This window comes from Vanellus vanellus, assembly GCF_965231255.1.
Source record: "Vanellus vanellus genome assembly, chromosome: 1".
Taxonomy (NCBI): domain Eukaryota; kingdom Metazoa; phylum Chordata; class Aves; order Charadriiformes; family Charadriidae; genus Vanellus; species Vanellus vanellus.
Genome location: NC_138905.1, coordinates 152,444,994 through 152,588,721, shown reverse-complemented (window position 1 = coordinate 152,588,721; position 143,728 = coordinate 152,444,994). Strand labels below are relative to the sequence as shown.

General features: G+C 43.5%; 2 protein-coding genes across 4 annotated transcripts; one reads left to right on the top strand and one right to left on the bottom strand.

Moving 5' to 3' along the window:
• The first annotated feature begins 26,660 nt into the window (after nt 1–26,660).
• UXS1 (UDP-glucuronate decarboxylase 1) lies at nt 26,661–91,256 on the top strand. 2 transcript variants are annotated; one of them, XM_082496760.1, is made up of 15 exons: nt 26,661–26,844; nt 40,801–40,828; nt 43,634–43,682; nt 44,785–44,828; nt 52,924–52,984; nt 57,393–57,573; nt 63,895–63,999; nt 65,372–65,431; nt 67,771–67,892; nt 79,837–79,956; nt 82,997–83,040; nt 84,267–84,327; nt 85,790–85,847; nt 88,305–88,408; nt 90,430–91,256. In XM_082496760.1, the coding sequence occupies exons 1-15, from the start codon at nt 26,748–26,750 to the stop codon at nt 90,559–90,561; spliced, it is 1,266 nt and encodes a 421-aa protein (XP_082352886.1). In that variant the 5' UTR covers nt 26,661–26,747; the 3' UTR covers nt 90,562–91,256. The 2 variants fall into 2 exon arrangements, with proteins under 2 accessions (XP_082352886.1, XP_082352887.1); XM_082496761.1 differs by having other exon boundaries at nt 26,716–26,844; nt 40,801–40,833.
• A 7,231-nt stretch (nt 91,257–98,487) lies between these two features.
• ECRG4 (ECRG4 augurin precursor) lies at nt 98,488–117,733 on the bottom strand. Of its 2 annotated transcripts, XM_082498556.1 has the most exons (5): nt 117,671–117,733; nt 104,156–104,268; nt 103,362–103,409; nt 100,884–101,041; nt 98,488–98,868 (listed from the first exon to the last, which is right to left on the bottom strand). In XM_082498556.1, exons 2-5 carry the CDS (start codon nt 104,241–104,243, stop codon nt 98,707–98,709), a joined length of 456 nt encoding a protein of 151 aa, XP_082354682.1. In that variant the 5' UTR covers nt 104,244–104,268; nt 117,671–117,733; the 3' UTR covers nt 98,488–98,706. The 2 variants fall into 2 exon arrangements, with proteins under 2 accessions (XP_082354682.1, XP_082354681.1); XM_082498555.1 differs by lacking the exon at nt 117,671–117,733 and having other exon boundaries at nt 104,156–105,018.
• Between the last annotated feature and the right edge of the window lie 25,995 nt (nt 117,734–143,728).

The window sequence follows — 143,728 nt, the reverse complement described above, 5'->3', positions numbered from 1 at the left end:
GAAATCCTGAAATTATGCCTGGTGCTGCTGAGATGACAGAAATTGCCGTTTCCAAATATTCACATTAGCGGCTGATTGTCTTCTCAGTGAGGCAGGGCCTGGCAGTGCCGGGCGGCAGAGATCTGATGGGTGTCAGGCTCTTGAACTGGCACCATACTAGCTGCTGTGTCTAAACTGAGCACCCAAAATGAGGGGATGTGAATGCGGGTACACAGCTGCTACCCCAATAATATCAGGATTGTCCCAGACACCTCTATAATATGGTTGATTTAAAGTATTTGCCCCCCAACTTAATAAGGATGAGCATTTCTCCCATCGTTGGGATTGGTGGGTGTTTCTTAAGTATGGAAGTCAGTCCTTCAGGTTGCCTTAGTGCAAGCAGAGGGAAAGAGACACTTGCAGGTGGAATGCAACCCCAGATGGAGGTGACTATTGCATTCCCTGGCCTACAAGGGGGGAACTTCGAAAAAAGATTAGACGTTTCACTTATGGATTGCTCAAGTTAACTGAGAAGATTACCGCTTTGTGGGTCTAACTGGGTCTGATGTGACTCTTCTAACCCATATTATGAGCAGACCGGTGTCAGATCAGCAATCTCAGTAGAGGCAGGCAATGCTCTTCGGAGTTCCTGTTGCTCCTTGCTGGTGCTCTGCAGGACAGCAGCTGCTTAGTAAAGCAAGTGGATGACTACCACTGCCATCCCAACATCTGCAGTCAGGGCTGCGGGTTCCCATTTCCCCACAAGAAAAGCCCCAAGGAGCAAACAGTGGAAAGGACACAAGCTCTCCTTCAAAAATTCCTGCACATACTCTGCATGGTTTTGTAGCCAGCACTTCTAGTCTGGTGCTGCACTAAAAATAGTGAGGGCTTTGGGGTTTTTTAGGTTTGTTTTCTGTTTGTTTGTTTTTTCTGCATTTCAACACAGCAGGAGGGAAGAGTTTTCTTCTAACTTCAGCACATTTCTAAATTCCCAGAGCAGGGAAGCCCCAGCATGTCTGAAAATACACTCCTCTCTTTCCAGCTATCGCTGCAAGATCATTCCAAAACTTGCAAAGAAACTTTAACAATATCAGGTGCAACCTGTCTGTCATGGGGCTGTACCTGAACGTGCTATAGCTGGTACCACCATATTACCACTGTATACAAAACTGCAGCTTCTGCATATTTACAAAATACAAAAGCTCCAGAGCATCTGAGGGAGATATGGTTACAGGAATTTAAAAAGTAGCCACACAGCACAAAATTAAAAAATCTGGCATCCACTGCTAAATGTAGGTCACCTCCTCCTGTCCAAGGAACATCTCTTCCCTAGAGGGATTTTGTTTATCTGCTTCTAAAGATGCGGAGGAAAGGGTAGAAGGCTTTCCCTAGAGATACTCTGAAGGACAGAAAGGGAGTAAAAAAGTCACTGGCTCACTTTGAGAAGAAGCACAAGCTTAGAGGGCTGAAGCTGCAGCTGATACCCACCGGCAGAACCCACTGCTGTCAATGCAACTAGGGCACCCACAGGACATGAAAGCATCTGAAGTGGTCCTGGGCAATGAGGAGCAGATTCCTGAGACTGGATAAGAGCAGGCTAAGCAGGCACAACACCTCTCCCAACAGTTGCTCCACATCCTGCATTTTGTGTTTGTCTTGCGGCAATTTGCCCAGCCCTCTCCTGAACCCATGTAAAGTTTTAACACCTAATTACACTATCCAATAACCTAAAAAGATAGAGTGGGAAGGAGACTGAAGCAGAACCAGTACTGAAGGTCTAAGAACAAACTTCTTACACAAACTATAGCCATATGAGTGACATGTAAACAAAACCGAGAGAAGGGCAGAGATGAGGGCTTGCTGCAGTTTTACTTCAAGCATATTAACATTTAATAACAATTCCTGAATGAAGCCTTTGTTATGTTTTTGCTATACTGTAATATGTAATGTGTTGAGCTCTATGAGTAACTCACTGAGAGTCCCTTGTAATAAATGTTCCCAAAGAATTTTTGAACATCAGCTATTGTAAAACTTGCTAGAAATGTAAGTCAAGGGAAGAAGGTAATTTATAAGCAAGCATCTTCCTCATTTTGTGCTGCTCCACTTAACAGGGAAACAGGCATTTCAAAGACACAAAAGTAATAACCAAAACCTTCCAGGAAGGATAAAAAGAAAAAAAAAAAAAAAAAAAGAAAGTGATAAATTATGTTTAGACAGCACATGTAAACTGAAAACTGGAGAACTTGTTCAGGCCACTGGTTTGTTGCCAAGAACAAATCAGAAAAAATGCATCCTATTATGGCAGAGGGCAAGTGTACGTATTAATAAAAAAAGGGAAACAAAGAGGCATGTAAGAGATGAAAATAAGGAGATTAAAATTCTTCATAGGAAGTGAAGAATTAGAAGCAATGTCTACTTTAGCAAGTATTTGAGTGTACGAGAAGTAGCTCAGCATGGAAGCAATCAATGCTTGTTTTATATAGTTATACAAGATGGTACAGGGCTTTTACTTCAGATTTTATCAGTCCCCCTGGCTGTGGACTGAAGTTGTCCAAAGGACCATCACTGATTCAGACCCTTAGGTCTGTTAGGGGTTGGGGTGCACTTGATGCACAGCAGGAGCGCAGCTTCTGGTTTAATATTCATCAAAAGAATATTGGGTTTGCATACATCCAACTGCTCTACAAGCCAAATCAATCAACGCACAGCTGGGGACAGCTGGAGGAATTCACTACGTAGCTATAGATCCCCATAACATGCTCCAGCAAATGTCAAGTAATGTCTTGTATGACTTGCTTGTCTTTAAATCAGGAGAATTAGTTTGGAACCATTGGAAAATTGGAGATTGAAACATAACTTTTTGGTGTGAACATTAGTCTTTTCATATTTGGTAGGAATGCAAAATATTCATGAAGACAAGGAGCTTTTGGGGGAAGGAGAGGATTGTGGAGATGAATGCCACTACTACTTTCAATTAAAATCACAATAAAACCAGTGCAACTTTATGATTTCACACTGATTTTTGGATGGACATCAAATCATATATAAGTCATATTTGATAAAATATCAACTTGCCAGAAAATTTCTATAAAAGCAAAATAAAGAGAATCTGTGAGGAGCAATCCTTCAGCCATTGTTCTCCTGGCTGAAAAGATTCAGAGGTTATTCACTGTGCATGTCATCAGTTTTGTCTGTCACTTTAAAAAATAAATAAAGCACTTTTCAGCCACAGGAGAACTTCTAGGCTGAACTTTCTGTCTCCACAACATGTTATCTGCTTGGAAATGAAATCCAAAATGTGATCCTACCTCTACCTGTTACTGGTCCCACAGAGCAGGTTCTTGTTTAACTTTTCCTGGGACACCCCTGGAGAGCTGTTGTGCATAATAAGACAATGAACAAATAAAATAGAAAAATCTCAAATTCTAAGTAGGACTTGCAGAATTTCAGTTTCCTTGTTGGAGACAGCATTCCAAAGTCCAAACTTGTGTGCTGCTTGTTCTTTCTGTATGAGTTTGGGGTGAGAGTGTATTATTAGACTTGTGGAATCACATTGCCCTTCATGCTCAATATATGGCTTTTGGGGTTTGTTAGGTTATATAAAAAAAATCCATTTGTTTTGGTGTTAACCAGACTACAATACTGGATTTAAACACATCACAGAATCACAGAATCATCAGAGTTGGAAGGGACCTCTAGAGATCATCTAGTCCAACTCCCCTGCTAAAGCAGGATTGCCTAGAGCACATTACTCAGGACTGCATCCAGGAGGATCTTGAAAATCTCCAGGGAAGGGGACTCCACAACCTCCCTGGGCAGCCTGTTCCAGTGCTCTGTCACCCTCACCGTAAAGAACTGTTTCCGGGTATTTGAACGGAACTTCCTGTGTTCTAACTTGTGCCCATTGCCCCTCGTCCTGTTACTTGGAACCATTGAAAAGAGCCTGGCTCCATCCTCCTTCAACCCACCCTTTAGATACTTGTATGCCATAATAAGGTCTCCCCTCGGCCTTCTCTTCTCCAGGCTAAAGAGTCCCAGCTCTCTCAGCCTTTCCTCATAAGGGAGATGCTCCAAGCCCTTAATCATCTTAGTTGCTCTTCGCTGGACTCGCTCCAGCAGTTCCCTGTCCCTCTTGAACTGGGGAGCCCAAAACCGGACACAGTATTCCAGTTGTGGCCTCACCAGTGCAGAGTAGAGGGGGAGAATGACCTCCCTCGACCTACTGGCCACACTCTTCCCTATGCAGCCCAGGATTCCATTGGCCTTTTTGGCGACAAGGGCACATTGCTGGGCCATGGATAATTTACTGTCTACCACAACCCCCAGATCCTTCTCCCCCAAGCTACTTCCCAGCAGGTCCGCCCCTAACCTGTACTGGTGCCTATCATTCTTCCTCCCCAGGTGCAGGACCTTGCACTTGGTTTTGTTGAACCTCATTAGGTTCTTCTCTGCCCAGCTCTCCAGTCTGTCCAGGTCATGCTGGATGGCAGCACGGCCCTCTGGGGTGTCAGCCACCCCACCCAGTTTGGTATCATCAGCAAACTTGCTGAGGATACACTCTGTCCCCTCATCCTGATTTCATACATACATACATACATCCTGATTTCAACATACATACCTGATTTCATAATTTCTGCTTCAATTTGAATATCCAGCCCCACATAATTACAGTTTAAAATATGTACTCAAACTTTCTTCATCACCATCTGCAAAGGCCCAGAATAAAATTGCTTTGTAAGCAGTGAATTGAACACCGCCTGGAAAACTGGGCAGAATAAGAAAGATGCATCAGCAAGTGGAATGCATTGCTTTCTGTTTTGTCTCTGATTCAGCATGGCCAAATGTGATGTGCAACTGATGCCAAATCAAACAAGGCTGAGATGGAAATTGGAAAATAATGACTAAGCAGTGAGTCTTTGCTTCAGTATTAATTTTTTCTTATCACTTACCACTTGAAAAATTAGGTGTTATTCTTGGTCAACTTGTTCTCCAACTATCTATTTATGAATGTAAGATAACCTTTCAGCTTAACTAACAGGGTACACAAAGAGTCAGTATCACTTGCCATCACACACTTGTATTAAGAGCATAAAAGCAGAGAAGACAATATTCTAGGAAACATTAAAAAGACAGTGCTCTAATCATCATAGATACTTCCTCCTGGCTAAAAGAATTGTGTGAAAATTTTGAATAAAACCAATTTTAAAAGTTTTCAATTCAAAGTTTTCAGTAACAATCATGAACACCAACAAATCTCACCTTTTTTTTCTCTAAAAAAATATCCTGAAAAGCAAAAAATAATTTATTTTTGGAGAAATTAAATATTTCAGTAATAAAAAGGATCTTATTTAACAAGCCCTAATGTAAAACCTCATGAGAATTCATTGCCTCAAGTGTCCTTGTTTTCCTTGGGTCAGAATCACAAACATGATTCTGTTTCCCAGTATGGATTTAATGTGAATACTCCCAATGTAATCTTAAATGATTCATCAGGATGGGAGATCATAAAACTCAGCTGTGGTTTTATTTGAATCAAGGAACCTCAATTATACAGGAAAGTATGCCATGAGGAACTGCCATGAGGAACCCACTCTGGGTACCTCTGAGGTAATCTTAGATCTTTTTTTTTTTTTAGTGTTTTTTTAATTTTGGAATTTTCTTCTAATTCCTCAATAGGTTAAAAAAAAAAAATCCTAATAAAAACACTGGCATAGAATAATAGACAACAAAGTTGAAGGTTCTCAAGAAGTCATTCAGTTCACAGTATCAAGTAGGCACACACCAGTTCCACAGAAGTTAATCTACTGTGGTTTTTAGTCTTCAGTGGTGTAGTTTCATAATGGAGTTTAAAAGAGATACAACAAAACCCAAAATATACAGCAAATGAACAATGTGGATGTTCTACAGCATGAGAACCATTTTCCTTGACAAATATTCCCCTCCCTCCTGTTGTGGGGGAAGTATCTTAGATTCTGGTAAATTCCAGAGCCTTGAAACTAAATGCTAAAAGACCTGTATTTGTTGACACATATACTACATTTCCTGTCAGTTATGGCCAAAAAGGAGAAGACATCTGCTGTGGGAAGTGCCTCATCGTGGAGAAGAGGCAGCAGACAATTCGTAAAAGGATGTGGCTATTCAACATTTGAATGTTATCCTTTCCAACATTTTTGACTGACCTCATCCATTCACTCATGCTAAAATTTGAGAAGTTTTGAGAAATACAGAGCTGCAACCTGTCAAATAGTTGTATGCTTCCCTGTGCTGGTAAAAATTTTAAAAAATAACCTTTGTTCACTTTTTAAAGAACTAGTAAATGCCTCTGGTAGAGAAACTGAAATATAAAACTGATAAAAAAATGACTCTACATCACCTCATACTGAAAAAGACAAAGCTTACCCAAGTGCCACCCAGCTGCAAGTCTTTCTCCAGACTGTAATGCCTGGACAAAGTCACTAGATAAGAAATAATTGACAAGCTGCAATTGTATGCAACAGCTGCTTATGTTCTGGATGTCTTAGAGAGAGGGCTCAGGTGAGGGCAGAGATAAGTCATGGTCTGCTAAGTCATTTTTTTCCTTGGTCCTGTGGATCTCTGTCCACCTTGCTGGGCTTCTCAGCAATTGAGTTTTCAGCAGTTGGGTGTTTCTAACTTGCCCATATGAGTATGAAGATATAGTCCAGCAGCAGCTTTCAGTCCTTTCTCTGCAGCAGAACTCAAATAGGTTTGAAAGAGAACAAACAGTTCCTCCTCTCTGACATTCTTGCCACTAGAGGCTTGTAGGGTTTGTTATTGCTGCTTCTTCTTTCCAAAAGCATAAGACCGCAAGATGCTGTGAGCTTAGCTATGGTGTCGTACTGTAGCTTATTCTCTGTTGATGGAATCCCTGCCATTCCTGAAGCTTCTGAATAAATCCTTCCTCCCCAAAAAAGCAATCTTGGATAGAAAGCAGCTGAGTCAAGGGAAACAATGGTTATCCTGACATAATATCATCTAGAAATAAGAAGTGTTTTGAAGAACCAAATGTACCGGAGATATAGTTTTCCTCTTTCATTGGAGGAATGGGACCAGTGCAGCACTTCAGTAGACTGCCTAAGAGCTCAAAGAGTCCCCATTAGCTGACCAGCAAATAATTCCCATGAACGCAGGGTAGGGGAAGTGGGTAGGTGAATCCTGAAGGCTCCTTCCAACCCATTTTGCCATGCTACTCTGACAGCAATTCAGCATTCTCCATAGCAGAGTAGACTTGTAGATTTTGGTAACCTTTAGCAGACTCTTCTTCACTGTTTGATTGTCACCAGAACTGTCTGTGCCGCCAGTAACATTACTTCAGAAATTGCTGCTATTCCAAAATTTTTATCTCCTCCTATGCCAGAACTCTGGAATACTTCAGAAACTCTCAGCAGAGGTGTCATTATCAAACCAGCAACATCACAATCGCAATAGGAATCAGCATGCTCAATTAGTCTTAATGTACTGTACTTGCATCCTAATTTAATAGCCTTGCAACCTTTCCTGCAGTAGCTGCTAGCTGCAGCAAGGTCATCAACTCTTTCATTAGTGCTGAAAGGCAGAGAGAACTGGCAACATGCAGAGTCTACTCAGAAGACCCAGTTTTCCTGAGTGTCACTAATGCTTATTAGTATAGATAGCACTGCTTTCCTACAGAGTCCCTCTGCCCTTTGGTGGGATTGGAACTGGGTTAGTAAATGACAATTCTTCAAACTACACTAATTCCAAAGATGGGCAGTTCAGTGTAGGAAGCACTATAGACAAACAAAAAAAATAGAGTTTAATAATATGTATCTTACCTTCTCAGAAATAGGAAAAAAAAAAGTCAGAGAAGATGTGTAAATCTGCAAAGTGACAGAGGTACTGGTAAGGATCACTTCTGAAGCTTCTAATTAGCTTCGCCCACAATTCAGTCACCCATAAGGTTGCAAAATAAACTGGTTAGCTCAATTAAAACACCTAAAGCAGCAGCATAGGCAGGATAATCCAGAAGAAACCATGTATCTTTTCTGGACCAATTGGACATCAGTCATCTAAACTAAAGTTTGCCGTAGTCAGCTGATAATTTATTAATTCCAATTGTTCAATATGTAGACATAGAAACATATCTAGAACTAAAATCACGGAACTGTGGAAGTTCACAGTTCTGATGCACCCATAGGTTTTAAACAAGATATTTTTATAAATATAGTCTGTTTGCTGAAATGCTATACAGAAGACTAAGAATAGAAAGCAGATGAATCAGTTGTGGTGGTCCCTGGAAGATGTCACAGTATTCTGAAACTGAGGCCATAGTTTAACTGGTGAAGCCTGCATAAGGCAGACCCTCCAGCAAAATAATCACCCCAGCCGCCTGCCAATCCCCAGACTTTATAAAAAAAAGTGCATTTTCACCAGATCAGTTCCCAGTCTGCATCACTGAGGCTGCAGGAAAGGCAGGACTGCTTCTTTCAGCACATGTATGGTGCCTTAGAGTGTACAACCAAACTTAAACAGCTCAGCTCTCCGAAGCTAGGTAGGCCACTCACAGCCGTGCTCTGCTCCCTTACTTGAGCTGAGTACCTGGTGATTAGTCAGGGAGAGCCATCACCGAAGGAAGTACTCGGTAACCTGCACAGAGAAGTGGGCTATGGCCGCCTTTGTCATTTTTGCTTCAGTCCCCTACGTGTAAAATTGGAGTAAGAGCAGTTGCCTATTCTGTGGGGCTTACTGTAGGTTGCCAGTGTCTGTGGGGCATTCAGCTTGCAAAATTATTGGCACCAGTGCAAAATGGGCGCAGTCAAGCCTGATGGGTTGATAAAGGGAAGCGTGCAAGGACAAACCGGAACAGACATTTGGATATTGTTTTAAGAGGAACTCTGCTACACCACAATCAACTTGAAAGAGATGCCTGCTAATACTGATTCCTGTGCATTCTTGATCTAGGTAGGGAACTTCACAGATAGTGATTGCCTGAAAAAAATGCAGGTTTGGTGCTTATTTAAAAACATCTTTAGCCAGAGCAGGTAACACTCTAAAACATATTTCCTGCATAAGGATGGTGATGAACAGAGTTGAATTCTCCATCTAGTAAAATGCAGAAGCACACACATCACCACCACCAAACTGGGTCAAAGTATTACTCATTTTTCTTTATGAAACTGTGAAAAAACCTTCAGTCTCAGGATAATATAAAAGGAGCAATTGCCTCTTCGGCGTTCAAGAATACTCCTAGAGACACTCGATCTCTGGACACAGCAACTCCCTAATTGTTCCATGTGCCATATCTACTCATCCCAGCTCCTTTACGTTGATTCAATATGTATTGACCAGAAAGGGTGATTGTGAAAAAAGCTATTAATTTCTGCTCTTGTGAATTATCTTTCTGTACTTCAAATAGAGGTAGCTGATGATGATCCTATGAACACAAGTTGGCATAACTTCTGGAGGGGAAAGTTAAATTATAGCAAGGTTGATGGTCTGAAAGACTTTCTCTGAAAAAATAATTTAAAAAAAAAAAAAAAAAGGACTTTAGTTTTAAATATTTGAGTTGTAAAAAAGAAACACTTTCAGGGCTTGTTTTCCCCTGGAGTCTCAATGGAGAGCCAGAGAAATGGCAGGGCTATGATACGATACATACCAAGGAACTCAGACTGATCAAGTAAAGCAAATGAGAACATTATTCAGACTGTTTGAAACACCTCAGTTATGCAACGTGTTGTTGTTTGATTAGAGTTAGTTTACATTCATTTAATTAAACTGTCTGCAAGAAATACTATCTGTGTGAATCACTCAACACTTCTGCTCTTTTAACTAAATGCTGAATAAATCTTTCAACAAAGGTATAACAGACAAGATTTCTGTTCCTGATATTTCTAACATTAGAAAGTGAAGCAGGAATAAAGTCTGGGAAATGCTGCTCATTCTCCAAACATGAGGCCTTTTATGGTTCTGCATTTTGTTCTCTTGTTGGTTTTGTTGTTTGTTTTTTTTTTTTAAAGAGAACTGATAAACATTATTCTCCTTTGCAGATCACCTGTAGTGAAATAATAGGTACATGCTGACTTGCTGACCCAATGCCAGCTGAATCTGGACCAAGACCAGAGCACTACATTATCTTCTCTCTGTACAGCAACACAGGATGGCATTTGGCATGCCAAGACCAAGTGCCACATGCCAATTTTGTTGATTAACCTTCCCCAAGAAATTGATACATCAATTCTTTCCAGCCATTTGACAAAAAAAATGGTTTACTGTGTTCAGGCCAAGTTAAAGCCATGGGGTTTTAAAAATTAGTTTCCTTAATATTAAACACATTTAATTTATGTAAAATGGAATGGAATGGAATGGAGTGTGAGCAAAGGAAATACCAAGAGTTTTCATCAGGGTTCATGCTTATCAGCTATTCTTTGCTACCTATTAATACTCTGCAAAGCAACTACACAAGTAATGGCCTCAATGTTTGCAAATATGTTCAATGAACATGCAGGGAAACTAAATGTTGATACTGCTAGTCTTCCAGTTCTAACCGTGTATTACCAGGCTTGTACTTTGCTGAATTTCTCCTGTGTTGCACATTTTTCATGTATTTCTGTTGCACCTCTATGACACTGACAGAGAATACAGATTGTCAGGAACTGACATCAGTCTTCTGGTAAACTGTGGTGTGGTACCAGTAAAGCACATCGAGAGGGAAAATATACTTACAATGACATTTTTATGTTTAGCAGCCAACAAAAAGAGGCAAAGGAGCAGGGAAGTCAGTTCACTGCACTACAAAGCACTTGCCGGTTGGCAGACTGAATTCCGTAATGACATTCTTATTAAGTTCTTGCTGCCAAATGCTGTTTGCTTTTGCTGTCAGCACTATCTGCATTAATAATGAGTAACTGCCTGGAAGCTACTTACTTATAGTGTTGTTTCATGTCACTGCCATAGACAGCATCTCTGGGCAGACGCAAGAGCACCTTGTGAATGAGTTCATTGAACAGCCCTTTTTAAAGCACTTAGGTTGAGACAGTGTTTCTATGGACACGGTCACATTGGTTTGGACCACAGGATCTCAAGGATGAAGACCTCTAGCCCTAACGTACTCTTCATCTGAGTGGTCCGGTATTGTACTTTCACTATGTTTGCAATTGAGTTAACTCTGTTGTGAAGACAGGTTATTAGCAGTAGTTCCAAGGGCAGTGAGCTGAGGTAGCTGTGGGAAACCCTCCAGACAAATGTAAACACACTGAGTAAGCCAATGCCCTCGTGTAATATGGTCCCACAAGTACAAGCCTCTTGGAAGATGGGGAAGGGTTGCAACGCATAAGTGAGCTTTCTGGGTAGTCTTGTAAAATCTTGCAAAAATTACACTGTTTCCAGAACAAATAAACCAAAGGAAGATGTCTCTTTCCTTCCACACACTGCAGTTTCTATCTTTCTGCTTTTGTCTCAAATCTGTTCATGCTTTTATTTGCCCCTGGTTGACACCAGCTCTGTGTGCAGAACATACAAAGAATCCATAACTTAGAGTGAAAGTCTGACAGCAAAATTTCCACTGTGGAGCTGGTTTGCTTGAAGTAATTTGTTACTGTGATGATGTGGTCTGTGTTAGTTCTGGATGTTGCTGGGAAGTTACTATCAGTAAAACTCTCTCTGTGAAAAATCTTGAGCGTACGTATAATCCAGTAACTGTTGATGGATCACTAATATGTCTTTTTCAGATAAGGTCTGATGCAGATTTAGCTCTAGGCAGCTAAATTGTTTTTGAGAACGGCAATCTAGGCTTTTAAGAGTGAGCAGTATGTAGCATGTGTTAGACTCCTCAGCTTTAACAAGGTATTACCAAGAACAAGTTTTTAAAAGTGGAAAAAACATGTCGTGGTAATGAGAATTTAAAGGTGAGAAAAGCTATAGGAGAAGCTTACAAACCTCTAAAAGGAAAAAACGTCAATCCCAACATGCAGTAGTCAAGGTCATACAGAAGTTGTGCAAAAAGGTAGAAAAGAGTCTTGCCAGCTGAAGTAAAGCCACAACTATTTACTTATCCTCAGGTATGTAACCCACACTTGTCCCCCCAGCACATTGGCTCCAGCGCGATCGTATCACCTGCATGTTAGGTAGTTGTATTCACATAGTGTAAAGACAAGCATGACTAAAAACTGCTTAGAGAGAGAGACAGACAAAAAGAAGAGATCCTGTATGTACCTCCAAACATCTTTGTATAATTTATACAGGACAAACTTTCACACCAGCCAGGATTTGACATCAAAATTACAAATTGAAACCTAATGTACATTTGAAGTTTTACCATTTTTAAGTATGGTGGTGAGAGGGTGTATGATCCTTTTGCTAACTTAGTTTGTTATAGGTGCCATGTATTTCATACAGTCCATAATATATCCCTCAGCTTTTCATAATAAGCCAAATAATAACAGCACTGTATACCGCTGTGAGTATATATCAGTGGATGGGTGATGGGGGAAGATAGAAGCAGTATTTCTTGCAGAATTACAAAAGGAAAAATTGTCAGGTATAGACAAGGTCTTAGCATGACTATTCTTTATCCTGCGAGAGAGCCCTCTTCACCTCTCAAACAGCTTTTCTTTCTTCAGGCAGTCGTTGCACAGTGTGATACTTGGGCAACTGCTAACAAACCATGCCTGCTGCCATGAATCTCCCTGTCAGGGAGCAGCAAGGTCCAGCTGCGCCATAAGGAAAAGGCAGTGGGGAACCAAGCATGATGAAGTAGCCGGCAGATAGAGGGGCCATGCCAACAAGGGCCAAGTCCCAAAGTACCTGAATGAGGTGACCAGAGAAGGTCCAGTGACAACACTCAGCTTAGGCTGAGAGTCCAGATCACCAGACAAGACCACAGAGATAAAGCAGGACTGATCAAGTAATGGAGTCAAGTCAACAAGTCAGGATCAGGGTCTGGATCAACAGCGTCCATGGCCAGGGATGGGCATGAGTGTGGTACAACTGCAAGGTGGCTCAGGTGGGGAAAAGGATTCAGCTTAAAAGCAACTGGGAAGGAGTGGGGACCCTTAGCATCTTCCAGCTCTTTCTTCACAACAGCTCTTCTCAATGAGTTGGCCTTGATCACAGCCAGATAAGCTCTTGGCCCTAAGCCCAGGCAGGCAAACTCCCAGGAGCAGAGGGGGGATGTGCTGATGTCCTCTGGACTTCCAACATCAGCACTCAACACGGTCTCCTTCTAAATGGTGATAAGCTCTTGGAAGAAGTGAGAATAGAGCTGTACTTACAAGTGGAATTATGTATTTTCAAGAAGGCTGTAATATACTTTAAAAGCAGTGATGAATCTGAGTGTTTCCTTTGCTCTATGGTCAAAAAAGGTATGCGGCTGTAAGGAGTCTTGTAAACCACATAGGATACTCCATCTAAGAAAAACAGGAAAATAAACTGCCATCTGGTTGTGTTTAAAAATGGGTTGTTGCAGTTTAGGTGACATCCATCCTATTTCTCAGTGACAGATGGAAAAAGAATATCCATTCACACAATCAAACCCACACCCTTGGTGTTGAAACCAAACAGACTCCTTGTCAATGAAAAACGTTGAATCAGAATGTGAGATATAGTTACCTAGCTAGCTAGCTGAATACGCTTTGCAGAAATAGAGAATAACAGCTGAACTACCTAAATAATTTACAGGGAAAAATTAGTGAAAGACTGAGATAAGAGCCTTCTTATGAAGTGCTTTATAAAATATCCATGAACCTATAAAGTAGTCATTCCACCAAGCTTAGAGAGACAACCTTTGTTATTTTAATCATGTAATACTGATTTTGCTAGCTGTTGTGCAACCATTCCAACCTGCAACCCCTGGGTATTTTAGGTTGCTCCATTGCTTTCCTTTTTTTCGTGTAACAAGGGGGAAGATAGTTTCGATCTAGTCCCATGATGATAACAGGTGCAAGAGAGGTCTATCCCGAATGAAGGATGTTCAAAAGAGAACTAGTTCTTGTGGGAACCTGGTAGGCATTTTGAGCTAGAGCTGATAAAGGACTTAATCACCTAAAAAGTGAACCCTACCGAGTCTAATACTTAGATGTCTGACCCCAAAGTTGAAGCTATACCCCTGTGCCTTGAGTTCTTTGCATAATATATGAGGGAAATCGGCTAGCTCAGGGTAAAATCCATCTGAACAATAAACTATAAAGTGTTTCCTGTGGTTCTGGCATCGGATAAGTCACGTTCCCAGTAGATTCAGGACTTTCAAGGAGTTCCCCTATATCATACTAACTGTTTTGCTATAATGATGTAGGGTGGGTGAAGATTCCACTCAACGTATTAGATGCCATTCGATCCTGCAACACAAACAATTACAGTTAGAGTGGGGTTACAAAGAATATAACACAGTTTCAAGACATGCTTACATATGAATTGCAGATATAGCCTTTAGGAAATAGGATACAACTAGGATTCAGCAAACACATTTTTTAAGTGGAAAGTACAGAAGACTAGGGGTTTCTGGAACTCGTGTTTGGTAGTGGGATTAATGTCTGGAATTACTGTTTTAATGTGTATTTTAAACAACAGGAAAAGGTCTGCACAGAAATGATGCAGTCTCCATTAGAACAGCCAGACAAGATTTTGCTTCAGCATTCATGGATCCTTCGTTATCAACCCCCAATCCAGAGTTTAGTTTGGGACTTACACTGCATCCAAAGAAGAGCAACAAAGCTGGTGAAGGGTCTAGAGAACAAGCCCTATGAGTAGCAGCTGAAGGAACTGGGGTTGTTTAGCCCAGAGAAAAGGAGGCTGAGGGGAGACCTTATTGCTCTTTACAACTACCTGAAAGGAGGTTGTAGCGAGGTGGCGGTTGGTTTCTTCTCCCAAGTAGCAAGTGATAGGGCTAGAGGAAATGGCCTCAAGTTGCACCAGGGGAGGTTTAGACTGGATATTAGGAAAAATTTCTTCACAGAAAGGGTTGTCAAGCATTGGAACAGGCTTCCCAGGGAAGTGGTTGAGTCACCATCCCTGGAGATATTTAAAAGATGGGTAGAAGTTGCACTTAGGGACATGATTTAGTGGTGGATTTGGCAGTGTTAGGTTAACGGTTGGACTCCATCATTTTAAGGGTCTTTTCCAACCTAAATGATTCTATGACCTGGTCATTAAACATCTGGCTTAACACTGTGTTTACAACAAATCATTGTTAGTGATTCACTGTTTTGAAATTTACTTTCATTACTTTTTTTGCTTTTAACTTGTACCTCAAGGAATTCACCTGATTTCTTGTATGAGGCTCTCTACTGGCTTGGCAGTGACCCACATTCATAAAAGGCATGTTTTGTAGGTACAGCTCCTGTTAAATTCACAGGGAGTAGAAAGACTGTTAAAAAGAGTACTCTGGAAGAGGGGCAACAGATTAAATATTGAAGTGTCTGACTGAATAGCAGCCCCTTAGCTCCTGTCTCCCCTGTCTCTGAGTTAGCTCGCTCCTGCAGGATTTGAGGGAGACTCTGCTAACATAAATAAAAAATGATTCCTCTATCCAAACTAAGCAGTGAGTAGGTAGATTATAAATAGACTTTTCTAAATTTTAGCAGATGTAAGTAGAATTATATAAACTATATGATCACTTCTGCTGATGGAAGAGATTTTAAATAACATTTCTCCAGGTCTTATATGGAAAACTGGATGGCCAAATTATAATTACCCTATTTCCATTTCTAAGTTATTGCCAGAGGAGGCTCAGCTATTGCGATCTAGCAGAGATCAACACCTCATCAGACTCAAGAGGCAATTAAACTACTGAAGTCTAAAAAAAAATGCAGGCATGAACACTTTTTCAGTGACTTGCATTAATTGTTCTAAAGGCTTTACTTACCTTCTTGAAATTGTCTGATCTAGAAACCGGGAAGATCTTCTTTAGCATGATGCTAATGGAAGTACTATATACATCAAAAGGATGAAAAAACTCCACTAACTGTCTCACTTCTAGTGGCTGATTTCAAATAATAAACCTGAATAGGTTCAGGGCAAAGTATTTCAATGGGTAAATTGAAGATCTGAGCTGTAGAGTGAGTGCTTGCTCTGGCTTTACTGCAGGGGTGCATAAATTCTGCACTGGTTACTTCACTATATTCAGAGCTCTACCTTTTCACACTGTCCAGGGTTATAAAAAGGAAAGACGTTTGAGGAAGGAAGTGTCAGTGTGTTTTGGGGAAAATTAACCCTTGAAAATCTGAAGAGTGAAAAAATAAAAATCTCAAGCAGAAGTAATACCCAGAGACAGACTGAGTGCTGAAAGTAGGATTTTGCAGGCAAAGTCACTGAAAATACAAATTGGAAAGTATAAAAAGCCATTACAACAAAAAACCTCCTAGTATCTTCTCCCTCTCTGTTAAGCCTGCATTTTTCCTATTTGACTAATGAATATCAATGGCCTTCTGAGTTTCCAAGCCAAGTGGACCAACAGATGGGAAGGAAGCATTTACAAGAGCAGTGAGCCATTTCACGTAAGCCTACAGAAAGCCGTACCGGACTCCTACCTCTAGCCAGACATTGTAGCTATGTCTGCAGTGCATGTCTGCGTACAAGCTCCAGCTGGAAAGCCTAATTCAAGACCACAGAACATGCTTTTGCTGCTCCTTTCTCTCGGTGGTCTAGTCACATCTACACGCAGCGTGGAACGTGCTGGGCCATGTTGGCTATGCCACGATGCCTACGCCACAAGCCCACACCTTTCCAGGGCCTTTCTCCCCTCACTTGTTTGCATACGTGTACTGGTTTTGGCTGGGACAGAATTAATTTTCTTCATAGAGTGCTGTGTTTCAGATTTGTGACCAAAATAGTGTTGATAACAGACCCATGTTTTCGTTATTGCTTATGCAGAGTCAAGGCCTTTTCTGCTTCCCACCCCACCCCACCAGCGAGCGGGCTGGGGGTGTAGAAGAAGCTGGGAGGGGACACAGCTGGGACAGTTGAGCCCAACTGACCAAAGGGATATCCCACACCATATGATGTCGTACTCAGCAATAAAAGCTGGGGGAAGAAGAAGGAAGGAGGGGACGTTTGGAGTGATGGCATTTGTCTTCCCAAGTAAACATTACGTGTGATGGAGCCCTGCTTTCCTGTAGATGGCTGAACACCTGCCTGCCCATGGGAAGCAGAGAATGAATTCCTTGGTTTACTCTGCTTGCGTGCAGCTTTTGCTTTACCTTTTAAACTGTCTTTACCTCAATCTACAAGTTTTCCCACTTTTACCTTTTTTCCCCAGGATCTGCACTTGGCAGCCTCCAGCTGGAGCTGTGAGCATTTGAACCCATAAAAGTATCAAGATCGGCAGTGGGACATACTAGATGGCAAGTGAAAGCTGGGAAATACAGAGGGTTTTGTGCTTTTTTACCATCTGTTGCACTCTAATGGTGATTTTATGTGTGATCTGAGGCCAAAACACTGAGGAACACCAGAAATTTGGTATTAAGGTGTCTTTCAGCTCGAAGTGAAGGACAATGGTCCTATAGATAGCATCTTAACTAATTGCAGGATGCAATATAGATAGCAACTACTGCTGCAAAGAGACGTTTCTTTGTCCCTGGTAATAAACTGCAACTAGTTCCCAAAGTTCATGACCATGTTGAAGGGCACCAGAGATCCTTAATAGCCGGGGTTTTCATACAGTTTTTGTTTAGGCATAGCTATTTCTATTCAGTGACCACACAGAGTACCTTAGCCCATCAACATATGAGCATAGACTTTACTAAAGCTAGACGAATATGAAGGGTGCTACCTGTAAGAGCACTACAGATTTTATAGTCTGACTAATTTAGATGCTATAAACCATAAGTTTACATGGCTGTAAACATTGAAATAAATAACAAGGTAGTCAGGAATGTCTTGTTGGAACTTCTGTAGAAGAGCACACTAAGCTCTAGACAAAGCTTGCTGATGTAGTATTTCAGTATGGTTACTTTCTTTAAAGAAAAAGAAAATGGAAAACAATGCCTTTCAAATGCATTTTCTTTTGACATGTCCATTGACATGTGATAAAACCATAAAGAAGAAAAATGAATGCCCTAAGAGATGGAGTACAAAACTGGGTTTGCTTGCACTTGCTCTCCAGTTGGCTGGATTTAGCAAATGAAGACTGCACGAGGTGCATGAATAAACTGAGTCCCTACAGCCAAGTTCATTTTGGGTGAGAGTGGGTGGGCCAAGCCAAGGCACACTACTCAAGTGCCATTCACAGGGATGACGCCCTTCCTTCTTCTTTCTTCATATAAACAACCTCTTCTTTTTGTAAACGTCATGGGGTACCAGGTGTGGGGAGAAAGAGGGATCAGAAATCTACTTTAGATTGTTATCACCTGGCATTGTTCTCAAACTTCTTGAGAAACATGGATAATTAAAGCTTCTGCTTCACGATATTTAGGCACAGCTTCTTGGTTTCAACAGACTATTCTCTTTTCCTTTCCCCTTTCCGTACTGCTTCCCATCTTCTCCTGCAGATTTCTCTGCTCCTGAGGCCCCATTCATTTCTCCTAGGAAGCTGGCACTGTGGGCTTTGCTCTTAAGTTTTGCTACAACAATTAGTAACTCCTGGAACAGAAGAGATAATTAAGCCTGGTTTCCAAAGAATTTGTGTCTTGTGGTTGGATTGTTTCATATCTAATAAATTGTGAGCTCTGATTGAAATTCTCGTAGTCACAGTTTTCATATATCTTTCTCCTGCATGGTCTCTTTGCTGCTTAATAAGTCTTAAGCAAAGCCTATATATTTTCCATTTGCCTACCACCAATAAATGTACAGGGAAATTAATATCTCTGAGACCTATGCTATTTCAGATGAAACAAGCTGGTGATTAAAAAATTACTGAGGGACCAGAGAGACAGGAGAGCAGGGAGAGAGACAGAGACACAGGAATGTGTACATACATTTATACAGGTATGTACCCAGGCTAAAAAATCACAGCCATCACCAGCACAGACATTAGGACAAAATGCCTAGTAACAACTCACCTTACTGATATTGCTTGAGTCTTTTCAGGGTACTAGTTGAAGCTATCCTGGCAAGAGACTAATTTTTCCAGTAAAATCTATGTGGGCACATTTGCGTTATCTGGAAGTAAATGCAGTACAACTGGGTTGAGAAATGCTTCTGTATGTACAGTAGACAAGCTCCTGAGCCATGTTTTTGTTGAAATTACCAATAACTTGGATCAACATGATGATTTTCCTTTAGACAGGCACTAGAGTTTGAGATCCCATTCCTATCTACTTGGCCTGTCACATGTGCCTAGAAGAAAGGTTTCCAAACCTTTTTGATCTACAGCCTCCCCCAGACTTCAGATGTAAGTCTCCTGATAATATGCTTACTTTTTTTTTTCAGAACCTGTTGCAGAATGCTTCAAACCACTCCACGTGTTGAAACTTTGTGATCTAGGAATACTTCCCAGATGTAGTTCAGGTGTATCTTCCAGCTTTGTCTTCATAGCATTCCTTCCTCAATTCACTATTCACGTTGCAGTATTGTCTCCACAGCTAAAAAGAGGAGGTGCATGAACCACTAAGGTCATATGGTATTGTCCAGGCCTAGCCTAATCAACTCAGCTTAACTGCTTAGTGTGAAGCCCATGATAAATGTAAACTTGCTCTTTTATAAAACGTTCCCACTGAAGCATTGGCATAACACGAAAAGACAAATTTCTGATAATTATTTTTTATCTAATAATGCAAACCCTGTATGCATGAGACCGCTGTCTTTTGTTGGTTGCTTTTAATAAGCACTGCAGCAATAAATCTTCAGGGCCAATGAGAGGCGCAAGGTAAAAGTATGCACATAAGAATTGTCATAATTTTTTCTATGAATAAGTTTCATACTCAAAAGGTCACATTGCTTTTACATGATTTGGAAATCTATGGGGTATTGCTTTCACTGGCAGTGAATTTATACTCTGTATAAAAAGAAAATTCACGGATTCTTTTGTTAAGTTTGGTTGGTTGGTTTTGGGGCTACAACACAATTTCCAAATTCATTTAACAGGTATTCACCAGGGGAATTTACTATTTATATAAGACCATAATTGAACTTTGGAAGGCAGCAATGAAAGTTTATTTGGTTAAATCTCATTAGCTACTGGAAAACTTATCTGGAAATTCCTAATCCTCCTTACTTCAAAACAGAAATTTGATACTGTGAATTACCTTGACCACAGACTATAATTCTAAAGCCTGTAATTGCAAAAGAGAGTAAGGTTACAGAGAAGGCTGTTCATTAGTGTCTTTGCTCACATGAATTTCTATTGGGATAACTAAAGCCAATTTATACAAAGGTACGTGCACTCACCTGGTTTTGTATCTATTCAGCTGCATCCAAGAAAAGAACAAAGCTCAGTAAAATATGTGGATCTGTGCTTTTGGTTGCTTTGTAAACACAGAATCACAAAATGGTTGAGGTTGGCAGCCATCTCTGGAGGTCATCTGGTCCTATCCTCCTGCTCAAGAGGGGCCACCTGCAGCCGGTTGCCCAAGACCTTGTCCAGATGGCTTTTGAGTATCTTCAGGGATGTGGACTCCACAAGCACTCTGGGCAACCTGTGCCAGTCCTGGGTCACCCTCACAGGGAAAAATTGTTTCCTGACATTCAGAGGGAACCTCCTGTGTTTCATTTGGTGCCCACTGCCTCTGGTCCTGTCAACTGACATCACTGAAAGAAGCCTGGCTCCATCTTCGTCATGACCTCCCTTCAAGTATTTGTACACACGGATGAGATCACCCTGAGCCTTCCCTTCTCCAGGGAGAACAGTCCCACCTCTCTCAGCCTGTCTCATTGGAGAGATGGTCCAGTCCCTTAATCATCTTAGTAGCCATTAACTGTACTCTCTCTGGTATGTCCATGTCTCTCTTGTACTGGCGAGTCCAGAATTGAACCCAGCAGTCCAGGTGTGGCCTCACAAGTGCTGAGTAGAGGGGAAGAATCACGTCCCTCACCTGCTAGCAGCACTCCTAATGCAGCCCAAGACACCATTAGCCTTCTTTGCCATAAGGGCACATGGCTGGCTTTTGTTCAGCTTGCTGTCCAGGACCTTGAAATCTTTTCCAGCTGGTTGGCTCCCAGCCTGTACTGGTACCTGGGGTTGTTCCTCCCCAGGTGCAGGACTTTGCACTTCTTGAGGTTCCTGTCAGCCCATTTCTCCAGCCTGTTGATGTCCCTCTGGATGGCAGCACAACCCTCTGGCATATCAGCCGCTCCTCACAGTTTGGTGTCATCTGCAAACTTTCTGAGGGTACACTCTGCACCATCATTCAGATGAGCCTGCTACATGAGGTTCTTCTGTTTGCAGCTGTCCTAGATCTCTCTTCATAAGGCCACAGACCATCATAGCTATGGACCACATAAACTTAACAATGTTTCTGTGTTACATTTCCAGAAATGTGTGAGTGTACATGTTCTCTCTGTCATCCATCTAACTTCTCTGACGCTCCAGCTAGGGAAATTTGTGGAAGAGGAACAATATCAAATATCAGTAGGAAGTTGTGCACTCCAAATACATTTCAACTGGGCTGTGATACAGGCACTTCTCAGTAGTCTCATTCTATAAATGCAGCTGTACAAGTTCTATAACACCTTTAATGACCTTGTTTACTTTCTGCTTTATTGACAGCATTAGAGTAGTTGAACAGCACTAAGTCTTTTCTGGCTCAGAGGACAAAACACCAATAGATATATTTGTACTGCAGAGCAGATGTGGTCTCCAGCACCTTGCAGTCCTGCTCCTCCAGTTACTCAGAGCATCAGCCCCTTATTCATAATTAAGCTGATAATCTTCACATTAGTGTAACACAGAAACACTGTCACTGAGGTGGCTTGTAAACCATCTGCCTGAGGCTTGCATGAAGAAGAAGTAGACCCTTTATACCACATACTGCTAAAATGGCTAAAGTCACATCCAGCGAGCATTACTGCAAGTAAAGATGCAGAACAAAAATGGCTTCCCTGTTCCTAGTGCTGCAGTGGCCAGCACAGACTTCCAGCATCAGTCCCCAGTGGGTTTTCTTAACAAAGAGCTCTCCTCGGCCACTACATCACATGCATATTACATGCATATACCCCCCTGGCCCACCCCAAGATAGCAGTATTCTTGTTCACTTTCTAGGGCAGAGATATACCGGGGAAGAGAGGCATATAGCTACGACTGCTCTGTGCCATCATACAAAGAAGCCATGGGCTCCTTTGGTACTAATTCCAGCATGATCTGGACCAAATCCAACCCAAAATAGATCCATTCAAAGTCACTGCTTCCCAAGTGCTGTAGGGTAGAACGATGCCAATTAAAAAGCTCCAAAGGGCTTGGGGAAATTATGAAATGTAAAACAGCAGCGAACGAATAACTTACCTGCTGACCTAGCCTAATAAACTAGCTCCTTTGATGGATGATGAAATAACTTTGAGGAACAGTGGTTTTACTGCTCACAAGTCTTTATAATCAGTAATTTAGCCATTATCTCTGCTATTTCTTTCTGACCCAATTACCATGGAATTTTGCATGTGGCCTTCTGCACTTTCAGAATAGATATAGCACCTTAAAATCTTTTTCCAACTTTGAAAATGTACAGGGCTGTCTTCAGTTACCTCAGGGGAAAAATGCGTCATGAATAACAAGTACTTTATGTAGGTAATGCTACCAGTCAATTTAGGAATGTTGTTTGACTTTTTTTAATCTAGTCAGTATATCAGTTTCAAGACTGGACCCTGAAGCAACTTTTTTGAGTAGCATTGCGTGTTAGGTTCCTACGTGCTTGATGTAAAAAGGAGCCTTAACTTGTACAGAATGAAATCTTGGGACTATTCTCACATGATACCTACCGAAACTAGTTAACAAAATAGACGGCTGCACTGTAGTTTGAAATACAATTATTTCCTCATATGTTATAGTTTATTCTTTGCAAATAGCTGCCTAAATCATTAAATGATTCACCTAATTTCTGCAAATCTGTATTTAAGTCGTCATTTTCATATTATGCTTTGACTTCTGCTTGTTTGTTTTTTCGCATTCACTGAATGCTCTGTCTCTTAATTTGTATGTTTTCAAGGTCTGGGATTGTCTCAATTCTGCATTCTTGTAATACTTAGGACAGTTGTGATCCAGTTGTATTTCAAACTGTTTATTGCCATCACTATCCAAATAATAAATAATAACTGTCTGAAGCACTTAGCAGCTTTCTTTTTCTTTCGAGATGTTAATATTAAAAGGATTGACTCTGTTCCCAGCACTGCATGTTCTCTTTTCATTAATCTTATAAAAAAACACACAAACCCCCAAACTCCTAACTTTCCCTGAAAAGAAACACTGCTCTTTTTAACCCATTTTTGTCTGAGCTTCCCTCCCCGCTATGTCATTGTAAGTAGAATTAACCAAAAAAAAGATTCAGATTCCAATCTTTAAAAAATAAAAAAATAAAAATCACATTTTTACTATCTATGCATACATGAACGCCATTAGTTTTTCAAGATTATCTATGGCTTTGTACGACTGGATCATTGTGCCTATGCAGTACAGCAGTGTAACTCCACAGAATCATCTGTAGTTTTACTAGAGGAGGAGAAGTGCACCAGAACAATTCCTACCAGGTACGTATCATGAGCTGTAGGGTGCAGCTGAGTGGTGAAGAGGGGCATGCATTGCTGTGCAACTCTGTGTTACTTCCTTGGCTACATTCAGCTTTAACTAACTTAGAGACCAAAGTTATGAGAGATTATAGTTGTGTGGTACTAAAGGCTTGGGATCGGGGTCCTTTTTTTTAGCATTTTTTCAGTGCTTTGCAACTCATTTCCTTACCTCATACACAGCAGTTCTCTCTGCCTGCGTCTCAGTGTCCAGGGTCCACTTCTGCCTCCCAGATCACACGGTGAATGTCCTCTCTTGCAGAAACATGACTGGGACAGAAAGACAAGATCTTCCCTGTATTTCCAAGTGGCAGAAGAGTCTCTGTCATGTGGTATCATGTGGAAATCATGTAAATTGTGGCAGTTGTTTGGTTGGGTTTTTTTTCCTGATTCTGGAATGAGAACTGGGTAATTGCACAGTTCTGATCCGGTATCAAGGAAAAGTACGTTGCAGGGGTACTCTGAATTCGAAGTTCTTACTGGTTGTTCAGGTAGATACACCTGCACGTTCACATTTTTAATCACTAAAAAAGCCATTAAAAAGAATTCCATCATTTAAAAACCCCCACCATTTTACAGACTGTGGTTTAGTAAAAAAAAATCAAAATGCCTTCATAAAGCACTTTGAGAACTAAAGTTGAGAACTGCAGGACGGGAGACGGTATATTCTGCAAACCAGCCCAGAGAGGATTGCCATTAGCTGAGGTCATGCTATCAGGGTGATTAAGATAATGACTTGAAGGCAGATGGCCGCCTGCTTCCTGATCTATAGTGCACTCCAAAAGGAAGAGAGAAGGAAAGGGGAGGGGAGGGGAGGGGAGGGGAGGGGAAGGAAGGAGTGAGGAGAGGAGAGGGGAGGAGAGGAGAGGAGAGGAGAGGAGAGGAGAGGAGAGGAGAGGAGAGGAGAGGAGAGGAGAGGAGAGGAGAGGAGAGGAGAGGAGAGGAGAGGAGAGGAGAGGAGAGGAGAGGAGTCAGCATTCAAAACTGTGTCATCCCTCAGTCTTTCTCTTGGCACACTTAGCAGCCACTACATACCAGAACCTCTGCTATTGGTGCCAGGTTGTGAATGTGAGACAAGCTATATCCTGAAATAAGTGTCCCTGCTGTTGGCCATCGCGTGCCTGGAGAACTTAATAGTACGTAGAAGGTACATGCCTATAGTTATAGTTGAGATATGGTGGACCTACACTTACCCCCTGCAGTTAAGGTAGACATGCTCTGGTTCACTTGAAGAGTGTCATGGACACAGCTGGTCCTGGTGTCACGCATGACAAACAGCTGGCCTGGTAGAGAGCAGGGTCAGGCTGCCTCCCACGGGGTTCGAGTCTCTTCCACCATGAAGCTCCACAAAGCACCCTGCTCACTTTGCTCTCCTTTTCCCACATTCACAGATTGCAGCCTGCCTCAACATGTTTCTGCAGCAAAATTGGCCAGAACACCGAGCATGGTGCCAAGCAAGGTGCCTTACGCAGGCAAGTTGATGGAGTCATGGATTGTGCAGCCTAGCTTAGGGCAGGGCAGCTGTTAAAAGCATCTTGCCTACCCCTAAAGGTGTATGGAATCGGTATTGTGCGTGCGGATACCATTATGGAAAATCCTGACTGAAAACAATGGGAGTTTGAGGCGCAGGGAGGGAGTACACTCATGTAATATTCCCTAGCTTTCATGCAGTGCTGTTCAGCTACAGCATTTTGCTGGCCAAATTTACACCTGGTATAAAACTCTGTTACTATTTGAGTGATTACTACGCAGACAAATTTGGTGCTAGATTGTGTTTTAAGTGGTGATATTTTTATTCCCTGTTTTCCGCATAGCTACAAGCAGTGGAATTAACGGGCAAGTAAAGTATATCAAATACAAATCAAAGGAAACAAAAGTCAAGAGGAAAGGAGTGGCCTTATAATCAAAGCACAGGGTTAGGAGCTAGGAAATTTCAATTCTCATGGCTTCCTGAATAAAGTCACTTCGCCTCTCTGGGCTGCAGGGGGACATTCTTAGTCACAATGAATGGCACCTTACCGCACTTACCCTTCCGAGACTCACATATTTGACTGACTTTACTCCTCCTAAGAAGAAGGGGGTTGACTTTTGTTATCTGTGTAGGTCTTTGAGTGAGGGCATAGCTTCTTCAGTGTAAACAGCTGTATTTCTACATTGAAATTAAAGGATTGAAACTAGTCATTGAATTCAAGAACACTTGTTCTTGCAGTCTTCTCCTGTGGGATATGAATGTGGGGAAGCCTATCCCCTAGAAACTGTGTGAAGGCTGTACAACTGAGGGGGAAGGTTGGGCTGTGGAGGGAGATTTCTCTTCAGATTGAGTGTATTTGACCCGCAGGAGAACACGTTTTGACACGTGCGGGAGGTGCCTCCCGTTCCAGGCAGATACAGATCTGCAGTCTGCAACAGGCCACAAGGACTTCGGGTGGAAGCCGCAGAAGAAATGCAAACCATTTTAAAGGAGCTGCAATCTCGTTATCCTAAACAGAAGCAAATTCATAAGCTCTTACTTGGGGGGTGGGGGTGGGGAAATCCCAAAATTTTTCATTTACCGTAGCACAGACATGCGTGCAATTATGGAAAGCACATCTGGGATGAGGCAAACGTTGCTTTCAAAATGCTGGGCGCTGAAGGAGACAGTGTGACGCACATTTTGTGTACGTGTGTGCCTATGTCCGTCCATCCATCCATCCAGCCAACCATCCACCCATCCATCCCGGCAGGTCACCACCCAAGGGCCACCACAGTGGGCAGCCGGAGGTGACCATGACCGCCCTGAGAGACCAGGCCAGGGGCACGGAGAGGTTGCAGGAACCCCTTCCTTCCCCTCAGGCACGCTCTGTGCCAGCCGGGCGTCCTCCAGGCGGCCTCTAGCCGCTCGTTAGCAAGGAAGGACGGCCGGGGCCCGCAGCGACACCTCCGCGCCTCGCCTCACCGCCTCATCGCCTCACCGGCAGAGGCTGAGGCGGGCGGCGGCCCGCGCATGCGCCGTCACCGTTGGAGGAAGGGGAGGGAGGAGGAAGGGAGAGCGGGCGGGCGGGCGTTGCTGCGCCTGCGCGGGCGGTTCCCGGGCAGCCCGGGTCGGGGGAGCCGAGCGGAGCGGTGGCGTGGCCGGCCGTGCAGGCGCCCGGCGCTGCGTGCCCCTGCCGCTGGGCATGGTGAGCAAGGGGCCGCTGCTGCGCCTGTTGACCGCCATCAACCGGAGGAGGATGAAGCTGCTCATGGGGCTCGCCTTCGTCGCCTATGTCGCCTGTGAGTGAAGAGGGGCTGGAGGCGGATCTGGCCCGGCCATTCATTGCCCGCTGCCCGGGCGCCCCCGGCCCCCCGTGCCCTCCGCCGCTGGAGGAGAGGAGGAAGGGCGGCTGTGAGGGGGGCGGCTCCTCCCGCGCCCCGTCGCGCTGCCCGGTTGCGACGCGCGGCTGCTCGGGCCCCGGCGGGGAAAGAGGCTCCGCGCCTCGGGGTCCGTCCGTCCCCCGCCTCTCCGCCCCGTCGAAACTTTCCCAAGCGCGACGGGCAGCCGTCTAGGCCGTGGCGGAGGGCGACCGCCGGGCCGGGCCGGGCCGGGGGTGCCTGTCGGGCTTTTTCCCCCTAGCCCTGGCCGCGCCGGGAGGGCGGCGCGGTGAGGACACCCCCACCTCCGTGCCCCCTCTGGGGGGGTGTTCGCGCTGCGGGCGGCTCCCTCCGGGGGTGCAGGCGGCCGCGCTTCCCCCTCGGTGCCCCGCGGGAAAGGGGCTGGCAGGCGGCGGGCGGGCAGCCAGCCGGCCGGGCGGCCTTCGGGCCCAGCCCCGGGCGTGAGGTGAGGCCGAGGCGGTGGGGTGGGCTGGGCTGGGCTGGCTGGGCGGAGGGGCCGAGGGGCAGCGGCCTGAGCCAGACGTAGCCGCAGGAGTCAGTATTTCCGCAGCCGCTCCTCAAGACCGCTCTTTGTCCGCCTTGAGGTTAACCTGGTGCGGGTGCGTGAGGTGAGGCCGCAGGGGAGCTCCCCGTGGCGAGCCTCGCGGCTGGATATTTTTTGTGAAATCCTCTGATGTCCCTTTGGGGGCTGAGTAAATGTTTGCTTGTTTGTTTATTAGCTCAGCACGTAGCTGGAGCCTTAAGAGAGGCACAAACCACTGACAGGGATGTTTATGACTTCAATTATTAGGCGTGATTCAAAGGGAGACTCGGATTGATTAACGTTGTCCTGTCAGCTCTCTTCCCTTTCTTGTCCAGATTTTTCTGTTGCATTTTTCATATTCAGTTTATTTAGCATTAGCCTGTTCTGGTTTTAGGCTTAGGTAGACTTTATGTAGATGGCACATCATGAGGAAGGATCTTTGAAGCCTTGTCAGCTTAGCTAGGGACAAGCGATTCTCTCGATGCTTCAAAACATATAGGTGAGCTAGCTTTGGGGATGGGCGTGTGCATCAGATTTGGGATCCTCCCTTTGCCTTTGGGAGGGTGGAGAGGTACAACTCAAGTAATTTGGCAGAAGGGGTGGTGTTTCCTACCCCAGAAACACAACATAGGAATTTCCGTGACTACCATATGTTACTGTGTTTGCAGGACCTCGTTATTTAGATACTGCTGTTATCATTGAGGTTATGTGCCAGCTCTGATTCTTAGGACAGTTTGTTTGTCCAAGTGACTTCAGGTTCCATGTGTACTGAAGCGGGGACAGCTTAATGTCTGTTCTCATTTTGAAAGGGTTTGATGTTTTGCCAAAAATGCTACTTAATTTTGAAAACAAACTTAATAGGCTGCTGTGAAAATACTGGAATTGAGTGGCAATTGACATGGTCATTAGGCCCTGGCTATTGATTAGATTCTATGGAGAGTAGTTGGTGTTTGCTGTCTAGCTTTGTGGGTAAAAGTTAGCCTGAAGGAAGGGAGAAACTACCATATGATTTTTGCTGTCTGGGCTGTAAGTCATAGAAGTCTTCTCACCACTTGTTTCTGGTTGTTCTTTGGGATTCAGAAAAATGAGAGGAGGAGAGGGACTGCAGATCAGTATGGCAAAAAGTAACTTACAAAGGTGGTTGTCTGATGGGAGTATTATTTTTTTGGAAATCTAATGTGTCAGGTTGCTGTGCTTGTCAATTTTTTGACTAGTGGTCAAAAGTAGTGGAATCGTTAGTTATGGCTCCGGTGTATTTTTGATATAGTGTGCTATGCTAGCAGATGCCACTCATCTAATAGATTCTAGAGAGACTATTTTTTGTTTCCTTTTCTAGGGAAGTGATTATCATCCCATCCCCCCCATCCTAAAAGTGCACTCCTTGCAATATTACTGAATCATCACTGTGCTCTGGTTGCAGTCAGATAATGCCAGACTAAAATAGCATAGAATCTGAGAAAACTGAGCTGCTGGTGTAGGTGTATTTGCTGGCACTTCTTACATTCCTTCTTTCTCAAGCGCTCTCCAAATGACTAAGTGTTTTCAGGCTGTGCACCTCCTTTCCATGAATATCCATTCAGTGTTAGTACATGGGGAATCAGATTTGGAGCACATTATGTTACAAGGAATGAAATTCTTGGCAAGTACATTATTTTTTTTGTGAACTAGAAGATAGGACTTTTTTGATAGTGCCTTTTTGTCAGTTTGTGTGTGAAACCCCAAGAGAACATTTAAGGAGTATCTTTTCTAAATGTGTCTTATTTCATAAAAAGCTTCTGCCTTTGAATGCAAATTTGTTACAAGCGTGCCTGAAGAACTTCTCCATGAGAGTTTGCAAACTGGAGAGAGAGCTTATTACAGGCGGCTGAAAAAGGCTCTCGGCTATCTTGCTCTCAAGAGTCATTGAGTGGCTCTCTTGGTAGTTTCACAGCAAGGTGGCTTGCTGGCTTAGGTATCCTTGTGCCTCGTCTCCCATTTCCCACCAGCGTCCACCACATAACAAGGACTTAAGTTTCTGTGCTGTGCACCAGGTAAAGGAACTGGTGTAGGCTAAGATCACCTTTTCATGTTATAACCATTTGGCAGTGGATATTCAGACAGCTGTTTTGGCCCAACTGAGGAGGCCATGCCATGGTGAAATGGGCAGCTGGCAGTGCTGTTGGCAGCACTGTCATCACGCCCTTTGCAGGTCTACAATTAGTGTCTCACCTAAGGAGTCTTGTTGATGTCGGTTAAAGTGCTGCTGTGACATGAGGTGCACAGTCAGGCTCACATTAGAGATACCTAGAACTCTTTTTATGGACTTCACTTGTTTCCTTAGTGGCACTTAGGGTGAGAAGGATCCTTACTTTACATCTGAGTTTGAATTAAAGTAATATTTGATGTCTCATTTCTGTAGATATAATTTCCATTAATTGAAAAAAATAGTTATTCACTTGAAACAGTGTGCTAGGCATAGTTTGCGTATATAAAAATAGAACCCCAAAAGAGCATTTCTATGCAGCAGGCAGTTAAAAGCTGTTGTAACTTAAGCGACTGTTACCTGGCAAAATAGAAGAGAGCAGTTACGTTTACCTCATCTGTAGGCCCTAGGTGAAAGGGATGATTTTGTTCCCCATTGCTCAAGTGATGACACTGGAGACAGTGCAGCTAGCGAGCTGTCAAAATCACTCTGTAATCTGGCAGAATGCTACTAAATTTTATTTTTTTTGAAATATTTTTCAGAATTAGCTTGGTTGACTCACTTGCAGTGCTGTCTCCTCCTGTGCTATTTTGCACCGCTGTACTGGAAGCCTTGCCCAAGTTATATACTACGTATAACTGGAAGCCTTGCCCAAGGGTTGAATTTTCGTTGCCCTTTTAAAGGGACAAAGTCTTCTGCTAGAGCTTCTCTCTGATTTAACCACCAGCAAGATACTGCAGGAATGTTAGTGCTAACCTAAGGAGTGGGAGGCATGGTGAAGTGGACTGAAACAGATCTTTTAAGTCATGGACTGCGCTTGCATCATCTTGAAACCCTTGTGAAACAACAGCTTAAGAACATGAGGTGATTATAAACAAGTGAAATGGATTTAATTCACTCTTGTTGTCTGGAATGAGAAATGTAGACAGATCATAAACCAGCAACAAGTTAAATAGATATTGTTAAAAAAAATCCAATGTCAATGAAGTTTTAAATGTTTATTCAGCTCTATATGGACATACTGAGATGCTTCAGTGAGGCTGTCATTGTAGAACCAGGACCTTATTTAAGTGGTTGGAAATACACTGTAAAATTTTGTAGCCAGGATTTAAAGATCAGAGCTCGTCAATCTGCATGGTTTGCTTTGATCTTGATGCTACTGTAAATAAGCTACTGATGTCTTGGTATAACAAGGGAGTTGCATTTTCTTAATGAAAATAAAGTTAAGAGTTTTATTTCTGGTAAAGTAGAACAGTTCTCTTTGCTCATGTGTAGATCAAATAGTTCTCAGAAAGTATGTCAGTAGCCTTGTTCCTTTTCCAAGGGTAAAAAGAAGGAATAGTAGGGTGCTGTCATGAGATCAAAGCTTAAGACCTCATTACCTTTGTAAGATAAATTACAGTACAGCTACTGAAACAACTTAAAAACAAAATGTCAAAATAATGTGAGGAAAGTACATCCTGCAGTGTCGTGGCTTGACTTCTCGCAGTGTTGTTAGTTGCCATGATTGTTATCCTTTGTTTTACAAGGTTAGCCATTTGTTTTTGTCAGATTTCCATCAGCTAGAAAGAATGTAGTGTGATCTTCTCAGAATATCAAGGTGTGAGTAAGCTTTTTGGTTTGGGTCTTGCCAGTCCTTTCCATGTTGCTTGTCTTGCACATGTTCAAAACAAAGGTTAAATGCTATTTAATGTTGTAGTTTTTACATTCACTTTTCCTAATAGAAAAGTAGCTGCGAATTTGGTCCTGTCGTATTGCTTCAGGCTAGTTATTGCTATAGCTAGCACTGTTGTGGACAACACCAGAAATATTCCTTTCCCAGCTGTTTTATAACTAGACAGCAGGATTGACTGGGCATGGAAGAGTTAGAAGTTACATCAGGCTCGCCTCCTTTTTGTGTCAGCATGCCATGGATTCTCCACAAAAAACCAAAACTGAACCAAAACCATCTGCTCGATGGCTTCATGTCCTGCAGAGGTGCCTTTCATCTGTGGGTTTATGCAAATAAGTTTACTGTCTTCAACAGCTTCCAGTTTCCCGTTCATCAGACTTTCAACTAGCCGTAGCCATATACCCTATGAAAATTTGTTTACACTTCAGTTGAGTTTGTCAGGAAAAGATGGACTCCAACTCTGCTTTGCTAGCCATGAAGTTTTAAACCAATTTTTTGGCATCCTGGAGAAATTCACTCCTACAGTTCCCAGCTTATCTGCATTTAATATGTCTTTAGTATTTGTCTTTAATATTTTATCTCCACTTAGTATTTGTCTTTTCTGCGGTATGTGCAGGAGGTTGTGCTGCCATCATTCTACTCAAGGACAAACACTCTTAAGAGCTTCCACCTTATTTCCCCTTTGTGTTTTTGCAAAGGGGGAATGTTCCGCTATCATTTTATTGCTTGTTTCTTTTCTGTAAGGTTGGTTGACCAAAGCAGAGTTTAGCTGAAACCAGTAGTTTTCAACTTCTTGTTCACAGACCCTAGGGAGGGAGAGATGGGAGTTACTGCACCGAGTTACCTGAAGGGGGTTATAAAAGTTAACTGGGAAAAGTGAGTTTGTTTCAGTTACAGTGCTAACCATTGGAGCATACCGTCAGTCTGCTGAAAACAATCTTAGCAGTCAACAAACTTAAAATAAAATGCTGAAAATGGTGAGTCCTGACCCCTCACTTGATTGTCACCCTAATGTGAGTCATGTTACCTTGGGTGCCTGCTCAGTTTCTGGGGTTTGACATGCATGCTGGGGTATCACCATTATCTTGGGAGAGTGGAATATCGTCTTTCTCCTTGAATTTCTTGAGAAATGTCCCACAGTTCTGCTAGCCATGTCTGGGAAACAAAAGGAAGGTCAAGGGCTAAATTAGGTGACAAAGCCCTCACCCCCCACCCCCCTTTTTTTTTTTTTTTTTGTTTTAAAAGGCATTTGAAAAATCAGGGCTGCCATCTAGATTGGGGAAAGCATGATTTGTGTAAAACTGCATATGATACATTCCAGTTGTTGAGATAATAGTTCCACTGCTTTCTCTTTCCTTCACTTGAAGTAGGGACATGTGTAGCCCAAACAGTAGCATGTAGGGGCCTATTGGCCTAGAATGTTTCTGTTGGTTTCTTTAACCTGCTGTGTTGCTTTAATGCAAAGGGACAAACTGGTTTTCTCAATAAATTTTGCACAATTGAATTGTGAAGATCAGATTTATCTGGAGATAGATGTAATTTCATATTTTTTTTCATCATCTGCTGCTGTTTAAGGAAAGACATTTAAGGTTTTCAGTTCTTTCTCTATTATTAAGTGAAAAGGGGACACAGGGATGTTAGCAATTTAGATTGCTTAGCTTTCACATTGCCCAATTGCCACATTTTGACCCAGTCCAGAATATAATTATTACATAGTACTCCAGTTACGTATAGGTCAAAGTCCTTCTGTTGGCTCCCTTGGGACTTCAAATATTTTGTAGGCAGTCAACATATTTGCAAACCGCTTTGTTGTTTCAAGCCAGTAAATTCAAAGATACAAAGTTTTATGGTGTCCAGGCACACTCAAATATATGTGATGATGAAAATCAAACATCCTGTTTGGAACTTCATAACTGTGATGAGTTACATGCATTCTGTTTTTGTTGTGGTTGTTGTTGTAAATGTTGGATGTTTTTTTCTGTTTGTAGTAACTAACAATTGGAGTGCATTACCTTACTTGTAGCAAAATATAAAGGATAGACAAAAATGGATGAGTAGTGGTAAAGAAGGACATGCTAAAGATATAAGATAGGAAGGAGTAGAAACACTGAACAGAGAACTGGAAAAAAGACCTAACAAAAGATTTGGAAAGGGTTTGCTGTCTGGGAAACAAAGAACAGAATTCAGTCATAAAGTGATGATGCCAACTGAAATGTTAGCATAAGTATTCATGGTTAGGTCCCCATCCAGTATGAAGCTCCGTTAACTCTTGTAAAGAAAGAAAATTTGCATAATGTTCTATCTCACAGCTGTAGGAGTGTATCAGTTTGCTAAAGCTTAAGTATTCATTCTTAAGAGAAGGTACAAAAACATTGTCCTGGTAACTGTTGCTTTTGTTTTGCTAGGTGATGACTAGCTGAGGGATTGACATAGAGTGGTGGCGTTACCCAAGTTGAAGAGGGAGCATCTTCCCCTTCAGAAAACCCTGTGTCCTGATGTCTAGGGTACTTTCCATGTGGGAAAAGCTACAGTCTGCTGTCTTTGATTTGGGGCAGGAACTTTACTGTTGATAAAGATGTCAGTTCAGGAAATAATAACGGGAAGAACTGCTTGCCATACAGAAATTTACATAGACATACCAGAGGAGTAGATTTTTCATTTTTTTTTTAATATTTTTGTACATTCCCCAAAGGCATAATCATAAACTTCACCTAGGAAGGTGACATTCCCTTATGCAAAGTTGTGATTAGTAATTATATGTTGTTACCTCCGCAAATATTGCAACATACTCTCATCAGTATAATAATTTTCTAAAGCAAATTAACCAACTACTGGAATTACAGATAGGATACAATTGAGGGTTTTTTATTGTTATAGAATCCAGACTATAAAATGCAGTTTGAAATGTTAAATCATAGAATGGTTTGTGTTGGAAGGAAACTTTGAAGATCATCTAGACCAGCCCCCCTGCCATGGGCAGGGACGTCTTTCACTAGACCAGGTTGCTTAGAGCCCTGTCCAACCTGACCTTGAACACTTGCAGGGATGAGGCATCCACGACTTCTCTGGGCTACCTGTTCCAGTGTGTCACCACTCTCAGAGTAAAGAATTGCTTCCTTGCATCTAATTTAAACCTACACTCTTTCAGGTGAACATCATTGCCGTTTGTCTCATCACTACAGGCCCTGGTAAAGTTTCTCTAAATCTACCCTCTTTCAGTTTAAAATGGTTACCCCTCATCCTGTCGCTACACTCCTTGATAAAGAGTCCTTCCCCATCTTTCCTGTAGGTCCCCCTTTAAGTACTGGAAGGCTGCTATAAGGTCTCCCTGGAGCCTTCTCTTCTCCAGGCTGAACAACCCCAACTCTCTCAGCCGGTCTTCATAGGAGAGGTGCTCCAGCCCTCTGATCACCTTCATGGCCCTCCTCTGGACTAGCTCCAACAGGTCCATGTCTGTCTTATGTTGGGGAGACCAGAGCTGGAGGCAGTACCCCAGGTGGGGTCTCATGAGAGCAGAGTAGAGGGGCAGCCTGCCTCAACCTTGTGGCTGTGTTTCTTTTGATGCAGCCCAGGATGCAGTTGGCTTTCTGGGCTGCAAGCGTGCATTGTTGGCTCATGTCCATTTTTTCCTCCACCAGTACCCCCAAGTCCTTCTCTGCAGGGCTGCTCTCAGTCCATTTGTAACCCAACCTGTATTGATACTGGTGATTTCCCCAACCCAGGTGCGAGACCTTGCCCTTGGCCTTGTTGAACTTCACGAGGTTCAAGTTTTCCCACTCCTTAAGCCTCTCAAGGTCCTTCTGGATGGTATCACTTCCCTCGGTAGCGCTACTCAGCTCAGTATCATCTGTAAACTCACTGAGGGTGCGCTCAATCCCACTGTCTGTGTTATTAATAAAGGTACTGAATGCTATGGAACACAATACAGACCCGTGAGGGACACCACTTTTTACTGATATCCCTTTGGACATTGAGCACAACTCTTTGGATGCGGCCACCCAGCCAATTCCTTATCGATTGAGTATTCCATCCATCAAACCTGTGTCTTTCCAATTTAGTGAAAAGAGTGTTGTGTGGGAAGTAAATTTCCCAAAGAAAATAATAGTTTTCTTTACATTATTACATATCTAATTGAGATCTGCAAAAGAATTAAATGAAAACTGTAATGCATCTGAAATAATAAGCATTTTATAAGTTCCCTTTGCCTACTTTTCCTTTTTGTCAAGTTTTCTTCTGGAGATGAAAAGCTTCTTTCTAACAGGAGACTGAAGCTGCTGAGCGACTATGGAGAGTCAGATTTAAGAAAAAAACCCCTCTTTTGAATGATATTGCATCTCTCTGAAATAGAAGGTTTTGCTGAAGCAATTCACTCTGGACATTCAGACTTTGCCCTAGAAATTCATGTTATGACCATATATTAATTCATATTGTTTCTGCATGCGATTTCTGTGGATAGTGAGATCTGTTTGAAATGAACGTCATCTTGTGCTCTTTTTATTCTGAGGAGCAGAGGTTGTACAGAGGGCAATACAGGGAAAAATTCCTGGGTTTTCAGCTACATCTACTTAGAAGTTTGTGTAAAAGTTTCTTTAACTGAGTGTCTTGAAAATACAAACAAAGCCATTGGGAAAGAAAATGGTTTTAAAAGAGATTGCATCCAATTTTGGCGCAGTTGGGTCTCTATGGGCATTACGGTCTTGCTTTTTAAAACACCCGTTTTAAAATATGTGTGATGCTGAAACTAATATTATCACTAATAATTTCAAATTGAGTGTTTATTATATTTGGTGCCTTGTGGTATTCTATGACTTGATTTTAATGGCATTTAGGGATCATCATGGGGTAAAGGCACAGGCTTCCTTAGAGATTCTGTTTTTTCCCACCTTCAAATTATGATAGTGTTATTTTTCTGGTTCCCCAGCCTATTGTGAATGAGTTAATAAAGGCATGCAAGGTTCTCAGAGTAGTTACCTGTGTTTACAGAAAACTATACAGTAAGTATTATTGCAGATGACAGACTCAAAGGACATTCAGGTGAAAAAAATATATCCTGTTCCTATATTCTGAGGATCTAGAAGAATAACTGAATAACTGCTATGAAGTGCAGTTGGTCAGAGCAAAAAGTCTGATGATGATAGATAGGAAAGTGTCCATTTAATAGTGGATGCCCAACAGCACATTGCTTGGGATTTCCGTTGTACTTTTTCAAGTGTGACTTAACAGATCTTGTGTGTGTTTATTCTGGTGTGTTGGGGGGGGGTTGGGTGTGGGGTTTTTTTGTTTGTTTTTTTTTTTTTTTTGTTTGGTTTTTTGTTTGGTTTTTTGTTGTTGTTGTTTTGTTGTTGTTGTTGGCTGGTTGTTTTTTTACTTCATGCAGGCAGGGTTGGCTTCTATCCAAAGGATAGCTCTTCAAATATTCCTTTGCTGAAAGTAGCCCAGTCATTGTACTGTTCTGCATCCAGCACAATTTCAGAAAGGGTCTTCTCTAGAAAAACTAAACAAACCTTTAAATTTCCAGGAATATAAATGTATTCAGTAGAAAAGGAACCATTCTTTACTCATCTGTGATTGATTGGCTTTTGTTTAATGTAGTTTTGAGAAGTCTTGCAAACCTATGACTGTTTTACCATAAGGCTGTGCTTGCCAAATAGTTAGAGCTCTATCTCTCAGAGGCTGGAGTGGGAAAAAAACCCAAACAACAAACCAAACAAAAGAGGATTGAGGTTTTCTGAAAATCATGAGTGACTAATGTTTAGTTGGCAAAATGTAAATACCTCTTTAATAACAACACTGTGATTAAGGCTTTAAGAAACAAATACTGTCATTTCTAAAAGTACAGCTCTTCATCGCTTTGTCTAGGGTATGTCATTCTTCTTCTCTGGAAGCTGTTGCTTTAAAGTGTAATGTCTGTGGGAGTGATTAATGCCTCTGATGTATTTTAATCTTCACGGTACTTGCAATTAATCCTTGCAAAAACACTAAAATAAAAATGATTGTTCTCATCATTTTATGGAAGGGATGCAGAGGAGAAAAAAACATCCCAGAACAGATAGAGTTGGAATAGGACTTCATCTTTCTCCTGCAGGCTATTAAAGCAGGCTTTCATGTGTCTCAGAACAATCCAGATATTCTGATCTCTTCCCTAATGGCAACTTATTACCTTAATCAGTCATTGGGTGAGGTTTACAAATAGTCTTTAAGCAAATAAGCAGAACCTCTGTTTCTTCTCTTTTGGAGGTGAGCATCTTAATTATTTGGTTACAAGTCATGCTCCTGTCTGCCTAGTCCAATTAATCATGAATCCTTCCCTTGTACAGTTTCAGTACATGGTAGGAAGACTCTCTGTCCATATATGCTCTCCAGGTGGACGAATATGAAGTTCTTCATAGAGTACATACTGTGTGTGGCGGTGGGGGGTGAAGATGTTAAAATCTCTAAGGTTTGAGAATTGGCATAGGACTGTTATCCTGGATGAATACCTCTTGGCTTAAAAGATTTGGCTTTAGAATTGGAATTTTTTTTAATTGTATTTTTAAGACTGGCTTTTACAGTGAGGTGCTCGTTTATGTTAGCATTTGCTCAGATTGTGTCCATTAGGAGTCTGATGCTTTTGAAAACTGTGTTTATGTGTAGTGCCTTATTCATGACCTTGCTGCTAAGGACGCTTTTCTAACCATCCACGTGTGCAGCTTTTGGTGCCTGAACTTAGTGGGCCTTTCAAGGGTTTTTATGGTGCCTGTGAGGGTTTTTGTCTTGGACTTGTAATTCTGCATCATTCTGCTTGTGGATTTGGGCCCACTTGCCTTAACGTGTTTCCATTGTTCTTGCCTGAATATCAAACTGGTCTTGGCATAACCTTTAGGGCAAGGAAGCGACAAGTCAGGGAAATCCTCTGTAAGCCATAGTCATACTGCTGGTTCTGCAGCTGTGTAAGCCTATTTATATAAATAGTTGTGATACGCATTTAGGAAAAAAAACAACAAAACATTAATTCCACTGTAGTGCAAAACCTTACCTCTGATCTCTTCAACCTTGATGTAAGCTGTATGTGAACACACAGTAGCCGAAGAGATTCTCCGTAGAATTTTGTATTCAGAAGCCTTTGTGAGGGCATTATGTTCAAGTGAATTTCTGCAGCACTTCTCTGCATGTGAGAGAGACTTCAGAGTTCTTCAGATCCCGCCATATGGTATTTCCTATGTGGTTTATTTTGCAGTTTCATTCTTTTTTTGCAATGGTACAAAAATATGCTTCCTAGAAGTTTAATGGAAGGTCACGTACTCCTACAGAACATCAAGCATAGTGTTTCTGGAAGTACTCAAATGCCTTTCTGAGCTCCCCTTCCCTGCTGTGGACACTGAGTACACACAATTAACATGTTTTCTTTAGGAAGCCAGTTTCTTGTATGCAATGTAGCTGCACTCTCTTTACAATGAAGCTGGCAGGGTGGTGGTTATCGTGCAGCTGGCAACTCATTTTTCATCAATTGCTGCTTCACCAACTAAGCCCAGATGTTTCCTTCCACTGTGTAAACAATATTTTACATTATTTGTATGGGTTTTTGTAGCCCAGAAAAATAACTGATTGCAAGTATAGCTGAGTAATATAACTTGAGAATTTTGTACCTGTAGTTGCCAGGTGATCATAATTCACTTGGGGAAAAAAAAAAGGCATTTTTCCATTAATGTTATCACAAATTCCTCTAAAATCCTAGGCAGAGGGTAAATAACTTGAATTTAATTTACTGCTCAACACTGTATCCCTTTTTTCCCCTAGAGTATTTACTTTATATAATTAAAATGAAATCAACAGTGTTTTTTAAATTCAGTTTGATTTTATTGGTCATCTGTTCTAATATAAAGCTTTTGTATCTTTTCCCCAGAAGATGACAGAGGTTTTATGATGCCACCACAGATATCACAGTGCCCTCCTACAGTTTGTTTGATAGTCTGTCATGGATTCATTTGAGTTACTCTTTAAGTTACTCAGTAGGTAAAAACAGTTCAGTAGCTTTGCCATCCCCTGAAGGGTGTAACAGCAACTGCATTAATGCATCCTCACCCATGTACTCCCCACTCCTTTTTCCTGGCTATGTTTCCTTTCTCTCTTGCCTGGAAGTTGCCTGTGACTGTAGCAGCCTTTTTTGTTGTTTCTGTAACACCTCATTGTCTGCTTGAGTAATAAGTAATAATCATGAAAATGTATGTGCCAAGCCTGAATCTAGGCAAAATACTTCCTTAGCTGCTACTTGAGACCTGAACTGAGGACACTTTAGAAGCTTTCTATATGTATGTTAATACTGCATATAGGCGGCTACTCCTTCTTAAGACCCAGTGGAATTTGGATCCTTAGGTTGAGCCTTGTCTATTTTAAAGTGCAATTGCAGAATGATTTTTGGGTTTTTTTTGTGGTGATATTCTGGTTATGTTTCCTGTGTTGCTTATTGTTGCAGAGTCCCTTACGTAACTGTTCCGTATTAACCTTGTTTGACTTGATGATCTGGAGTTGTCAGCTCTTTAGTGTAGCCTGGTTATGACTTCTCATTTTTTCACTTTAAACTACATTGTGTGTCCTAGTTGAAAGTTAAAAGGAAAATCAGTGTTTTGATAGTCTTTGTGTAATCACATAAACCCTGAAGAGTTTCAGAAGATTTTTTTTTTCTAGTAGAAAATAAATCGGACAGATGAATCTTTTCTTTGTGAACACAGAGGAACAGCTGATACATATTTGCTGTGCTATTTTACACTGCGGTTTGTCTTCTTCAAAACTTTTTTCCATACAAAGAGTGTAATAAATGATTTGTTTGCTTAGTGAGGCATTTGGTTACATTGCTTAGGTACCTTTTGTGTCTGCATCACAATGTATACATATTTAGGGAGAGAATTCACATGCACACAAGTACTTGCTACCTTTAATGCAGGACTGTTCTGGCACCTCTTTGGACTGGTGCAGCTATCGCATGTAGTGGCCAGTCTTTTTACTCTTGTCAGTCTGCAGTTTCCAGTTTGTGTGTTTCAGGTATACAGGACTCCTTTCTTGCTCTTGCTGTTTTGTTTCAATATCCCTAATAAACAAGTCCAGAACTCTGGTTTGTTTAATCTGTGTGTTGTGTCAAATTATAGTTCAGAGGATTCTTGTGCGTTTTATTTATGTCATATAGTGTGGGGATAATTATCAGATAAGTATATCTGCTGATTTACTAGTCAGATAATTCCAGGTGTGCACTGGAATCCGAGTCCTTTTTTATTGAATTACTGTATTTTCCTACTTTTTTATAGTCTCATGTAATTTCATCAGAATTCATCCCGTACTCTTAAACTATGTTCTAGTCACTTTGTGTTTGTACATGTATCATGTATGTAATTTATCTAAATAATTTGTGATTAACATAGTTTTAAATTCCTTCTGATGATGACAGGGAAAAATGATCTCATGTACTGTTATATAACGCTGTAATGTGTCTCTTTTCTTATTTTCCAGCTGTATGGGGAAACTTTGTCAATATGAGGTAATGTATGTATTTTTTTAATTTAATATCCTTATCTGAAATAAAATTAACTTTCCCATCAGCATGTGTCACTGCATATCCAGTAGGGAGAAAATAGAATAGCAGCTGACATTGTTGTTTGGATAGTTGCTAAGCAGCTGATACCATTTTTTAAATACAAGGTGTTCAGTCTCAAACAGGGTTATACATCTGCTGCAGATCTCGCCTAGGATCTTGCTGTCACTTCAGCATCTGCCTTTCTTTACACAAATTAAGCTTCTGATTTTGGAGATGCTCTCAGGCAAGTTGCTTGGCATAGTTGGGCACTTAGGCTTGGATTCTGCTTTTCCTCAGCACAGATCTGGCCATATCTCAGTGACAATATAGGCTTAAACATTGAAGAGCAGCAGATCCTCCACTGCTTGCCATAATTATGTTTCTGTACCTGGAAGTAGAAATGTGGTTTTGAGGGCTTTTCCTCCTCCACAATTAATTGGGAGGGAATCCGATGGTTTAACTACTGAAAAGCAAAAAAATCCTGTGCTCTCCCCCAGAATTTTTGCCCTTGGAAATAGGAAAGCACAGTATACGCACGCAAAACATGCAGATTTTCACAACATTTCTGCTTGCATGTGAGTTTTTGTCCTCTGGGAAAATTCACTGGGAAGACAAAACTGCAAAAGAAGGTGAAGAGAATATGAGGACAGTCTGTTCCCTACAACAAAGCCTTTGCGCATAGAGGACAACATATTTCACCATGTTCTTTTGCCAGCAAAGGGTTTTGGTACCCCGTTGCCATGCGTAGCAGCACAGTAAAGAAAGTTTGAGGCAAAGTAAGAAAATGAATGAATTCTCTGTGGGCTCTTATTCACCCAGGACAGCTTAGCCTGGGATCTGTTCCTGTTCCAAGCTATGCGCTATACTTCTCTTGGAGCTTCCCACCCTTGCTGCAGTGTTCAGCTGTTAGGCAAACAGCTGCTGAGCTGCTGGGGCTTGCAGATGGAGATAGCATTTAAATTACCGTGTTATTGTGACCAGCAAAATATGGCAGGTTAGCAGCTGTTACATGAGCAGCTGAGCATGTCATAAGGAAGGACAGGAACCTCAGAGAGGCGTTTGAGGTGGGCAGGTGGGTGTGGGGATCCAGTGTGTTAATTCCCTGATAAGCTGTCATTACAAATTCTACTACTAGCTGCATCTGACTTCTTATTTGATGTGTCCATTATAGAGCTATTGAGGGGGAAAACTTTTTATTTCTGAAGGTTTGATGTTGGTGCTGAGCCAATAAGATTGTCTTTGTTAGGAGGAAGAGCTCATTAAAAACTAAACTGCAGAGTGCTAGTCCTTAAGTTCCAGGATTTGTGAATAAACAATAGTAGGAACTATTTTTGAGGGAACCCTTTTATATTCCGAGAGGCTTCCCAAATTTTTCTTGCTCATTTAGCACAGAGGAGAGGCTATATATTCCACTGATTGCTCACATAGCTCTTTGTAGATTTCTGTTATTTGGGAAAACATTTGAAATATTAACAAGAATTACTTAATGTTGCTTCCTTGTAATAAATTCATACTGTGTTAACTGGAGGGTTTTTATTTGCCTCTATTACAATAAATTGCAATTTGTTTTGAAAGGATGGTTCAGGGTCTGTGCGTCTTAGTCTAGGAATTTGCTGCACTCTACTGATATGACAATGAATCTAGTCAATAAGTTTTTTGCCTCAGTAATAGGCTGAACTGACTTTTTAGTAAGAGAGTTTTACAGAGGGATATGAAGGGAATCATTGCTCTGACTTCTAACAGTGTGGCATATGTATGTCTGCTTAACAAAGGATCTTCTGTTTCCCTAGGTGTAATGACTTCAGGTCCCAAGTGAAGGAGCTCTGTTTTATTTGAAAGCACTCCATTTTATGTTGGATACCCATGAATCCTCTAGTATGCAAAAACTTACTACTGTAAGATAAATAATTCCCCTTTCAGAAAGTTTAAGTAAAAAAAAAAAAACAAACATGCAAACTTCAGGAAAATTGCATAGACTAGATGCAAGAGGTAAAATTTAAAAATACATATTCTACACCTGTACAAGTTTACTCAAAGAATGAACACAACTAATTCAGATACGTTACACCATTGGATGCTAAATAAGACCACATATATTTGTGCGAGACACCAGCTTCTTAGACAGTACTTTGCTTTCACAAGTTACCTTGACATTCTTCAGTACGTAAGCTTGGCTTCATTTCAAACAAGTAGCATTTGTGTGCTAAGTCAGTATTGCCCATCAGATGGTCACTTAAGACAAGTTTTGGTATATTTTTTTTTCCTTGTTTTTGTAAAAGCTCAAAATCAAACCTAGACACGTTTGCCCTTTTCTCTTTTTGATTGAAATTGCTGTTACAGTTGTGATATGCTAACAAAATGTTTTCCTTTAATACCTGTAGCATGCAGTAAACAGAGACTCTCAAAAAAACTCTTGGGCATTTGTGTAGTAAAGCTACACTCAAAAACATTTCTGCTGACCCCACCTTAGTGCAGTAATTAGACACTTTTCTACAATTAAGTTAATTTTCTCTGTAAAATGAATGTCATCTTTGTTGCTTTTACTCTTTTCTGTGGGCTTGGTTCAGTTTCTGCCAAACTTGGTGACAAGACTAGCTGATTTCAATGGGAATTGGACCATCTGCTTTCATTTGCTCTGAGTGTGTCTTTGAAATAACACTAACTTGGGTTGCTTTGGAGATATTGTCCTAGCAGGAAAAGCATGGTGCAGGTGCAGTGGAGCAACTGTTGCTTAGCTATGGATTATGTTTTTTCTTTTCTTGCCAACAGGTCTCTTCAAGAAAATGGGGATCAGAAGGTGGAAAGTAAAATAGAGGAGGTTAGTTTGCTAATAGTTGTAGTCTGTATTTTTTTGAGGACTCCATTTCCCTCATTTCATATTGAAAGGGTATATTTAATTCTATCTTATTACTCTTCGTTCTGCTCAAAGCATTGGATTTGTGTCTGTACGTAAGTTTTTGAACTGTTCTTTACGATAACGGAGTTTCTGACATAGGTTTGTGACTCGTATTTTTAATTTTTTCCTCTACACCTTTCTTGAAAGTAATAGCTCTACTGTCTTATTTGCTGCAGGGACTATGGTAGAGTCCTCCTGAGAACTGTTTTTTTCTAATTGAATGAACTGTTTTTTTCTAATTGAATGAACAAATTCTTTCTTGTCGCCCCTACAAAATGTTAAGTATATATAAGTTTGATTAGAAATTTGAACCCTCCCAAAAATGCTTTGCTTTGTTCTTGACTAATGAACAAATGTAACGCTGTTTGTGGTCAGGGGTGGTGCGCAGTACCAACGCTTTAAGCACAAGTCCTGACAATTGCTGGAGTAGGCATAGGTATTGAACACACTGGTGGTCCTGAACTTCTGTACCAATACCTCTGAATTTCCATTTCAACCTCAGTTTGTTGTGAAATATTAACGTATGCAACAGATCTTTCTCCAGATGTTTTTAGACTTCCAGTCTAATACAATAAAATAAAGAATATAATAGATACAAAAGTCTGACATCAATACTCCCTACCCCTTGTCTGGGTGCGTGTGACTGTACTAGTGTAGTCTGGTCTGCCTAGTGTCTTGTATTCCAACAGGTTTATATAGCTATTGTTCCTCTGGACACAACAAGAAATTGCTTAAAATCAATGGAAAGACTGTGTTCTTAGTTTGTCTTTTGTATTCTCTCCTTTTTTTCCCTTAAGTTAAGGGATTTCACACTGTACGGGGTGATTTGATTTTTGGTGAAAAAGGTTCAAGGATTTTTTAATGTAGAGGATGTTTTAAGATGCAAGTTTCCTGGAGCATCTTCAGTGAAGCTTTTCATAGGAGGCTGCCGTGATTTTGCTCTAAAGTAACTTTCTAGATGCATGTTTTGTGATACGAATCTTGTTCTGTTTTTCAAAGATTAAATATTATTCCTTTATTTTAGGCTGTTGCACCTCTACGGGAGAAAATCAAAGATCTAGAAAAAAGGTACATGTTTTTTGCTAAATTGGGGAAGCAGTTAAAAAGATCAGTTTCTGTTCTGTAGTGGTCAATACTGTAGTTGTAGGCTTAAGAGAAATGTTTTGCGTATACCCTCAGTGCTTTTGGGTTTTTATCACATCTAAGCGAGGATGTGGCCTTGAGTGCTGGAAGACATTAATGCTTAAGGTATTCAGGTTGATTAATCCTGCTAAAGTAATCTGGGAGTGCTGGATTTTTGTAAAGTTCAAATTCTGGGGAGGAATTTGCTGGTTTGAGTCCAGCTGGTGAATGGACTACTATGATTTAGTAAGTCCAATCCAGGTGTGTGCTAAAACATGCTGGTTTCAACTGCAGGAGACTGAAAATGTGTTTTACCTCATATTTCCCACACTTTTGATCAGTTACCATGGTTCAGCTAATGCACAGTGATTTGCTTGTGAATCTTTGTGCGTGTGCTTTGGGTGAGCCTGACTGACTCGCTTCTCTCAGGATTTTTAAGGGAATCTGTTATCTTGGATTAAACTGCACGATGCAATTGAAGAAAAGCAGACAAGCTGTTTGATGAGCTGCAGGTATTAAATACGTGCCGTAGTTCTACAAGCACCTTAAATTGACATAGTTAAAAAAAAAAATTAAATAAATCCAAACTTGGTCCATTTCTCCCTGGCTGCTTGTGTCCATCCTGCAGCAGTGTTGCCTCACTTTTATGCTAGCAGGAACCACCTGAGTGCTGATAGTAAGCTGAATGGGGAAACCAGGCATTTCAATCTCTCTTTGCAAATAACTCTCTCGCTCCCCAGCCTGGTTGCCTTTCTGGCAGATCAGTTCTCCCATCTAAGTGTCCTCATGGGCAGCTGCTTTTCATCATAAAATAAGGTCTGGAATAGGGGTGGGAATTGTCAGCTCTGACAAGGACGCTGCTGCTTTTGACAGTGATACTGTTTCACAGGTGGCACTGTTGATGTCTCAAGCTAGCTGAGAATGCTGCATTACAAAGGGCCAAGTCTGGACTTATCCAAGCAGTACCAGTAAGCCTGGATGGTTATGTATGGCATACTGGTGGTTGTGTGCTGTTCCTCTGGAGAGGGTAGCAGAATCCCATTGCCCTTGGCCAGCAGTATGCTAGACACCTGCCGTGTTTTGAGTTTTGTCTTGCCAATGAGCAGTTACCCTTCCTTCTCCCTCCCCTCCTGTGCTGGGGGAAAAAAAAAAAAGAGAAAGGAAAAAAAAATTGTCAGTTCTGGTTTTTACAATGGATTTGAAAGATTCAGTGACCTGCCACATGCAGTTTATTTCAGTGAGAATACTGATCTGATTGCTCATCTCTTAATATAAGCGTGAACTTCATGGATGAAAGTAGGTGCTGTATTGGCAACATGAAATAGACAGACTGTGTCACCTATAGTAGTTGCATGTGATACTACCATACTAATTATAACAGCCAAATTACAGAGTAAAGATTTTAGGTTCAGAAGAAATTTTTGATGTCCTGCCTTTGTTCAGTTGACTTTAATCTTTATTGATAGCCCAGTATATCTTCAGCTTCAGTGGTTGGCAATTCAAGTATTTCCTTCTGCCATTCACAGAGGACCTTTGTGGGAGGGTGTCCTGTTTGACTCTTTTTTTTTTAATAATTGTCATATTTTACCAAAGGGGCAATGAGTTGTTCAGCGAAATCAATAAGTTAAAACTTCTCCCAGGAGCCATCTAAATGCTCTTTTTGAGTAGTGTTTGCAGTGTATGGATGAGTCTTGTTTCAAATGTCTACTGCATATGAGTTGTTGTAATTAATAATTTTTGAATTTTATACCTATGTAAAATGACCGTAAATAACTAATCACTGTTAGATCCCTGAAGGCTGATCCTGCTTATAAAGCTTACTGTCTAGTGTGGATGTTTGTTTTACGTCATAAACTGATAAAACCTGAAAGCAAGGCATCGTCATGCTTTTGGGAAGCAGGAAAGACAAGAATTCCTTAATGCTAGTCTCATGACAAGAGATTGTTTAACTGAAGCTGAAGTTGGAATGTTTTTATTAATAATTTGCACAGCAAAAGCATTGCCGTGTAGTCATCAAAGCAAGCATTAGGTCAAGATAAACCTAAGATTGTTGCCAAAAGATAAACGTTCGACTGGATCAGTTTCAGACTCCTGCCCACTGCCTCTAAGCTAGTAATGGTGTAATGGAAGGAGCAAAAATGGTTGGGAGGTACCTGTGGCAGCAGTATTACTCCATGCTGGATTAATGTGACCTTAAAATAGTGGTTTTAAAAGTGGAGGAGACTTGACTTTTACCTTGCATAAAGTTATTTGGCACTTCACTTTTTTTTCCAAACTCCATAATCTTCTTTTTATTGGTGGATTTGCCTTTCTCAAACAGGAAGGCTGTGTTTTACGTGTCTGCGTTATACTTACACGTTGTTGTTTCTTATTGCTTCTCAGTTTAAATCAAAGAAATAGAGTTACTGTTAGTGAGCCATGTGGTGATATAAAACAAGTGTAGGTAGCTTCTTATTTCAGTTTTCCTGTATGGGTAATATTGGAAGACTCTGCTGCTGTATTTCCCCTATCCAGGAAACTGAAAATCACTTTCACTCTGGGATGAAAAGTTGACGCAAGTACAGGAGCATCTGTGCTTTGCCTCTGAAGAATTCCTGTTGAGCCAGTACTGCAAGTTAGAAGCAGAGGAGGTGCTTCAAGATCAGAGGTGTAGGGTCAATTCAGTCAGGTACTGTTTGTGAGTAGATGAAACTGTAATCTTAGTGTGAAGTCTTGGCATATGTACCTCCTGCGCTCTACATCCAATTGCATCTCTAGCATGTCAGCTTACTGGAGGAGAGTAGTCATAGTTTGATTTCTGTCCAATGTCACACTGATATTTAGTTAAGAAAAACCTAAGCTATTAAAATATTGCCAAGACTACAATGCTAATTACTGAAAGAAATAAAATGAAATTCACACCTTCCTTTGGAGGAGTTTGTTGCTGTATGCAGAATGCGTGCCAGAGGGGGGAGAAACAAGTGATATAGTACTGTGCCCATGAAATCATCTAAGGTTCTTAGCATCAATTTTAAGCTTGAGAGCACATAAGAGTTGTATGTCACATAATTTTGTTTTAGGATGTTTTAGTTTTGATTAAGTTCCTGTAGAGAATAAGGTGCAAAAAAGTAAAGTGAAAGTAGCTTGAAGACCATCAAAACAATGGCAGTCTAGCTATTTCTGAGAAGAAAACTATGATTAGCTTTCATAGGGCGCGCAGGAAGGGCGCTGAGGGTGCTGCCAGTTCCAGAGGTGGGCTCACCTAGTAAGAGAAGCTCAGGCATGGTCTCTACCCACCAGAAAGCCATGTCCTCAGCACTTGACAGAGTAGACACAGCAACACAGACAGTGATCCCTTGGAATCACACAGGCACTCAGGCCTCAGGCTGCAGGGAGTGCCACAGCCTTGCACAGTAGCGGTAATAACGGCTGTGCGAGGTGTGAGCAAGTGGATGATCTGCTGAGCCTGGTGGCAGAGCTCAGGGAGGAAGTTGAGTGACTACGGAGTATCAAGGAGAGTGAGAAAGAAATAGACTGGTGGACCCAGGCCTTGAGCTCCTTGAAAGAGAGACCGGGTCAGACACTGGAAATAAAAAAAGATCACAGGGATATCTACTTGCCCCATAGGGCTGAAGGGATGGAAGGCAGTGGCCTACCGGAAAATGGTGAATGGAGGCGAGTCTGTGGTAGGGGCAGCAAGTGAACCCCCTCCTTTCCCACCTCCCCTCCCCATGTACCACTGTACAACAGGTATGAGGCCCTGGGCACGGTAGAGCAGCCAAAGGACAATGAGGCTGACAGTCCAAATACATCAGAGGAGCTGCCAGGACTGGAAAGGCCTACCCACTGTATTAAGACCACCTCTATAAGGAAGAAAAGGAGGGCTATAGTCGTGGGCGACTCAGCTCTGAGGGGGACAGGGGGCCCGATATGTAGGGCAGACCCCACTCTCAGGGAAGTCTGCTGCCTCCCTGGGGCATGGGTCAGGGACATCACAAAGAGACTCCCCAGCCTGGTGCAGCCCTTGGACTACTACCCACTGCTTCTGTTCCATGTGGGGTGCGACAAAAGTGCAAATTGAAGTGCAAAAATGATTAAAAGAGATATCGGGGCCTTGGGAAAGTTAGTACGGGGATCTGGAGCACAGGTTATTTTTTCGTCCCTACTTCCAGTTGCAGGCAATGACATTGAAAGAAACTGAGGAGCTCAGTCTGTTAATACGTGGCTCCGTGGCTGGTGTCACTGCCACAATTTTGGGTTTTTCGACAATGGAATGGCCTATGCGGCACCAGGCACGCTGGCAGCAGAATGGGGGCTGGCTCACTCAAAGGGGGAGAAGGGGTTTTGCCTAAAAATTAGCAGGGCTCATTAACAGGGCTTTAAACTAGATAAGATGGGGGAAGGGGGTATTATCGGGTTTGCCTGCGACAAGCCAAGGGATGCAGTACCAAGCAAAGACGAACAGGGTGCTAGTGAGGGCCTGCAGCCATTTGCTCTGAAATGTGCTGTCTACGCTGCAGCATGCTCAAAGTCTTATGTAGACGAGCCAGGAGCTCCTGGAGCAACAGGAGCCAATGGGGAGGCACCGTTAATGCGTGGCGTAGGAATGCCACCAGGAGAGCAGTGCAAAGTAATTACAACTGCTCCAGCCAAGTCAGCCTCAACAAAGACACGGCTGAAGCACCTTTATGCAAATGTACTTAGCATGAGGAACAAACAAGAGGAGCTAGAGATGTGTGTATGCCTCCAAGGTTCTGATCTCATTGGCGTCATGGAAACATGGTGGGATGACTCCTACGACTGGAGTGTTGGCATGGAAGGCTACAGGCTCTCTACAGGAGACACAGGCAAGGGAAACGAGGAGGCGGTGTTGCCTTATATGTCAAGGAGCAGCTGGAAGGCATGGAGCTCAGCCTAGGGATGGATAAAGAGAAATTGGGAGCAGGGGACATTACAGTGGGGTTCTGCTACAGGCCACCCAACCAAGAAGACCTAATGGATGAAGCTCTCTATAGACAGATAGGGGCGGCATCACATTCATAGACCCTAGTCCTCATGGCTGACTTCAACCACCCCGACATCTGTTGGAAGGGTAACACAGCCAGGTTAGGCAATTGATGACAACTTCCTTCTCCAAGTGGTTGAGGAGCCAACGAGGAGAGGAGCTATGCTGGACCTTGTTCTTACCAACAAGGATGGGCTGGTAGACAGGGTCAAACTCGAGGGTAGCCTGGACTGTAGTGACCATGAAATGGTTGAGTTCGAGATCCTCGAGGCAGCGAGGAGAGTGCACAGCGAACTGACCACCCTGGACTTTGGGAGAGCTGACTTTGGCCTCTTGAAGAATCTGCTTGGTGCGGTGCTGTGGGATGAAGAGCTGGAGGGAAGAAGGACCCAAGACAGTTGGTTAATATTCAAGGATCGCCTCCTCCAAACTTAGGAGCAATGCATCTCTACAAAGAGGAAGGCAGGTAGAAAAGCCAGGAGGCCTGCATGGATGAACAAGTTGCTCCTGGACTTGATCAAAAGCAAAAAGGAGGCCTATAGGGAGTGGAAACAGGGGCGGGTAGCCTGGAAGGAATGCAGAGGAATGGTTTGAGCAGCCAGGGATCGGGTTAGACAAACTAAAGTCCAGATAGAACTAAATCTGGCCAGGGACGTTAAGACAAACAAAAAATCCTTCTTTAAGTATGTCAGCGAGAAAAGAAAAACTAGGGAAGATGTGGGCCCTCTCCGGAAGGAAACACAAGATCTGGTTACCCAGGACTGAGCCAGAGCTGAGGTACTCAATGACATTTTTGCCTCAGTCTTCACTGGTAAGGACTGCAGCCACGACGCAGAAAGGTGAGTATTGGGAAAATGAAGAACCGCCCACTGTAGGTAAAGATCAAATGTGAGACGACCTGAGGTGCACAAGTCCATGGGACCTGATGAGATACATCCACAGGGCCTGAGGGAACCAGCAGATGAAGTCTCTAAGCCACTAGCCATCATATTTGAGTAGTCGTGGTGGTCTGGCGAGGTTCCTGCCGACTGGAAAAGGGGAAACATAACCCCTGTTTTCAAAAAGGGAAACAAGGAAGACCTGGGGAACTACCGGCCAGTCAGTCTCACCTCTGTGCCTGGCAAGATCATGGAGCAGATCCGCCTGGAAACTCTGCTGAGGCACATAGAAAACAAGGAGGTGATTGGTGGCAACCAGCATGACTTCACCAAGGGCAAGTCATGCCTAACAAATTTGGTGGCCTTCTACAAAGGGGTTACAGTGGCAGCGGACAAGGGAACAGCAACCGATGTCATCTACCTGGACTTGTGCAAAGCGTTTGACACCGTCCCACACGATAGCCTGGTCTCCAAATTGAAGAGACATGGATTCGACAAATGGACCACTTGGTGGGTAAAGAACTGGCTGGACTGTCGCACTGAAAGAATTGCAGTCAATGGCTCGATGTCCAAGTGGAGACCAGTGATGAGTGGAGTTCCTCAGGGGTCAGTACTGGGGACCTGTACTGTTCAACATCTTTGTCAGCGACATGGACAGTGTGGTTGAGTGCACCCTCAGCAAGTTTGCTGATGATACCGAGCTGTTTGGCGAGGTAGACACGCTGGAGGGGAGGGATGCCATCCAGAGGGACCTGGACAGGCTAGAGAGGTGGGCCCAAGCCAACCTCATGCAGTTCAACAAGGCCAAGTGCAAGGTCCTACATCTGGGTCGGGGCAATCCCAAGCCCAAATACAGGCTCGGCAGGGAATGACTGGAGAGCAGCCCTGAGGAGAAGGATCTGGGGGTGCTGATTGACGAGAAGGTCAAGATGAGCCACCAATGTGCGATTGCAGCCCAGAACGCCAACTGTATCCTGGGCTTCATCAGAAGTGGAGCCAGCAGATCAAAGGAGGTGATTCTGCCCCTCTACTCCACTCTCCTGAGACCCCACCTGGAGTACTGCATCCAGCTCTGGAGTCCCCAACATAAGAAGGATATGGACCTGTTAGAGTGTGTCCAGAGGAGGGCCAGGAGGATGATCCGAGGACTGGAGCACCTCTTCTATGAGGAGAGGCTGAGAGACTTGGGGTTGTTCAGCCTGGAGAAGAGAAGGCTCCGGGGAGATCTTATTGCGGCCTTCCAGTACCTAAAGGGGGCCTACAGGAGAGCTGGGGAAGGACTTTTTACTAGGGCATGTAGAGATAGGCCGAGGGGGAATGGCTTTAAACTGGAAGAGAGCAGGTTTAGATTGAACATTAGGAAGAAGTTCTCCACTTTGAGGGTGGTAAGGCACAGGTTGCCCAGAGAGGTTGTTGAGGCGCCATCCCTGGAGGTGTTCAAGGCCAGGCTGGACGTGGCCTTGGGCAACCTGGTCTAGTGGGAGGTGTCCCTGCCTATGGCAGGGGGGTTGGAACTCGATGATCTTCAAGGTCCTTTCCAACCTAAACCATTCTATGATTCTATATTGAATAAGCTCTTTGGCAAAAATTGAAGTATCTTAAAAAGAGTTTTCGATATCCTGATGGTAAACTTTACATTGATTACTGTGAAACTTCAGGGAGAATTAAAACTTTATAATCTAAACTTCATATTGAAACTTCAAGAAGAAATGTTTGAAGTCAATGCGGTAAGTCAAAACAACTTGCTTGCTTTTCCAGAACTTTTAAGAAGGTTGTTTGCTTTTTTAAAACTTAAAAAGAAAAAAAAAAAGTCCAATCACTGCTTGTGTTTTATTGGTGTATTTTTTTAATCTTGGGATGTCATGCTTGGCACTAGTTCTGCTCTCAAAAGGTAGAAGTCAAGTGATTCGTTTGAGAAAATCAGCTAAGCAGAAATTTTAAAAGCACTTTTTGCAGAAAAATGTTGATGCTTCTCACATTGCCTTTACAAAGTATAGGCACTTTCTTATGTGGGCCTAGGTCCTTCTTTAGAAAAAAGGACTAAATATACCCATAGCAGAACTTTAAGAATGGGAGGTTGCCAGAGAACTTCTTCATATTTAGAAGACAGATAAGTGAAAGAAGAAGCAAGGCTGAAACTTACATAGTTTTTCTTCTTTATTTTTGAAATCTTCTGTAGTTTCACCCAGAAATATCCTCCGGTGAAATTTTTATCAGAAAAGGATCGTAAAAGAATCCTGGTAAGTTGGTATTTACTCAGGGGTTGTCTTTAGGAAATAAAAAAAAAAAAAAAATCCGTGGAACATAATCAGTCTTGTAGGATTAAATGAAGACGTGAGCAGGAATAAAGTAAATTATCTTGTATGTCATGTGTGCTTCACAGGGTTTAGAGTAGTACTTCACTTACTCTGTGTTGATGTTCTCAAACTCAGCATATGGATAATACACTTGGGCTCTGGTTCAGAAGTTTGACTTGCCAATTAAGCTACCATTCTCTGCTTGTAACTTCTCAGGACTGCATTGCTAAAGGGTCTTTCATCTTGTGCTCCCAGCTGGCTTAAACTTGCAGAGATCGGGAAACTTCTTAGGCACGTGTTGACAGAAAGCTTGTGTGACTGAATTGGACAAAACTAGTCATAAGTCTAGAAAAGTAGCTGCTCTGCAGCACTATTAAGAAGGATCAGTTAATTAGACTGAACGAATGCTCATGTCTCTGATATCTTCTATGTTGTTTCTGATATTTTGAAGTATCACCGGTGTTTTAGGGTGGAAGAAGAAGGTAAGTTAAGTAAGAACAAGTCGTCAAAGGCATTCTTAAACTCAGCAAAATGTGCTGCAACATCAGCTTTCCAGTTTTGACTACAAACACTTTTGAAGTTAGCTGTGTCTTAATTTTTTTTTCTTGTTTCTGTCTGTCCTGGGTAAAAAAATTGTCCCCACATTTTGAAGAGGCAGAGAAAGCATAGCTACTTAAGATGTGTAAATACAGATTTATGAATTTCTGCCTCTGTAGGAGAGAGCAGTGTCTGGGACAAATCCCTGGTAAAGGGCCTAACTTATCTGATGTTCTCTTTTGCTGTGATGCTTCAAAATTTTGAAGATAAACACTGAAAATATGCAATTAAAAACAAATTTTGTTTTTACTGCTTTATTAGAGAATATTCTTTACTGCTGTTGCAAGACTGCATAAAGAATAAGTGTTATCAAATTAGTTTAGTTCTTCAGTGTTACTCTGTCATTTTTATGAGTGTGAAGGAGATAGACCTTTAGGCTCCCTATTCCCTTGTTGAATGTGGAAGGTACACTGAGGAAAACATCAGAGAGGCTTAATTCTGAAAATTCCTAAAATATTCCTGACAATTCTTTTGAAAAGCTGAAATCAGCTCATTGAGGACTCCTGCAGACCTTGCATGATGCTTGGAAGATTCTCAGGAGAAAGCACAAGAATCAGCAAGCCAAGTGAACTTTGGTAGATAATTTGCTTCATATTTTGTTGATACTGCATCTTTTCCAGGAATCCATTCTAAATTCTGATAAATTTTCTCTGAATGCAGTCTCCAGAGTGCTGACCTGATCAGACAACAGTTCTAGCAGTTATTTTTTATTATGCTGCATCTATGTGGTGATGATTGCTAGTAAGGGTGGTATTTCAGCTGAGGCTAGATACTATGGCACTTTCATTCAAAACAGTTGTTTTGAACAGGAGTCATCCTGTTGTGAGTAATTTATCTACTTGCTCAGTTCTCTGAAGTGACTAGCCACAGGCTTTTGTATGCCAGGGAAGGAATTCTGTTACTGTTATGGATGATAGTGTTGACATTGGTTCAGTCTGTTATGTGTTTGTTTTTTTTTTTTTTTTTTCCTGAATTAAATGTGGTAGACCAATTAAAGCATAAAAAAAATAATACTTTCCATATGGGATATTAGATGTTTCGAATCTGACCGCAGACAGCAGAAATGAACCCGTCTAGCAAATACACAAACTTAAGTGTCTCTAGTGAAGCAAATTATCAGCAATATTTGTGCCTTTTAGTAGATGCTGAAGTTACCAAGCATATTGGCACTACTAAGTAATTAAATATTTTATTAATGATGTCTTATTAAAGAATGCCTATTTAAGCCCCAGGTGCTGGTGCTTCAATTCTGATATGGAAATGATTCACATACCATATATGACTTTGTAGATTAATATGTCATTGTGATTTGCAGGAAGTCATATTTAGAAATGAACTATATTGACCTTGTTTTTAAGAGTGATTACAGGAAGATTAGACAGAGAGCTTCAATGATAAATCATCTTTTCTTTTTTTAATGTAGCCTCAAGTAATGATAAAAAAATAATTTATACAGTTGTTTACTTTTCCAGGGGAAATTCAGCTCCTTTTCCAAGTAGTTCTTTATCTAATACCTATGGAAGTGATATGCTAACATAGATTTATCATAAAAACTACTTACAGATTTAAAGTAATTGGAGACTTCTCTCCACACAAAATTGGTTTGTGCTTTTTTTTTTTTCTTTTTTTTTTTTGCTTGCATATAGCATAGAAGAATGCTGTAAGCAGTGCTTGGTTTGGTTTACATTTTTTTTTCCAGAAGGGAGATGGGGAAGAAGACACCTTCTTTTACTGCACCGAAGATATATTGCGAGCATCGAGTTTGTCTTCTCTAGAATCCTGGAAATAGCACAGGGGGTTTCCTTGGGCTGTAGTTGAATGAATAGGTTCAGGTCATCTACAGAAAACTTTTGTTCTGGTCACCACAAAAAACCCAAAACCCTTGGAACCTTCAGCAATGCTGCAGCTCACTTCCAAGTCAGGATAAGCTTATGGCAATAAGTTTTCCATGCATAATGTTTTTCCCTTGGTAAGTGGTGGCACCTGGCAGAGGGCTGTTCTCACTCAGTCACTCCCCTTCTTTCCTGGTTCACAGCATTCTGCCAGAAACCTGTTCTTCCCTCCTGTCTGTTCTGGGGTAGTGGGACCCCTGAGGTTATTTATTTGTTTCAAAGAAGGCTTCTCCTAAATCCTCTTTCTCCTTCAGGTTTGTCAAGGGACTGAATCACTTATTGAACCTGCTACAAAGTAGCCCTGATAAACCCAAAAGAATACTAGATAGACCAACTAAATGATTATTTGTTAAGTACCAGTTCATAAATGTCTTTGATGCACTGATGGCCCTGAATTTTTAAGAAGAAAAACAAGTGTGAGAATATAAAAAATGGATGTTCGAGTTTTTACAGAAAAGATGTAGTTATCTCTTTTTTCCTTTTCAGTGTTTGATAGCTTTCTGTTTGCCTTTTTGTCTTTCCTGTTTTTTGTTTCTTTTTTTTTTTTAATTAAAAACGATAACTTCCACTAATCTGTTTTTTATTTCAATAGTGGATGGGGAGGGAGTGGGCAGGATAAGTTTAGGCTTTGACTAGCCCAAAGGGAAAGAACTTCAGGCATCTGCATCCTTCTCCACACAGCACTTTGTCATTGTAGCACATCATCCATTCATGAGATTCCTGCTTGACAATTTCGCCATGTCATTTTGTTGTTTGGTTATTTGTCACTGCAGCTGAAGAATGGAGATCAACAGCTGAATCACTCTCAAAATGTGAATTTGATCATGTGGTCATATAATATAGCTGATGCCACACAGGGCTTTTACAAATCCCCTCATTCTTTGAGAGTGGTGATCTGCCATATTTTTGTGTATCCTTGAAGACGGCTTATGAAGTGCAGGGAAAATAATTGCTTCTGTAGATATGTCTGTCTGGATGTGTCACACAACTTGCAGTTCTACTACTTGCTGTGTTGACTGCTTCAATAATGAGTTAGTGATTTGTCTTTTTTGTTTGTTTGTTTACGGTTAAAGACTGAAGGGCAGAAAGGGAAAAAATAAACAACTTCCTCGCTTCTACATCTGCAATGGAACAAGAGTACAAGTTGTTAAATATTTTATTTCTGCTTATTTCTTTGGAGTAAAACATCATAAAGTTCCAAGACAGGCAAATGCTGGATGTTGGAGCTAATGGTATGATATGATGTGGGCTCTGGATGCATTAAAACACAAAAGGAATAATTTTGGGTTTAGCAGATATTTCAAATGAGAAATCTTCAAAGACTTGCTTTCGTCTAAGCATACACTTCCTTCCTTTCTTCTATGAAGGGTGAAAGAATTTGTAGTACTTACTCAGAACACCTAACTTGTCTTCCATTTAAACCAGACAAAAGCTGGATTTGACATTTCTGATGTTAGAAGTCTTCCACAAATATAACCTGGCGTTCTGTCATTTCTTTTCTGGGAAATAAGAATCACAGAGAATTCTCCTCTTACCTTTTTGGTTCTTTTTAGGCTTTGGTGTTGCATAAAAGGGCACAATCCAATTTGAAGGAACAAAAACTAATCTGAAATGACATTTTGTTTATGAGAATGGTTAGCTGAAACTTCTAGTCTGGCAGTGATGAAACGTGTCAAGCATCTCTCTTGAAATTTTAAATTTTGTACATATTGGATTAAAAAAATTAAGCACGGAAATGGAGTTGTTTCCCCTGGGGTAAGCAAAGACCTGAAAGCTACTGTTCTTCTGTCTTCATGTTTGTAGACTTTGTCTGGTGTTTCTGTAAAAAGAAAAAGAAATTTATACCAACTGTCCTAACGCAGATAACTGGAGGAGCAGGGTTTGTGGGTTCTCATCTTACTGACAAACTAATGATGGATGGCCATGAGGTTACAGTTGTGGACAACTTCTTTACGGGCAGGAAAAGAAATGTGGAGCACTGGATTGGTCATGAGAACTTCGAACTGATAAATCACGATGTCGTTGAGCCCCTGTACATTGAAGGTGAGTAGTCTCCGCTTTGGTATCGGCACTTTGTTGTGCTTTACCCTCTTAAGTATTTATGTCTGTAAAGAAATTAAATTTATGTCCTGAGTTCTGGATTGGTCTAATACTTGTATGCTTTGTTTATTATTAGCCTAATGTCTGTGACCAGTGTGGACTAAGGTTCAGAGCCCTTTTGTCTTTGAAATCAGTTCTTCCTTTCTGAGTGGACAGGAGGAATGAAATCTTAAAAACTTCCTAATGTGACTGATGATGTGAGAAGGCAAGATGGCAATGGGTCACTCCATCTGTCCCATCTGTTGTCTCACGTCCCTGTGTGCCTCCACAGGCTTACTACGCACACAGAGTCTGTGGTGTGGATTTGTCATGACCTAAGAAGTTCCATTCACAGCTGCAGTTACGCTAGATGGCATACATCCTGCAACTGTGTATGGTCAGCTGAGAGGAGAATAAACTCTTTCAGAGGGCAAGTCAGCTCACTTTTCTTAATTGCCTAATGTGTCTTCTGTGGAAAACATTGCTCCTAGTTTAGGTACAAGCATTCCACAGCCTGTAGAATAGGAAAAAAGCAACACCGAATTTCCCAAGTTTTCAACAACAGCAACTAAAAAAATACCTGCCCCTAAACAAAGAAAGAAACAAAAAAACATTCCACTTCAAAGAAGTGGAAGTAACTCAACATCTAAACTATTACTACAATCTCTGTACTAAAATACCATCCTGAAAGTCTTACCATTTAAGTCTAATTCTGTTTTCAGATTTTTCTCCCCCTACTCTTCACTTCCTCTGCCATATACTTAATACATTCAACTTGATGGTTTTAAATTGTACAATTATAGAAATTCATGACAAGGCAGAAGATGACATATGCTACTCTAATTTTATTTGTCCAGAGCCAAGTGCAGTGGTGCCTGGGTTTCTGGTGAAGCTCTCAAAAAACCGCTTCAGTATGAACTGTATCATAGTAAAGCTTTATAAAGTAATTCTAGTTTGTCTTAAGTTACTGGCAACATTTTTAACATTAGGAAAATGAATTTGTATTTGTAGTCCTTTTGAGTTCACTGCAATAAGAATGTCTCCCTTCACTGTGTCAGCTTCTCTGGCCTGACCTACAGTAATGGAATTGGCAAAGCTTTACAAGAAAAGTCCATATGTTTTAGCTCTAGAAACTTGTTTGTATGCCTTTGATCAAAGCTTTTCTGGTTGATGCTTCCTGACTAGCACGTACAGTGATGAATGCAGGTGCTCAGTGGATTTAGTGACCCGTTGTGTCCTTTCTAGTACCATGACACATGTTGAAGGCAGAAATTGAAGTAAAGGTAATTCCTTCATAGGAAGGAATGTAATTTCCTATCATAGGAAAGGTAGTAGATTCTACCCTTCCTAGTCACATAGGAAGTATGCAGAACACATGCAGTGATATGGCTGAGAAATAAAGATAGGTGATATGAAGGAAGGTAGTTTTATTGCAATATTTTGTGAAAGTGAGTGATTATGCTGATCATACTTGTTTAGCATTGCGGAAGACAAAAGAATGAACATTTGTATCTGGATTTAGGTATTACAGAGTATGTGTACGCTAGATTATAGGGGGTTTTGAGCTTTTCACATAGAAAAGGGCACAACTGACAAATTTTAGTTGCTGTTGGCCTTGCACTGTGTTCCTGAAACTTTATTTATGTTGATCGTAGATTCCTATATTTGTCATTGGTGTACCTGATGGTTTGAATGTTTATGCCAGCTTATATGTATGTACTGTTTTGAAAGGGATTTATTTTTTTGCTTTTTTTCAGCAAAATTGTAACATGAAAAAAATTTTTAATGTTTCTTTATCATTAATCTGCCATCCTGTGCTTGGTAAACTACTTCTTGCTGCTGTGTTCACAGTGGCTTACAGACTTCTAGCCCCTGATAGGAGTTACATACAAAACGTGCACGATTTTATTGTTAGTTTGTTCTTTTGTGGTCCTTACCTATCTACATAAACCTTTGTACAACCTTTCACACAGTCATTTTCAATTAATTGCACTATGGCTTAATTGCAGAGCTAGCTGAAGGCTTCATAGCAGCACAATTAAATGTTGTATTAGGTAAATAATAAAAGTTTTACAAAAGGAAGAGGCATGGAGGTCAGTTGCAAGATGCTGTCCTCTGGTAGGTGCTGTCCCAGTCACCCAAACAGTTAATCTTCTGACAGCTTTTCACGATTCTGGCTTGAGGAGAGTTTATGTTGCCTGCTGTATTAAATAACTGCCAACTTTGTGCTAGAGCACACAAGGTTGTCAGCCAAGCTAGGTAGATCGCGTTGTCTGGCATGTCTAGCTGGTGTGCTGAAATTCTGAGACAAAAAACTATGTGTTTTTTAGACCTGGCAGTTAGAGAAGGTGGAAGGAGAAATAACTGTACTTACTGTACTTGTCTCAACATCCTCAGCTTGATGTCTCAAATGTGACCAGTTTGGGGAAGAAACTTGCCTTTCCATCTTTCTGATATGTTGGACACTCTTTAAATATTTTGGAAAATGAGTGATGTTTTGAATTGGTCTAAAGCTCGATACTCTAAAGGTTACTTCCTAGGCGAGGGAGAAAGGTCCTGGAGCTGCCTGGCTGCCTGTCCCTTTCATCTAGAAGATGGCCATCTGACATTGCCACATGCCCCATCTTCCGTCCATCTGCTAGTTCTGTTCTTGCTGAACTTTTTCATCACAGGGGTCTATTTTTGCCTTTAAGCATATGGGTGGAAGTATGTTGAGGCAAGCCAGACTCAGACAGGCAAGGCCATGTCTTTGGCAAGGAAAACCTTCTTTGTCTCCCAGCTCCTTCTCTTTGTTACATTTAGAGCAATTGTCAGCTGGGGGGAGGGGAGGAGGGGCAGAAAAGAAGGACGAGGAGAAGAGTGCTTTCTCTTTTTTTTTTTTTTTTTTTTTTTTTTTTAGCGCTGTCCATTACACTTAGCTCCTTGTTTAAAAATAAATAAATTTTAAGATTATAAGGAACCTTTGGCGTTTTTAATTTTGTCTGCATTTATTTCTAGCTAACAATTATTCAGTCACTGATAATCACAGGCTTAGCTGTATTCCAGTGCAGCAAAAGGAGAGCTAGTTTTTGGCCCTGTTCGTCTGAATTACCACATATGGTTAAAGGAACCATTCCTATAGCAGCTGCTGTGTCTCAGAAATTCAGCAGGTATTTAAAAAAACAACAAAAATGAAGTGTATGGAGGTAGGGAGGCAGGAAAGCATTCACTTCTGCTTTGACATTCTGGGATTGGGCAGTAAGTTACTCAGTGACCACAATACTTTTGAAGTGACATTTTTACTCTGCAAAAATTCCACCACAGCTGGTTGAAAACTAGATTTAGAAAGGATTTTGATGGAACAGGTAGAGAGAAACAGCGTTAAAACTCAGGTCAGAGTTCAACTCTGCATTGGCTGTAGGTGGCTTTAGCTATTGCTTTGTTCACTTTTCTGAGCCACTGCTGCTCGAGCAAGCTTCTCAGCGTTTCTTTCGTCAGCTTCCAGTCTATCCCTTTTCTTTGATTTCATGATGGTACCATGCTGTGAGAAGGGGATGCTTATGTTCAGAGGCATAACTTGAGGCAGTCATATTTCATTCATATTCATGGCTCATCTGTAGGAGGCATGTCAAAGTTCAACAGACCAATTAAACTTTACCCTATGCTACTTCTTTGCATTACTGCCCTGGCGCAAGAAATCCTGCAAAATAATTGGATTAGATTTTATTCACTGCTGAAGCTTACAATGCCAGCAGTGATCAAAATAAGGAGAAATTATTCTATGTCACGCTTCATCATACAGAGCAATTAACTATTTTCATGTTGCAGACAGAGTCCTAAAAGTTTCAGTTGCATTAGCAACATGGGCAGGACTTTGAATCGAGCCTGAGCTGGGAGCTCATCTTCTCCAGCACTCACTGTGTCAGGCTGTCTTTGGATCTATAGGTTACCTTCTGTGAAAAGCTCTCTCTCAATGCTTCTCTGGAGTTGATAGTGAATGGAAATATCAGTTTCTGTTCATAGGAAAACAAAGAGCAGAGCAGTCTGTAAGTGAAATTGTATTTCTCTGTGCTTCTTTATGTGAGAATAAGTCCTCACCGATCTGGCACATCTGCCAAAATTGTATCTCTGTAGCTTTCTGAACTGTTTTGACATCTTGTAGGCAGCTGGTCACGTCTGCTCTAGAGATTAACAGCTGTAGACCAAAGAGGGCATGGCAAGATGTAAGAGGAGGATATATTTTGTGGCATCTGCCTGAGCATACTAACTGTCAAATGTCATTACTCTGTCAAAACGGTAAAACTTTTGGGGGTGATGGAGTCATGCAGATTGTCTGTTTATGCTGAAAGTTAATTATTCTGTGTGTTGAGGTTTGACTTGAAATAATTTCTCCTTATTTTGGTCACTATTGACTTTACAAGGTTAAGCAGTGACTAAAACTTAATCATAAGTTATTTTGTTGTCTTGTGCTAGGAATAATGGTTAAATTAAGAATCATAGAATCATAAAATGGTTTGGGTTGTAAGAGACTTAAAGACCATCTAGTTCCAAACTCCTTGCCATGGGCAGGGATACCTTCCTCTAGATGAGGTTACTCATAGCCCTGTCCAACCCGGCCTTGAACACTTCCAGGGATGGGGCATCCACAACTTCCCTGGGCAACCTGTTCCAGTGTCTCACCACTCTGACAGTAAAGAATTTCTTCCTAATATCTAATCTAACTCTACCCTCTTACAATTTAAAAAGGTTACCCCTCATCTTGTCACTACACTCCCTGATAAGGAGTCCCTCCCCATCTTTCCTGTAGGTCCATCTTTAAGGCCACTCTAAGGTCTCCCTGGAGCCTTCTCTTCTCCAGGCTGAACAACCCCAACTCTCTCAGCCGGTCTTCATAGGAGAGGTGCTCCAGCCCTCTGATCACCTTCATGGCCCTCCTCTGGACTAGCTCCAACAGGTCCATGTCTGTCTTAAGTTGGGGACCCCAGAGCTGGAGGCAGTACCCCAGGTGGGGTCTCACGAGAGCAGAGTAGAGGGGCAGAATCACCTGCCTCGACCTTGTGGCTGTGCTTCTTTTGATGCAGCCAGGATGCAGTTGGCTTTCTGGGCTGCAAGTACCTGTTGCTGGCTCATGTCCAATTTTTCCTCCACTAGTACCCCCAAGTCCTTCTCTGCGGGACTGATCTCTATACAGTCATCACACAGCCTGGATCTGTGTTTGGGATTTCCCCAACCCAGGTGTGGTACCTTGCGCTTGGCCTTGTTGGACTTTGAGGTTTGCACAGGCCCTAGTCTATACTCATGACAGTGGTGTAACTGTTTAGTTTTTTTGTATGAGGCTCTATTTGGCTGTTGTGTGGAATGTGTTTCCTATGAGTGATTTGAATCTTTAGGTTTGTTTGCACTGCAATCACAGAAATACAGCAAATTTAATTAGTTAGGATTGGGACTTGCATTACCTGGGCAATCTGTTGCCGGTACCCAAACTACCTTGTTTTAAACTAGGTTAGGCATCAGTATATCTTCACTGATTGCAAGGTATGCTTTAGTGGGTTGGCTAATTATATTTCATAACTGGGGAGGCTGCAATCTCTGTATTGGGGAGGTTTTGGTTGTGCCTTTTTTTTTTTTAATAAAGCTAAAATGCTGTATTTTCCAAAGTGCAGCATAGAACACCAGTGGAGTGTTCTATGCCATGCTATGTTCTATGGAGGCAGTAGATAGGGGAAAAAGGACAGAAGTTGCATGCCCATGTCTTGGCATACATATTTCAAATATAAATATGGTAATAATCCCATTAATATTTCATTGATGAGTGGCTTACAAATAAAAATACAATAATTATTTTTCCCAAAAGTTTCCGCCTGGTATTAAAAAGTGTTTCTGCCATCTTTGCTTGGGATTCCACTTGAGAAAGATATTCCAAAACTGATAGTCACTTAAAAACTTGAGGGTAATAGAATGTTGCATATACTTTTGCAGTTTCTAAACATCTCTGAGGTACTCATAATTAATTATTTTTTACAAGTGAAAAATGTCAACACCCAGGCAGACTGCTGTATCTGTGTCAATGATGTTATATATACTATGCTTTTTAGTTTTTGTTTTACTAAAAAGTAAGTCTTGCTTTGAGGTGCAGCAGGTTTGTATACATATATATTGGTAGCAATATAGGAAATGCAGAAGGAAGCACTTGTTTCTTGACCCTAATGTTTTCTTATTTAATATATTACATAGGAAAATAATAATGCTTTCTTCCCCCCACTCTCCCCTCCCCTTCCCCCCCCCCCCCCCCCCGGTTTTCTGTAGTGGACCAGATCTATCATCTAGCATCTCCTGCTTCTCCTCCAAATTACATGTATAATCCTATAAAAACATTAAAGACCAACACTATTGGGACGCTAAACATGCTGGGTAAGTGGAAATTTTTTTCTTACTTTACTTTGTTAGACATCATATAACCTGGACAGAGTTACTGGAGGGAGAGGAGGATGGAGCAGATGAGCTGAACATTTTAAAAAGTTGATTCTTTAAGAAAAATAAGGGCATTTTTTTTCCCCTCTCTTTGAAGACTTTTGTGCTTTAAATATATCTGCAGGTGAACTCTGACAACATGTAAGCTCATCTATCAAAGCACAAGAATTTCATGCCTGTAACTTGTCTATGGAGTAGTAACTATGCAGTAATTATAGAAGTCATATGAACAATTAAGAGCATTGGATTTTTATAGCAAAGTTGTGCCCATGACTGCACTTCTCACCTTGGTGACTGTGGAACATTCCCACATTTTGCCATGAGTGGCTGTTCCTTTCCACCACAGGAAACCTTGAACTAGCTGGAACTGCATTGACTCTGTAAATGCCAAACATCAAGAGCACTGCACCCTCTTGTGCATGCCCTGGCTAGCAAATTCTGCAACAATATTTAATGGCTAGTTTCATGCTAGATAATTACAAGGCAACATTTGGAGCTTTGTGTATTGGTTTTGATGCTGAGAATGGGCCTGTGAAAAGAAGGCCTTAAGCCTTCACTGCTTTTTCCTCCCATCTTTGATCCATTTGGCATATGCTGCAACTTGAACAGGGGGTTAGTGATCCTAAGTATTATTAAGAGGCAAAAAACCCGCTGGGCATTAGTTCAGCTGAGTTTCTTACTTGAGTGATACTCTAGTGAGTACAACTCAGAAAATTAAGTGATTTAGAAGTTATTGGGGTACCAGACAGTTGTACGGCATAGATGAGATTTCTTTGATTGGCCGTGCCAACTTGAAGGCCAGAAAGTCATTGAAATGGAATGCAGAATAGTTTCGAGTGATGGGTAGGATCATCCAGGCTGTTTAAAGGGGCATAATAAAGGGAAAGTGATTCATTTTGGCCTGTAACGTGTTAATCTGTGTCGATCTCTTTATGTAGCTTATCTTTAACTTTTGGTAATCATAATAAGGTGTGTTGTTTCAGCATCCTGATTTCATAATTGGAATGGTTTATGCTTACTTGGCCTTTATTTAGGGTGTAATATATTTAAATTCTTGGATCTTGGTTCAGTGTAACATTTTAGTCCCAGAAGCAAACACATCACACATGTGGGTGCTGCTCTGCCATTTCTCAAGTCTTCTAGCTTGGGAGTGGGAGCTTATGGATGTGATTTACAGCTAGATTTATCTACTGAGAGAAATCTAATTTCCTTTAAAAACATGTAAAATGTGATCACTCTAAAGCAGTTAATGTGACTGAAAGACTCCTGAACTTGATCTAATTATGCTCTTTTTTCCCTGCCCAAAATTTAGGGTTAGCCAAACGTGTTGGAGCACGGCTGCTGCTGGCCTCTACGTCAGAGGTATATGGAGGTAAGATGGATAAAACAGTGCTATTGAGCTGTGATTGTGTAAAAGGGTATGTACAAACCTTTTGTCAGATGATTGATAGATTTTTCACAGCTGTCTTAGCTTGATTTCTTCATCAGATGTACTTCTCATAGCTTAAAATGTCAGCATTAGTAGTTGCCTTAAATCTCTAGTCAGAGTGGTGGAAGGAGGCTCAGACTTTGTCTCTAACTTTCCTGTGTCTTAGTTTATGGCTTTATTCCAAAAAGGCTTGTGGGGCAATTTTGACTGTTGAACTCTGATTAAAATCCAGATGCCATAATGAAAAGAAAGATAATTTCAGTAGCAAATCTGCTTCTCTCTTCCCGGTGTATTTATGAATTGTATTGTTATGATTTAACAATCGCCATAGTGTCTGCAGCATAGAGCAAGAGACAAGGACATAACCTCCAAGCTAAGAAAATAGTGATTGTGCATGCATGCCATTATGGTGTCTCTTAAAATGTATTATTGAGCAATGGTGCTGTATCTCTCCTTCGTCCTTTTGCTGTTACTAGATGTGAAGTAGTGAGAGAAAGACTGATGGAACTGTTTGCTGGATGAAATGAGAATCTTTAGTACTTCCTTGGAGTGTGTGACAGACTGTGTGCCTACTAGAGAACCTTCTTGCAGTTTTGAACTCTTGCCTAATTAATAATAACAGTGTTGCAAGGTTCATGGAGATATGCAGGCATGGTCGCCTGCTCAGCATTAGTAGTTGTGAGAGTCTAGGCTTTAAAAACAAACAAAAAATACTCATCTCTAATAAGATAAGAAGCTTTGTGAGGAAAAAGTGACAAGGACAAAGACCATACCTCAAGGAGCACACTTGTGGTGGAATAACTTCAGTCAAGAAGACTCAAAGCAAATACACAAGCAAGAGATTCACTAAGATGACCAGGCAACCAAATTAAACGGCTTGTGTCCCTTGCCTTTGATTATCCATGAACAGGCTCTGCAGAGAAAAATGGTAGCCCGAATGACTCTTCTGTAATTGAAAAAACTCCCTTCTGGAACAGGGGACCAACAGGCAAAAATCCCCAAGTTTTGGAGCTTCGTTGCCCTGCTGCAATCTGCCTGCTGAAGTGGAAAACTTGAAACTCCCATTATCAGGCTTTGTTGTGTCAGTAAAGCCAGTGGAGAGAGTCTGTTCACATCATGCTCTGACTAAACAGATGAAGTCATTTTACTGAAAAATAAAGGACAGAAAATAAAGTCAAAAAATATCTGTTACCTGTTTCCACAGAATTTCTAAAAGCAGTGTTATATAGAGAGTTTCCTAGTGCTTCGTAGGGCTTCCTCTGCCAGAAAGGAGGCAGAGACTGAGTTACCTTCCAGATCACAGCGCCTTCTGGGGCGCTTTTAAGAATGCTACAGGCTTTTATAATAATGTAACACCTCTCTGCATTTACCATTGCTCTGTGGCTCTTACGTGGCAGGAATTCATCTGTAATCATGTCTGTGAGCAGCTTAAAGACTGGAAGGATTAATCAGAACTGACTGTCAAAGTTGTTTCAAAAATTAGCCTGTAACACTTGAAAGTTTAGTAGTAACATGCAAACTTCAGACTCAGTAGGGCAGCACAGGTAGCAAAGTGGGGAAATGTAGCAAAGTGATTGTTTGAAAAAGTATTGTTTAAAGCATATAAAGCGCACATACAGAGCTTCCTAGGAGATTGTTCGTTGGTTGTCTTTTCTGTAATCAAGAACTTCTCTACGGTATCAAACCAAAGGATTGTCTAACCTGATTATTTGTGCCTAGTGATAGCTAGTAAAAATGCTTAGGCTAAAACAGAAGAAACACATAGCAAGTACATTTTGGTACACCACTCTACTCATTGTTCTTTAAGAAATGCAGTACTTCTCCATTTTGTCCATTTTTCTTTCCTTGTTTCTTATTTTAGAAAACTTGAAGATGCTTTGCTTTCTTTTTTTCCAAATACAGTAAAAAGTGCTGTCTACATAACCTATAATATTTCCTCTGAATTACTTTGGATAAGAGTCTTATTTGTGCCCTTGAGGTAGTCTGTCTTTGCAGAGAAACGCGGAATTTAACCCTCAGTTCGCACACTCTTTTAGGGGAAAGCAGATGATGGCTGTTGTTTGCTTGTACTCATTTATCTTACTAGAGTCTCACATCTTCCGTAACTGTAATTTTCCTCGTTCTATTGAATACACTTACAAGGAATGGTGTTGAAACTTAATATTTTTTTAAATGCATAGTTCAGAAAGAAGCTGTTAAACACCAGTGATTTACTGAAAGATTCATTATATATTGTCACCTTTTTGATAGAAGATCATTTAAGATTTTTTTTTTCCCTGTAGATCCTGAAGTTCACCCTCAAAATGAAGATTACTGGGGCCATGTGAATCCAATAGGTCCAAGAGCCTGCTATGATGAAGGAAAGCGGGTTGCAGAGACCATGTGCTATGCATACATGAAGCAGGTATTACACTTGTATCGGATTCAGTGGATTTTCTGTAATCATGAAAGCCAAATGTATGGCAGAACTGGAATATGTGTATTTAGGGGTAGGAGGGTAAAAGAGAATGTTTTGAGTAGGAGCATTCATATGGTAGCTGCAAAATCTGTTTTCTTTAATTCAGAAGTTTTATTGGTCCCATCTGTTGTGTTTTTTCAGATGAGCGATGTTCTTCAAGAAAATGTGCTTTCGTCTTCTTGATGGGCATATTGTGTCTTTCAGTATCGTAAATAGTTTAGACACATTAAACTGAGGTGACCTTACTAATTTGGGAGCCAGATAACAGAGTTGTTTTAAGTTGGCCCTGTGCTGAGAAGTGCTTTGGTGAATAGAGCCATTAATTATAAATGTGGGAAGTTTTAATGAGCATTACTGAAATCAGAGTAAAATGAGAAAGCTCTTTAATAGTACCCATATAGGATCAATGTGTTTTAAATCACTTCAGAAATGTCTTAATTTTATGTAGGTATAAATGCAGCCCTTAATGAAAGATATGAATACTCAGCTATCTAATGCCTTCTTTCAGACAAATGCAGTAACGTGAGGATAAAAATGCAATTTAAAATATGTTTGTGAAATGAAACATGCTAGTTTCTGTGGGTTTTATAATCAACAAGTAGAAACTCATTCTTAACTAACCCAGCATTGACTCTTCACTGGTGTGAATCTTATCTTATTTAATTGCTGTTCAGCTAGTCTCTGGGAGACTATTAAATTGAAAAATGTGGCACATTAAAGAAAATCATATCACTATTTCTTGGTGTTTGCAGCCTTAATATACAAAGGTATAAATCAAATGTATATTCTATAGAATTTTAAACCTTTAGACGGTAACATACTAAGTGCTTTTAAAAACCTTGAAAACAGAATTAGACTTAAGTGGTAGGACTTTCAGGATGGTATTTTAGTACAGAAATTGTAGTAATTTTCTCTTATCTCTTTTGTCAGACAGAGAAGGCAGAGGTTTGTGTCTCTCTTGTTCCCTTTTAAATCATTTAAGGTCCAATATGCTGGTACTGCTCTTGTTCAGGATGATTTCTTCTATGCTTCGCTGTAGCAAAATATTCCTTGTGGGTCTGGAAATCCATTTGCAGTTGAATATTGTAGTTTTGATGAGAAATTCTTGTGCTGTAGGGTATTGATTTTTTTTTTTTTTTTTTTTGCAAGTTTGTGGTACATACTGCAGTATTCTTTTAGAAGGACAAGAATGTAGGTGATTTTGAAAATCATGGGCTGTATCTTAAAGCTACAGGATTAGTCATTATACTATCCCATAAGTTCTATGCAGGATTTACAAAGTATAGTACAGGTTTGTAAGGTGGAACTGTGATGCACACATACATTAAGTGAAACTCATGATGCAAATGAGCTCTTTGTCCTAGGGGCTGCTCTGTGAGATATTTATTGTACTTTATTATGGGCTAGTAAAGTCTGCCTTTTTTTTTTTTTCTTCAAAGTTTAGATTGATAGGCTGTTATTAGTGGAGGAAACATCTGTTATTAGTGGAAAGGTCTGACTTCTGCTATGAAAATAAGTATTGTGCTTTTAAGAGGGTTTTCAGACAGGAGTGACCTAGCCCAAATCAGTTGGATTTACAGGATTTCAGGCTACAGGATTTCCAGAATCTTCTCAGCTTCAATAAAAAGAGCTTGTAGCTCTGAGGAGAAGGATCTGGGGGTCCTAGTAGACAGTAAATTATCCATGGCCCAGCAATGTGCCCTTGTTGCCAAAAAGGCCAATGGAATCCTAGGCTGCATAGGGAAGAGTGTGGCCAGTAGGTCGAAGGAGATCATTCTCACCAGTGCAGAGTAGAGGGGGAGGCCACAACTGGAATACTGTGTCCAGTTTTGGGCTCCCCAGTTCAAGAGGGACAGGGAACTGCTGGAGCGAGTCCAGCAAAGGGCAACTAAGATGATTAAGGGACTGGAGCATCTCCCTTATGGGGAGAGGCTGAGAGAGCTGGGACTCTCTAGCCTGGAGAGGAGGAGGCTGAGGGGAGACCTTATTATGGCATACAAGTATCTAAAGGGTGGGTTGAAGGAGGATGGAGCCAGACTCTTTTCAGTGGTTCACAGTGACAGGATGAGGGGTAATGGGCACAAGTTAGAACATAGGAAGTTCCGTTCAAATACCCGGAAAAACTTCTTTATGGTGAGGGTGACAGAGCGCTGGAACAGGCTGCCCAGGGAGGTTGTGGAGTCCCCTTCCCTGGAGATTTTCAAGACCCTCCTGGATGCAGTCCTGAGTAACATGCTCTAGGCAATCCTGCTTTAGCAGGGGAGTTGGACTAGATGATCTCTAGATGTCCCTTCCAACTCTGAAAACTCCGTGATTCCATGAAAAAGAAGAAACAAGCAAACTTATTTCTGTTTTTTTTTTTTGTCATTTCAATAATCATGCACACTGTAAGGTACATTAGGTACCTTAAATACCTAATCATGTTTCCAAAATATATAAAATAAAAATTAACTTTTGCATTATACTTCCAGACAGGCTGTTTGAATAGGAACAGTTCTCGAATCTAGTCAAAGATGACACTTTATTCATAGTTGTCGGAGTTCCTCAGCAGCCTGTTCTGACCAAGACCTTTTTGTTGCAGTCTTTTCTGCTGGCAATGTTGTTCTGTTCACTTATTTGGACCCTAAGAATTAAGCATTTCTTGACTTTATCTCCTCTTTACAACTGCTGTCTTTAAACAAGCCCAACAGTAATTCCTTGTCAAAGAGTCCAAAGGCAGTAGCAGCGCTCAGTAATATGAAAGGATCTGCTTGAAAGGAGAGGTAAGGAGTGAAATAATTGCTGGAGAAATGCAGGGTTTGCAAATTCAAAGTGCATACACAAGTTATCTCATCCCATGTGAGGCACGTATGGTTTGAGAGGGTATTTCCTATAGGCTTCTGGAAGCAGCTCTCCCTCCATAAATTCATGTGGGAACATAGGTCAGCCACACTACTTAGTGTGAGTGGAAGTACCTGCTTCTGGAACTTTTCTCAAGCCTCAGGAAGCTTTAGTTCCTTGCCCTGTTCATCTGGGAACTAAGTTGCATCCTCTGATTCAGACTTCTTCAGAATTCCCTTCTCTTAAGCTCTTTTTCAGTGCTTGCTAGCACTCCCTCCTGGAAAGCCTTTTTCAGTCCACTCAATTGCCTTAACAAGATGCAATGCATAGCTTTGAAACTGTCTTATAATAACAGCTTGTCGATCTGTTTTCTCCATTATGTACTCTGATACTATTCTGCCTATCTTTCCTGTCTTCCCAAAGTGCTTTTCTGCATAAACTTTCATATACAGGTGCTTGCTATAGATGTGATATGACTGTACAGCTATTGAGTTTTTCTCTCCACAGAACTTCTGTTTTTCTAGATAAGGTAATACCACCATTTTCCAAAATGAACAGCATTTTCAAATTGTAAGAAAGGTCTTCCTTGACATACATAGGCAGAGAAAACATACAGCTGCAGGGGGTATAAAGAGATGGGAGGGGAGTTTCAGCACATAGTACTACAATTTTTTGCTTTGTTCAGGAGTTGCCCTTCATTATGCATTTAACTTAGTTGTCCATGATGAAGTTAGTTGAGGTACTTAATGCCGTCGTTGCCTCAGTCTTCAGCAGTAGTAGACCAGTAGTTCCCTGAGTACCCAGACCCCTGAGCTAGAAGACAGGGATGGGGAGCAGAACGAAGCCCCTGTAATCCAAAGGGAAATGATGAGGGACCTGCTTCAGCACCTGGAGGTGCACAACTCTATGGGGCCGGATGGGATCCACCCAAGGGTACTGAAGGAGCTAGCGGAAGTGCTCACCAGGCTATTTTTCATCATTTATGAGCAGTCCTGGACAACCGGGGAGGTCCCAGCTGAATGGAGGTTGGCAAATGTGACACCCATCCACAAGAAGGGCCGGAAGGAGGATCCAGGGAACTACAGGCCAGTCAGTCTGACCTTGGTGCCTGGGAAGGTCATGGAACAGATCATCCTCAGTGCCATTACACGGCACGTGCAGGAGACCAGGGTGATCAGGCCCTGTCAGCATGGGTTTGTGAAAGGCAGGTCATGCCTGACAAACCTGATCTCCTTCTATGATAAGGTGACACGCTTAGTGGGTGAGAGAAAAGATGTGGATGTTATCTACCTGGATTTTTGCAAAGCTTTTGACACCGTTTCCCACAGCATTCTCCTGGAGAAACTGGCTGCTTATGGCCTGGACAGGTATACTCTTTGCTGGGTAAAAAACTGGCTGGATGGACGTGCCTAGAGAGTAGTGGTGAATGGAGTTAAATCCAGTTGGTGTCCGGTAACAAGTGGTGTCCCCCGGGGCTCGTTGCTGGGGCCAGTTCTCTTTAATATCTTTATTAATGATCTGGATGAGGGGATCGAATGCACCCTCAGTAAGTTCGCAGATGACACTAAGCTAGGCGGGCGTGTTGATCTGCTTGAGGGTAGGTTGGCTCTGCAGAGGGATCTGGACAGGCTGGACCGATGGGCCGAGGCCAATGGTATGAGGTTCAACAAGGCCAAGTGCTGGGTCCTGCACTTGGGTCACAACAACCCCATGCAGCGTTACAGGCTTGGGGCGGAGTGGCTCGAAAGCTGCCTGGCAGAAAAGGACCTGGGGGTGTTGGTGGACAGCCGGCTGAATATGAGCCGGCAGTGTGCCCAGGTGGCCAAGAAGGCCAACAGCATCCTGGCCTGTATGAGGAATAGTGTGACGAGCAGGACTAGGGAAGTGATCATTCCCCTGTACTCGGCACTGGTGAGGCCCCACCTCGAGTACTGCCCCTCACTACAAGAAGGACGTTGAGGTGTTGTAGCCCTTCTCTGGACACGCTCTAAAGCTGGTGAGGGGTCTGGAGGACAAATCTTATGAGAAATGTCTGAGGGAACTGGGGTTGTTTAGCCTGGAGAAGAGGAGGCTGAGGGGGGACCTTATCACCCTCTACATCTACTTGAAAGGAGGTTGTAGAGAGGTGGGAGCTGACCTCTTCTCCCTGGTGACAAGTGATAAGACAAGAGGAAATGGGTTCGAGTTATGTCAGGGGAGGTTTAGATTGGATATTAGGAAACACTCTTTCACTGAAAGGGTTATTAAACATTGGACTAGGCTGCCCAGGGAGGTGGTGGATTAGCCAACCCTGGAGGCCTTTAAAAAAAGGGTAGATGTGGTACGTAGAGACATGTTTTAGAAGTGGTTTTTGTCAGGGTAGGTTAATGGTTGGACTTGATGATCTTAAAGGTCCCTTCCAACCTCAGCAATTCCATGATTCTGTGATGTGATGGTTTTGAAATTGCCTTAGCATAGCTTAGATCTTCCAATTAAGAATTCCACTGGATGCCTTTCTAAGCATGTAGGAGTGAATTGGGTTATCGTAATCAAATATTAAGTATAACCTTCTTTAAGTGGACAAGTGTTATGCTCTGCATTGTAGAATAATCTATAACCGGGACTGTGAAGACTCAAGGTGCCAAAAAATCTTAATAGGTAACAGAAGGAAGGAAAGTCATATTAGAGGTGTATTTTATTAAATTAATGCAAGAGAATAACATGTGCAAGCTGATGCTGAAATTAGTTAAGTAAAGAAGTGTGTTGCAATTGCAACACAAGAATGGTTTTCTGGTTTATATTGAGTTGTACTTTCGCCTGATCTTTAATTCAGAAATTGAGTTGGCTTCAGTAATCATAAAAAGCCTTGATGTAAAATGTAGGGGTAATGAAAACTGTTGATTGAATTGCAACTGAAAAGGTGTTGAATAGTGAATAACCAGGTAGTTATTGAGTAACTAGATAGAAAACAAATAGCTATGGTGAATTAAAACAGTTTGCTTTAATTCTTTTGGGAGTTTATCCTGTATTCTCTAATTATTGCTTGTTGTTTTCTTTCCTTGATATTCATATAGATTATTTTTAGGTATGCAGCATTCTTTTTTGGTTTTGTCACATGAAGTCTGCTATCGGTTTGCTTAAGAAAAGTTGTGGAGTTGCTGCTTTTTGTGGAAGAATGGAATTGAATTGTTTGTGGTTCTGAGCACAGGGGGAGAAAAGGAAGAACTACCGTCTCAGGGCAATAGGAAAATGCCCAGACAACATCCTTTAATGACACAAATGGTGGTTACTGTTAGATGTATACCAGGTCAAAGCTAAACTGTGGTGATAAGAGCTGTCATGGATCCCTTTAGCTTTTTGGAAGCCATGCAGAGCAGTTTTACATCCAGGAATATTAGTGAGGTGAAGGTTGGAGAGGGGGGTCTGAAGATACTACAGGCAGTCAGGCACCTTGGGCACTGCCTGTAAGGTAGAGTTGAGATGCTACAGCCCCTCTCACTGCGGACTGAAAGGGTGTTGACACCCTTGAAGTGCAGGTGTCAACACCGCAACTAGCGTCCCATCTGAGTTACTATATACCAAGTCAGTGAAATTCCGAAAGAAAAAAAAAATTGTCTGCAATTCCTTTCCTCTGCAAAGTCTGAGTGGTCACACACTCAGTTATATTAATATTCTCAATAAATGTGGCAGTTCCGTTGAAAATTTCAAGTACTGCTTGTTGTAAGTTGCTTTTATCATCTTGATGAACTGGCTCCACTTGAAAAGAGGAAACAGTGATGCTTTCAACCATTGTAACTGCATGGTTCACAAACAGGCTTTTATACTTTATAAAAGAGAAACCACAGATAAAAATCCTTCCCCATAGTTTAATAAAGTCCTGCAAACTGTAATAATCTAGAGATTAAATAATGCTAAGCTTCTCAAACTGGCTTGTTCCAGTTAACCTCGTACAGTCCTGATGGTCCTGCCATTTTCTAAAAATTACTGGTGTTTGTTTGTTGAGCTGTTGGATTAATGGATCTGCACATTTTCTAATGAGTTGTTAGAGCTGCTTGTAATTTTTTTTTTTTTTCTGCATAGGAGCTCTGCGCATGAACCAAAACATTGTGTTTGGTCCTGTACAAATGCAGAAGTGGCATATAGTTTTCCAAAGCTGTCTGTTGCTCATGTTCAGTTGGAGGAGATGAAGTGAAAAGGGGAGGAGAACACTGCAGTAACTGAGGCAGTAATATAAAAATACAACCATTTTTTTCACTGGGACGTTAGTAATAGGAGCCTCTCTGTAAGTGGAGAGTTTCATTATTTAAGGTCCTGTTTCTAAATTGTATTGTTTTATCTGAGTTGTCAGAACTTCCTGATACAAATATAGCATGGATATAATAGGAGGCTTTATTCTGTCAGTGGAGCAACACTTTTTCTAAATTATTTGAAAAGCAGGAAAAAACTGTCAGGTCTTCTGACCCATATTCAGACACAATGGTTTTGGTAATGCTCTAGTATCTTTACTGTTTCTGCATACCCTATGCTGTTAACAATTGCAAAATAACCTTGTACCAAAGACAAGGTTAGAAGACTGTATTTCAATGATTATCAAAGCCGTGGACTAAGATAGAGGCAGTTTCCCAAGAAAAGTCTGAATACTTTCCATAGTTTCTGTGCTCTAGTTTTTTGTTTGGTTTTTTTTTTGGTTTTTTTTTTTTTTCTTTTCTTGCTGTGCTCTAAGTTATCCCATCTTCTGATTTCCTTCAGGTAACTGGAGAACTTAGTTCTTCGGTTTTATTGCAGCACTGTTGCGCAAATTGAATTTTTAAGTCACAAAAACTTCAAACTTTCTTTGGAAATGGATTCACTTCAATAAGTTCAGTCAGTGTTTGAATAAGAATATATCCATAGCAGCATTCATCTTTTGATGCAAAGTGTGTGTTGTTTCTGATGTTCTTTGCAATTTGGTACGTTTCTTATTTTTGGCTATAAGATGCACTGTTTGAAAATACAGCCACTGTTGCTCTAAAAGCAATGGTAAGGCATTTTCTTTCACCTGTAGCTGTCATTGTTACACTAATTCATGAGTATAAGCCTGCAGAACTCTCCATTATAGAGATGACTAAAATTAAATTGTTCGTAGTATATATTGTTGTTTGTTTGTTTGCATGTATTCCTGAGCCTTATTGGAAACTTACTGGAATCTGTGATCCAGCTCTCATTCGCTGGGTATTATTGCACTGGTTATGTTATCTGTCACCTCATGTTCAGAAGCCATGTTGTGCAGTAAATTACTGAAGTTAAAATCCCTGTCTGAAGGGGAAATCCTAGTAATCCAAGCATAGATGTACTAAAGTAGGTACACATCACTTCCCAATGTCAGTGTCTCCTGTCAGAGTGTTGGTGGAACAAGCCTGTGGCTGATTGCATTGGCCACGTACAGTATGTACGAGAGTTATGCTTGCAAGCTGAGGCAAGTGAATTAGTAAGAAAGTGACTAATAAGGCAAAGGATGCAGGCAATAATGTTACTAATTTTAGCTGAAACATTGATAAAGAGTTGTATCAGGTCACAGTGATATACATGCAACTGTCTGGGCTTTCCCTGGCAGATTTTTTTAATCCAGTTGTCTGCTGGAGGGCAGATGATTGCAGCTTTCCCTTTCCTGGTTTTGTATTCAGGGGGGTCTAATTCATGGGCACTGTTCAGATAGATACAGACTTTAAAAAGAAGGAAGCACTGTTAGTAAGGAAGAGAAGCTTGCCTGATACCCTTATGAATTACAACCACAGCATATGTTCAAGCTGTTTCAGTTAAAAGAACCTCTTGACATTTGAGTTGTATACTGTATTGACCTATTTTATGAGACAGTCAACACAAGAACGTATCTTTTCTTAAAAAGCTTATAAAATTAAAATATGTCTTTTTGAATTAAGATGTTATCTTAGCATCCTCGATACTTTCTGGAGCAGGGATCTCTAGAACTATGTGGTAAAGGCTCATGGTGAAGACCATGGACAAGTTTGCTTTGCAGGGGAGACTGGATAACTAATGCTACTTTTTGACTGACAGCTATAGAATAGTCTGTTTATTCAGAGGAGGCATTTCTGTAAGCGGTAACAATCTTTCTTGCATCTATTCTGTCTTCCCTCTCCTTCTGTACAGGCTCGGTCTCTGTGAACGTGTCCATACTGGTAAATAATAGAATGAGCTGAAGTGTTTTGATAGCCCACAGTGCTGCATTTTATTAGCTTGCTCCCGGGCTCTTTTTTGGATTGCTCAAGGAACTTTCTCTCAGATTAATCTGCTTTAGGAAGGCATAGTCTTAAACTGTGAGGACAGAAGACAGTTGATCGCGTTTGACCTCAGCTTCAGGGATTAGTCTCGAGCTCTCTTTTGTTTAGCAGGATAAAAGTGGGCCAAAAAAGTTTTTCTTCTTTCTCTAGGTTATAATAAAATTGTACATGACTTACTGGCACAAATCTGGGGAAGTAATTGGCTTTGCTAGAGGGAATACAGTGGAGGTAATTGTCATAATTAAGGTGGTGTTGATATTCAGAGTAACAGGACATAAGTAAGAGTGTATCATAAGTATTCGTAGGCAGTTAATACAAAAAAGAATAGTTACTCAGCATGCAAAAAGGATCACTTCAAAGGAGGCGTTCATGAAATGATGAAAGGAAACTTAAGACAATTTTTAAGTTACTGGCTCCATAATCTCTTTGTCTGTGGAAGTTTCTTTTGAGTAGATTCCAGTTATACAGGCACAGATGTAAATTCAGCTGCACAGAAAATAGATTTTTTTCAAAGCAGTAGGCTGCAGAGAGAAGCTTTGCTAGATGACACTATAAATAAGTTACTCATTTTAAAAGACAACATTACAGTGAGGGGAGGGGGGGGAAATAGAAGGGAGAATAAATACTGGATTCACTATGTCTGTGAGTAAGTGCCTACAGAGGATGTGGTGTTTTTCTTTCTCGTGCTAGTTTCTAGCCAATGCTGGAAAACAAGGCTGCTGCTGTAGCTTGTGTAGTACGAGAGAGGCTTTTTGGTCAGCATTGTTTAATGAGTTATTTTTTACCTTGAGTACTAGCACCCAAGTGCCTCATTTTCTGTACTTGTTATTAATGTCAATACCTGGAAAGCCCACATGAAATACAATCCCTCCCTGCAGGAGTCAGTGTCCTTTTTAAAATAGAGTGCTGGGTAAAACGAAAGAACGAGAAACTGTATCAGAGTATATATTTCCAGATACAGTGAAGGCATTGGGAATGGCTCTGTCATATGCTGCTAGAAGTATATGTTTGACATGTTACACTGCTGTGCTTTTTTAGCTAACAGGAAAAAAAGAATATGTCCCAATTAATGCATTTTGCGTGGGAAGGGACTTCTGCTCTTTCCAGGGTGTCTCAGCAGGGCCAAGTGGATGTTGTGAGATTATTGTTTTGGCTCTGTTGTGGATTCAAGCTTGTTTTGTGGCGAAGACTGGTTACTGTTAGCTTACAATTTAGTTGCCAATATAAGCGTTTGATCACTGCAACTGAAACCCTACTTGCAGTTAAACAGAACTGGATGTTGTTTGGCCTTCTCCATACTAGGAAGCCTTGGTCTTTACCTATGCTACTTGGTGTTGAGAAATGGGAAACACTAAGTAAGAACTAAAGTGTTAAATGTTTGCCTCTCTTACTCTGTCATCTATAAAAAGCTAATGCTATTGCTGTCACAAAATGTCTTTGAGGATTCCTTTGTTTATGAAACAATTGGATACCCAAGAGAGAAGATCAGATTTTCCCGCAAGTTTCTCCTGTACATGAAGTTACATTTATTTCCAAGAAAAAATGTGTTTCCAGGTCTCTCCTGAGTGAAGCGTGTGCAAGCTGCAGCCTTCAGCCACAGATGTACCAACAATACACTTTTTCCACACACAATCTTGTCTTCCAAGAAAATGGCAAGCATTGGTCTAAGCCTTAGTAAAAGGCATTGAAAATACAAGATAGTCTGTGCATCCTCTGAAGGAATAACTGAATGTTTGCAACTCCAGAACGTTGCACTTGTGACTTTAGTTGCTTCAGTTGGATCAGGAGCACAAAGTTTTCTTCAGACTAAAAGTGTTTCCGGTGACTGATACAAGGATGGCTTTTTCTGGAAGGGGGGAGGACCAGGGAGTATGAGGAGGATGCATAGGCCTGGGCTGAAGTTGACACTTTCCTCCCTGCCTTGTTGGTATCACTCTCACGTGGTACCATATGTCTGTTTATAGCTTACCATGTAGCTCTGAACTCATCAGGAGCCAAGTGCATGCTTCAGCTCACAAAGGCCAAACATCCTTCTTGTAGGCTTTATCATGAACTTTGGCTTGTCCAAATGTGTAAGTGCCAATAAACAGAAAATACCTAGAGAGAGGTTACTTCGGTCTGCAGTCTCCCAGTCTTCAAATGTTTTGTCCAGACAGTTTCCAATTTCATATATTTGTTGCATTTTGCTTTGAAGATCTGCAAAATGTCCTCCAGAAAGGACTTCTGAGAATGACCGTAAGATTTCTTGGAAAAAAATAAGCCACTGAAGAGACTTGGATTGTAATGTCTGCATTTACACAGCCTAGTAAGGAGCAGGGAGCTTAGAAACCTTGTGTCTGTGGTTACAAAGCCACTTACTTTATAACATTGGTAAAGATACTTACTTGAAGCGTTCAACTTTTCTAATCTTTGGAAATGCTACCTTGGTACTATATCTGGTGATTGTGAGACATCATTTATGTGCAAAAAATGTAGATAAGTCCCAGGTGAAATAAGTTGTTGTTGGAAGAGTACAGTTGAAAAATCTTAAAGTGAAGAAAATGTGTGTGCAGAAATCATCAGCTGTTCTAGCACTGATTTAGAATTTGCATTACAAATACTGAGAACTAGTATAAATTACCTTGCTGTATGCACTTCAGTTTCCAGTAGCATTGATGAGAGGTTAAAAGCGTTTCACAGTGAGAACACAATGTTCGTTAAAGCTGTAAGAGGGATTCCTAAGAAAGTTTTTGGATGGGGGAGAGTTAATTTGCATTTTTAGGAAGAAAGACACTTTTAATAATAGAGTAACAATTTTTTTTCTTTGCCTACAGGAAGGAGTTGAAGTGAGAGTTGCCAGAATATTCAATACCTTTGGTCCTCGAATGCATATGAATGATGGTAGAGTTGTCAGTAATTTTATCCTGCAAGCTCTCCAGGGAGAACCACTAACAGTAAGTAATGACATCTCAGTGACACGAAAAGTTGATCATCTTTATATCCTATCCTTATGTGCTAAGAAAGAGGCTAGATTTTAGAAAGCATTGAGTCGTTCGTGTGTCGTCTCCCGCCCAATATCAAATCTTTCAGTATATCAAGCTCAAGTGAATAGAATTGTATATGCAAATATGTGCTCTCTTGATGGTATTGATGTTCCTCTAACAGAGGGAAAACAAGGCTACCAGTTGCAATCTGAGAAAGTGTTTTAGTCATCCTGAACTTGAATCTCTGTCTGTCGCAACTCTTCTATGGGAAAATGGCACAACAAGGTTTACAGTATCATATTTCGGTACTTCTCCCTGTTGAAGAACTTTCTCTGAAGCCATTTTGGAAGTCAGGCATCTTGGAGTATTTTTTTGCAAGGTTGGAGATCGGCCTAAATTTTCCCTGCGGAGCGTAATGTTAAAGGCCTTCAGGCCTTTACTAACACACCACATATTAGTGAATAAAATAGATTTTCTTATCTAGGCATTTCCCCAAAGCTGCAGGTTGAGGCTGGTTCTGTTTGTTGCAAGACAGTAAGCAAACAGAAGCAGTCAAGAAGATGGAGCTTCTTGCTTTGAAACTTTTGATCCTTGTAGGACTTTCTTGTATCAAGATATGAAAGTAACCGTATATTGATTTGTCAGTATTGTATGTTCCCAGGATGGCATCTTGGGGCAGTAAACTCTGAGCCTCTAAATGCTCTCTAGAAAGCTTATCTAGCCTATAGAGAGGGTCAGAAGGTACTTCCATTTTTCAATTTTATTCTCCTAGTGCACGTAATGAGCTGTTGCCATATTTGGCCTGTCAAACGTTTGTTTTTTTTATTCATGCTTAATTTTACAAGTTTATTGAAAGTAATCCTGTAATATTTTCTAACAAGAACAGGGTGAGAACACTAACTGTAAGTTTTGCAAAGCCTTACTAAATACGAAGCAGTTACCTTGTTTTAAAACATGCAATCCATGGGATATTTCAGAGCATCAGTAAGAGAAGTCTTGAGTCAGGTCTGTTATGTGGGAGGGAATACTGAAAGCTTTTTTTCCTCTTTTGTAAGTGCCATGCTCTCTAGACTTTTATCAAGAATGTACTAGACGATAAAATAGAACATTTTACTCAACATCTCTATTCTGTAGGGAGTAACTGTCTGCCATTGAAAATTACTCTATATGAGAAGAGAACTTAAGTGAGAATTGTTTAGCTGACCAGGTGAAATAAAATGAATTATCTGGAAGAAGCACTACTTGAGACCAAAAAAAATTTCAGCCTTGTATTATCACAGAATTTGGCTGATAGGAATACCTAGTGTTGACCTTTTTTAGAAACTGAATGTATTCAATCTCTTAGTTCAAAATAGTTGTTCAAATAGAGTAAATAATCTCTGAGAAAAAAATCTCTTTAATTTGAAGAAAGTATAGCCTATGCAAAAGTGACCATTGTTGCTTTCTACTGTTGTAAAGGAAGGGTTTATTAAGAGAAATTGGGAAGTATTCAGAGAAATTGGTAGGAGGAGACTACGTTGTATTTCCCAGCCTCTGCCCGCATGTATGAAAGGTAGCAACAGGAATGACTTTGCAGAAATCATGCACAAATGACTTAGTTCTGTAAAACTTATCCCACAAGCTAAAAGACAAGCAGGAAGCTCTATACATACATAAAATCATCTTCCTGTTTGCTTTAAGAGGCCATCAGGCTGTCAGTGTGCTCTTCTGGTGCATTACTTTCAATCAGTTATTGGGTAAACTCTTAAACCCCTGGTCTTACCAATGCTTACTGAAATGTGAACTCTTTTGGTTCTGAATCTGCCTCAGAGAGTAACACGCTTACCAAGTGACAGATGATGGCATGTAGGGCCTGTTGCGATAGGACAAGGGATAATGGTTTTAAACTACAGAGGGTAGATGCAGACTAGATTTAAGGAAGAATTTTTTTATGGTGAGAGTGGTGAAACACCGGCACAGGTTGCCCAGAGAGGTGGTGGGTGCCTCATCCCTGGAAATATTCAAGGTCAGGTTGGACAGGGCTGTGAGCAACCTGATGTAGTTGAAGATGTCTCTGCTCATTGCAGGGGCACTGCACTAGATGACCTTTAGAGGTGTCTTCCAACCCAGTCTATTCTATATATACCAATTGTATTGTTTTTCCTGACCCCTAGGAAAAAAAACATGCTTTCTATTCTGTCCTTCCAAAAACCTTTTCTGTTGTAGTAGATAAGATGTGTGTGTCCCAACTTCAGTGTTTTCCCCACTTCAGTATGCCTACTGATAACTTTCAGAATTTAAGTATTCACGTTCTAGGGATTTTAAGTGCTGCATGCAATTAAACTGTGGGGAAAAAAAAAGAATGTTATCTGATACCATTATGTACACTTTAGGTATGTTTTTAGTATCTATTTTGAACTTAAACAATTTGCTTGCTCCAAAGTTCTAGCCACTAGAAATTATTCTACTTCCCATTTCTTGAGATAGTAATATTTAGACAATCATGATAATTTATTTTTGATTCTCATTCCTTCAAATGCTTACGGTGCTATTTTTCCTGACAATTTTTGTAGAGACCAGTAACGTTTGGTGGTCTTTTTGAAGGTACCCATTGTTAATGAGCAAATAAAACCTGCTCATCATAACCACATCTTAGTACTCTGAGGTTTGCTTTAAATACTTGGCGCTCTTTTCTGCCTGAGTGCACGCTGCAGCCTTTTTCAGTGTTCCAGGAGAGGACAAAGCATCACTCTGTCCTACATCCCTGAGAATGTTTCCTACATCCAGAGCTGCGGTTAACAAAATCCTTAAGAATATGTTTAATGGAGACATGTCCAAGAGGAAGAAGACCTTCAAAGAACTGATTCTTTGCCAAAGGCTCTGAAAGCACATCTTTTTCCGTTCCTATGACATTGTGCTTGTCTCAGGTGTTTCTCCTCGGGGTGTTTTTCTAGAATGGTGAGGAAAAGTTAGTTGGACTACAGAGGACTTAAACATTTATGTAACTTTTCTAATTTTCATCTGATTTTAGGTCTACGGACCTGGAACTCAGACAAGAGCTTTCCAGTATGTCAGGTAAGCCTTGTTTGTGCTGTCTGATATTTACGTCACTTGGTTCTTTGAGCTTGGCCAGCTTTGTATGCATGTACGTTTTAGTCAAAGAAATAAGGTTCATTCTGAGGCCAGCTTTACTTTCAGAAGGAAGACAGTGAAGTTTTTAAAAATACCAAGAAACAAAACGTTAGTTGATTTAGAACTTTGAATTAAAATAATAATGTGTTCTTCCCTTCAAGGGACAGCAACTAACCAGTAGGAAAGTTTTTAATGCTGCTTTAAGTCTGAGCATTGTCAGTCCTGGCATTGTAATGCAATAGTGCCACCTTGTGTCTTCGGGGGTGCTGTGGTCAGTGTGTCTACTGTACATGCATGTGTCCCCTTCTTGGGGAAGGAACCAGTTGAGGGGGTATTGCTGTAGCTAATATTTGCAGTGTAAGCAAGGCCAGAATGTATACTTTCACTACAAAAAAGTGAATCTGTTCCTCAGAATTTTCTGTTGTGTCATGCCAGCTGAACTTCCATGCCAGGCTTCTGGGTTGTTTTAATCATTCTCCACTTGGAAATGTTCTTTCCCTCTGCTGAAAGTAATAACAGTGGTGATAGGCACTACGGAAACCCCATCAGTTCAAAGTAGCCACTCCTTTTCTGATTATAAGTCATAATGAAAGGGATCTGGATTTGTATGTCCAGGGATGAGCGACTAAGTTTGTTGCTGATAACCCAAAGTAACTTTGGGTTATTTTGCTGGGGGAAGGTAACACCAAAATACTGGGTTTAGCAAGCTTGGTTAAAGAATTTCTGAAAGCAAGAAGACAATTCAAACAACAAACTACAAAGCAGGTGGTGGTGTCATGTGCCTCTGTCTTACAACTTACTCTGTTCTGTTTGAAATGTGTTGGAAATGAGCCTCTAAATATGCTTATGTACTGGAGGGAAGAGGAAGTATTAATTGTTTTTTAGTAACATGATATTTTTTAATATTCTTCAGTATGCTCAGATGAACTGTAGCCAGTGTATCCCTTTCAAACTAACTTCCAGTTCAGTGTATCTTACAAGAGGAACTGTGGAACAAACAGCCAAGAAAACATGCACCTATTGAAATATACACTGTAAATCTGACTTCAGCATTCCTCACTCAGCTGCCTGATCTTCTGAGAGCTCTGAGGAGGCAGCTCTCTTTTTAGACAATATTATTATTTATAGGGAAGTGGAAATTGCCTCAATCTGTTCTTTCCTTTTCATAGTGATCTTGTGAATGGGTTGGTGGCGTTGATGAACAGCAATGTCAGCAGTCCTGTCAACTTGGTGAGTATGAGGGCTCTGCTCTACTGTTTACTGTCCAGTGGCCAACATCACGTCCGTTTTCCTCCTTGTCACTGATGCTGATTTCTAGAAGAAATAAGTGGAGCAAAAAATCTCTCTCCATTATGAATAATGTATTCTTCTGTGTATTCTCTTTATAAATAAGAAGATTAAGCCCCTAGATGTTGAGATCTTACAGTTCCAAGAACAGAATAAATTTGCTAGAGTTTTTCATTTGTTTTAGCAAAAAGATTTATGTATTCTAATTAGAATATAAAAAAAAAACAACAAAATATGAGCAGGAGGAGGCAGGGGGTGCAAAATACACCAAGGAAATGATTGCAGTCTGGTTTTAATGAAAAAAAGCACTGAAGGAATCCTTAGCTCTAAATAATTAGAAAACACTTCATACTAGCCATGATTAGAGGGAAATGGAATAGTATTTGATTGTATCATTTTCTGAAATTGATTAAAGCTGCTTAGAACTTAACTTTTCTAATAAGATTTCTGTTCGGTGCCATTTGCTGTCACCTTGTTCTCAGCGCTGGATGTAAGAATAGAAAAAGGATGCATATGCCAGGTCATTTCTGTGTATGCCAACTTTTGCCAAATCAAATCTTGAACTGCAGGGGCAGTTCACTAGATTTTCCTTTTTTACTGTGGCCATGAATTCATGTGTATGTTTCTATCCAAATGCTGATATTTTTAAACCCCATCACAGGTTTTGTCTCCAGGAAACTCAGTGTTTAAATCTATATGTACCTAAATGTTCAGCTTTAGGTCGAACAAGATGTAGTAGAGAAGAGTTTTGCAACAAGGAAAGCTAGGGATGGAGGGGAATTGAGACTGATGAAGGTGAGCTAATGCTAGCAGGAAGCTTTCAGCATTTTGTTCTGAAATGTTGATCAGGAGTCCATGTGCAAGTTGGTTAAAAAAAAAAAGAGTTAAGAAAAGGAATATTGTATAGGAAAGCAAGTAGCCTTTATACATACTGATCCTAAGCTGTAGTAAATGCGGAAGCAATTGTTTGCAGCTAAATTAGTTTGGTTTCCTAACTTTGGATGAACTGAGAATTTAGCATACTACTTCGTTATATTGTCTGTCCTGAACTCAACGAAGTCCTTGAATCCAGCTTGCAAACTGATGACGTGGTTGTGTGGGCTGCTGAGTGGCATACGCCTTTACTGTGATTGAGGTGCCTTTGCCCAGTCTTTACAGACTGAATTTTTTAACACCCCCCTACATACATTGAATTACCAAGGCAAGTGTAATGGAGGGCAACTTTTCTAATCAGTATGGAGCTTGTCAAAATTACATTATTTTTTTTTACCGAAGTATGAATAAGGCATTATGTTTAGCTTTTTCAGAGTTTAGCATGACTCTGTTAGAAGTGCCGCATATCAGAAAGCTAGCATGGCATAAGGTGTTTAATTGTTATTGTAATGAATATTCCTTCTATTTCTAGGGAAATCCAGAAGAGCACACTATCCTAGAATTTGCCCAGTTAATTAAAAAACTTGTTGGTGAGTATGATAAGTAATTTTTAGAAAAGCTAATGAAGTAGTTATTGTCGTCAGATGATTATTACTTGATTAGTGTGTATAATGTATGGATAATTTAATTGGTCTTTGGATTTCTTAATAACTTTATCAAAGGCATTTAATTGTTTCCTGATCATATAATTAAATATTAATAAGATAATCCAAATCTTCTCAATTGTATGTAAAATATTCATGAATAGTAGAATGAATGCATGCTTTCTGTGTATCTGTGCGATCTATACCAATTATTTTGTATAATGTTTATGCATTTTGTTAGCTTCGGTTTGGCACAAGGGCAATTCATAAATGAAATGGAAAATACATGAATGAAAATGTCTAGCATAACATCTTAGCTGAAATACAGATACTGCAGCAAGGTGGTTCTTCACAATTACTCAGCCTGTTCTCCTTCGACTACCATTAAAAGCCTCATGCTGCAGTGACAGTCTTTCTCTACTTTTCACTGATCTACCAGTGACTCTTGCAAGGGCTGTCAGCACCTCCCTTGCATGTGGCTGGGAAGAAAGCACTGAGGCTTTCTCTCCATTCTTGCGGTGATACCTGTAGCAAACCAGAGCTCTCAAGAATGGAAGCAAAGGGCTGTGCTTAGTCTTCTAGTGCAGCTTCCTAATGAGATGAAACATACTGATGCCATTAGCCACGGGGTTGTAGTCTGTAGATTCCAGCAGTGCTTCTGAGGGATCTGAAAAAGACAAGTTCAAACATACACTACAGAAGCTGATGCATGTGATGTTTCTAATAGAGAACTATCCCCTCTGGAAAACATGAATCCACAGATCAGGGGAGGAAATTGAAAATCAGAGCACCAAACCCATCAGTCACATAGAATAATTGTTACCTCCATTTGTCTGTCTGTTCACAAACAACTTGATCTCCTTCAGTCTGCCCAGGGAGGCAGTTTAGTTCTACATCCATTGAATCCCATGGTAACATGGCATGTAAACTATTTGCTAGATGTGGTTTGAGAAATTGTCCTGTTTCTGTCTACTGTCATGAGGAAAGGCAAGTACTGTGTTGGCTATTTAAATCAAACTGGAGAATATGGGCAAAGAGGAAGTCCTTTTACCATGCCAAAGTGCTGACAGAATCACAGAATGGTTGAGGTTGGCAGGCACCTCTGGAGGTCATTTAGCCCTGTCCTTCTGCTCAAGCAGTGGCCCAGGACCATGTTCAGACAGCTTTTGAGTAGCTCCAAGTATGGAGTCTCCACAGCCTCACTGGACAACCTGTGCTGGTACTGGGTCACCCTCACAGTAAAATAGCGTTTCCTGCTGTTCAGAGGGAACCTCCTGTGTTTTCAGTTTTTATACGTTGCTCTTGGTCCTGTCACTGGGCACCACTGAAAAGAGTCTGGCTCCATCTTCTTTTCAGTCTCCCTTCAAATATTTATATGCATTGAAAAGATCCCCCTGAGCCTTCTCCAGGCTGAACAGTCCCAGCTTTCTCAGCCTGTCCTCATAGGAGAGATGCTCCGGCCCCTTCATCATCTTAGTAGCCATTCGCTGTACTCTCTCCAGTATGTGCATGTCTCTCTTGTACTAGAGAGCCCAGAACTGGACCCAGCCCTCCAGACATATCTCACGAGTGCTGAGTAGAGGAGGAAGATCATCTCCTTTGACCTTCTGGCAGCACTCCTCCTGCTGCAGCCCAGGACATCATTTGCCTCCTTTGTGGCAAGGGCACATTATTGGCTCACATTCAACTTGATGTCCAGCAGGACCCCCAGGTCCTTTCCTGCCAAGCTGCCTTCCAGCTGGTTAGCTCCCAGTCTGTACTGGTGCCATGGGGTTGTTCCTCCCCAGGTACAGGACTTTGCGCTTCTCCTTGTTGAACTTCATGAGGTTCCTGTCAGCTCTTTCCTCCAGCTTCCTTTCCTGAGGTCCCTCTGGATGGCAGCACAACCCTCTGGTGTGTCAACAACTCTGTATTGACCCCTGGGGTACACCACTAGTTACCGGCCTCCAACTAGACTCCGTGCCACTGATCACCACCCTCTGGGCCCGGCCATTCAGCCAGTTTTCAATCCACCTCACTGCTCATCCAGCCCTCAATAAGGATGTTATGTGAGACAGTGTCAAAGCCTCACTGAAGTGAAGGTAGATGATATCCGCTGCTCTGCTCTTGGCCACTGGAGCGGTCATTTCATTGTAGAAAGTTATTAGACTGGTCAAGCATAACTTCCTTTTTGTGAATCCACGCTGAAAGCTTTCTGAAATGCTTTGTGAATCCGTGTTGCTGTGGGACAGCTGGTTCACCCAGCTGTTGCATGCAGTGCAGCTGTGTCTGTGGAAAGCATTTCAATGGTAGAATTATGAAGCAGAAAGCCGCAGAAAGACCTGATGCTCCAATAGGTAGGAAAGATATAAATGCAAAGCATAGTGAATTGCAGATGATAATGCACGGTCTCTTGTTTAATAGGCAGTGGGAGTGAAATCCAGTTTCTCTCAGAAGCACAGGATGACCCTCAGAAACGAAAACCTGACATCAGAAAAGCCAAGTTATTGCTCGGCTGGGAACCTGTGGTATGTACAGCTGTATTACGGTGGTTGTGTACAAAAACACAGGGAGGCAGAGGGGTGTGGGAGAGGACCACATGATAACGATACATTTCAGTTATCAGAATATCAGCTTAACACAATCTCCAGGGCAGTTGTTTAAAAGGCTGCCTTGTACGTTGCCCTAGCTCATGATTCAAGAACTGCTGGGTAAGACTGTATGACCTGTGCCATGCAGAAAAGCGTCTTATCATTAGCATTTGTAATAGACTTTAGTCGAAACAAAAAATTTTAGGATAGACATTTAACTTTTTCACATGTGTATTATGAAGTGTCTACCTACCTTTCTGTAAGCCCAATGAATCCTTTGAAATACGTGCTACGTAGTTATGGGAGCTCATGAGTTTGCTATTGCTGCAATCCTCATTCCTGTTTTGCTATGGTAACATGCATTATGTAAAGAAAAAATTGCTTTTATTTAATTAAAATATTTTTAGATAATCTTTGGAGTAAGATTATTTTTAAGATTATCTGTAACATCATTGTAACCAAGAACTTTGTTTGGATTAATAGGGAGAAAATATGAGCACCAGAAAAATGTTCTGGATTTTAGAGTTTGTTTAAAGGGAAATATGTGAAACTCAGGCAAAACAGAAGCTAGCCAGAGAGAGGTGACACATTTATTTTTATTTTTATTTTTATTTTATTCTGGTGGACTGAAGTAAGCCAGAATAAGAAGCCTGTATTTTAGACTACGGATATCATACATAGAGATGTTTACAGCTTGTTCTGTGAGTTAATAACCTTGATACACGCTCAGGGTTAGTCTTAACATCTCACCGCCCACAGTAATGCCTGTCCACCTCAAAAGCTTATTTACCAGACATTTGAGGTTGTTCTGCAAAGCTAATATGCAAGAAACACAAAATGCCCATGGCTGTTTTTTTTTTTCCTTTTTCAACCTTTTTGGTGAAGTTAACTGGGCAAGTGTATAACCCGGCATAGCTGATAAGAGCTGGCGTGTTTGGGGACGTAAGGTCTGCTTGATCCCCAGAAAGGGTGTGACTTTCTTAGCCAGCTCCCCATTCTAGCTAGCACAGTGGTTTGTAGGCTTTTTTAGATTTGCAGACAAAAATCTCCAAACCTTCTGAAAGGATTCACGGAGGCATTGGATATTAATAGACTGTGCCTGAAAACACATGGACAATGGCAAGTGTTACAGTCACAAAAGGTTTAAACCAGTTAACTTTTATACTTCTAACCTTCTGTGTTTGGCACAGTCAGTACCAAAACTTACTCTGAAGTAGCAGTACAGTGTTGGTGCGTCAAGGCAAGCAGTTTTTGTGCTGCAGTTTTATCCTCCGGTATTGATGAGGAGTATCAACAAGCATGTCAGAGCATATGGCTCCTGAGAAAAATGGGTAGTATTTCTGTTGTTCCTGTCTACAAATCATGGTGTTTAAATACAGGCCTAGAATACAAAGAATTAGTTATTTGTATAGGATTTAAGATGATCCAATGAGATACTGGAAGATAATTTGTATCCCTGTTTCTGTATATCAATGGAGCACTGAAGAAATATAAAACTAAAAAAAAAAAAAAAAAAAAAAAACAAACCCCAAAAAACCACCACCTTTATACCTTTCTCCAGTGTATACCATTCTGTGAGATTCTGCGAAAGAGGATCTTCAACCACTAAAACCCGAAGGGGCTTAAATTTCTGTGTGCTTCTCTCTTTCAATGTATTATGAATTGAAAGTAGAATTATATAAGTCTGTTTTAATACTAAACAGACCAATCATAACCATCTGATGAGATTTAAATTTGTTGGGTTTTCTGACTCACTACCTCAGAAAATGTATGTTTAAAAGCTAACATGCATTAGCAGTGCAGAGATGCAACCAGCATGTGGTGCTGTTAATACTTACATTGGCTAAGAATGAGACTTCCTAGCAGTCTTTTGATAGCTGTATTAAAAAAGATACTGTTGTGAAAAGAGCTGATGTGAACTTAGAGTGATATGATTCTCTCCTCACCTTTGGGAACAGGTCCCGTTGGAAGAAGGTTTGAATAAAGCAATTCATTACTTCCGTAAAGAACTTGAGTATCAGGCGAACAATCAGTATATTCCCAAGCCAAAACCTGCAAGGATGAAGAAAGGAAGAACAAGACATAACTGAAGACTGTTAGTTGGACAGGAAATTCCCTGCTTGACATTTGACGGATGTAATTTTTTCTTTTTTTTTTTTTTTTTTTTTTTGAGAGACACTTTGAAACAGGTATCATGAAGAACAAACTGGAATTTCATTCTGAAGCTTGCTTTAAAGAAGTGGATGTGCCTAAAAATAACAAACAAATATTCCCCTTCCCCTGCAAATCTTGCCTTGCACTTTTTAAATCTGTCTTTTTATGTAAAATAGAGTAGAAGCATCTTTTAGTATCTTCAAGTTTTATATCTTGCTGTGAGATCATTTTGTTGTGACTGTCCTTGACAGTTTTATTTACTGGTTTCTTTGTGAAGCTGAAGATAAACACAAATGGGATGGAAAATGCCAATTTATTTATAAAATGGGTACTATAAAATATGAGATGTTCTACTATGCATAAGAAAAAAGCTAGTGGTATTGTCAGGTGAGAGACACTGACATCTAAGTCTAGAGGAGTTTAAAAGAATTCTGTATGAGAGCTTTATGTATTCTTTAAAGGAGAGATTTTTTCAAAGGTTTAGTTTTAGTTGTACACTTGAATTTGAGATATTTTCATTGGTTACCATGGATAAGGATATTTTGAATCACTACTGTGTTGTGCGTACTCTGGGAATAAAGTTAATGTATTATTGGTTACAGTGGTTGAATATACTATTTTAATAAAATATTGAAACTTCTGTTTACTAGTTTCAGGGTTTCACTGTGGGCACTTCTCTGACATTATACATCTGTACATTTATTGTATATTAATTAGAAAGTAACAGTCTAAATAATTGGCTCGAAGTTAGTAACATTGGTCTTTCATTGGTCATCTCTTAACAGATATGTAGGAAGGGTACAGGATGTCTGTTGAAATAGATCAGACAAAACCATCATGATTTATTCCAGTTCAGGTAGTTGATAGTGATGCAGGAGTATAAGATTTTCTTTAAACTGTAGAGTCTAACTTTAGCCTCCCTAACTGAGGAAATGTTTCTATTTTAAGCAGTTATTGAATTGCCAGTAAATGCTTTCAACTTTGACAACTGTGCCTGTCATCTTAACAAATAAAAACCAACCAAGCAAACAAAAAACCCCCCCCAATTCCCTGTATTTTTAATAGCTCCCCTTTATTTTTAATACCTAAGACTGAATATCTGGGAGGGGAGATTGGCAGAGTTTTTAGAAGGTATGTTGGCTTAGTGCCACTCAAAATTTAAAATCCTAAATCTGATCAAACGAAGTGACTTGACTTTATCTCATTAAACCTTGATGTTTCGTTAGCTTTCGAGTATCTTTAGGTTGGTGGTCAAAGTGGGAGTTATCTGTAGCAATGACTTGATGCCTGGACCCAGGGAGGACTCCGGGAGCAGTGTGGTATTTGGGCGCCCTTGTCTGAGCGTGCCATCCGCCAGAGCCTCCTGGTGCCTGCGAGGCATGGAGTCCTGTCCAGTCCGTCTGGTAGAGTTCCCTAGGGCTCCAGCAGTGATGGGGCTGCTGCGTTTGTGTGCTCTGTCTGGGCTGGGTCTGCGGTCAGCCTTTTAAGAAAAAAACGGTTTCTTCCCTGCTCACGTGCGCAGGTTTTCTTCCAGTGGAAATCTGCCATGCAACCAAGACGGTGAGCCAGGGAGCATTTTCCTGTCTGGACTCAGAGGTAGAATTTAGGTATTACATGTTGCCTCCATCTTTTCACAGCTGAGCAGCTTGAGGTCTGCTTTTTGTTTGAAGCCTTTTTCTAGGTGCTTGATCTGGACATTTATTCCATATTAAGTTGCCTGAAAAGTACACCGTGGTGTGCCTGCTCCAAATGTGCCTGTAACCTATCATTACTGATGGACTCACAAAGCACAGCCTCTCCCTATACTCAAAACCACAGCTGGATGTATGTGAAAGTAGTGCCCACTTCTATAATAGTTTTGTGGCAAGAGCTGCTAATCAGCTTCCAGCATGGTGTTTTTAACCCTTAAGCTCTAGATCATATTTGGTGGAAGGTGCTCTTTCTCCTGATATTTACTCCTCGTTCAAAAGGTGCTATTGGATGCTAAAGCACGTATGAAGAGGTGGTGCATGAGGGTGCAACCCTAGTCTGGCATTTAGAGCGGCCATTGAGAATAAATGGGAGCCATGGGTACTGGCTGTTAATTTCCAGGACTGTTTTTCATTTACTCCAATTACTTCAGTGCAAAATATGTAAACTGTACTTCTGGAGACTAGCACAAAATGTGCGTTTTCAAAAAAAAAAAAAAAAAAAAAATCCCTCAGGAAGTCGGAACATTTGGATACTACAGATGTGAATTTAAAAGCTTTTTAGGTTACTTCACACCCTGACCTCCTTCATAAAAGGAGCAAATTGGAGAGAGGGCAAACGGCTGGTGCCGATACAACCCATCTGTGAGTATGTGGCGCGCCTCCCGCTGGGCCTGAGTGACAGACTATTGATCTGCTGCTTTCCTTGTCCTGTTTCTAGCTTTTGTTTCAGAGGTTCCTGGTTCAGTCCCCATATTCTTTCAAAAATAGTGTTTTCCAGAAACAGCAGCTGAGGCAGCTATTGCGCGCTTTGTGTTTGAAGCCGGTGACTGACCGTCTGGCTGGTTTGAAAGGCGTGAATCGTGGGTGTTACAACAGTCTGCTGGTGCTTAAGATGGAAAGTCTGGGGTAATTTCAAGTTTGGTCTGGTCTGAACCGAGTCTTCGAGAAGGCAGATGAGGGTTTGCATGTTGGTGCTCTCTGCTCCAGTCTGGGTTTACACATCTCGGAAGGTGAAAAAAGGCATCAAGTTTGCAGGGAACCACAGGTGAGGAACAGCTACTGCCTCTCCAGAAGAGCCGCTTTTGATGGAGGGTGGTGGAATACAGCACTGAAAGCTTGGAAACATAGGACTTGGGAGTAGGTGAAGCCAAACCATGTTCTCATTTCCATGCCTGAACAAAACATACTGTTTTCGTGTTTGTTTTTTGGGTTTTTTGTTTTTGTTTTTGTTTTTTTAAAGAAAATTTGGGAACTGGGATTTTCTGCTGTCACCTGGTCAGGCAGGCAAGGTAAAACTGACATGACCAGGCTTGAGGTGCCTGTTTAGTCACAGTGATCTGCACAAATGGGCAGCTCAGCCAGCGTTAGGTGCAAGTCCTTCTCTCTCATTAGGGAATGTGCAGTGTAGGAGAGGCCTGTGTTGAACAGCCAGCTTGGTGCTGGCAAGTGAGATCAGCCTTCTAGAAGAAGAGGCGTGCAAGGCATCCACTGCTGTGGGTTCCTTGAGCCTCACAAGGAGGACCACTCTTGCTGCTGGAATTTATCAGTGTGAGGTTTACAGTTGGATTCATTAATTTAAAGAAAAAAAAAAAGGACTTTTGCTTTATTTCTATATATAGGCTGCTCAGAAGCTTTGTAAACCACACTGCCGACCTACAGGCAAGCTACAGTGAGGCTTGCAGACCTAATTTATTTTAAGTAGTCCCATGAATGTATAGTCTAGAGAAGCCTCATGTCTATCTTTAGGTTAGATTTTTTGCTACGCGGGGAAATTATGATCTGATAGTCGTCTTGTGTCTAGAGCGTTTGCAGCTTTTCTTAACCTATATAGACTCTGGCAGATTTAGTAGCCAGTGAAGTCACTGCCCTCTGGGCATTTATGAATGTCTCTGTCACCTGTTTTTTTCAAGAAACTTATAGAAATGTAATATATTTGAAAAAACTTTCATTTCTGTCAGGTAGGGTTGGAATTGCGTTTCGAAGTTGAGAGAAAGAGGCAAGGAAGGAGGGGGAACACACAAACACAGTTGCATAAATTCATTAGCTTTGGAGAACAGGCTACAGAGGGCAAAACAGGGCTTTGATTAGTGTGACGGATTGAGCGGAGTCCACAGGCTTTTAATTAGTATTGAGTTTAATGCCACTTGAGGCCAAGAGGTCCTTGAAGGTTGCTAGAGGCTGATCAGAGAAGACCTGTTCATGGGAAGAAGATGCTTTGTTAATAGCAAGGGAAGTATGTGCTCGACATTGCTAGCCCTGACATCCGTACATCCTCCCCCTGAAATCAGTGGGAATGCAGCCACCACAAATCCGTAGTTGCTCTGTTGTGAACATTCCCCTGCGCTTGGATCACAAGTGGTGGGAGAAGGGAATGCCTTATTTGCGGCTCTGACACCTGAGAGCTACCAGGAACAGCAGCAGTAGCTCTGGAGAAAAGCAGGGCTGCTTTTGTATGGCAGGAGGTTCCTGTATGCGGCTCCATATCAACAGAGAGGCTTTTCTGAAATAACGATTCATATTTCTTGCAAAAAACCAGACTCTGGTTCTCTATTCCTTTTCCCAGTCCCTTTCCTTCACTCAGTTGCTTATTCCACAATAGCAAACATGGCAACAACTTTTTGTCCACCTTGTTTTGCTGCCATTTACAGCCCGGAACAAGCAACAGCTGGTTCATTCTTGCAATGTTTTGCCTACTTTCTGGCATGTGATTCAGCAAGGAGGGGGATCCTTTGAATGCCTTGGCCCATGCCGTGGCTGAAGCAGCTGAAAGGTCAAATCATGAAGCCGCAGGGAACTGTGAGGTGGCCTTAAGTACCGCAATCTGGGCTCCATCCACCCCACTGCTGAGAAAGCAAGGAAGCCTACGTCTTCCATCTGGGAAACAGTCCTGGGGTGAAAGTGCCCAATCACCCATCCCCAAAGCGTTTGTGCTACAAGTAGGAACTTAAAGGGAATGAAGGCCCCAAAACTAAAGAAGAAAACAAATATATATTTAAGACTGCTGCTGAAGACACTTGCTCTGGAGAGAGAAAGAGATGTCTGTCCAGGCCTTGGGGGAGTATATGAGAGTGGGTGTGGAGGCACAGCAGTAGCACTTCCATGCTTTAACATGGGAGCGTTACCTTAGAGGGATTACCAGCAAAGGAGGCAGGACTGCCCCGTCAGTCTGACTGATGGACGTGCCCGGCTGACACCCACAAACTCTGGGGGGGCTGTGACAGCAGCATCGGGTCTTGAAGCATGAAGTGCTGGACCGTGGCCAAGCCAGTCCTGTTCTGCAGGGAGCCACAATGGACAATGGCTGCTCTTCTGTCTTGGTGGAGAGGTTACATGATGTCAGTGCCGGGTTGGCTGGGGATGATGATGTGAAGCGCTCCGTGCTGTCTGCACAGCAGAAGGGACAGGCTGGGAGGGGGTGCACAGTTTTGCCCCTGTTTTGGGACAGAAATAGTCAAAGGAAATGAACTTAAGGAATGTAGTTAACTTTGAAGCACTCTGTGCATATTTGACCAACTGTTTTTTCTAATCATTTTCTTCCTTTCGCCCATGCCCGTGGTGGCTCACACCTGCTTGTTTTGTTTGTAGCTTTCTGCATGTGCTTTTGCATCATTGCAACTGCTGCGCTTCAAGTCAGGTGGACCCTTCAGCAAGGAAGGGAGTGCTGTCTCCTCACAGCTATTGCCTTGTGGTGGGTTGACCCCAGCCGCCAGCTAAGTACCCTCACAGCCATTCGCTCCCCCTGTCCCGACAGGACAGGGGAAAGAATAAGAAAAGGGAAAGTGAGTAAACTTGAGGGCTGAGATAAGAACAGTTTAATAAGAAGTAAAAAAAAAAACCCAAGTGATGCAAAGGCCACTCACCGTCTCCCCTAAGCAAGACTGATGCCCAGCCAGTCGCTGAGCGATAGCTACCCTGGACGACAAAACCACCACCCCGTTGTTCCTCTTCCCAGCTTTTATTGCTGAGCGAGACATTTTATAGTACGGAATATTGGTCAGTTGGGGTCAGCTGTCCCGCCTGCGTCCCCTCCCAACTTCTTGCCCGCCCCTAGCCTACCCGCTGAGGGGGATAATGTGGGCAACAGAGAAGACCTTGAGGAGGGGCAACAGTTCAGCAACAGTGAAAACATCGGGATGTGATCAACACTGTTTTAGTCACACGTCTAAAACACAGCACCATACCTGTTGTTATGAAGAAAGTTAACTCTATCCCAGCCAGACCTCCGTATGTGGTGGGAAACTTCAGCATGCAGCACAATGTAGCGTAAAAGATTTATTTATTTTTTTTCTCTTTTTTCACAAGAGAGAGACCGTAGACTTTGTTGTGAGCCTGCGAGGCACAGAAAGCTGCTGGACTGAGTCAGCCTGCAGGAATGGACATAGCGTTCGAAGGCCTAGGGAGGCATGGTATCTATTTACAGCACTTTTTGTATTCTTCCTTATTCAGCAGGTCTGAATTCCCAGTTGTTGTAAATTCTGGGAAATGATGGAAGTTGTCAGCACGGTTCAACCGTTGCCAATTTCTGCGCACGTTTTTGATAGGCCACAAAATGGAAGTATTCTTCTAGGAATAGGTGTTTTCCAACTGTGCAAAGAGTGTGTGCTTGACTCAGAGTATGATTATTCCGTATGGGGAATAAAGGGTCTTCCGACAAGGAAACACACCAGTTTAAACCAATTAAACTGGCAAGGATTCTGCTGAGAGCAAGCGCTCCAAAACCCGAGGGAAAGCTGAGTTTTTGGATCATATTAGGCTAGCGCGTATCTGTGCGTGCAGAGAAGGGACTAGCGCGTTCGTTCAATTTGGCTCCCTCAGCAAAAAGCTGTCTCCCTGGAAGCGTTCCTGCGGGGAACGGGAGAGTTGCTCAGCTGCCTCCCCTGGACACCAGTCCATCATGCGACGGGGGCTTTAAGTGAGATTAGGAAATACACGCAGGGTTAAGAAAGAAGTAAGAACAGTGTTACCATGATCCGTGCGTTGGAAATTTCTTGTAAGCTTTAGATGACAGACAGCCAAACATCCCTACCCTCTTCTCTGACTGCTGTAGTTCGTGGTACGCGTTTCATCTCTCTTTATCCTGATTCTCCTTCAGCTCCTGAAGGCCTGGAGTCAGCCAGCCTTCCTCACCTGCCCCTTCCCAATCCTCTATGCTTGTCAAGCTCTAGCAGTGCTTTCCCTCGGCCGGCTACTCCTGAAGGCCCCAACGGTTGCCATCTCCCTCCCAGGCTTCCGTCTGCCTCGGGACTTTCTCTACAGGAACAAGAGAGAAGCAGCAACGGAGCTGATGTTGCTGTGGTAGAAGCATTGGGTGTGTTTCTGGGTTCTTAATACACGCACAACCCCACCAGCCAACACCCTGTTAATACCCTGTGCTTCATTAACAAATGTCCAATCTCTGGTATTTTTTGATGCTCCACCTAATGTGTATAGGTGCCAGTTCGAATTGCGGCTGGAGGCAACTTCATGGTAGAAAATTACGTCTGGGGACTGTATTGGATGCTATCTGATACGAACTTCCTTTTAAATAGCTCATTTTGTTGTTTTATTCCCTGTTTGCGGCTAGACTGAAAGCTGGCAGCTAAGTGGAAAGGACACAAAAGGGAGTATTCATCACCGATAACCTTTGGGTTACCGCGCCTGGGGGAGGGGTTGGGGCCGCTCGAGTGAGACGCTCTGCGTCTCCGCAGTTCCTTCTGAAGCCAGGTTCCCGCTTGGAGCCCTTTCCCCGGAGAATCCCTTCCTTCCGCAGGCTTCGCAGACAGGCGAGCTCCTCTGCACTGAATTTAGCTTCTGTGAACAGTGGTGTCCTTGCCCCAGCAGGAACGGTTGAAGGGCCGTGTCACGCGAGTTTGGAGGGCTGTGCGCAGCAGGTACGGAAACAGCGGAGGAGGTGACAAGGCAGCACCTCGCTTGAGAGGAACGGGTCTTTTCTTTCCCCCCCAAGAACAACTGGATTTATTTGTTGATACAAATCTGAATGAGCAGGCCCATCTGAAATGGGTTGGCTTATATTATGTGGTCTACGTGCCAGACTAGATGGTATAGTCTAATTTTGCAATCGATTGTAGGAAAGCAAATGAAAAAGCCCTTTCGAAAAAGGAATCTGCAAGAATACAACCGGAATGAAACTTGCTGTTGCAAACTCTACTAAATAATGGCGACCTGTTTATTTTATCAAAAAAGCTTTATTTCTATAACACTTTATATATAACGTGCTACTAAGAAACGGTAAGTAAAAAATAGTCGTGCTGCTTTCTTTGAAGTCTGGCAGTTCCTTTACTCTTGCTGTTTTACATGGATAGGAGGAAAGCAGGGTCGTTCTGACTGCGGGAGGACTCGGCCTTGCCCGGTGCAGCCCTATAGGCATCACCTATAGTAGGATAAACGGCATTAGTAATCATCGTAATTGACACCTGCTCCGTGCCGGAAGGTGTGTGGATTGCGTGGGCCAATTGGTGAATCTTCATCGTAGTGGTGTTGGTAGTATCCACCATAGTATTCATTCCGAGCGCGCCCTAAGTTTGTCCAGTAGGACATGTCATCTTCAAATTTCTGCAAAAAAAAAAAAAAATCAATAAATAGTTGCTTTCCAAGCCTGAAACTTTACCACAAAGAGAGTGAAACAGAAGTGGTGCAAGAGGTTTCTTTTGTCTCAGAAATTCAGATCCTTTGCACGTCTGGTAAAACGAAATCTTTAGATCTAAGGGGGTTTGCGGCTTGCGCCTACCTTCTCTATGGGATTATGTGGGTCCCGAGAGCAGGAATGGTCCTGCCCAGCCCCACCTGGGACCTACTCCCCTCTCTGCCCATTGTACAGTGCTTAAACTGAGACTGCCTTCAACTGCAGCGTGCACCGCGCACCTTTAATATTTACATTACCTTTTCAGTGGCGGACTCTAAAAACATATCAATGTTTTGTACTTAAAAATCTAAAGGTTTGGTTCTCCGTTCCCCTGTGCCTTTAGTCGCCATGTCCCTGACTGCAGAGTGGGTACAACAGGCTTTCGTTTTATGCCGGCGATCTTTCACTCCCCGTTTCGCATGGGTAAAAACGAAGGTACAGTGCAGCCTTCTAGCTATGGAAATGCAATAAGCAGTTCAATTCTGCTCACAGCAGCAGGGGAAAAACAGCGTGCGAGGATATCAAATACTTGCCAAGCCAAAGCTTTTCCATCTGAATGACTCTTTGGAAATATTTTTGGCTGCGATTTGGAGGGGAAAAAAAAAAAAAAAAAAAAAAGTTTTGCAAATTACACAATGGGTAAGTATGGCTCAAGTCCTTTGCTGGAACAAACAGTTATTTCATTGTTAAAACTGTGTCTTAATGCTCAAGAAAACCTACTTAGTGGATTCATTGTATCCCACAACAGGCCTCATTTTAGATGTTGAAACGCACACAGGAACTCAGAGGAGAATTCATCTCATCTGCATGGTTTGTCCTTATTACTTACTTCTTGGTATTTGTCCCCAGTCTCCAGTTTTTTCATGCATAAAACCATTTTTCCTATTTTTCCTGTTCGTATTGAGATAGGGGGGATATAGCCAGGCTGTTAAATAGTCACTTTTATCTGTATAATGTCCAGGAGGGGAAAAAAAAAACAAGTCTATCCTTCATTATTTCAGTTCAAGCAAAGGATTATTTTTCTAATTGTTCCAGCTTTGAAAACGAGTGCATTCATCTTCTAAGCAATCCACGTAGCATGAAGGTCCAAAATGTACTCCAGCTTGCCTGTGCCAGTGCAGTCTCATTAAGGGTATTCATGCAGCTGACAGAAGCCAAGAATCCAACGTCTATAACTATTTTTACCTCTTATTAAGGTAGAAATTATTCTACATGTGGGACTGCAACTAACTGCACACTTTTCACCCTCTTTCAGAATCTATAGCTATAGAGCTCTGTGCAGAGCCGGGAACTCTTGATTCCACTCCAGTTTTTTTTTTACAAATTAGCTGCTTTTAAAAAAATCTGTCCTTCTCATTTGAAGGGAGGTTGGCTGCACATTATCAGCTGGTTTTTCCTTTCACGTTTAGAGTGGAGGCACAGCCGCCGGTGCTCGCGACGGTCAGGAGCTGCCCGCACCAGGGAGGCACGTGCCTGCATGAGCTTCGTAACGTCGGTGCCGTTTCACTGAGGGATGCCCGTCACGACCCGCTCGCGGTGGATTTCTCAGCGCGTTAAGAAGCGAATTGATTAGGCTGAGGCTGCCAAATTCATTTCCTGAAATACGAGTGATTGCTGTGGGTCTGGCCGCCTATTTCTCAGAGCAAGCTTTGCCTGGGTGCAATTTGTTAAGCTGAAGTTCAGTAGCAGGCAAGAACCCCACACGAGATCTTAATGTCATTTTTCCCTATTAACAAAATAACGCCAAAATCTCTAACGGATATGGAGCTTAAATTTCTGCGTGACGTTTGCTGCTTTAAAAAAAAGGAGTCGCAGTTTTTGTGCGCAATAACAGGGCAGCATCTCCTCGGGTGCCCCCCCCCCTCTCTCCCCCCCGTGGCTGTGCATCCGCGCTCGCAGCCGCTCACTGGGAAGCTCTACCCACCCTCGGGATCCCCACACTCACCGCCTCGTCGAATCCCAGGTACAGGAACTGCTGGTACCACTGCTGCACGTCAGGCTGGCTGCGGTCCCACAGCTGGCGCCTCTGGCGTCTCAGGCTGCTCAGGAACTCCTTGGCCGCCGTTTCTTTCACTGACACCTCGGGCTTCGTGGCAACGGGAGCTGAAATTAATTCACACACGCACAGCCCGCCAAAAGGCACGCCAGGAAAGTTTTAGTCAGCCTGAAGCGTACGGCTTGCAGCAAGTAAGAAAATGCTTCTCGCAGCGTGCCATCACCTCTGCGCTGGGCGGCGCGGTGCGTGTCGCAGCAGTAACAGTCATAAACCCGGGAATCGCCGAGGTAATAGGATTTCTCAGCTACCCTCATTCTCTTGGCTCTGATAAAAGCTGTTCTGAGCTCAAAGACATAAGCTAAGTAAGGGATTTAAATAAATAAACCCAAGCGGAAAGGGAATACACTGTGTTGCGCTTTTGAGGAGAGAGATGGAGACCGGCCTCTGCGGGCTGCTGGTACAGTAATGGGAAAGAAGATGAGAGGTGAAGTGAAGCCTGAAGAAGATGGAGAAACACTGCTAACTTATTAGGGGGAAGGGAGGCACACGTAAAAAGATATATATATATATATATTTATTTATTTTTAATCTGTTGTGTAAAAATGTAGCTTTTAAATAATGGGTGCTACTAAATGCCCCGTATGCCTGAAAATAAAAGCCCATCGGGCTTTCATAGCGCGCTGCTTGGTGGATGGATGGGAATGCCCTCAACCTGCCAGACCCAGCCGTGCCATCTGCCTTGCCCCGTGCCTATGAGACAGGCAGTTCGCTGCGGTTGCTCGAGGAATTGCCATAACCCCAAGAGGTATGGGTGTGAGGACTGGCTAGCCCCCGGCCGCCCACGGAAACGATAAAACGTGGCATGATGTTTGGGCTAGACCAGAAGCATGTGTAGGAGTAGGAGGAACGTCTTGGCTTCAGAGGGTTCAGGGCAAGGAGGGAGAGACCAGGGGCACGGGCGTGGATGGGGATTTTCGGAGGATGTGAGGGAAGAGGCAGGGGCAGAAGGGGAAGTCGGGTGGAGATGCGAAAAACCATTGAAGCAGGAGCTGGGCAGACTCGCAGCAGGACGCGAAGGACTGCAGCGGGAAGGAGATTCGGGAGGTAAAAACAACAGCCAAGTTGTCGCAGGAAGGGTGGGAAACAGCGGGCTGCCCTGCGGTGATGAGCTGGAAAATGAGAACTCGCCGTGCGCCCGAGCTGGGTGTTCTTACTGGGAAGTGGGACAGCTGAACCAGTGTCACGTGCGTGTGCCTCACACGAGGGACGCTGCCAGCGAGGGAACCAGTGCTGTGTACTTTGCCTGCTCGCTTTAGCGCACAACGGGAAAAGGGGAGTGAGGCTGGAACTATGGGGCTGCCTATTCCCTGCATCATCAGTTCAAGGCTTTGCTGTTCTTCCTGGGCCACCCCGGGTTGTCTGCATGCTCAAGAAGCCTCCCCTTGGGTGGTCCCTCTCATCAGGGGACCTGCACAAACCAGCCAACCGCTGCTGGGACGGTGGCTGTTGCAACTGGTCAGTCCTATCCGCCTGCCGGCACTGCAGAAGGGGGAGGAAGGAACCTGCACGCGAGGCAAACAGCCATGGATGGGGCACACATTTTAGGGCAGGCAAGAGGAGGTGGGCGATGGCAGGAAAAACCTAGTGAGAAGTCAGTCGGGCTTGCAGAAAGAGGGAAACTTCTCTGTGGGGGGCTGTAAAATGCTTTGCCTCAGCCACGGAGCAGGCTGAGAGGAGGCAACCCAAATTTCTAGGGTGTTTCAGCCTGGCCCTCATCTGCTGCAGCGCTGCTTGTCCCCGGCCAGCTCCGTTTCCATCCCCTTCCCTCAACCAGCGAGCCGTTCGGTCCATCTGCCTGCTGGGCCCTCAGCCATCATCCCTCCCATAGAGAGAGCAGTCTTCCAAGAAGGAAGCACGTGGGGGGGCAAGAGGACAAAGGGAACAAGTCAAGGCATCGCGGGCAAGCCCGGTTTGCACATTTTCTCCTCTGCACCTGAGCCAGTGGTATTTCCCGTGCGTTAAAATTCCTTGGAAAAGCTTGTGACTTCCCAGAATAAATCAGATAAACGCCACGTCTGCCATGCATACACTGGAAAAGGCGGGGGCTACACGCTGCTCGGAGCAAAACGCAGGCGTCCTGCCTGAGGCTGGGATCCCTGGTTTTCCCAGGGGGCTGTGATAAGCAGAGCCTCTGGCCTCACCTGTACCAAGTCCCAAACGGACACACAGGCACAGGCTCCGTATGCGCAGGAGGTTTTGGTATGGTACGGAGCGAGAGCAGCTGTGCGCTACCAGCTTTGAACCAGGTGCTCCTCTGGCTGTCCTCTTTGGGCTGGAGATACAGTGACAACACGTTGGCAGTTTTGACTGATGGCTACTGACTCAAAGGAAAAATAAGGGAAAGCAGTTCGCTGCCTTTCTACTTACCTTCTCGTTTCTGAAGCATCAGTTTAAGCTTATTTCCCCTTGAGATATCTAGACAAGTAAAAATAAAATGCATACGTTTACTAAGAAGGAAACAAGAACAACAAAAAAAGATCGTATCTTGAAAAATACTGGAAGCGTTTTTGTCATAGCTCCAGACCACCAGGCAAAACTCTGCAGCAAAGTTTTGACCACTGCCTCCCCTTGCTCCCGTTTCCACGCTCGAGTGCAACATACGCTGCAGGGAAGCTTTTGACACGCCAGCATCCTCTCCCCAGCTGTCCCTGGCAAGGGAACCCCAAAACTGTCGGCCTTTGCCAATTAAATTATAAATTTTTTTTTGCGGCAGAAGACTGCAGCCGGTGCCAGCACTGTGACACAGCGTCCAGGGCAGCACGATAACCCTGGAAAACCCTGAGCGAGGGGCACGTTCCCAACCGGACTCCTTCAAAACTTTTCCTCCCACCCTGTCCCGAAGCGCATCGAGGCTGTCGTCCTGCCGAAGCCCCTTCCCAGCGGGGATCCAGGGCTTCAGCCCACGGCCGGGCAACACAACGGGAGACCTGCAAGCCCTCGGCTGCTCCGAAATGCTTTATTCCCTCGGAAACAAGCCCTTTAAAAAAGGATGCTCAGCTTGCGTGAGTGACCAAAAACGTGCGGCCACGCCAAGGGAAGGCTTTTGCCCGCGGCCACGCGTGGTGCCAGGGGAAGGCTTTTTCCCACTCAACGGGACGTGCCGGGTTAGGTTTTCCCCACCCCGTACGCGGTCCCGGTCCCCGGCGCGGGCGCTCACTCACCGGGGGCCGCGCAGAGCAGCGGGAGGAGGAGGAGGAGGAGGAGGAAGGCGGCCCCGGGCAGGTCCCCGCGGGGGCACGGCGGCGGCATGGTGGCGGGCGGCGCGGAGACCCACCTGGGCGGGAGGAGACGGAGAGGACGGAGATGGAGCCGGAGCCGGAGCCGGAGCGGAGGGAAGGGAGGGAGGGGGGGAGAACGCCCGCCCCACGCCGCGCCCCGGCCCGGCCCGATGCCGCGGTGAGGGGCGGGGAGGCGCGGTGCCCCGCGGGTCTGGGGGAAGCCGGCAGCACATCCCCCCTCCGCCGCCCCGGCCTCGGCGGGCTCCGCGGGCTTCCGTGGGCTTGTGCCCTTTGCGCTCAAGCATGGGGGGAAGAAGCGTTTTGGTAGGACTAAGGCGTCCACCTTTGTGTTTGGCACGGCACAGTTTGGCAGTTCCCAGCAGCGCTTTTGGTGTGGTTTTGTTGTTTTTGTTTTTTTGGGTTTTTTTTTTTTGTTTTTTTTTGGGGTTTTTTTGTGGTTACACATCATCCAATGCAACAGGCAAAGACTTTTCAGCAACTCAGGCAGGCTTTTCTTACAGGGCAAACAAAAAATAAAATAGCTGCAGCATGTCATTTAACATTTCACTACGTATAACGCCAGTTTGTCAGTTGCCTGTAACGGCGGATGGAAATTGAGAGTTTGTCTTGGTGGAAAAATGAATCAGAATCAACCAAAGGTGACTTAGTCGAGGGTTTTTTTTCTCTCTCCATTCCTCCCACCCCCACAAGCCCACAGAAAACTGCAATGCATTTTAACTGATCAGCTTTAAAAAATAATTCGGATTTCTTTTCCTACATTTAGACAGGTTTAACTTATAGTAAGAACTCAGGGACCAAAAGCCAAACTCACAAACTGAAAGTCCTTGCTCAGCAGGATCACAACTGTAACGGTGCCTAAACTTACAGTGCCTTTTCCTAATTCGGGTTTAAGCTGCCCTCAGTGAATTCAGCTTCTCTCAGCTCCTTCCCCTGCAAATGCCAGAAACACCCCAGACGAAGCCCAGTGACATCCTTGCCCATCCTCGGGCACAAACCTCTCTCTTCCCTCGCAGCAGCCACCCACGACACTCAGGAGGCGGCTATGGGCCTCTCACCTCCTGCCGAAGCTGTGCCAGGGTGCAGCAAGGAGCGCGGGAGGGATTTCGGGGGAGGCGAGGGTGAGCTGGGATCGCTCTCTAACCTATTTGTGAGAAACCTGGCAAGCGCCGGGACCTCGGCTCCCTGATCCAGGGATTGTTTCCAGATTGGTTACAGCTGAAAGATGAATGTATATACATATGCACACACACTGCATACACTGTATATATTTTAATTGTATATAAATATGTATATTGAATGCATAGGTATATTTATACATACACGCATGTGTATGGTGAGGGAGCCATGCAGTGGTGTGGCAACTCGCTGCGAGGTGATGTGGAGCGCTATTTCAGGCACAGCTAATTGTGGGGGTGAGACAAGACCCTATGGCTGGCTTTACCACTTGCCGTAAAATGCAGAAGCAGCACCAGCACGGGCTGGTCCCTCAGCGGTTCCCCACCCCCAGCCTGAACTGTCACTTCAGGTCACCCCCCTGATTCCCCCATGCACCTCTCCCCTTGTGAAAAAAGTACTTGGAGCTGTGCCCAAGGCCTTTCCTCCACCTCCCTCCATCCCCCACCACCCTCAAGCGAACGCTCAGGCCTCTTCGCTCGTCCCAGTTGGAGCAGCACCTTCCGGACCCCTGTAGTGGAAGCACTCCCATAGGAGGCCAGTATCCCACGTCATCTCCCATGAAACTGGCAACCAAAATTAGTCTGTCCTTTCTGTCACTGCTTTGGAGTGGTTTTTTTTTGCCTGTAGCTCCATGTTTCAAGTGTCAGCCGGCTTAAACGCCATGTGTTGGAGCAAATGCCCATTCTTCAGAATCAACGTGCCCTTTCATGAGCGTAACATCGACAGCCTTTTGACTAAAACCACCTGAGGTTTTTGGATAGCTAGTTGCAGAATACAGCTAGCAGGGACAGATGTGAGGAGTACATCTGTAAGGCTACATGAGACAGCCATGATGTAGAAAACCAGGGCAATAACTCGTGAATATTTACAGTCCACTGCTATATCAGTAATGGCAAAGGGTGTTTTGTTCAAGCTGGTGGGTTTGTAACAAGCCTTGCGTGGGAGCTGGGGCTCTGCAGAACTTCAGGTACTTGGTGCTTCTGGGCCAAGGGAATACAAAGCACAAAACCTCCTCTGGGTACCAAATACATCATGATGACTCAAGAAACTGCCGAGATAAAATGCTATGTGTGAAACCCAGAGAATGGATTGACTCAAGTGCAAGGTTATTGTAGAAAATAATTGCTCTAGTGGTGGAAGAAGTGATTGACAGAAGGACATAATGCTCAGGGTTAAACGGAGAGCAGTATCTTCCCAGAAGAGGTCACTTTCTCAGTTCAAGGGACCAAAGTTTTTGACATAAAGTAAAAAAGTTGTATAAAAAGATAACACCACTTCTTTTCAAAGGCAGTGGGGAAAGGTGACTGGTATCTTCCCAGCAGCAATCTTTATTTCTGTTCCAGGTTGTTTTAAGGACTAAGGCAGTGTTGCCCTGGTGTTGTAGTATATGACGTGGTTTTTTTTCTGCAAAGCTTGCGACTACTGCAACATTATTAGAGGTATTTACCTTTGAATGAGTATCTATGTTTATTGACATGCCTGTGGTACTTTCTGCTATTTGCCATGTAAAAACACAGCCGCTGTGTGTGCAACTGATACTGCCATGTTTTCCTGGGTTCTCTCCATCAGCGGTGACGTTGCCCTCTTTAAAACATCCCTTTCTTCAGCACGGAGGAGTTTAAGGCTTGTCTTAGGGCTTGGTTTGCCTCCACTGGCACGTCAGTGCTGGGAGCTCTCTGCCGGCACGGCTGCGCACATCCCCAAGGGCTCTAGGTAAGCAAGTCTGGGCTAATGACGTCATTCGCTTAAATGTCCTTCATCACCACTGGTGAAAACGGTAGACTCTTGATGTCAAAACTTCGTTGAAAGACGCTAATTAATGTCGTCAGCAGGACTGTTCCCCAGACAGCTCCGGGATGAGGAGCGGTGAGCAGGGCCCCTTTCACGCACCATGTAAACCTCTGTCAAGCCCCTTAGCGTAATGGGGATCACTAATTGGAGGGACGCCTGCGGCAGGATGGCAGGATGGAGCTGGCAGGTTTCGCCACTTCGCCAGCATGGGGCTGGGCTATGGTCTTGCAAGCCTGTTTGTTGAGGCAGAAATTTGGGAGCAATCCAACAGAAAGCCACTCTGAGCCTGACCTTGAGAAACAACGGGCAGGAGCCAGGCAAGGAGCTCGCTGGAGCCGGAGAAATCCCCATCACTGAGCCTACTGCCGGCCAGCGTTGTCTTTGGAGCCTGCAGGACTTTGTATGCGGTTTTTTGGGGTAAGCAGGTAGGATTCTAGTTGATTTTATAAACAGCTCTGCAATTCGCTGCATGTTTGGCAACTGCTCGGGAGACTCTGTTTCCCCTGTGTGATCCTCGAGTTTACATGTAGTGGTTTTAAGTCCAGTGGCTTCTAAAACGACCTAAAGTGGTGTGGGCATGTGTGGCTGCTTAACTGATCTGAAGTAAACCGGGGGAAATTCTTGGCCCCGAAGCATCGCTGAATTTTTAAGTGTCTAAATTCCTTTATTATTATTGCACGTTTTGCCTAAAATTAAGTACAGTGAGATTCCTGAATAGCAGAGAGACACCTCTGCTTTTGCATCTCATCACAGCAGCTGTCTAGAGAACTGTGTTGTATTCATTAAAATGTAAGAGATCGCATCAGTAATGACCGTTCAAGGATATTCAGACATTCCATAGCACAACAAAATTGTGTTAAAAAGATTGATCTTGGTTTCTTTCCTTCTTCCTTTATTACGCTTTACGTTTTCAAGCATTTCAGCACAATAATGTTTTTAAATATGGTGTAGATTACATGCTTATATAGTCACAGGACTCCCAAAACTGGATTTTCAAGGAAAAACTCCACCAAATATAACAAGACTTATGATAAAATATTGAGACCTGCAATCAGCTTACTAACTTCGTAGGCAAATAGGTAAGTTGGAAATTGGCCAGGGATTGCAGGAGATGACACTTCATCTTTTGCAAAGAAGCACCATGAAGATTTTAATGATCCACCGAAATGACCCATTTGATCAAGAACATGGCAACATTGAACAGCGTTCCCAATACCCAGAAAATGATTATTTTCTGTTTATGAGGTTTTTAAAAAATCTCCCAGCCATATTGCTCTGGTCGCTAGCCTTAGGACAGAGGCACTTGGCACTCCAGATGATTGTTTTCTGCAGCCTGTTCCAAGAAAACCACAGGAGTTGTGTTTTCCTTCCAAACAGAAGGAAGAACATTTAAGTCATCAGTCAGCTCTTTCCAAAACATTTTGAGTTTCACACTATTTCTTCCATCGCTCCAGAGTCCTCCCGATGAGTGACAGGACCAGCCCCAAGTCCCAGGACAAACACCTTTGCTTTAGGGAAAGTTTATTTGTCGCTGGCTGTGAGTCTCGTTGGTCTCGATGCATGCTTTGTGACACATTTCATCCATTGGGTCTCAACTGGTCGCACTATTACTTCGGTCCATGTTATTAGTAATTATTAGAGCTTATATTTTCCATACAAAATAGCTTAAAATACAGTCTGTCTTCCCCCCCTCCCCGTGCTTGGCTACTGCTGATAGTTTTTGCAGCTTCTGGCTGATGCTGTCAGATAAGAAATGGTGACTGTTGGTCTGTCCGTCCTCCTCCCTTCACCAAATGACAGTACTTTGCTGCCCTCACTACAGAATTACCCTTATTGCTTTTCTGATAAGCACAGTGAGAAGCATTATTTCAGCAATGTTATCTCATCAAGGCTGCTTCCTTTCTGCAGGGGGATACAAAAAATTCTCTCTCTAAGAAATCCTTCTCCTTTTTCTCTTCCACTGCCTCCAGTATATTTTTTTAGGGTAAAACTGAAAGAATCTGGCAAGTCTGAGTCAGATCTGGCAGGAAGGGGGATGGAGAGGGACTGTAGTACATTACAACATGCCTTTTTACCACAGCCTGATTTCACTCGAATCGTTCTTTCTTTTACTGCTGTCTCTCGGGACTCTTCTTTTTATGCTTCAAAACTTTTTTCCTGAACTCTTATTTCTGAGCTATTTTTGACCTGTTTTCATTCCCTTACTTTATTATTCACATCCAGAATGCACGCACACTCTTTAAAAAAAACACCAAAAGCCAACAAAAAAAAAACCCTACCCAACAAACAGGCTGCAACTGCTCAAAGTAGTAAACGTAAAGTCTTAAAAATCTTAAATTTAGCAATTTGGTTTTAGCATCCCTCTTCCCACACATTACTGCTGTTGTAATGGTTTGTACACATTTCTGTTTTTTCCCCAAAACTCTGGGCTTACTCATGGGGTGGCTGTTATACATATAATAAAAAAAGCTATCTGACCTTGTGCTACATTGTGTCATCAGTGACCATGCACTATTCATGGTGATCAGGCCCTTCCCTGAAGAGTGTCCCATACCACCGCCAGCTGCCCTGTCCCCACTGCCACCGTTCCCCCATGTTCCCAGGCCCCCAACCAAATCCTCATCACAAGAGCATTATTTCCTCCCTTCCGCTTCACCAGAAAGCTGGTTTGGGGACACAGCACCAGCATGTTAGCAACTGCAAGGCTGGGGGAAGCTGCGAGAAGAGGAGTTTTTTGCAAGCCCAGCCATCTTTAGACACTTGGGCACCTTCATCAAGGCTGAAGGAATATGCCTTCCGTTGCCTCCTGCAGCCCGAAACCCCTTTGCAGAACAGTGCACTGCGTGTCTTCCTTTGTAAAGAGTATCACCAGAGGAGCTGGTCTTCCCAATGCAGAGTTCAGTACCTGATGACAAATCCAGCTCAAACTGGAGGATGGCTGGAAACCAGGTTGTGCTCCCTGAGGCAGCTGCCTTACCTTTAAGTCAATGTGGTGGCTTGCTACCACCAAGATGGGGAAGTCTCTCTACCCCCTCCTGCCTTATCTTCCCCTCTCTTACCAGCACTGCATCTAGGACTTTTTGGAGCCAATTCAGTTTGCTAAAACAGCAGACCCACTTTACTTTTGCTGGGCTAGTTATCTTCAGGACCAGTGAGCTGTGATGGCTCAGGTAGGTGGTTTGCAAGACCCGGGGCTTAGTGAGAAGGTGGTGGGAGAGCATGACCAGTGTGAAACTGGTGAAACAGTACTTCTCCATTTTGCTGGAGGATGGTAGTATGTCTAACCCACCCCAAGGAATAGCTGGGGGGTCAGACTCATGCAATACTGAGTAAGCACTGGGCCAGGAGCAGGTCGCTGCGGAGAGAGGAGCAATCTGAGTCCATGCTGATCACATCCCACCTGAGTGCCCCAGTTGGATCGCTTCCTCCTCCTGTGTTGTGTCTAAGGCTTTAGCAATGCCTAAAACTGGTCCCTGCAGGCCAAATCGGTGTCTTCATGACCTCTTGGCGATGACTCGCCTGCCTGTTAAATTTGGGCGTGCTCCAGGGTGGATTTCTGCCTGCATAGGGACATTTACTAGCAGAACAAGTTTGCTTGCTGAGGAGCAAAGGGTTTGAGAGAGTGACAGGTTAGCTCTACCCAAGGTTTCCTTCCCTGTGCCTCGGTCCCCTCCACTCCAGCAGCCCGGGGAGGCAGGGCAAGCCCTGCGCATCTCCACTGCAGCCCCACCAGCATGGATGTAAGCCTCAGGGACCTGCAGGGGCACAGCACACACCTGCTGAGCAAGTGCTTTAAATCCCTTTTTTTTTTTTTTTTTTTTCCCATTTGAAATAGGGCAAAGTAGGCGCATTTTCACGGGGAAGGAAAAGGAGCACATCCCAGACAGCTGCTGCCACTCCTGCTCTGTTTGAAGCCTCCGTTTCAAAGCACAGGAGCTGAAACATGGCCTGAAGCCTGTCGGGCCTTTTTAGCATAAACCAACCGACCTGCTTTCTCCGGCATGCCTTCTCAGGCAGGTAGGAATCACAGGAGCTGAAATTTTCAGCAGCACCACCAGCCTGCCTGAGGCAGGCCCCCGGCACGCAAAATGTCTGCCTGAAAAGTCAAAACACGGCAAAGTCATCAGCAGGGGAGGGCAGGCGATTGCTCGTTCCTTGCGCCGAACATGGGCCTTTGGGAGCCTCAATAACAGGCGGTGCGTACCAGCTCGGAGCAGGATACTCAGGTTATCGGAGCAGAAACCTCACTTGTCTTCCTGATGTTATCACGTGTGACCTTACACCTCTCTTGATCTGCTTTGTGGCCGCTCTCACCAGCTCTCCCTTATATCTGTGTTTTCCAGTGTCACCGATGACCTGCCTGAGCCCATGCCACTGCTCCTCTGATGTTGGATTACCCTTCTGATTCACCGTTCGGTTCGTTTCCAGGAGAAGGCACTTTCTGTAGTCTCTCCGTGCTGCTGCTGAGTAAGAGATTGTGACATCTTTAATCTTCCCGTGCGAAGCCCCACTGCACCCGGCTGGGCTCTGGATGCCAGTGACTTCAAAGGACGTGTGTGCCAGCCTGGCAGTACAACGGCTGCGGGGTGTGGAAATTTGAGGGGAGGTTTTTTGTTTTTTTTTTTGCCTGCTGCGATCATTTAGGCGTCCGTCCTGCAAGCCTTCATGCACACATGTATTTTTAATCATAAGAACCCCACAGAATCCCGTTTATCTCAGAAAGATTAAATCCCAGTCTGCTCCTGCTATGCCCGGGTCTCACAAAATGCTGTCGCACAGAAACGTGGCTCCCCTGGAAAGGCAAGAGTTTCGTCCCCAGCTTGTGTTGAGTGGGTGGCGGAGGGGAACGCCACAGGGCTCTGGTCCCAAAGCCCAGCGTGGGTGGCCTCATCCAGCTCACAGCAGGGTCCATTAGCTCTGTCTGTGCTAATAGGGCTGCGTGACTTCTCAACTCAAGCTGGCTCTCCTTCATCCAAGGAGAAGAACCTGCCCACACTTGTTGAAGTAGACAGGCCTCTGAGGTCCCTGCTAGCTCCTCTGGGCATTGGCATAATTGCTTTTACACCTTGGAGCTGCTGCCACTGGGGATGGCTGAAGCACAGAGGAGCTAATACAGTCGCAGAATCACAGAATGGTGAGGGGTTGGAAGGGGCATTCAGAGATCAACTAGTCCAACCCCCCTACCAAAGCAGGTTCTCCTAGAGCAGGTTGGACAGGAACGCATCCAGGCAGGTTTTGAATATCTCCAGAGATGGAGACTCCACAACCTCTCTGAGCAGCCTGTTCCAGGGCTCTGCCACCCTCAAGGTAAAGAAGTTTTTCCTCATCTTCAGATGGAATTTCCCGTGTTCCAGTTTGTGCCCATTGCCCCTCGTCCTGTCGCCAGGCACCACTGACAAGAGTCTGGTCCCATCTTCTTTACACCCACCCTTTAGGTATTTATAAGCATTGATGAGATCCCCTCTCAGTCTTCTCTTCTCCAGGCTAAACAGCCCCAGGTCTCTCAGCCTTTCCTCATAAGAGAGATGCTCCAGTCCCCTTCATCATCTTTGTAGCCCTCTGCTGGACTCTCTCCAGCAGTTCCTTGTCTTTCTTGAACTGGGGAGCCCAGAACTGGACACATAATATGCTGCCAACCATCTCCAGCATGTTGTTTCCTCACCATCAAAAATGTCCTAGTGGGCAAGACAACCTCCCTTTAGGCCAGATCACTCAGTTTTGGGCCAGACCAGATATACTGCTTAACCAGAAACAGTAATCTGTTTCTGAGGCTGCAATTCTTCGAGGTGGGGTGAGCAATTTAATCGCTTACTGCTACCAAAACCACAACAAAAGTATTTCGCCTCCTCCTTTCTCAAGATCTGCTACTATAAACCTTTGGGCCCAACTCCTTTTTTTTTGTTGGTTGTGTTTTGGGTTTTTTTTGTTTGTTTTTTTTTTTTTTTAATGAAAATGGCCTCTTCCATGAAACTGCAGTTGATTTTTGCTTTAAAACCAATTTCCCTGTTTAACGTGTCTTCACACCCTGCATGGCAGAGCTGTGCAAGCTTCCTAAGCAAAGCATGGTGACTGCCATTCTATTAGGTAATGTTACCACCTAATGGCCACAATGGAAAGATGCTTTCACCTGGTAATTATTAGTAACGAGGCGGTGGCTATAAGTCTAATACGTATTAGCTGAACATTATTTGGAGCTGGGGAGGACCTGAGCAGGGTAATTGCACAGTGGTGCTCTGGTGACACTGAGCTCTTTTTCTTCCATGCGTGTCCAGGTTAGTGTTTAGCCATACAGGAGAGAGTAAACACGCGGGCAAACCTTTGAGGACTTCTTGTACACCACAGAAACAGCACGAGCACAGTAATGACTATATGATAGAGCAGGAGAGGCTGTGCAGTAGCATAAGATTATTTATTTTCACTCAAGTAATAACTGCGTTAGGAACATCGTCTTAAAGATGGTAATTTAAAATTTTATTTTTCATGCTGATTAATACAGATGCAAGGGACAGCATGTGACATGCAATATAACTTTGTTGTAGATAATCACTTACTAATCAGAGACAGTAAGATAGGAGGCTCGCTGCCTTTTCTCAGTGAAGAGAACATGGGGGAGCAGAGATCAGTCATACTTTGAAGCAGGCAGTACCCGACGAGGGAGCACATTTTTCAGAGGCCTAACCTGGCCTGCTGCTGAACAAATTTTAGGCACCTGGACAAGAATAATCCTGGTTTTGTTGATTGAAATGCAACACCTGTCCTTGGGTTTAGCAAAGTCAATCCTTTAACTTTCATCATTTCACATGAAATTTTTGTTGCGGGGCTTGGGTTGGCCATTTCATGAGAAATAGCGCTACGCTAAAGAAAAAATAAAAAAAAAAACCCACCCCAATACTAATACAACCAAATCTCTCAATTGTTATGAAGCCACTAAATATGCCTATGGAAAAGCTTTTCCATAGTAGCAATTTTGCATGCCTTATTAATTTATTCTGTGTTTAAAACAAGCCATACTAAACGTTTGCAGAGGAAGGAGAGAACCGCGCAGCAAAGAGAGGAGAGATACACAGCAGAGAAAGCGCTTTTTCTTTTTATCTGAAAAAGGAGTATATGTTGTAAGGTATATAGTTTACTAAAGAAGCCAAAACCCTCAAATCTCCACTGCTGTCACCATTCCTATGCGGTTCTCATCAAACCTACGGTCTCAATATGTGAAACAATCAATCAGTCTCCCCTAGCCAGGAAGAGATCCTGCTGCCCGAGGCACAGATTGATTTCCCTGCGAGCGCACAGACAACTCCAGGCTAGGCTAAAAAAGAAACAAAGTGAAACAAAGGCTGACAGAATACCTTCATTTTGGTTTCATTACGGACAAATTCCACCTTCTCTTATTTCATCAGAGGTTTCTATCCCATATTCATCTCTGGTTTCCACTTAAACATCACATATTTTCAATTAAAATAGGCTCTCTCAGACAGAAAACTAAACTCTCATATGTAAATAAACAACACAAACCAGGAATATTATTCAAAGATCTAAGCACACTCTCTGCATAGCAGTATATTGGAAAATGTATCTGCCTTTTCCCTTCCCAGACTATATGAGGAGCTTCAGGAATAAATTATCCCAAATGATCTGAGGCTGAGTTTGTGACAAGAGCAATTACAGTTATGAAACATGTATATTTTGTTTGCTAATATTTGAATTCTGTGCATGGGCATTGTATGTGCAGATAGGAAAGCAACCTCGCTTCTGGAGTGCTTATAACCTAACTGCATGTGTAATGGGCTCAGAGTCTAACTCCAGGGGAAAAAATATCAGATGGGTGTTAACAAGCCTGTGGAAGGTATATGACATTTTTCTCAGACGACACTGGAACAACTTAAGAAGGATTGTCTTGGACTATGGATCTTTCTTAATCAAGGGCGGATTTTTTTTTTTAATTGCTAAAAAACAGTCACTGTCACAAGTACTCTTCTCGATCCTGACACATGAGTGTAAACAGGGATGTCAGAGGTTCTGAATTATGCAGGTGGTCACCACAGAGTGATGTCTTCTAGCCTTAAAACCAATACATCTATCTCAGATGCGAAAGAAAGGAAAAGACAGGTGGTAGCACAGAGTTTGTACGTTTACAAATCCCCAGTGAAATTGATTGCTCCAAATTTATACAAAAATGTCAGCTGAAGCCGACTTCCCTTCAACCTGACTATTACCATTTTCCCATCAACTAGACGGTAGCAGCTTAGGGCAATACCTGAAAAAGGAACGACGTCCGATAACAGAGCTACAAGGGGCAAAGGGGCTGCAGATAAACAGCAGAGCAGGCAAAGGGTGGTAGTGTAACTGATCAGAAAGACCAAGGGGCAAGAGGGGAACCCAGTTCTGTAAGGCTCTGACAAATTACATTGACTCCCAGAAGTCAAAAGACTTGTGCTTGTGCCTCCTGCTGAGGATGAAGCACATTCATGAAGAACATTCTCTACAAGCACAGCCTTCACAAAGCAGAGTGACAAAGATGTGCCTTTTCCCATCACCACATTGCGACCCAACCATCAGACTGGCTGACTGCCACAGGGATGGACTGACATAAGGGCTTAACCCTCCTATAACTGAAAATCCAGGTTTGATCCATGTCCTGTTAACTGTTCGGTTCCAAAGGCTTCAGCATCTTTTTCTCAGTAACCACACTTGGCGATCAGTATTTTCAGAGGCCATTGACACAGCCTGAAAGGCATCCCATCTGTGTCTATCATCGGAGAGCTGCTCATCTCCATATATCCGCATTAGCATTCACAGGGAATGAAGCCGTATTAAAAAAAGACATTGAGCACGAGACCTCTAAATAATACCCAGATGGATTTATTACACAGTGTCAGTGTGTTGCAACATCGAAATGAACATTCAGGAGAGACGTCCCAGAAAATATCAGACCCTGCACAGTTTCTTTCAGACAACCCTTCTGTACCTCATTAAGTCTTGCCTATAGTAAGTCAAGCCAAACACAGCATGCAAACATTTCTGTATTTCAGCCTGTGCTAAATAAATGGGTTTTTTTCCTATTGTTTTTTAATGACAGATGTTTCCCTTTGAATTTTCCTGCACTAGCATAGGTCATTCTACCGTCAGCTGAAAGTTCTGCGTGTCTATGTGAGCGTAGATGATAAAACCTGCATACAAGTGAATAGACCCCTGCACGCCACAATTTTTTAAAACAGTGTCTGTCCCTGCACTTTTTAAGGGACAATGTTCTTCCACTCTACCCTTATATTAACAACTTCCCCAAACCAGCTAGATTCCTAAAAATGCCCAGAGTCAAACTTATTCAGGAGAGCTCTCCTCGCTATTAGACATTTGTCTGAGGCCAAGATTAGAGCTTGGCCTAAAAAAAGACCTTGGCAGGTCTTGCTAGGAGTTCAGTTCAAAGAGTTGAGAAGAAATCCGTGCCTGATTTAACCGCGTGCCTCCAAACAGCAAACACAGAGCAGGCTGCCTTGCTGGAGTCTCCCTGCCCAACCAGTCTGCCAGCACAGCATTTTCCTGCCGGGCTGCGTTAGTCAGGGATGTGGCGAATTGTCACTTCTGACCATTTTTATCAGTCCAACGGGGAGGGATGCTGCGGCTGGGTTGGGACACGCGTGCCCTGGGGGCACTGTGGCTACAACTGCATCCCTGTGCCGGCAAAGTAGCTTCTGCAGCCCTAGCTTAAGTCCTCAGGCTATCTGGACTATAAGCTGGTAAAAAAAAAAGTCTTGGGGGGGTGGGGGGACAAACTAGCCTTTACGAACATATTAACTGATGAACAGATTTGAGGATTAAAAGTATACTGCGGCTACAGCTTGCTGTCAGGAATCACAGCAAAGCTGAGCTACTGAATCGTCAAGCTTGCTGCTGTTAAAAGTACTTTCTTTTTATTCCCCAAATACAGCATCCTTAATTGCAACTATAAACTACTTTTTTTTGGTCCTGCTGTGTAGCAGCATGAAAGGCATGTTTGGAAATGGAATCTGACAAACCGACAAAAGTACGTACACCATAATGCATCTGTGCTACAAACCGCAACCTTCATTAGTGATTTTTAGTTGTTTCCTCGTTGGTCAGCTGCAATAAAGAAAATATTAAGAAACAAACAATCGCGTTACCAGAGACTCTGCTAATATTCCTCTGTGTCCACTTGCTGTCCTTTACTCTCTACATTTTCAGCCGTTTCCTCCGCTGCAGAGCGTGCACTCACACCCCCATGAGCGCACACACACACGCGCGTGCACAGACGGACAAAGAGCAGCCTTCCAGCAAGGAAAACACCCTGCATGAGGCTACAAACCACGGAAGGCTAAAACATTTCTTTACAACACCCTGCAGTTGTTGTCAGGGCAGGGGTAAGATGCCACAATATTTTTTTCTAAAGAACGCTGGCATGGTTTTTTGACATTCCTCCCCTTCCTCCAGCAAACAAATATTTTATCGGTTTACCTTTAAAATAATACGCTTCCTGTCTCCTTCCCAAATGCCTGGCCAGAAGAAATGACCTGTCCTGCCACAGAACAAGTTTCTCTTTATTTCAGCGTGTCTTGCCTCCTGCAGGCAGGGCAAGAAGCGACCGAGGCTGCGAGCGCGGGAGCCACGGGACTGCTGGGGATGCCGGGCGTGAAAGGCGCGTTTATTCTGCCTCTCCCGAATCCCAACCCCTCGGCTGCTCGCATCCGCCGAGCGCTTCCCAGACCAAGTGTGGAGAATCACATTTCTGCTTAATCAGGCCGGCTGCCTGGAGAAAGATGATTGCAAGCAGATGGACCCATGTTCTCATGTGAAAGGAATTTGGGCTTTTGTGTCGGCTGCACGATGAGCGACCGGCACCCAGCAGTATTTCAGTGCTCTTTAATTTCTTGCAGGTGTTGGGAGCCGGTATCCGACGGTGCAGCAGGGCTGAGACCCAGCACCCAGGAGGTGCAAAGAGGGATGGCACACCGAGGGTCAGCAGGAGGGACGGAGGGAGAAGGCAGGACCAGCAGGCTCACCTTACTGCAGGAACCAAGGCTCCATCCCATGCTCCTGGTAAATGCCAGACTTGCTCAAAACCTGGCGAGGCTGCAGCAGCAAAACTGTGTTTTACTCCAGGCACAGTCTTTTTTTTTTTTTTTGCCTCTTGTTATGGATAATACAGGAGGAATAAACAGAATGGACATCAGTAATATCAAAATGATGTTTCTCTGAATCTGTAACTAGTCAGGGAAAGACAACAAGCATGGCATCTGCGTACTGAAAAGGTCTGGCTGTCAGTGGGACATCCCAGTACCACTGCAGACAGCCCAAGGAAATCACAATCAGTTTAAAGAAACTTTTGATGCAGTTACAGCTGTATTTTGGAGACATATGATATATTTTAGTGCCAGAACAGCTAAGACAAGATACATATCCAGGCATTCAGTGGAAATGAATGTACCCATTGGATCATACCTCAGGATGTCTGGCCCCATGGGGGTGAATGTTTGTGTTCATGGCACATATCTGGACATACAGTGGTGAAGCAGCTGCATTCAGTCCATAAGGGCTCGGATACTCCACACAGGGCTCACCTAAGGACAACCAGCCACACATCCACATTCATGTAGGAATACTGAGAAGCAAGGCTGTATTTACTGCCACCACTTGGAAGTAACATGATCGTGCACACGTCAAAAATACCACTACTGTGGCTTTCTGTTTACTGTGCAAAACCCAATCCGCCTACTGTAGGCATCTAAACCTAAAGGAACAGAACCTGGAAGCCTCCAAAAGCTTCTTTTTGTTCTTAATTGACTCCACAGGAAACATCAGCTCTTACTTGAAGAGTTCTACCCTCTTAGAAGACTAAAATTTAGTCTGGTCCCTGAGGCTCCAATGGAGTGGACATTTTTTTAACAGCAGAGATGGGTTAAGCGATTCTTGCCCTGCCTCTTCCTGCACTGATGTGTCTGCCCACACAGCTCTTCATACAGCCATGCAGCGATCCAGATCGGGAAAGTGGCTTTGGCTGCAAGTACCCCAAGGGAAAAAAAGAGAAACAACCTCCCCATCACTTCACCTGATCTCCTGATCCACCCTGTCACTGACTGAATGAGCCGCAGCACAGCAGATGGGAAGGCACCAGGCAGTGTTGAAGACCAAGTTAGAGAAGACTGAGCCGCCCTGATGGCTCACCACCATGAACATCCTCTCTTCTCCTTTCATCCCTTCCAGGATCTGCTCTCCCTGCTTACGGCACCCTGGCTCCAACAGCCTGTCTCTTCACCCAGCCCGTTTAGCTCACTAAACTGGCAGAAGAATAATCCAGCAGAAGACTAACAGGAACAATGGAGGTGGGCCACTCTCCTAGATAACTTTGTAAGCCCGGTGCAGTGATGCACCCAACAAGCGTATGGCATAGGACCAGGAAGGACATGGAAATGGGCAGCTGAACTTGAGCGACAAGGCTCTCCTTTGAACAGCGGCAAGGTGTGAGATTGTTCCAGCCACCTGAAGAACATTATCTCAAGCAAAAGAGGCGACTTGGGAAGCTTTATCACCCAAAGTGGTGGTGTAGCCATGATGGCAGCTAATGATGGTGACATCAGGAAGACTGGATTTCATCCCTGATTTAATTGTGGGGTGGCAGCAGCCAAACGCTTTGTGATAATGTCTGTACAAACACATAGTAAGGCATGATGCCACTTGCTCATAGGTATTACTTAAGAAGCTCTCGTGACTTTTCTGCCTCGTTTCCTGGAAAATTAAGAAGCCTCTGCAGAGGCACATGCTCAAAAGCCATTTGATGCCAGCCCCTCCAGTATTTTGTCCTGCAAAGGCTTTAAAATCCCTGGCCCTCTGTCCTGCCCAAAGGTCAAAGGTCTTGTCCCTAGTAAGTGAGTCATTTTGCTGCTGCAGGCACAGAGCTGCCAACCAGAGCAGTTTCAGGACAGAAATCCCGTCCTCCTGAGGCTTTTGGGCTGGGAGAAGGAGGGACAAATCTACCACTGGTATCAGTCTTACAGCAATGGGAACAAAAAGGGACTCCAGTGGCTTGGGTTTTTTTTATCATCTTGCTAGCTCAGACTTTTGCAACAAGACGATAGTTTGTGTCCCCAAAGCACTAACAATCTTCTTGAGGCTTTGTGTCTGGTCTGCACTGCATGCACCTTGCTGGGTCTTTAGAGACTGAAGCATGAGCCAAGAGGTCACCCTCGTGGTACCTCACAGCAGCATGCACAGAGACGCTCCTGTGTGGCCCCACAGCTGGGGCTTCATGGGACTCTCTGCTGTATGCACCTGACTGGTAGCTCCCTGACCGGTAGGCCCCTGACCCTTACTGTCTGGGCCCCACAGAGCAGGGCATGCTGAGGACACACAGCCCATCGCCATAGGCCCTCACGAATAACTGGTTATGCTGATGTGCCTGAAGGCCACTCATGGGAGAGCTTCGCTGCTCTCTCCTCACGGCCACTGCGTCCCACGGGATTGTCACCCAGCCAGAAGGGCCTGGAGGCACCTCGGCGTGCCATGACCAGGGGGGTGGTGGGATGGCTTGCAGGGGGCAGCTACATCGGAGACACCGCAGCAAAGCTCACACGTGAGAACAATCCTGGCATATGGCCTGATCCAGGCTCCTTCCGTGGGCTGCATTTCCCTGCCTGAACATTTGGCATGTGGATCATTATCACAAGTCGCATATCAGAGGGAAACCTAACTCCCTGCCTGCCCGGATAAAACACAGACAGGCAGCAACTCCGGGAGAAACCTTCCACAATACAGAAACAGCAATTTCAGCCAAGCGAAAACTGTGCATAAAAGGATTTCTGATTTTGTACACAGCCGCCTTTCTTATAGTTCGTAATCAGGTTCTGCATTTTTCGTAATCAAAACTTTCCTGCATAGGTCCAGGAGGAGAACAGCTCTTAAGCAATACCCCAATTCAGAGGCACAAATCATTGAGCGCTACAACCAGTTGCCCAGATATTCTTTTTTTTTGGTAATAACTAACAAAATAAGGATTATGAAAACAGTCATGAGACAAATCAAGTAAGACTGGGTGAGAATTTCGCCTTGTGCTATTAAACCGGCAACTGGAGCAGAAAGCTACTTCTAGACAGATGCAAAGGGAAGGGAAAAAAACCAAGGGGGGTTGACGAGTCATTAGTCTGAATTACTGGAAAATGGGCAGCAAACTGACAGGTAGCTTCCAGCAAATTTTTACTTAAAGGTTTAGCAGGACCTTCTCAACTAAAGCTTTGAGAGGAATTTCATTCCCAATCACTAAGAAAGGCTTAGACATTAGCCTGAGGAAGCTTCAATATTTAGAAATCTGATGATGCAACTGCGATGGGCAAATGTCAGCAGAAGGTGGCTGCTTTTAGCACCAGGGGAGACAGACAAGAAGGTAAAGAACACAAATCTTGTTCATGAAGATATTTTATTTCAGATTTCTTGACCCATATTATTTAAATAGCACGTCAGCCCAAATCAGAAAGAGAGACGGGTTTGGGTTTTTTTTGACAGTTGCGATTTTGCTTCATGTTGCCTATAATAGCGGTAAATAAATCCTCCAGTTACTGAGCTATACAATAACTAAAGCAGCTATTTTGGGGAAATTCTTCCTGTTCTCCTGTGGACTCTGCTGCTTTTGGCTGCTGCCTCTGCCTTCTCGCATTCCAGCCACGGCTCTGTTTATATGGCTGTATTTCACACTACCAGTAACTCAGACTGGAACGCAGTTGTACCTCTCTCCCCTACGCTAATGGACCACGCTATGAATGGCCCCTTCTGTGAGGACATGGGTGAGCTCTCAGACCTGAGCAGAATTTTATTAAAGGCATCGGCACACAGGTACTCTGCTGCCAGCTTTATTCCATAAATAACTACAGCAGCATTTTTTGTTTGGGGGGGTGTGTGTGAAGAAATACGCAGCACCCCCCATCCCAGTTAAACGAATGAATTCCATCAAAATCCCCCTCCCCTTCAGACTTCAATACTTGTCTCAAGCAGATGGCCCCATAAATAATACATCCTAGGAAACCCGATCAGCCACCTCTGGGATACGCTTGAGCTCCTGTCTCTCATCATATCATCACTAGATTAGCTCTGGGAATTCTTTTAATTTAATCCTTTTAACAGGTCATGTGCGCAAGAAGCGGTGACTGAGAAATTAGATGCGTTCAGTTGGGCTAAACAGTCGGCAGTCTGAAGCCAGCAGGTCCCCGCTCGCTGCTTTTGGGGGACTTTTTCTGCCGCGCTCAGCTGCCGACCCCTCGCTGCCCGAGCCCGAGGCAAGGGAGGCCAGGACTGATGTGGCTGAACCCGGGGAGGCCGAGAAAGAGGGTCTGGGGGATGGAGTATCTGAGCAGTGCTGTCACACACGGCCAGGTGGGTCAGCAGAGAAAACCGCCCTTCGAGCAGGGAGGCATTTGCCGTCTTGCCCAGGAGTCCAAAATGTCATATTTATTTTCAGAAGTAACATAGAAATCTATAAATTCCACTTGCTTTGTCTTTAGTAGCCCCAGTTTTTCAAATCAATGGATTTTAGGAGGTGCTCAGAGCAGTCCTGCAGGATTTGTTCTCAGCCTCACCCAACCTCAGTCCAGGCACCTGGGCAGAAATACCAAATACCAGTGATGAGGTGGGTCCTTCAAACAGTTACCCCCGTGGTGATGCCAGCCTCAGGGCTTCCCATCCTCCTCCCCTCCCTCCCCTGCTACAGCCTGAGCTCCACACACATTGGTGACATCGGCACCAGGGCAGTCCCGGCTTGGCTGGTCAGGTCCTTTGCAAGCTGAATTTCACCTCTCCAACCTCCACTGTGCTGGGAAATGTGTTTAGAGCACTGCTTTGTGTACAGCTTCACCAAAATGACCCCAGTTGAAAAAACACCACAACCCTTCCCCAAAGCAAAGCAAGCAAAGGAAAACTTCCATTGCTGTTGTTGAGTTGGAGCTTCCCAAGGTGGACAGACCTGCTGCCCGGTGTTACCCGCACAATTCAGGCAGCAGCAAACTGTGATGCAGAGGATGGAGAAATGGGACTCTTCCAAATTATTTCCCTGCCAAGAAAATTGCACTGCAGGTCTACACCCTGACACTGCACTCCAGGCACGCAGCTGGTGCTTCTAGCCTAGGAACCACAAAACAGCCCCCTCCCCTCAACTTTCCATGCCACTCGTTCCCTCTCTTGTGCTTCCTCCCAGACACCAGGGAATGGACGCAGCTGAAGCCCCGGCCGGGTGTGCGCTACCTTCATTGCATTCATCCGCAAGGATGGCTGTGTGGGGTGAAGCCGGGGGAGGAAGCGCGTCTGTAGGTATGCAAGCGCAGGGACTGCTTTTCACGCTTCCATGTCTGTGGAGCCACAGCCAGGGTCCCTGTGGTCACACAGGCTGCAGCGGGCAAGTTCAAAGACCTGTTTCCATTTCCAAAGGGTTTGGAAACCACTCTGCTTCTTTAAAAAATGGGACCGGAAAAAGAAAGTTGGGCTTGAGTCCTTATCTGGAAATGCTTGCAGGGTGCAAATATTTGAAAGTAGCACTGCTAAACCAGAATGGCTTTTAAATCATAACAAATCATATCTTGCATTTCTGCAATGCCTTTCATCCTATGTTCTCTTCACAAACATAAACACATGAAGTTCAACAACACATCTGGCGATGTATTGTGCTGTGTGGGAGCTTTCGCCTCCCAGTTCGGTAGATGAGTAGACATGTGGGGTCAGTAGTGACCCCCCCCCCACCCCACATCAGACAGGATATCTGCAACAGCAGTTGGAACGTGACCAAGATCTGACCACCAACCAGCCTTATGCTCGAGTTGGGAGATATCTTTCCCTGGTAGCCCTGTGGATTTATTTGTCAAGAGATTGGGTCACTGATCCAGAAAATAAAATCTTAATGGGGGGAGGCTGCAGGGGACTGAGCAAACTCAACTTCTCAAGCTATCTTTTTTGAGCTCTTCAGTGTCTATCCAATGCATCAGCAATGTGGAGATGTCACCCTGTTTAGGTTTCTGTCTCCTGCATGCCCGGTTGGTATCCTACTGGAAACCAATTATCAAGAGACACATTTACTGTGTGGCGAATCAGAATTTGTTATTATCACCACCCCATTAATTTCCACACACATCTGCTGGAGTACTTGTTTCTGCCTGTGTCTCACATTTATCTTCATCTAATCCACTTTTTACTGCCCTTGTCTTAGTGCCAGCAACTATCATGAGGCGCTGTAAACACTTGTTAGTTAACCATTTGCGATCGCCAGCTCTTCAAACTCCACATTACCCTAGTCGTTGGAGTTTAGCGTGTTTAAGTTCTGCCATACCGCCATTATTTAACTACATTATGAAATAAGTCACAAGCAAGCAACTCGAGCCGGTCCCAGTCCCCCAGGGGCAGGAGCGGAGAAGAAGTTTGGGATGTTCAAAGAGGTCCAGGAACTAAGGAGCCCAGTTCCTCCTGGATGTCAGCGGGGCTGGGCTGTGCTCTCAGCCTGTGCCAGCTTCTTCCAGAAAGCTCAGCCTAAATCTTTTGATAAGCAAATAAGTCAAGAGATTTTGTATGTCCTAAGCCCCGATGCAGCAGGAAGGTGGAGTGCTTCTGGCTGGTATGAAACCTCAGCCTCAGCAGCCTTTCATCTCCCATCTTTCGGCCACTGTCCAAATAGGACAAGTCACCAGCAAAGGGGAAATGTTGCTGAAAAGACAACACATCCCGCTCTCAGACACGCCAGCTTCCTATCTGCGCCTACTGCCTACAGTACACCTCAGGTTAAAACATTTTCTGCTGAATCCAAAAGAATTCCTCCCATGCTACTTGACAGCCTCTTTTCCTCTGTCAAAAGTAATTAGCTTCCCCTAATTAAAGGGCTGCAGCCAGGCTCAGCAGGAAGCCAGAGGAGCTCAGTCCTCAGAAGCCGGAGGAGCTCAGTCCTCAACCAACAGCTTTGCATTTCTGCTCTGCGTGCAGCAGCCGAGGGCCAGAAAACCCCCGTTGAACCCCTCCGGGGCACCACATCTCCTTGGCCGTCTCCTCTTTGGGGACAGATGCAAAGCGTGGGCTCCAGCAGCCGAGGAGGCTGCACTGCAGTCAGCCAGGGGTGGACAGCCAGAGGCAGCACGTCCCGGGGCCTGCGGGACAGACACCATGATAGCAGGTGGTCTTGTGCTCGGCGTGGTGGACACCAGCAGATGTTACCCAAAGGTTTCTTCTGGTCTAATTTCATCTCTGGTAATGGGCTGAACATAAAAGAGGTCTTGATGCCATCTCCCAGCACCAAGCGATTGCCTTGGTGGGCTATGATCTGTCCCGTTTGGATTTGTTGTGCCCAGTCGGAGTTAAATTTCTTCTTTCTGCCTTCGTCTGAGATACATATCTAGTAGTCACACATTGACAGGACAAAAATGTCGTCCCAGATCTCCTTGGGCAACTGCATGAAGCCTGGATGCAGGGAGGTTCGTTGCACTAATGGCCTCAGCAGCACATGCCAGCACCACCCAGCCACCAAGCGCTCCCCAGCCTCCCCGCAGAGCAAGGAGACAACCAACGGGGGCTGAGCTGCAGAGCCATCCCCAGCAGTGCAAGTTATATACATGTGTCCATGCCAGAATCTCCTCTGCCCCAGTTTCCCCTCTGCACCTGGTCCCCTGTAGCTTGCTCCCACTTGCCTACTTGCCCCTCCGTGGCTTTGTACAGGTTGATTTTAAGATGTACAGTTGATTTTAAGAGAGCGGCATTTTGCAAAGGGCATGTGTTATCATAAACTGACAGAGGTGCTTAGTGGATGGAGCCCACCTCCTCTCCTCTTCAGGCACTCCGATATCCCATTAACTTTAGCAGCAGGAAATTACATCTCATGTCAAGGTTGAATTCATTCTGACTTCAATTTCTAGCCGCCGGATCTTGTTATCCCCTTGTCTGCAACTTTATACCTACCCACCCTTATCAGACAGACTTTTTTGTGTGTAAGAACAAAAGTCACCACTCAGCTTCCTCCTCAGAAAGCCTCCTTTCTTAAGCCAGCCTGTCTACCTGAAATCACACCTGGGAAGGCCTGGTCTCCAGGCTGAGGGTCACCCTGACTGTCCTCATGGAGACTCTCCCCAGTATTTCCTCATCCTCCATGCAGCGTGGACCCCATAACTGGGCATCTCGCTCCACAGGAGGTCTCTCCCATGCTGCATAGAGGCACGGCAACGTTCCTACTTCTGTTTGATGCCCCTCTTAACGTGCAACATTGCCCTGGGAAGTCGTGTTGAGGAGATTATTCATAATCACTCTAACAGCCTTCCTGAGACAGACTCTCCTGCCTTACAGGTACTCCTTGTATTTTCCAAGCTGCAATTTGTCTCTATTTTAGAAATATTTAAGCATGTTTTGGATAGCAATTATTCACCAGACATTATCCTTTCTCAGTAACCTGTCATTATCACTGTAGTTTCCTCCCCTAACTTTCTCACAGTGCATTTTATTTTACAGCACAAGTTGATTGTAACAATTAATGATTTAAATATTAGATGAAATTTTGCTGGTTAAAATGCTTGAATATTTTTTTTTTTCCACAGGTCTTCTTGACTGTAGCTAAATACCGGTCTCTTCCTCTTCAAATCTGTTTCTGATGGTGGCTTGGACTGTAATGCTGCTGTCACAATGGTGTTCCAGGCTCTTGTAGTGTAGAAGACAAGACAACTGTTGATCTCCATGTCAAAGGTAAATTCCAGCAGCTTATTTGGAAGCAATTCAGCTTCTAAAGTTAAAGTTTAATTACTAAAGTACCTGAACCAGGTACCAGGTTAATTAGACAGGATCAGCAAAATCTCATTCAGATGTAGTGGTTTCCTTATTTCCATTTAGATATGGATCTATTTCAGCTTCAATGGAGTCTGCTGTGAACCTTCATATCCAAGTCAGCAAAATTGCCCGCAGCCTTTTTCTCTTATCACTTGCTTTTTTTTTTTTTCTCTTTCCAATTTTTGTCAGTGTTGATTACACAGTGGTACTCTGCTTCACTCCAAATGCATAGTTCTATCTGAAACTCACCGGAGCTGATGAAAGTCTTTCCATTGGTCTCAGAAGGCCCTACCTGAGGCTCATAATCTATGCATTACCTTGGCTGTACTCATCTGAGGTACATAAAGAATATAATCTCTTTCTATCATGTCTTCTTTTTGTTCCTTTTTTTCAAACAAGCCATACAAGCTGTTAATGGAGCAAATGACATGGAAACATAATCTGTATTCCTGCAGGTTTTGTGGCTGTGCTTGCTGCTTATTCCTTATCACCCGAAGCGATAAAGCTGTGTTGGTGATACCATAATTGAGTTTAGTGGAAGTGATTTATCAGGTTACTAACAGAGAATGAAGACTTGGGGGGTGGGGAACATGCAGCAGGAGAATATGAACTTTTCAGAAACAAGAATCTTGTTTTTTATGCAAATGGTCGTGTTAATGAAAACCGGGGGGGGAGGGGGGGGGGGGGGGGCGGAAATAGGCACAACAAGTTCGCTTACTGAGCAGGTGATAGCTTATCTAAGGAAAATGGATTTCAAAGTTCTTCCTGAAATGTCATCTGGGTTTCATTATCTCTCCGATAATGCCTAGTGTGTAGGACCTTCTCTACACTCCTTGCTGTTGACTGATGAGGAATAAGTGAAAAAGTCCCATAGTCGAACACAGGAACAACAAACATACTTTTGGTGTTTCTTTCATGGGAAAGAATAATTTTTCTCAAGAGCCAAATTAAAGTCCTAATGCGCTCAAAAGAAAGGCCTCGCTGATTTCAACAGGTTTGAACCAAGATTTTGCTTAGTTTATTTTCCTATTCTTACCTTTATGAATTATTATCTAATATTTGCATTGTAGGAGCATTCAAAAGCCCCAAACGTGCCCAAATGGCCCATCGTGCTGAGTTCCAGATAAGCATCCATGAAGACATCAGGTTTTGCAAGTGAACGTGCATCTGGTGGTTCACAAACTGCTGGAGCTTGTGAAATGGCACAGCCCTGCAGCCCTCCTCCGTGGCCTCAGGCCTGGTGGCTTCCACTCTGCCGGAGCTGAGGAGAAAATCATGTCTCTCCGCAGGGGCTGCTGCAGGGACCATGACCACCAGCACCTCCTGAGGGTGACAACAACCTGCAGAGGGGGCAGCTGGTCAGATGTCTGATACCTGCAGCCACGTGTTTGGTGAAACTGCGTCTCAGCACTTAATCACTGAGCCAACAAGTTTAAAATTGAGTCACTGCTTCAAAGCGTTGCTGAATGGCTTAGGAGGAAATGCTGAGACCTGGCACCGATAATTTAGCAATGCTCTAGATTGAGAGCTCATAGAGTTTCTGGGCACTGGTGTCTATGTATGGTGCTTACCTTCTGAGCTCACCAACTTCCTCACCAAGGACAAAATAAGTCCATTATCATGATAGATTCAATCTTATTTGGCTGGGGAGTCATCTTTTTGGAGAAATTCTCCTTTTTGTTTAATTCATTGTTTTGTTTTCCTCTCTAATGGCAGAGGAACTGTGAAACAGCCCTATCAAGAATTCCTAATTTTGATAAATTAATCGCCTGCCTGTAGAGTCATCAATTACAGGAGATGCTAGGAAACGCACTTGCATGTTTCAGAATGTCTCAAATTCATTAGCTATTCCACTTGAGTTATGAGTTAGTGAGCAAGACAAAGAAAATGCCTTTAGAATAACCCTTTGCAGCGTCTGTGTTTTTAAATAGGCAGCTAACAATTTACCATTGCCTCCTTTTCAGTTGTTTGTTTTATTTTTCATATGAAAGAGAATATAATCAGCTTTTCTATTAAATAAAAAGACGAGGATAAAGTTCCCATTGTTAAATCACGTCTACCGGGATCTCCTTATCTCCACATAACAATTGTTATTTTCTAAATCTTCTATTTCCCATTATCCTGTGTGTATTTAGTTGCTGCTTTTTCTATCAAGATTTCTCTAAGGCAGAACTCTAAAATTGCTGTGGCTATAATTTGCCTCATATTTTCTTCTCTTTTTTGGTAGGCAGGGGGTGGCTTCCTTGCTTATAACTCATTCTGGAAGCCAAGCAGGGCTGATCACCATGGGAGCAGCGTGAATCTTTCCATCTCCTCTAGACCCTCCATGAAGCTACCTTGAGAAGCCTGCATCGCGGTTCCCTGTGCTCTCGGTTTTGGAAAAGCCACCAGGATGCTCAGAGGCATTGCGGGTGCGGTGCTCTGGTCTGTCATGGTTAATTCTGCATTCAGACCCTTTGGCCATGTGAAGCCACAATGAAACCCTGAAGAGCTGCTTGGGTACCTCTGCCTCAGCCCCTGCATGTACCCTGATTGTTTGGTCTCCAGTTCCCGTGCCAGGGTAAAGCCTCCTGGCCAGGACATTAATGCAGCCATGCAGATTTGTTAAATGTCTGTGGGGTGAGGATGCTACTCCCATAGCATCTATGTGTCCACTGTCTGAGAGACTTTGCGTTCCCACCTGATGAAACGGACATGACAAACAGATGAGCAGGTGTGAGGTGGTGGAGATAAGAAAGAACTGTACAGAGGCCTCCAAAACCCTCGAAGAAAAACATGTGTGAAGGAGTTGTCCCACAACAAGTTCAACCAAATTCTGCAGCAAACCAGTACACTGAATAAGGAGGGGACTCAGTCTGCAGGATTGCTGTGGCTGCCAAGAGTCTTTCCTGTTGGTTCTTGAACTATTGTTTCATGACTAAAGCATCCAAAGGCCTCAGGCAAGTTTAGAACTGTGATATGCAAAGGGATGCCATTGCTGCACGGAGAATAAGAATGAGAAAGCCCTTCTGTAAAAAGCAAATTCAGAAGAGTATGGGATTTGAAGTCAAAAGGCTTCAAATCAATGAAGACAGTGGACTTCAGGCAGTAAGCTGCTCCCCTCGGCTCCTTCCTCTGGGCAACTCATGACGATCAGAGCTCATTACAAAAGTCCTACTCTCAACCCAGGCCTGAATGCAAGTAAAGCATTGTCAGGGCAGCAGTCCAGACTCTCCTACAAGCTCAGCCTGAACAACTAGTAGTGGTAATGAAACTGGAAGAAGCCTGCTGAGTCATTAAATCCAGTCTTCGGCGGTCACAGGCAACCATATAATGGAAGGATCCACACCCCTTCTTTGCTTTCCCACAGAACAGTTCATTAAGCCATGACAAACTTAAGATCTTCGGTGCAGAAATAAAGCACACAACAGCCACCTCAAAGAACAATGGAAAGGTAGCAAAAAGGGTTCTACTGTCCTAGGACCATGCCAGAGTAAGAAGCCCGTCAGGCAAAAATGCCCAGATGATCTTCCAGGATAGACTGCACCCGGTGTTACATCGGGAGGGGAAATCCACATTGTTTCTTGATTTGATTCTTTTTTCTAACCTGGTGATCATCTCAGTTCTGAGTCTGAGCACCAGAGAGATGACCCAGCCACTCACGAGGTTGCTCAGTTCTACACAGAGAAGCTTTGTCTCCTGTCCACCTTCTCCGCTACTGCTGTAACCAGTCTCTGATCTCCAGAAGGAGAAACACTAAGCATGGCATCTTGTCCAAACCTTCCCTATTCCCCACAGCTAAACTGAGCATCAGGGGAAGACATGATGTGCCCTGGGTCCTTCAAAGGAACATCAGGAGCATGGAAATACCCCAACTTGGCAGGAGTCACGATCAATGGAACATTTTGCCAGGGAATCTGTGCCTGAGGATCTAGTTGCATTTTCATGATTAACACCGATTTGGAAGTTTAACTCTTAAGCCATTTCTGATCAGCTCATACTGAAACATGAAACTTCTGGGAAGTCATACATGCTAGCAAGGGACATGGTTGGTAGGAGGCCTGTTGCCTGCCAAATTGATTTATTCAGGGTAACACAGTTCACATCAGAGTTTAAGAAAATAAAAAATAAAAATCAGGGCACCTTTAAAAGTTCCTCAGCTTCTGCTGTTATTTTCCTGCATGATGTCATGTTCTTCTATTTTTGAGATGATAAACACTTCCACAGCAAAAATTTTGATGTCACAAACAGAAGATAATGATTCCAGGAGAGAGAGAGATATGAAGCAGGAGCAGATGACCTCTTTAAAATTAATAATAATAATCCTCTTTCCCTGCAAGCACCTTCTGTGACAAAAAGCTAGAAGAAGAGAAATAAAAAAATGAAGTGATATACAAGTCCCAGAACTGTCACTGAAGACTATGGTTTGTTTTAAAGTCTCCAGACAAGACATAAGTGGGTCTTTTACCCTGTAGCTATTGCTGCCTCAAAAAAAAGTCAAAACAAAACAAAAAAGCTCCTCATTCTGCTGTGGAATGCTGACCGGAACATGGTCTTAAGCACCACATCAGTGCAGTTCCCACAGAAGACAAGGTCAGAGTTTGACCCTTCACTTTATTTTTAAACAGACTTTTTTTTTTTTTTCACATTTGAACATGTAAGTAGTTGTAGTTTAAAAAAAAAAAAAAGGTCCAGATGCTTGATGAAAAGTCAGCAAGGAATCAGTTGATTCTGCTTCCAGTAGATGCATTTAATGTCCTTATTGCAGTGGTAGACCCCCACAGTTTACTTTCAGAGGGATGAGCATACCCCAGTGCATACATTATTTTATTAGGGCAAAATAAATGTCTCAGAAAATGGCAGAACTGCAAGAAAAGGAAAAAGAAAAACACCAGCTATGAAATTAGGGCAAATTTATGATCTGCCTCTAGTCAAGAGAATACATAAGATAAATCAGGGAGAATAGAAGGATGCTACGTGCAGTTCTGAAGGTGGGCAAGAGAAGACTTTCATTGAAGTGCTTTGAAAGAAAAGGAGACTTTGGAAAGAAAAGCTTCTTAAACATCAAAAGATAAAGGACACCAATCAGGCTTAGCGAGTTAGTCTTTGAAATGCGGTACCAACTTCCAAGTCAGCAAAACATGTATAGATTTAAGTATAACAGCACAATGTTCTCTCGCACTTCCGAAAAGGAAAGTTACTTTCACAAATGAGACTGCATGCCTCTACCAACAAAATTCCTTTTTTTTTTCTGCAGTCTGCATTTCCAAAAATAAACCAGTAAAGCTGAAAATCCTGATGTTGAGAGAAATCGAGAGGACTGCCTCAGCTGCCTATTTAAACTCTTTCCCAAAGTTGGATGCACCCACTTGCTTACATATGCAAGCGCACATCTAATCGCTGCAGATAACCCGATCGCGGTACGTAATTCAGACACGTTTGCAGCCCAGATTGAGTACATCAAGGTGAACGCAAAGCACCTTCCCACCGTTGCTTTCAGTCCCCTGTTGGGAGGATTTTTTTAGCACAAAGATGGCAGAGCCCAGTTAGAGGAGCAGAGGGAGGGCAGCCGCAGCGCTGGTTTTCTTGCTCAGCTGCTGAGTATACAGCAACCAAACAGGCGACACATTGAACACAATCACACCCATCCAGGCACACACATGTCTGTATTATTGGCTTCCACAAGATAAAAGGAGAGATAAAGAGTATGGTTTCATTCCCAGCTTGCAAGAGATGATTGCAGACAACTTGGAGAGCAACAGGACCGCCGAAGAGATGAAGTGCGTTTTCCGCAGCCAGCAGAAAGAAAACCACACTGAACTTTGCAAGAGGAGCTGGACACTCATATTGTAACATAAGTATATTATTGCATAAACGTAATTTCTGCGGGACTTGCCAGCAGCCCTGTGCTGCGTATGAGGCTGTGAAGAGCGGTGCTGCCTCAAGCCATCCCATGGGATGGGACAAGCATGGCCACCTTCCCCTTCTGGGGAGACTTCTCAAGGAAAAACTACCACAAATCCAAGGGAGTGAGACAGGGAGGCCTGCTCTCTATTTAAAAAAAAAATAATAAATTATTATCATTTTGTGCTGGTCCCACTAGGGAAGCCTGAATAATGGAGAGACAGAAGGAAGATATTTACCTATTAAAAATAAATGATTCAGAAATGAATTTTTGAGACTTGTGCCATATGGCTGGAAAACTTCTCAGGGAAAAAGAAAAATCCTCCTGAGACTGAATTTCTTTTTGATAAGAACTTGAGCAAGGGTGTGCTCACTGGGGGCCTCTAAACACTGCTTGTTAAAGCAGATGCCTGCCTGCTTACCTGTGGCAACGACACATGGCTCTTCCTTTCATCAGCGATTTGGTTTACTTTTGAGCAGTCGGGTTTATAGCTCTTCAAGGACTTAAAAAAAAACCAATGTGACTTGTTGGTTCTCTTCCTATACACTGCTCTTTTTGAAATAAAGACTAGACAGCATGCAAACCGCATGCTAAATAATATTTAAATGGGTGTCATCTTTAGCACCCCTGTCGTTGGGAGGCAGCTGTGTGCCGGGGTGACCTCCCCGAGGTGCTTTGGGAGGAAAGAGGCAAAGAAAGGGTGCAGGTCGCCGGCCCCACTTGAGCACGGGGGGGACACGACAGGTGGGTGCAGCCACACACACATCTGCGCTGCCCAGACCTAAATCCCACACCAGCCCGAGCCCGAGTTTCTCGACTGGGAGAGCCATTGTACTTCGGACTCCAGTTCGAGACCAAACCAAAGGCACCGGGTGGACTGGGAAAGGGGCCATCAGACACTTGGATTTGTAATGGAAGTGAGAGGTTTTGGTGCAACCAACCGGCATTTCAGGACCAAGCTGTTTGGATGGGTTGGAGTGTTGATGTGCATATTGCTGTATGTCATTCCTGCCATGTATCAGAAGTTGCATTGTATATGAAAAGATGAAAGGCCACCTCAGAAATTTCAATGTGGTTTAGATCAGATTTTCTACGTTTAAGTGGTTTGTGTTGTGTTCTGCTATGATAAGGTTCAGCAGGCAGGTGTGATCTGGTGCCTGGAGCCATGACTGTTGTGTGCCTCATAGCTCTTAGTTTAGAGCTGCTTGCAGAGGTTAATTTCCAGTTGCCTGTGATTCTGGACACCTTGAGCTCAGTCCAAATGTCACCTGTTGTGCTTAGAGCAGTTTACTGTGTTATTGCAGGTTTGTGACGCTGGAACCTCCACCAGGAAGCACAGAGAAAATTCCTGACGGAGGCAGCCAGTGAAGAGATACTAACAAAGATGAGATGTATTCGTGCCTGAGTAATGTGGGTCTGTCTTCAGCTTCAGATGCCTCTGGATGTTGAATGATAGCACTTCTCCCTACTGGAGTAAAACACAGGCAGTCCAGGCAGGCTGCATCCCAGGATTCAGGATCAGACAAGGGAGAGCCTCGACCTTCTCTACCACCTGCACATTGGGGATCAGGCAGTACATTGACTGCAGAAGGTCCCTTTTACTCCATCCGTTGGTTTGCATCTTGGATGTGGAGGGCTGCAGCAGGATGCACCAAGGGAGCTGGGAAGAACAAAAACTCGGACCTGTATGAGGTTTTGGCTCAGACATCACACATGGTTTATCAGCTCTGCGATGCTGTGGGGAGTGGAGAAGGCAGGCTCCTGGGAGACAAGGGATGAGACCTGCTGAGGAGACATAGGTCCTGCCACTCGCTCCTGGCAAAGAACAAATTAACAGCACGCGATAGACAAGGTCATCTATGCTTTTTAATTACGTGTCATTTATTTCTTGAATCCTGAAGTGTCAGGTTCCTGCTCGGGCAAAGGGACTGCAGAATAACGGAGGGAAAAAAATCTTCCGGAGAAGGCTGTAGAACTTAGCTGGGACCAGTGCCGGAGAAGAGGTGACGGCCCCTGGATGTCAGTGGTACGCGGGAGCACCCCAGCAGCTGTAACGCAGTTGATGGAGAGAGCAGCTCCCGTGCAGTAGCTGCTTCGACCTCTGGAGGGGCCGTACACATCCCCTGCAGTGCTCTTTGGCCTTCTGGCTGTCACGCCGAGAAAGGCTCACAGAGCTGAGAGGAAGCTAATGGTTTTTCAAAGGCAGCGAAGCCTGGGGTGAAGGAGGCAGCACGAAGCCCTCTGGCCACACGATGCGGTTATGCCCCAATTCTTTAAAAAGCAAAGATAGATGAGAGGTCTTAGCCCAGGTCAAACTATCGTCATGGAGTCTCTCGGGGATGGCGATTAATCAGTAATTGGCAGACACACACAAAAAAAGAAGAAAAAGGCCAGAGGAGGACGGGGATGGGAGAGCATCCCTGTGGATTCAGATCTCACCCTGGTTTACGTTCCCCCTCCCTGGATGCAGAACTTGCAGCCGTGCCAGATCTCCTGCCGCTGCCCCAAAGCCTGGACAGTCTGGGGGCTGCTCGCCCCCACGCCAGCTGCACTCGCCAGCCTTTGTTTCCCAGGAGCAGCTTCCCCCTGCTCACTGCAGGAGCCCGCAGGATTTCGGCACAGCAGTTACATCTTTTGGCTGCTTCCCTGCCCCCAGCCCGCTGCTGCTTTTTAAGGCAGTTTCCGAAAGGGGGTTCCGTCCCCCAGGATGTCCGGAGTGTTCCCAGGAGCCCAGGAGAACCGATGTGACTGCTTGGCTGGCGAGCCGCCGTGTCCTGCGGGTACGGGCACTACCCCACGGCATGAGGACACACAACGACTTGTGGGAGAGGAAAGGGGGCCTGAATTATTTTTTTTTTCTTTTGTTTAGCATTTTTCCGTATCTTATAAGAAGCTGTACGCACAGCGCTTTGGCCCTCGCAAGGGCAGAGGTGTCCCATCATGCAATGCTTAGCTCTCTCCCGCTGCCCCAAAAGGCTGATCTTGTCACTATTTCCAGCAACAGGACAACAGCGCCTTTTGTCTGTGTTTGCTTTGGGCAGCTGGGCCTCTGAAATATGAACGCTTATGTTTCCCCCCCCCTTCCTTCTCCTTCTCCCCTTCTCAATAGGCTCAGCTGAAGTGCTCTCATAACGATTGCGCCTCTGGAAGTCGGGCATTTGTGCGCCTTTCTTTGCTTTTCTTCTAAGAAAACGTCATTCCTCCCCTCGTACTGAGGCGCCTCTGCTTTGTCATAGAATCATAGAATTGCTGAGGTTGGAAGGGACCTTTAAGATCGTCAAGTCCAACCATTAACCTAACCTGACAAAATCACTTCTAAACCACGTCCCCAAGTACCACGTCTACCCTTTTTTTAAACACCTCCAGGGATGGCGAATCCACCACCTCCCTGGGCAGCCTATTCCAATGTTTAATAACCCTTTCAGTGAAAAATTTTTTTCCTAATATCCAATCTATTGTTGTCACTGAGCTGCAGGCAGAACTGGGCTCTCTGAGACAGTGACTGCAGGTTATGAAGTAATACCTGCATCGTGTCATTGTTTTATTCGACACGTGGTGATCAGGTACCTGTGGCCCTCTCTCCCGCTCTCCCTGCGGCAGGTGACAGAGGTTATCTGTGTCCCCGGCACTGCCAGGCCCTCCCAGTGCCTTTATCTGCCATGGCGAGTCCCTCAGGTGACGCTTTCCGTTTTCTTCTGCTTCTGTCAGCAAAAACATTAATGTTGCTTTGGCTGCTCCTTCCTTCCACTTGGCTCTGCCATGTATGTGCGGCACAGGGCTCCCACCGCTCCCCCAAATGGCAAACTACATGTCAGCGCAGATCCAGCTGCGAGCAAACCCCAGCGCTGCAGGACCCGTCGTGGGGCCTTTTGCGCTTAGCCGGATTATTACCAGCTATTAGTCGAGTACCTGAATGTGTTGGGCTATGCAGGAAGATCATCGCCTGGTTTTCTATTTGCTTTTTGCCTTCTGCAAGCAGTCGGATGCCAAACTCCTACCCGTGCACTTCATTTTCGGTATGGATGCCTAGCAGGCGAGGAGCTAGATTGGAAACCCTTCTTCACCGCCGCATCTGCTAAACATTATCAGCTAGGGGTCTGAGAGCTTTGATTCAGGTCAGCTGGCATGAAAGGAGGCTCAGGAGTGTTTGCTTTCAATTCCAAGGGTGAACAAAATAATCTCTTCTCGAGCTCAGGCCTCCGCCTGCCCTTCATCAGGGGTCACTTTGCACAGGGGGGAAACAGGAGAGAGGAGAAATGGTGTGCTGAGTAAAGCCTCCGCTTTGTTATTCTGTGTTAGGGACGGCGCCAGCAGCCCTCCGAAAGAGGGAGGTAACCGCGCTGCCACTTGTTCAAATATTTTGAATAATAAAGGCATTAGTTTAATAAAGAGTTGCCCTAGTTCAGCATTTCTCCCCTCTGAGCCTGGAGTAGCTGCGACCGATGGTTAGTGATCTGAGAGCAGGGGCGAAGAGGAGATCGGGAGCAAGATTTAACTTTTTAAGAGGTTTCTTTGGGTTTTGCTTTTGGACATGACAGTCACTACTGCCAGATCTTCCCTGGTTGCTGCCTCCTTAAATCCAGAGGCGTGATGTGCAAAGCTGGAAAAACATTCCCTTTCCCAGCTAAGCCCCTGCCTTGCCCCCACCATTTACCTTCCTGATTAGGCAAATTCTGCATCTGCAAATACTAATCATTTTCAGCACCTTTGCATATTCTTTCCTTCTGGTCATTTCCCTACACTTTAAATTTACTTTGTGCAAAAGGAATTATTCACTCGGATTTCTGAGCATCAGCTGTGTTCTCTCCCAGGCAGAACCAAACAGGCTGTAACCCTTCATTCCTGCTTCCGACGGAGAGGAAGAAGAAGGGTCTTGCGAGGACAGCGGGCTGCGACTCCGGTGGTCCAGATTTGCTTCCTCAGTGTCCTTCTGCCTCACCTGGGGAGAGCAGGGCCAGCAGACGTGCAAGAGGAAAAACTGATCAGAAAATTGGTCAGATCCCAATGTGATCCACACAGCTGTCAACAGTAAATCATCATCATCATCATTATCATTATTTTTATTGCTGTTGCAATTGCCTTATGTTTGCTCTTTTTTCTTCTCTAGCCAAGTGACTACTGAAGCGAAGTGGAGCAGCTTCAAGAGGAAGGTGTGAGAGACGCGCCCAGGGAGCCCGAGGGAGAGAGGAGGAAGCTAGCCCATATCTACCACATCCTGCGTTAATGCCGGTGCTTTCTGAAAGGAGGGGACCCTCTTCTTCCTCCAGCTGTACTTTTGAGGAAGGCTCGGTAAATGCATTTAATCCAGCGCACCCCCCTCAGGCATCGCAAAGGGACCCTGAGCACCCATCACCTGGTCCCGCTGGGGAACAGGGCACACAACGAGGTGCTGCCCATACATCCAGCACAAATCCCACTCAGAGAAACCATAGGAAGCAATAGACACTTACTCCTCGGAGAATAAAATCAACTTCTATCGAGCCAGCCATTTCCCACGCTTATGAGTTTTCTGTGGGCTTTCTGAATGTCACCCCAAACGCCGTGACCAGACTGGACCATCATTTAAAAGCATGTTTTCAGCTTGTTGCATGAGTGGTTGTCATACAAATCCTTTAGGCCTCCTGCTGAAAGTGCACTTCAGAAGCTTCCTAACAATTAAATGTAACGCAAAAGGACAACGGGACCTCTGGATACATGCCTCGTTTCTGTACTGAGAATGGGTATGTTGCTTGTTGTGGACACATAATCCAATAAACTCAGCCTCTTTTCTAATCTAGAAAAATGTTCCTCAGATTAATTTGATCCTGTGAGCAGGTTGTGGTCTTTTGTAAACTTTTGTGAACGCTGTTAACCAAAATATGTCACAATAACTACTGGCAAACTGTTATTTTTGCTGCTCCCTCATCTATTTCTCTCTGCTCTGCTTCACCACTGACTCAGGTTTGACAACATTGTGGCAAGACCATCTAAAGCCCTCACCCCAGCCTGCCCATTCGCACCACCTCAACACCCATTAAAAAAATGCTCTTTTTAGAGCTTTTTATTTATTTTTTATCCCACTAGCTGCTTCTTTCAAGCTCCGATCTGGTGGCACAGCCCCGTCCCCAGAGACAGGAGAACTCTGTCCTGTAGCACCGCTGAAGAATTCACTACTTCATCATATCACAGCCTACTAGTTAAGTCACTTAAATCACATGAAAAAGTGTTCTGGCTGTGGTCAAAGGAATGGGAATAAATAATATATATTGCTCCAAAGTGTTATTTCTACTAAAATACAGCACATTTCAGGATACAACAGTTTGATGAATAAGCCTTCCATCATTGACCTTCCAGTCACAAGTGGTGTCCCCCAGGGCTCGGTGCTGGGGCCTGTTCTCTTTAATATCTTTATCAATGATCTGGATGAGGGGATCCAATGCACCCTCAGTAAGTTCGCAGATGACACTAAGCTAGGCGGGCGTGTTGATCTGCTTGAGGGTAGGTTGGCTCTGCAGAGGGATCTGGACAGGCTGGACCGATGGGCCGAGGCCAATGGTATGAGGTTCAACAAGGCCAAGTGCCGGGTCCTGCACTTGGGTCACAACAACCCCATGCAGCGCTACAGGATTGGGGCGGAGTAGCTCGAAAGCTGCCTGGCAGAAAAGGACCTGGGGGTGTTGGTGGACAGCCGGCTGAGCATGAGCCGGCAGTGTGCCCAGGTGGCCAAAAAGGCCAACAGCATCCTGGCCTGTATGAGGAATAGTGTGACGAGCAGGACTAGGGAAGTGATCATCCCCCTGTACTCGGCACTGGTGAGGCCCCACCTCGAGTACTGCGTTCAGTTTTACGCCCCTCACTACAAGAAGGATGTTGAGGTGTTGGAGCGTGTCCAGAGAAGGGCTACAAAGCTGGTGAGGGGTCTGGAGGACAAATATGATGAGGAAGGACCGAGGGAACTGGGGTTGTTTAGCCTGGAGAAGAGGAGGCTGAGGGGAGACCTTATCACCCTCTACATCTACTTGAAAGGAGGTTGTAGAGAGGTGGGAGCTGACCTCTTCTCCCTGGTGACAAGTGATAGGACAAGAGGAAATGGGTTTAAGTTATGTCAGGGGAGGTTTGGATATTAGGAAAAAAATTTTCACTGAAAGGGTTATTAAACATTGGAATAGGCTGCCCAGGGAGGTGGTGGATTCACCATCCCTGGAGGTGTTTAAAAAAAGGTAGATGTGGTACTTAAGGACATGATTTAGAAGTGGTTTTTGTCAGGTTAGGTTAATGGTTGGACTTGATGATCTTAAAGGTCCCTTCCAACCTCAGCAATTCTACGATTCTATGATTCTATGACCTAGCAAGCAAATATGTCAGATACGTACCAGGGCTGAAGATTTACATCTTTCCAATATCCTGCCAACTGCTTTTACCCGTGCACCCATTCCACCATTCGTTCCTCCCCTTGGCACCTTCCCCGTCACCATCTCCTACAGCTGGAGAGCGCTTCAGCGACTCCAGCCTTGTCAAACTCTCTCTTAGACCCTGCTCCTTTTGCACTGCCTGTCAAACTGCACGCCAATAGCCCGGCGGTGGGCACGGCATGGCTTCGGTGTGCTGTGCCAAGGGCGGCTCTCCCTCTGCCTTCCCCTCTTCTGCTACCTGCAGATCCATGTATCCCTCTGGCTCTTGGCTTCAAGAAGCTGGAAAGATGAACATGCAGCCAAACGAAGCTTGTCTTTTCTTTTTTAATTACGACACACAAATTGGTTTTAGTTTTTTTAGCGATTTACTCTACTTTTGGGTAGAGAGTTGTGATTTACTGCCAGTGTCATCACAATGATACACCATTTTGTGAGGGTCGTGGCTGTATCAGCTTGGAGTTGTTCACATCCATGTAGCCTTCTTTGCTAGATGCGGGTGCATCCATGCCAGAGGGTTGTCCTGATTTAATTATTACAGATGGAGTTAAAGCACTACCAAAACCATTTCGGCAGTCCCTTGTGCATCATGTGAAAGTACAGCAGGGCTCTCCCTGCTGAGGGATGAATGAGGATGCTCAACATAGTCTATTCCTTTCCACCCTGCAATTACCCATGAGTGAGGTTTGGGCAGTTACCATTCGTCGGCACTTGTCCTGGTATTCACCTACAGAAATCCTTAATACAGCAATTTTCTTTCATATCAGTGACTCTTCCCATTTTCCCTCCAACTTTGAGAGTCACCCTCCCTTCCTGGCCTTACACCCTCAAGCTTTCTCAAAAAGCAAATGCACATGCTGCAGGTTTACCTTGATTTCCATTGCACTAGTCTAAATTCAATCCTAAAGCTTTGAGCTGTGGTTCAGATTAGGGACTCACTGCCTTAGACGGAGCCAGGCTGATCTCAAGAAGCAGGTTTCCTTGTTTTGCTAAGGATCTGAGAAGTTACAGGAGATAACCCTCATTCGGGGCCATCTGAAATACTAATCACCAGACAGCACACTACAGGGCGAGGATCTGTTAACATTCACTGTTCCATTTTCCAAACACGTGGCTCATTCCTTTTCCCGATGGAAAATATTTCTTTTACTGCTTGCTTTCTCCTTCTGGTTGCTCAACACCACCTCCCTGGGTCTCTTTATTCAGGATGATAGGTACCCCCTCACAGCCCCAGAGTTTGAGCCTGGGAATATATGACGCTGCTTGCAGAGGTGCGTAAGATTTTGTAATTTGTTTGCACAGGAGAGGAGCTCTCTGTTTGCGGGGGACAGTGTGGAGGAAAGCAGCAATCTCATGAGCTGGCAGGGATGACAACTCATAAGCAGACCTTCTGGGGTTGACAGCTCCTGCCTACCAGTGTGCTCCACCACAGAAAGGCCCAAACTCCTCCACAGCCCAGTTACCTGTGGGCACAGGAGTGATTTTGGTGTGTGTTTAAGAATGATCCACTAGTGTCATGTGCTATGAGCCCTCGCATGTGGACATGGTGGCTATAGTTCTGGGGTAGATGGGGGCTGATGTTGTACCAGGAGCTACAGAAAATAATCCCTCCTAATATGGGAAGCCTTTTATTTTATTATTATTATTATCACAGTATCACAGTATGCTAGGGATTGGAAGGGACCTCAAAAGATCATCTAGTCCAATCCCCCTGTCGGAGCAGGAACACCTAGATGAGGTTGCACAGGAAGGCGTCCAGGCGAGTTTTGAATGTCTCCAGAGAAGGAGACTCCACAACCTCCCTGGGCAGCCTGTTTCAGTGCTCTGTCACCCTCACTGAGAAGAACTTTCTTCTCAAATTTAAGTGGAACCTCTTGTGTTCCAGCTTGAATCCATTACCCCTTGTCCTATCATTGGTTGCTACTGAGAAGAGCCTGGCTCCATCCTCATGACATTCCCCCTTTGTATATTTATAAACGCTAATAAGATCACCCCTCAGTCTCCTCTTTTCCAAACTAAAGAGACCCAGCTCCCTCAGTCTTTCCTCATAAGGGAGATGCTCCACTCCCTTAATCATCTTAGTTGCCCTACGCTGGACTCTCTCCAGCAGCTCTCTGTCCCTCTTGAACTGAGGGGCCCAGAACTGGACACAATATTCCAGATGCGGTCTCACCAGGGCAGAGTAGAGGGGAAGGAGGACCTCTCTCGATCTGCTAACCACCCCCCTTCTAATACAGCCCAGGATGCCATTGGCCTTCTTGGCCACAAGGGCACAGTGCTGGCTCATGGTCATCCTGCTGTCCACCAGGACCCCCAGGTCCCTTTCCTCTACACTGCTCTCTAACAGGTAGCTCCCCATCCTATACTGGAACCTGGGGTTGTTTCTGCCCAGATGTAGGACCCTACACTTTCCCTTGTTGTATTTCATTAAGTTATTCCCTGCCCAATTCTCCAGCCTGTCCAAGTCTCTCTGGATGGCAGCACAGCCCTCTGGCGTATCAGCCACTCCTCCTAGCTTAGTGTCATCAGCAAACTTGCTGATAGTACACTCAATTCCCTCATCTAAATCATTGATGAATATATTGAATAATATGGGCCCCAGTACCGACCCTTGAGGCACTCCACTGGTTACCGGCCTCCAACTGGACTCTGCCCCATTGACTACGACTCTCTGGCTTCTCTCCTTCAGCCAGTTCGCAGTCCACCTAATTATCCGATCATCCAGTCCACACTTCCTCAGTTTAGCCATGAGGATGCTGTGGGAGACCGTGTCAAATGCTTTACTGAAGTCAAGGTAGACCACATCTACCGCTCTGCCATCATCCATCCACCTCGTTATTTCCTCATAAAAGGCTATGAGGTTGGTCAAGCATGACTTCCCCTTGGAAAAGCCATGCTGACTGCCCCTAATAACCCTCTTATCCTTGATATGCCTTGAGAGGGCACCAAGGATAAGCTGTTCCATCAGTTTCCCAGGGACGGAGGTGAGGCTGACCGGTCTATAGTTACCCGGGTCCTCCTTCTTGCCCTTTTTGAAGACTGGAGTGACATTTGCTTTCCTCCAGTCCTCAGGCACCTCGCCCGTTTCCCAAGACTTGGTAAAGATGGTGGAGAGTGGTCCAGCAATGACTTCAGACAGCTTCTTCAGCACCCACGGGTGCATCCCATCTGGACCCATGGATTTATGGATGTCCAGGTTGCTTAACTGGTCTCTGACCCAGTCCTCATTGACTAAGGCAAACTCATCCATTGACTTGACTTCATCTTCATCTGGGGTCTCAGCGGAACAGGACTCCTCAGGACAGCCCCCGACAGAGTAGACAGAGACAAAGAAGGTATTCAGTAGTTCTGCCTTCTCTGTATCTTCTGTCACCAGGGCACCCACCCCATTCAGTAGTGGGCCTACATTGCCTCTGGTGTTAGTTTTATCTGCCATGTATTTGAAAAAGCTCTTTCTGTTGTCCTTGACCCCTCTTGCCA

Bases quoted from the DNA above. Each gene is read 5' to 3' on its own strand.
- UXS1 (XM_082496760.1), top strand. From the start codon at position 26,748: ATGGTGAGCAAGGGGCCGCTGCTGCGCCTGTTGACCGCCATCAACCGG. The intron at 40,829-43,633 runs GTAATGTATGTA...TCTTGCCAACAG, and splicing joins GGAAACTTTGTCAATATGAG to GTCTCTTCAAGAAAATGGGG. The intron at 43,683-44,784 runs GTTAGTTTGCTA...CCTTTATTTTAG, and splicing joins TGGAAAGTAAAATAGAGGAG to GCTGTTGCACCTCTACGGGA.
- ECRG4 (XM_082498555.1), bottom strand. From the start codon at position 104,768: ATGACATGCTGCAGCTATTTTATTTTTTGTTTGCCCTGTAAGAAAAGC. The intron at 103,410-104,155 runs GTGAGTGAGCGC...TTACTTGTCTAG, and splicing joins GCTGCTCTGCGCGGCCCCCG to ATATCTCAAGGGGAAATAAG. The intron at 101,042-103,361 runs GTAAGTAGAAAG...AATTAATTTCAG, and splicing joins GATGCTTCAGAAACGAGAAG to CTCCCGTTGCCACGAAGCCC.